We start from the raw sequence: 105,689 nt of genomic DNA on the forward strand, positions 1-105,689 counted from the left end.
GAACAAGAGCCTGCAGTCTATTTCAGACAGCAGATACAACACATTATTATTTTCATGTGCTTCAGATGGCATCCATATAAGAGGAAGTAGATGAATATCGGTGTAGGACCACTCAGAGCCAACGAGAAAAATAAAAAATAAAAATATTTGATTCATTTGAGCAACAAAGATGGACTGAAACTTCTCCCAGTGTTGAAGCAGGCCTAACTGCAGGATTACTTTCAGATATGTCTAGTTTCCGTTTAGTCGTAACTAAAACATGATTATAGACTAAAATCCTGATTTTTCATACAGTGTGTTTGCTTAGTTTGAACTTTGAATACCCCACTTTACTCTCTGAGAGACCATTGACAACTGTGGCTATGGTTTAATCCATCTCCGTGACTGGAAGTGCAGACCTCCCTGCTGTAAGCTGCTGAGGGGTAATCCACTGTGGCTGGAATGCTGAACTCTTGTGCTGTTCACAGCTTTTTTAAGAGGCCACTTGAAACATACGTGTACAACATTAGAAATAATTAACGTAATAAAAATACAAGATAGTTTTGTTTCTAGTGTGTTTGAACATTATAGGTTTGGGAGAGTATTAACAACCCTTTCAAAATTGGAATTTCTAACATAAGAGTGTATAAATGTTAACTTCAATGTAAAAAAGTACACTGTTCTCACATTATATAGTTAGCAGTGACTGGAGTAAAAGCTTTATCTATACTGTGCAAACCTTACAGTGTCATTTTCACTTGGAGTTTAAGTTTCTGAGGTGTCAACGCGGCTCGGTTGAGATGCATACCATGTTCTTGTGACGTCAGGAGGTTAATCCAAGCCATGACCTTTTGTTATTGAGTTCCCTCTTTTCCAGCTCATCGTTCTGCTCTCTGTCAACAAAACTAAAATCAGAAAGGCTTGCAATCCTTTAAGAGTGTTCTTGGGTCAAAGCACATATTTCATCTTAACAGTGGTTGAAAGTAACACAAAACAAAGCAGGAAGTAGAATAATCACTACTTTATTACATTGATTAATATACAAAAGTTAATCTGACATACAGAGGATACAGGGTAGCATGACTTAGCATACAGTATAAGGATGGCTGCAGATCATTTCAAAGTTGACTGTTAATGTGCACAGCTAGTCTGTACTGAATTAATGAAGTAATTCATGCATTCTAGCAGTATGCACTTTTTAGTCATGTCATATATCTGTGTAAAAAAACATTAAAAAAAGGCACTTATGTGGGGATGAATAAAAAGTACTTGTTGGAAATCTCATCACAAAACCTCTAATGAAACTCAATTTGCTCAATGTCATTATATCTTATATGGAGGTCATGTCATGCCAAACTGCATTAAAAAATCAGCGTTTCACAGAATGTCTATGAATCTGCTGGAAAGCTTTTGTCCTACTACGCATTTGGCCAAACGAGCAGCTCCTAATTCAGTTTCAGCTTTCAATTTCAGCCAGTCACGGTGTTACATTTTAGTGGACGATGGCAGTCATGTGTCTGTCATTTAATTAATGTAAATTATCCTTAGTGATTACATGTGACACACATTTATCCATTTGGACTGTGAAAAGTTTTGTTACATCACTGTCTGGCAGGTGTACTGTCTGTTTTTCAGTAAACAAGGCCACATAATTAGCTGAACATCTTAAGGGAATTTGGTGTCCTTTCGAATAAAAAGAACAGTACTTACTGGTACAATCAGACTATAATTGCATAAAAAAATGACAAATTACAAACCAAACTCCATAATTCTGTGAAAAAGGTTAGTAAAAACTGATTGAATTTAAAAATGGCTCCTTAAATTTGTACTGGATCACTTCAGTACAGACGTAAACATGTTTTCAAGCAATGGAATATACACCAGAAATACTGTTACATAGAGGACCATGAAGTACTATGTAAGTCAGCTCTCATTTATAGTCCAACATCAAAATTAAAATGCCAATTAGGAGTAATGTAACACAAACAAATGACTCCAAATTAATACTGTTTTAACGTATGCAAAAGTGCTGTTATAGGTTTCTCAAGTGGTCAAATCCAAGGACACTTCTTCCAAAGGAACAGCAGCTAAAATAAACATCATAATAGGTTATATCATTTGGCCAAGGAGTTTTAAACACATTTTGCGAGCTAAAATTGATGGGTTTAGGGCGTTAGGGCACCTTTTTCTTGAAAGCCTCCCATTAAAAAAAGGACAAATTGCTGAGTTGTTCTTTTAATGTTTGTTAAGCAACCACAGAATCCACTTTCCTTAGCCTAACCGTGATTTTGCTGGGAAGTAAACTCAGAGATCACGCCTCTCAATTCCTGAACAATGGGGTAAAAAAACAAAAATGACACTGGGCTCTTCTGCGTTCCGAGTTTACATTTTTTCAACTCCAGGTGTTACGAGCAGTCCTGCAAAAACACGAGGCAGCAAGGGCCCGTGAGTATCGTGCAAAATTGCTTACAACTGCAAAAAACACATACCGCCTTTGACATAGTATAACATGCAGGTCTTTTCTCTTCTTAACAGTACAAATGTTAGTTACCCTTTTTCAACATAGAAAACTAACGTTTGGCAGTCGTATACAGTCATTCCCTGTAGTGACATCTCAGACAACACATTTCAGCATGTAGAAAAACATCTTTAACAAAACACTATGTAAACATCTCTAGTATTGGTCACAGTGTTTCAAGAGGGGATGTCATACTGTAATTGCAATTATGGCCTCTGAGCACTTCAATCTCCAGCATTACAGTCTAACCGTTATACAGCAAATGTGCATGACAACACATGACACAGTGGAATGCAAAGGTGCTGCATCGGAGCTACAAAACTGAATGCTCGTCTCAGGTTGGATCTCAACAACCCTCTTATCAAATATTCTAATTCAATTCTATACAAGAGTGATACATACATGTACATAGAAGCTTCATGAGAAGATAAGTGTAGCCTGGATAAAAATTAATATTAAAAACCGTTATCTGATGTGTGCCATTTAAAAGCCACAGTGCAATGAGCGTCTACTGAGCAGTTGACTTTTAAAATGAAAATGTAGTTGCATCAAAACCTGGTTTTAAAAAGCTCATCAGCTCACTTGTTATTTAGTTGCGCTGAAATTTAAAGTTACTTTGTTAAAAGGTATAAAACCATGCTTTTTTAATGAGCTATGTATCATAGCACACAGACAGAAATCCTAATGTCATTCAGCCAAACAACCACCTGATGGGGACAAACTGAAGGCTTTCTGCTTCCTGACACCATCAGAGTTGCTACTATTACATGAAATGAATGTGCAATGACATATAATACTGTTGGTAGTTTTTCTGTTTTAACCACACGTACAAGCTGACCTCTGTCTGTCCACTGTCTGGTCTTTCCCTGGAGTGAGACGCTGTCTGCTTTGTGGATGCTGTGCTGTGACTGGTGGGGTCCCTGGTGCTGATGGATGTCATCTCATCAGTCACTGTTGGTACTAGCAGCATCTCCTGGTAGACGGAGCGGGCTGCCGGGTGAGTTTAAAGGACTCGTTGCTTTCCACCTCGGGGTTTTCCAGAGGGGGAATCTGTTTACCTGAACACACAGAACACAAAGTTATCTTACAACTGCAATAAATCTGGCAGTTTATTCTAGTGAGCCATAAAATAAGACATAATATATTTGCTTGCCAAACACAGAATCGGCTACTGCCTAATTATATCAAAATGGTCCGTCCTATATGGGAGCACATGGAACTAAATACAAACTAAATAAATAAATAAATACATTTCTGGAGGAATACTGCCCTTTTATCTAAGGATAACTTTCACCAATAACTTATCCAACAATATAGCATGAATAGACACAACATATAGTTTAGATGCAAAACTTACTGATTTTCTGAAAGAGCTCCTCTACATTGACAGCATTTCTGGCACTAGTCTCAATGAAAATAGCGGCAATTGATTCAGCAAATTCCTTTGCTTCCTTCATAGGAACTTCCCTGTAAAAAAAAAGAAGAAAAAAAAACCAGCCCTTAAGCAAGTGCGGAAGAAAGCTCACATTGAACAAGGGTCCCATGGCAAATCAAACATTTCCATCAATGCATTTCACCCATTCCATCTCTAACTAGTTTGCTCAGGAAGACAGATAAAGGAGGAGCTGTGGTTTTCATTAGGAGTATGATACACAAAAACTGTGTCATTCTGCATAACGGTTTGCCCTGTTCTTTATTAGTGTGCAGGCACCTTTCACAGAGCACTCAAACAGACAAACAATGTCTGGAACCTGTTTACAAAGCCCCTGCTGTGTTTTTGATTTGACAAACAGGGAATTTACGGTGGCCAGCAAGGACAAAATTAAGGGAAAACATTAAGGAACAAAATACTCTTTTATAAATGTTTTGGAGGAGAATCTGTAGCTTTATTACTACTAATAGTAATACAAAGAACAATACATGGTATGTTTTATGATTTTGGTTAATTAATAAAGCTCTTGAGGGTGTAAAAAAACTGATTGTGTTTATTATCAGGCAAGCAGAAGGTTGCTTTCCACACCCAGCCCTGTAACTGTCTTCTTAGCGTCACAAGACAATTACAGATTTCTATGACAATTCAGACATAACTTTCTTGTCACAGCTGACTTGACATGAAATAAATAACAGGTATGACAAGACGAAACTTAATTGTTTAAAGGGATATAAAGGAAGTGATGCAGTAAACTGAACAGGACAGAAGCTTGTGTTTTATAGAGATACTGCGGCTAGTGTTATATTTACCAATATATTTATCTAAACATTATCACCATAATATCCCTGACAGTCTTTTCTTACCTGATGTCTCCTAAGTCATTCTTGTTCCCTGCTATCGCTACAACAATGTCCTCTGGACCGTGTTCCTTCAGCTCCTTCACCCACTTCTTCAGTGTCTGGAAAGAGTCCTAGAAACAACAGAAACACACGGACCATCGTTAACCCAGGGATAGGTCCCTAATGAGAAACTGGCCAACATTTTATACAACCCTTGTCACATATTACTCATCGCATTAGATGGTGTTTTTCAGACAGGTTTCCATTAAGCGACCAGGAAAGAATGACATTTGTGGGTCATGGAAGAAAGGCATCCCAGAGTGATGGAAAAGTAATTCAATTTTACATCAGGCAACCAGCTTCTTCAGTTACACACAGTACACACACCAGGGAGTCAGTGAACACAACAGCAGCAGTGGTACTGTTCGGGATGAAGGGCATTTTGAGCCCCTTAATAGTGGAGGTTTTTGATTTTGTAAAGGCCGATTTGCTCATCTTTAAAGACAAAAAGTGTTATTCTTACCAGTTTAGTAATGTCATAGACAATGACAGCAGCTGCCGATCCTCGGTAGTACATAGGAGCTAACGAGTGAAACTGTAAAAGACAACACATTATATTTTAAAGTCAAGTCTTAATTGCACAGCAGCAACTGTGTATTGTAAAAAGTGCTTTAAAAAGATGACTTCAAAAACTGTCTATGGCTATCTATTATAAAGACGACCTTTAATCTGGATCACATTACATTACAAACCCACAAAACAGAAAGACAGACAGTTTACTATACTTTCAGTGGACCATACATTCTTCAGTGATGAGTGGCCAATGGAAAAAGTTACCTCCTTACAAGTTTAAACTCCTCTGAACGCACTAAAAAGGGGTTGCACCCGTGTTTAGCTGTTCTTATAGACGACTGCTTACAGCCTCTATATAAAACGTACCTTACCTCTTTTTAACATTAAAATCTATATTGGTATCCTTTAGGCCTTTACAAACACGCGGCATGCATTTCCTTCCCCAAGAATCACCCCCAATCTTTACTGCAATGTTTCACAACTTGCATTCACAACCGCCATGCAGTCTTCTTCCTCTGTCTTTTCCTTGTACCCTGTCACCTTTGCAGCACAACCAACTGTTGGCACGCATTATCAACAACTGCAGTCAGCAGAAATGTGTACCGGATCATCCCTGTGCTTATGGCAACACAAACAATAGGCAAAACATTGCTCTACAGCAACACTAGTCGTCAAAAAACGTCAGCGTCTTTATATTGAATGCAGCTTGTGGTCATAAGAACAACATCTAGGTTATGTTATTATTATTAGTAATGAGTTTTACAAAATAACCCCTAAAAAACTTTCTTGGCAGTGTAACATTTTGATTGAGTGTTATGTTGTTAATGAGTGTTTACAGAGAATGAAAGAAACACAGGTGTCCACAAGCAGAAGATATTTGCAGTACTTTCTCCAAGCTGTAAGCATGTCCGCCAAGCTCACTATATGTGTGAATCATCCTATTTCACACCTATTAATAACTCCATGTCATGAGCACCACCGACAGAGAAATGATTGTGTCACTGCCAGCTTCCTGATGCAAAATGTAATGGAAAATCAACTTCTCCCCCTCAGCAAATGATGAATTTCTGTTGTGTTGCGTACTCACCCTTTCCTGTCCGGCTGTATCCCAGATCAGAAACTTGTGTAGTTCATTTCCACACGGCACTGTTTTAGTGAGGAATGATGCTCTGTGGATGATAGAGAGCATTTTACAAGCAGGCTTTTGGTTGTGATATTTAAGAAGCACAGGAAATACATGAGTTAAAGTCAGCAGGACGGAAATAACCTGATACTAAAGCCGCATTGCATTGAAGCACTAATACAGTGTTGGGTCAGAGGCAAAAAAATAACCATCACACATGACAGTTACAAACAATTAGGGTCAAAACAGTAAGAAATATGCACAGTATGAAAATATCCCAAAATACAGTATTATACATAATACTACAAACGCTTTATTGTAATTTCAGAAAAAATATGTCATAATACAGTAAGTTCAATAAGGTGGATAAGCAAATGTACTTGGTACGTCTGTCAATTTCATACCATGTTATAACATTATACTGTTTTACTGCTGCAACCCTACTTTAACCACCTGCTAACAGTCACCTCATTACTTTATTAAACATGCATTAAGCATAAGTTTTAGGCTAAATGAGCCAAAGACTGAGGTATATTGTACTGTGTTTTTCTCTTGAAAGATGGGGTCATCCGTTTTTATAATATCACACTATCACAGCCCGATGGATATTGGGTTTTTGAGACAATGTTTTTTGAAATGGGTAAAGTTCACTTATTACCAATTTGGCTGCTTACATAGCAAAATATTGCGCTGAACTGATAATTAACTTTGGGTATATGGATTGTGCACAAATTTTGCATCGATATTAATGTGCAAAGGTATTCAGAAGGGTGCTTTCATAAAGACACAATCTCGAAGATTTTCATTTAAATAAATCAGCGATATACTCGTCGGGCTCTAGAAGACATGTCTTATAATTTCATCTGAGTGCAGACAAATCATGATCAAAGTGAACTATGTTGTTGCTGATTCAGTCTTTGTACTTAATTTGGTACTTCAAAAGTGTAGCAAACAGTAAAACACCAAGCATGATGTTTCTGTTGTTTGATTTGTCTACAGCTGTTGTACTGTCTTTTGTGCTTTGCACTGCATTGCTCCAACTTACCCTATTGTGGGACTTATGTTGTGGTCAAAATGATCCTGAACAAATCTGCAAACAATGCTGGATTTCCCAACTCCAGTGTCCTAAAAAAAGACAGATATGAATCATCAGTCAGGGCACTCTGAACACGCGCAGAAACAAGAGTCACTATTGATCACTATTGATTAGGCAACTGCCCGGTGACATGCCAGTCACAAGATAGGTTCCTGTTATAGTCCATGACTTTGACCCTCAAATTTACAGTAAACATTACATATTTGTGCAAGACAACATCCTGCATTTCCCACTGATCCTAAAAGTAAATAAACAACAACAAAGGGCTGTAATGGCCTCCATGACATTTGGTGATCCAGGCATAATAGAAGCTCATAACATAGCTTTACACAATTACAAGTATGGTAGGATCTGCTATACATCCAACCAGAGGGGTAACAAAAGATTGGGAAGTAAAGACAGCCTCTCGTTAACTTAACTTAGCAACCAAAGTGCTTGGTGAGCATGTCAGTCGGCGAAAACGGAATACACAGGCCTGGCAAACATTTATATTGCTCATAAAAGTTCCAAGTTCCCCTTTACTTTATTGATCAACTATAAGTTTGCAGTTCAAACGTCTCTGACTATGCCTGGTACCGATTGCGTTTTGCTAACGCAGCAGGAAATAACGGCTTGTATGTAGCGGTTAGTCTGATGGTGACGTAATGGATGATAAACTGTCAGAGCCGTTAAAAAATAAAGCCACACAGAATGCGCTGTAAAGTACAGTTAACCTTTTTAAAACATTAAATACAAGAGGTACACGACGATTAAACTGATTTATAAAGACTGCTGCGCCCGCCGGCCCAACAGCTATCGGCTTTTCACTCACTAGCTATCAACAATTGTTAGATTCTCAAGTTTTTTTGTACAAAGAGCAACAAGATAAAGTAAAGAAATAACCGAAATGTACAGAGTATTCGTGTCAGTTTGAGCAGTTAACGGCTGTTAATGTGTTGTTAACGTCAAAATGATGTCGGTTAGTTATACTCGCAGCAGACTGAAGGAATTTTCCCCAAAACTGGAACAACAAAAACATCTGTCACTTACCCCTAAAAGACAAACTTTGAGCTCCCTTATGGCCATGGTAAGTTGTGAAAGTTTTAAATCATAATTTGTCAGTGTTCACTCAGTGTCTTTGTCTCGTCATGCTTGAAACTATTTTTTTTCTCTTGTTGGATAAAAGAGAAACCCAGCCCCTGAGACAGACAGGCTGACCATCTCCTTTACTCTAGTGTCAAGTGCTGTATGTGACAACTAGAATTTCCGGTAGCGACCTTCAAAGTAAGACTCGTATAGCTCCAATATATTCCATATCGTACATTTCTTTCAGACATATTTTATCAATTTAAAATGTCATTTGTATACAGTTAAGATGATGTTTTAGTTTTAATCAATAGCCTTATGTATACAATTAAGATGATGTTTTAGTTTTAATCAATAGCCTTATGTATACAATTAAGATTATGATTTAGTTTTAATCAATAGCCTTGTGCCTTGTTAAAAACTTTAAAACCTTTAAAAAAGAATTACATATACTCATTTCCCTCTTTCGAGAGAGTAGACCCCTTGTTGCATATCTGACCACCATCGGTCCCATAACAGTTCCTATTAGTACTATCTTGCTTGTGCCTAAGATGTATGCCTTAAACACATCTTATAAATTGATCACAGGAAGCTTCCCCTCGCAGCAGATGAATGTGAAGACATGTTACAAGAATAACAATAATCTTTGTGGACAGCGACATTGTTTGATAAGATAAGACAGAACTTTATCAATCCCGAAGGACACTGTAGTGCCAGATAGATCAAAAAATACAGTACAAATTAGAGATTTACAAAAAACAAACAACCTCAATGAGTGTATGTGTATGGGTTAATGCAAAAGAGACAGTGCATATTAGAATAACAATTTTTTCGTGGCTGTAGTTAATTTGGCATGAACGACGAAACATAGGCTAACTTGCCGGTGAACATATTTCTGTCAAGTCACAGCCGGTGACTTTTATTTTGAAACGAATTCCGTTTATATCCGGTCTTTGTCTTTCAGTTTTTGTTCTACTTGATGCGACTACTTTCCAAATCGGAAACCAGTAAAAGCAGTAACAAAAAAAAAAGTAGGGTGGCTCCACTATCTCTTTAAGGTACTCAAGCTTTGATTCGGAGTCAAAACCCAACAATGACACGCTTCACTTCCTCAAAATGGATACAAATGTTTTATTCAGAACCTCATTAGGCCGGGAGAGGGAGAAGTATTCAGAGAATGTGTAATGGAAAATAGGAAGAACTAAATATAGACATCACTTCCAGCCAACATAGTTGAGTAAAAAGGTAAAACATTTAAGGCTGTGTGTCGGACAATAAGACAGAGATTCAAATATACTTTTTGGATCGACACTTTATTCTTCACAGCATTATTCTGTCGGCAACAATAAGCTACAAAAGTCAGAACAATATGAAAATAACCTCATGAGAAGCTTCTGAGCCCAATCTAGCATTTATCTGTTTCAGTCACAGGATTAATGATAACATGTAGAATCATGAGTCCAGATGAGATTGCTTTGATTTGCCCGTGACCAAAGCAGGGGCAGTCACACTAGCATGCCCCATACAGGTCATTAATAATAAAAAAAAAAGAACCGTGACAAAACATAAGAGCTGAAAATACAGTATGTTTGCAATTTTACAATAATATACACAAATGTAAGTGAGTCAGGCCTCATGTGCCTTCGCTTTAAATATCACTGAACGATGACAGCACTTCGCAAGAGTCAGGGATCAGTTGTGAAATGAAATGATTGACTTTTTACTCACTTCCAACTGACGCATGAGCAACAACTCTACACATCGAGTTAAAAAAAACAAACACAAAACAAGCCTCCTGCACATCCCTGCACACATTTTTGGCGACAATAATCATCACTACAGATTAGATACCCCATTGTAAAACTGGAGAATTGTCATTTCTTGTTGGAAGAGGCAGAGATAACAGAGAAGACGATTGCACTACAGAGCAAAGTGTTGTTTCAAAGAGTGGCTGTAACGATGCTGAGTGTTTTTCTACATCTTGCAGTGATAAATTTTACCTTTTGTTGCCTCTTTATTTGCCGTTAAGGTTTTTATCCACCAGTCAGTCGGCGAGGTACAACAGCACTGTGTTTATGTGCATCTGCCGTTCAAAGTAAAGAAAGCATCTACAATATATTTATATTCATATATTACTAAAAAGCTGTAATTTAAAATCAATGGATTTCTTGAATAGTCATCCGTATTCTTCAGAATACCACTTAAATATATAATATATAGACCAATTATAAATTCTTCATTATTCAAAGAGCTTTTTGTGTTAGTGGTTCTCTCGGGGAAACATGTCCAGTCTGGCATCTTCAGTTATGGCACAGTGGTCTCTATCCTAACACGGTTTGCATCTAGGTAAGGGACATAGTGAGAAACAGGGACTCTGGCCTCTTTGCTTGAGCCTCACCAGTGTAAAAGAAAATTAAATTCACGTACTGACATGGTGGCTTACGCTTTATCTTTCTTCCACCCCCCTCACTTGCTTTATGAATCCCTTCATTTCTCTTTCCCTCCCCTCCTTCTTCCTTCATACAGGCTTGGCACTGTTGATTTGATAATATGGTCCCCCTGGTCTCTCAGCAGTAGCCAGTTGTCCGCTACAGCAGCTATTCTACTTGTAATTTTTGTGTTTTGCATAAGCAAATGAAAAACAAGGTATTTAATGCAAAATAAAAGTATACGAGATTTTTCCATGGCGCCACAATCTCCAGTGGATAACGAGTGACACTACAGGACAACTGACCGGCGGTAGAGACGTACAGCAGCACAGAGGCACCGAATACATCACTGAGAGAAGACTTCTCACATGTTGGTGTCTCTCCTGTCTTTGCTCGGCGAGGGCTTCGAAGGATCTTTAGCTGCCTTGCCATTGGCTGAGGCAGAGGCAGCTGAGGGGTCTGCAGCGGCAGCCACCGCCGGGACAGGGCGTTTGGTTTGCTCCTCGCTGCGGGGCTCCGGGCTCGGCTGCGTGGGCGGGGCCTGCTCGGCCGGCGGCTGGACGGTCAGCTCCTGCTGCAGTTTGTGGCTCTGCAGGAGGCGAAGCTGGACGCGGAGCTCCAAGATGGCTTCCTGCTCCTCGTGGATGGCCTGGTTCAGGTGGGTGTTTTTGTTCTATAGGGGAATAAAATACAGATAGAGCTTAAGAAACAACTAGGTCATCTCAGGAAATACATACAGAGAACATTTTTACACTTGACTTAAAGTTTTTCTTGAAGTTTTCTCACCTCCAATTCCTCGTTTTGCTTCTGCAGGTCTTCCAGAATCATCTGAAGCTCTTCCTCATCTTCACTCTCACTTTCACTGTCCGATGAATATTCCTCAGTCTCACTGCGACCCTGCTGCCGACTGAGGAACACATAGCCGGGTTACAGTTGAGACCTCAGGGGCGTGTGTGATATATCATATTACACCATATTTACTACCTTAAATAGTTTCATTCTTCTCTTACCTCTGTATGTCTGCGATCTCTCCTCGCAGCCTCTCGATTTCTTCCTTCTCAGTGGCAATCTGTCTACGAAGCACCTGCTCAAGAGAGATCAGCTCCTCCTGCTCTGTTAGGATCTCGTTTTCCTGGTTGATGGTAAAAAATACATTATTTCAACTCATAGGAGCATACATGGAGTAGAGAAACCTATTACTGGGAAGTTTCACTCACCTGTGCTAAGAGGAGGTTGATGACTTCCTCTTCGTTCTCTGTCATTTCCTCTTTTGAAACATCTTCCTTTGAGAGGCTCGCAATCTCCTGGGCGATCTTACTCTCACACTCCTAAAAGGCAGAAGGAGGAGTTTGTCGTCTTACCATATGTATCAGTACAGAAATTACAGTAATAGTGCAGGTGTACTACAGAAGAAAAGCAAGTAGTACATATACAACCTACCTGACGTTTGGCCTCCCTCAGCTTGCGTTTTAAAGCAGTCAGGATCCTCTGAACCTCCCAGAGTCGCTCCTCTTTAGATAAGTCCTTCACCCCAGCCTGCAGGTCCCTGTGCAGGCAGTTCAGCAGGAACTCCTTAATGACAAACATGTTAAGATTTAGTTGAAATCCGAACAAAATGAGTGATTAATGGTCATTAAAATGAAAAATAAAGCTGCAGAAATCAGTTCGAGAGACAAGACAGACTTCCTTTAAGAATATGCATGAGCATTTAATATGCAGGCATCTAATTTCACATGTATTACTTCTTAAGAAAGGTAGAGGAGACAGCACTGATTTTAAAAAGTTGCTACTGAAAAGTTGAAGATGTCTGCATCAGGTTAAAAGTCTCTATTAATAAATTCTGTCAGAAAATTTAAACAAACAAATTGTGTGCAGGGGGGCTGAACTCACCTGTCGTCTGATCTCCTCCTTGATGCTCTCTGCCGTCTCGGGCAGCGCCGGCATTGTCGCCATGTTGGACCAGCGGAGCGGCCGCACCACCGGCTTCAGGACTACGTCTCCAAACAGCTCCCTCACGTGTGTGAAGAACATGTAAAGGACACGGTTCCCAATCTGAACACAAGGGAAAACAACACAGTGAAGCACACAAGCCCAAAGAGCTTTGCACAAACTGCATATGAGACAGTTTGTGTCTGCATTGTGTGTGAGACTGTAGTAATTAACAGAATAGTCTCTGTGCCACCTTCTGCACAATTCAAATTCCAGCATGTTTACTTAGGCTGATTAAGCTGACCCCGGGCTCCGCTCATTAATTGAAAGAAGTGTTTATTTAACAGTGTTGTGGCTACTGCTGCTGTAGACTCAGAAAAAGTGGAGCAGCCACAGAGACGTCCCCTATGGGAACAAATTAGTTTCACTAAACTGGGCCAGGGTTTCAGAGATGAACTGACTGTTTGATCTAATAAAAACTTGGCTGCTTTGTTGCTAAGGGGAGGCTTCTTATCTTCGAGGTACACTCGAGCCTGAGCACATTCTTCTGCTTGCGGTTTAGTTTCCTGTTGCTGCTCAGTTGCTGCTCTCTGCATCTTCACACGATCTTTTCGCCAGTGTTGCCCCTCAAATTCAAATGTCTTAATGTGATGTCTTCTCTCTCACCTGTATGGTTGGGTTGAGGACGATGGAGATGTTCTGAATGTTCATCTTGGTGTCCGCCTCCCTGACGATGACGTGGTCCATGTGTGTGACGAGCCAGGAGAGAATAAGCCGGCTCTCCGAAGGCACCTCGGCCAGCAGCCTTTGGAACTCCGTCACCTTCTCTGCCTCCACCTGCCGTCCGCAGGCGTCCTCGAAGCGCTGGGCCAGATCCCGGCCCAGCACGTTCTCCGGCAGCTCGCGGAGGTACTGCTTCAGGAGGCTGGCAACCGTGTGGGGGTCGTACTCCTCCAGGCAGGGGCACTCCTCGCGGTCGTATGCTGCTTTCAACTCATCCACCTTGGACTTCATACCTGACAGGGAGAGAGGTTAAATTGGACATGAAAATACTGAGAGATGTTTTTACAATTTGTCTTCCAACAGCCTCCAAAAGTTTCCATACCTGAGACCCTGTAGATGCCTTCACACTTCATGCCATAATTTTCAATGTAGTCCACACATTCTCTGAAGATGGCTGGCAGCTGGATACCATCATACAGAGCTGTCCTCTTCACAGCTTCAGCCAGAGGGGCTCCAAAGATGGGCCTAAAGGTCGGGATCTCTACTGGGACCGGCTCTGCCTCTGTTGTCGGTTTCTTCTTCTTCTTTTTCTCCTTCCACTGTTTGACCACGTCTGCAGCCGTCAGGTCCTTCGACTTCTTATCTTTGGCCTTGTCCTCCTTAGGGCCCTTCTCCTTCACCTTGAAGTCCTTCTCCTTCTTCTTGGAGAAGCTGGGCTTCTTGAAAACATGGATTCCCTTGGAGCGCTTCATCTTGGACGGGCTCTCTGCTTCATCGGCGGAACTGTCCTCCTGGAAGGCAGCGTATCCTTCCGCTGTGAAAGCAAAAGGGTAGAAATAGGGTTAGATATGAGGGGAGAAACACCTCTGTTTTCTTATCTTCCTCCTCCTACCACAGAATCATAATAGCAGTGAAATAGAAACAGGAAGAGAGATGTGTGAGAGAGTGAAGATAGCAAAGGAGGGGGAGAGCGGGGACTTAGAAAAGAGGTCAGCAACCGATTTAGCATAGCTCCCACTGCACCTTACGCATCTCCTCTCAAGAACAGCCTCAATTAAAACATTTTCTCTCAGCGCAAACAGCTACAACATGGTGTCAAAGTGGCCTCTTCACAGTGTATGTCTCCTCCTATTATCTTTACTCTGGGTTTCCCCCCCTGAACAGAGCCTGTTTATCACACCGCTGCCCAAGACACACCTTCATCGGGCTCTCTGGGTGTGCTCTGAAACTGTCCATCTCTTCCTCTCTCGCACCATACCCCGGAGTAAGAGCTAAATACGGACACGGAAAAATCCTGATACAGAGTGGACAATGAGCCTGACAACCGCTCAGTGACAAATGCTCTCAGTACAGGAACACATCTCACTGCTGCAGGCGGCGATGGCCAACAGGATGGAAAAGTGTGGAGCTCTTTCTCTGTCTTTACTCCGCTTCGCTACTGAGGAGACCTTCAGCAACATTACAGAGGTATTCAGTCTTAAACTGCTGTAAAGCTGAGGCCTGCTAGATGAAGAAGATGCCAGCTGACAGATGCCAAAGGACAAGGACGGTGTTATTCTACATTTGTGTTAGTGTCAACAAATCCCATGAGTAGTATCTGCTGCATTGTAGCCCCACAGGATCTCTAATAACACTATGAAAAAACCCAGAAATAAAGACATATCACTGACAGAATTATTAGTCTTTTTTTTTTAAGCTTCACATCAGATGCTTCCTTTTACTCAATTTATGCTCTTTGGCATGCCAACTTAATACTGACTAATTGTACTATTTACCTGCAAGGTCGCCTAAATTATATTTCATAATAATGAGACATTGCTTAGTTATTAAGGTGCTACTAAGTTTTATTACAGTGTAAAAGAGGAAGCAAAAACAAGCAGTAAAGGAGCAGTTCACCCCTGGAAAAAGCCACCGTCAGTCAAAGCTGGTGTTCTCTGTAATCGATAGAAGCAATAATATTTGAAATTGCCACCATAGCTGTGGAGAAAGTTGTACAAGCAGCTCGTGGTTACACCCATTCTACATTCCTACAATACCCAGCATGCTTATTTGAAACCAGCTTGTTTTACTAGAAGTCTCCCTTATGTTTTCTCAAACCCATGAACATTAATTTGTTTTACTGTATTGTTTTGACCAAGAAATTGGTGCCCAAAGTCACTTAAATTTTCTAAGCATTAAAAATATTTGTGTAGCTTTAAGAGCTCAAAAATGGCAGGAAAATTCAGAAAATGTCAGTTGTGCAAAAAGCTTTTTGTTTAACTGTTTCCTAAATTTCCCTCGGGATCAATAAAGTGTCTATCTAACTATCTGCTATTACAAAACTGTCAAAGTCAAATAGCACAATAATATCATTTCTTACTCCTCTTCTCCTTCTTCTTGAATTTGTTCTTCTTCTTGCTGTGCTCCTTGTCGTCGTCTGACACGTAGGCGTCCGGGGCCTCATGGTGATGTCCATCATGAGGCGGCGACGGTTCGCCTGTTCGGTACAAGCCAGGGAACTTGGTGGGACTGATCTCCTCAGAGCTGGGGGTGCGGGCCACGCCCCCAGGGTGCTCAGCCCTGCGCTGCTCTGAAGGGCTGCTGCTGGGGGGCAGGAAGCACTCAGTCATGGCTGCTGTGGCCTTCTCACTCCTCTGACTGGCACATTACCTCTCCATCACACCTGCAGAGGGCACAAATACAAGATGTTAACTTAAGACGATCCTGCATTCGACTTTCAAGTGTAGATAAACGTTCTTTTATTAATCCTTCTGCTCTTCACTCGTGTGTTATCTCCCACTTATCTATATCAAAGGGAGTGGGCAGTTCTGTTTTTCTCTCTGAGTTTTTCAAGTTTACATTTTTGGTATGTTTATTTGTAGTAGTAGAGATCAGACCTGCTTCAGTACTCTTCACCATCGATTACTAAACCTTTTAACACTCTATTGTTTCATTCCATTGGCTGATTTTCAACTTTCAACCTGTACCTATTTATAGACGTTTGAATTGATTTTAATGTGGCTTGAGTTTAACATATTTGTTGCACTGTATTTCTTCTCATTCAACATATTTCCCCTGCTGTATTTAGGAGGACTTTATCTACTTTTGTACATATTATTTACTCAGGCTATATTGAGACCTGCAGAAGTAGCTCTTAATGTTAAATATGTGCATTAACAACAATAACAAGAACAATCAAAACAAATTCCTCTGACTGTCTCAGCAGTATGAGTACCACCAAATGGAAATCTAAATCATAGTTTTAGTTTTAGAACAAAACACTTTAAGCAAAGGTGCAACTTTCACATTATATTCGGCCAAACTGTGACAATGTTTGGCAAGATACCTTACCTTACATTTAGAATAATATTCTAACATGTAGCAGCTCTATTGATTGGTGAACCAAACTTTTGTAAACAGAAAGTTAAAGCACAATACAATAAGTTGTTGCCCTTTCCTACTTCATCTTCCTTCTTCCCTGATTATTTGAATGATGACTGTACAAACTGAACTGCAACAGTAATGTCCACCCACCAGATGGGGCTCTGCTATATGAACAATCACATTTGCGATGTCCTACCTCTTACATGCTAAATCTGCAATCATCAGTCACAAAACTGCAGTCCACTTCATCAACGGAAGAATCTGATTTATAAAAAGTAGATAAATATTATAGAGTTACAGATTTTGACAGTCTTTTATAAGAACAGTGTCATTTCTGTATTGTTTATGTTGAATTAAGCACAAAAAGGAACAGCTCAGCCACCAGGTTAGGTGAAGATTTTAGGAAGTAGATTAATTTACATAATCTCAGCTAGGGCGTTGAGCATTTAAAATATATGAACTAAATTTAACAAACTATCATCATAAGATGTTTATCAAACTGACAGCTGGTTAAAGCTCTCCTTTTACATATTAATATTACAAACAACTTAAGTTGATGTTAAGTGGTTAGTTTGTGTGGTTCTTTTTCAATATGCTGCAGAACCAGGAAGACAGGTGTGATGAATGATGTCACACAACAGCTATGGGATCACTAAAACTGTCTAAATTAAACACTGAGCACAAAGTCTATTAATAAAGTCTGTTTGTTTGTCTGTCTGACATCTTAATCTTTCGTCGCATTGAGCAGATTATCCTCAGTTTTCTTGCCTTTTCCTGATTTCAAAGGAAAACTAATCAAACACAACCAGGCACATTGCAACAACTCACTGTTATAACACTCATGTTAGCGTCTGTACTAATGAATTTAAGCATATTGACATAAATAACAGTCAAAATGTAGAGGCTTTCCTCTGAATGGAGGGGCCCATATGCTAACGTTAGTTCAGCTAGCTGCCAATCTGCTAAGCTAGCTGATTAGCCAGCCTGTCCGTTACGGGTTAAGCCGCTGTTTGGTCCTGGCAAAATCAGCATGAGATGTATAGTTACCTACATGTACTAAACTCTATTTCCCACCAGCTGCACTGTCGTTGAACAAGCAAAGCTCAAAAGACAATAAACTTTACCAAGTACTATCCCGTTCGGTCAATTTCAGAGTAGAGCTTCCGGATATCTGTATACTAAATAAACCCATCTACGCTTGCGCGCAAGCCCAAATGCATTTTGGGAAATGTAGTTCAAAAGCGAACCCTTCAGCCGTGAGGCTTTCACCACAAATGTATAGTCTATGTAGGTTTTCCTGGCCGTAAATGGTCTGGAACTGATAAAAAATGTTTTGGCTGTGGTGTCATTTTGTTCTTAACCACAGGTTTGAAGTTATACAAGACTGTGTACAAGAGTAACTGTCAAACAATGTTTGGTAAAGTGACTATGATCTAAATTTGTTGAAACCACTTGGTATTCTGAATCATATGTACTTTCCCAAACGCTGTGGTTGTACTCCGAAGACTGGTGGTCATCCTGACATATGAAACACATTAGTCTTCTGATCTTTGTTGGCACCGTCTGCTCCAAACCCACAGCTGCAATGGCGAAATGAGGTCATGATTCAATATTATAAAAAAGACAAACAAGGTCTCATTGTGAGTCTGGTACATTCGTCTGTTGCAAACTGCTGTTGCATGCCAATTGGGAACAGAATCAGTGATAGGGCACCCTGCTGCCTTTTGAAAAAGAACTTGCATCACAAAGAGCATTTGTGTGTGGCGGTGAGGGATTGGCATCGGTAAACGCTCCCTCCCTCCGCTTGCATGAGACGGTCAGTGAGCACTGGAACACCTGTGGACCAGAATGGTATAATAACAACTTTGTTTCCCCAGGAAATGATGCGTTTCCTGACTCGGGCAACACTAGGCTAAGATTAGAGCAGGAGACGGGCAGTTTGGAGGACAAACATTTACTATTCCACTTGAGCTTTGCAATTTTTACACATTTTTAAAGAAAATATAGCAAATACAAAGACAAGAATTTAAAAACACTTTCGTGGACACAAAACAGTCCATGTCACCAAACTTTTCTTTATTTGGCAAGGAATGGGATTTAGCTGACCATAGTTGTAAAAATACATTATTCATATACACCTCTAGTAAAAAACACTATTGAAAACATATCTAAAAATATACAGTGAAACAAACAGCAGAATAAAAACACTTTGCAGGAGTAAGAGGAGGGGTGTGGGAGGTATTTTACAAGGTAAGTGAGGAATGCTAACACATAACAGTCATAGTTTCCTCTGCCCTCAGTCCTCTGGTACGGCCCAGACATTTGGTACCAATATGTGCCCGCACTTCAGAAGAGACAGTTCATGCACTTTACAGCCTTGCTGCCGTAGTCCACACACTCGGGCCCGATGCACTGGCAGCAGGCGTTGTGAAACCAGCGGTACTTGGATCCTCCCATTGACTCGCAGTAAAGTTTACACTGACGGATAGACACGCAGTCGTCGAAGTAGACCACTGTGCACATGCCCTCTGAAATAAAAAAAGGACAGAAGAAGGAAAAAGGCGTGAGTCACCATCCCAGTAAACGTGGTTTATAAAAACAAGCAGCATTTTAAAGTAATTACTTTTAACCCTCAATGTTCCTACTTTTACTTCAGGGGTGAAATTTATTTGCTGCATTTAAGTGCGACCATATGTGTGTGTGAGCTTAATGAGTTAACTGCTCGGCTCTGTGGGAGCACTCCTATTACGAGTGTGTCTTTATAGCAACTAGCACTGACTGTCGGTCAAAACAGCCGCAAATTACTTTTAAAAACAGCAGTGCAGCAACACTTTCATCCCAGTATAAGTCCCTGAACTATAAGTCATTTGGCAGTGACGTCCACACGAGAAACCATGCAAATGTGACCCAACCCAATCTGGTCTTAGCTCGGGCCTTTGTAGTCCACTTCAGCTCTGGTTCGGGCCTGATTTTATTACCATGGGTCTTAGTGAGTGTGCATGCATGCAATGAAAAATTTGACAGGACCTGACAGGACCAGAAAACTATGCAACAATTAAGCATGTGAGCAAAGAATGCATATTTCTCAAGCAGTGTAACTTATTCAGAAAGTTTAATAGTGATGTGGAAGTGACTCAAGCGCTTTACAATGTGAGGCTGCACGTTTTCAAGCGGCAAGTTACCAACAACATTATATAGATTCAGGTCCGACAGAAACACAGGCTTTTCTAAAACAGAGCTGCAACCAGCATGCTGATCATCGCTGTTTTATTGTGAAAGTATCTATTTTATATCAGCCAATAACAGTTCCCCAGAGTTGAGAGATAGACATTAACTTTACTGTGATATAAACTTGATAATGCTTGGCCTTTGCTGATTAATCACTTCAAAGACAGTTTTAATTTAAAGCTTCATTTATCAAATTTTCTCAGGAGCCATCAGGATGTTCAGCTGCGTTTTGATAAAGAGCTGCCCGTTACTACTTTACAGGAACCTGTTAAAACATCCAGAGGAAGGTGTTTAAGCACCTCAAGATTTCATTCTGATACAGTATGTCTCATTTAAAGTGTTTAATCAATATATATTATAGGATAATTATCACTGATTAATAAACGGGCTTATAAATGTTCGTAGCTTAAAGCAGTAGTTCCCAACTTGGGGTCAAAAGATCACTGGGGGTGCGCGAGATTGTCAAGATTAGATTTGCACATGTTAAATAACATCATTTAAAAAGCACTTACTTGATAATGAATTCTGTTCAACTATGAAAAAAATGTATTCCAATATATTTATATATCCAATATATATATACTCCAAGGAAAAAAGGTTGGGAACCACTAGCTTAAAGGACAGCTCCATTGGGTAGTTTAGTTCATAACAATACAGTGCTACAGGGATGAGGTATTACCTCGGCTCCCTCGACAAAAAGCCAATATGATTTTTCCTTTGGATTTTGGATTACTGCAGAAATTAAGCTCCTTCCAGAACAAAGGGGAATTTTGTTCCACACAATAATCTTCGCAAACGAGCACCACTTTTTTGAGTTTTATAGAGTAAATTAAATTGCCAGAAGTAAAAAGCTAGGATAACGGCATGAACAGACTCCGCCGCAATCGAATAAATTCAGCATCACCACCACTAAGCTTCCACGTTGTCTATGTTTCTGTGTGATGGAAAATATCCTTATTTACACTGAAAAACTGAATCTCAGACTGAATCTCAAACTTCCTCTGAAGAAGGAAATCCATTGTATGGCTTCAAATGGAGGATTTGGTATTAAATTCAGTGATGGGAGAACTAAAATAATCCTTCAAAGCTCAAACATTACCTTGATTGTCGTAGCTGGCATGGATGCTGTTTCCAGGCACGGACACGTTCTGGTGCGTGCTGTCGAGCGACTCCAGGAAGGACACCAGGTTCTCGTGATGGGAGAGCTCCTCGGCGACGGGGAAGGACACCACCATCATGTTGATGGGCGCGTCGCCTTCTGTGAGGGCGCGGAACAGCGAGGGGATCGGACGGTGCAGCTCCTCCACCGTGCTCTTTGACGTGGCCGGAGAGTCGCTGTAGTTCTTGGGGTTACACATCCCTGTTATGAAAGATGGATGAAGAAATTAACGGGTCAGTTTACTCAAAATTTCTGACATATTTTCTATAAAAATTGTGGATTATCAAGACTTTTGGTGACATTACTGAATTATTATCAGCAGTGGTGGAATGCATCCAAAGACATTTAGTCAAGTATAAGTATGCATATTTGAGGTATTTTACTAATAGTACTAGTATCTCATTTTATGTAAATGTATACCTCTACCTTTCAACATGTCAGATGCAAATGTCACACTTTTAACTCTGAAGTTATTACCCAGATTCAAATTTTTCATATCCTTCATTTATCTCCAATTTTGATTCATTTTTTTCCAGAACAACTGAAAGTTTACCCATTTTTTCCCCGTGAAATCCTTTTTTTTTATTATTGTATATTAACTATTCTAACCCTGTTTGGATAATTTTGAAAATGAGTGGTCAAAATTCTGAAAACAGAGCTGTTTTTCTGAGTTGTACTTATAGGACACTTATAGGACAGCTACAATACAAACATGTCTATAAATATCAGAATCAGCCTTTAATGTTTAATGTGTACGATTTGTGCCATAAGGGCCTGTGTCCACTAATGCCGTTTTTTGCACTGGCAGCCGAAATTACCTCAATTTCAGAGCGCTTCTTACCGCCGCTACTGTTGCTAGGATACTAAAGTTGTCTGGCGGCACTTCTGCTTCCATTGGTAGTGACTGTTTAGTCTGTTTTAAATCGCTCTGTATGCTTTAAATTTGCTTTTATTCACGGACATTTTTCAAAGAAAACGATGGAAAGGAATCTTGTCCTGGCGTTAGCAGCAGCTCTACAACTGGAAATTGTATCCACCAAAAACACAAAATGATTAGATTCTCCTCCGCCACTGTTGTTGACAATGCTGATATCAGAACTCCCACCCCTTCTTGATTTTGATTGGTTGGTGACAAAGAAATTACATTGACGAGTGCAGCGGTGTTCCAAAAGTTTAACTATTTTCAACAGAAGCTCCTTTCCCACTGGTCAAATAACCCGGCTTTTTTGCTTAGTGGGAAAGGTTACAAACGGCATTCAGACCCGGGTCAAATGACTTTGCAGTAGACCCGGGTAATTATCTCCTCTGCTCCAGTCGGCAATGATGGGAACACAAAACCCGGGTCAACACTAATCTCCGCCCCCCTTTCCGGCGCAATGCACGTAAATACAGAAGTTCAACATACAACGGCAAATTTGTTCTATGTTTTGTGCAAGATGCAGTGAGGTGAGAGAGCTCATCCCTGATCCGAGGGGAAGAAGAAATAAGGCGACAGGTTTCCGGCGCTTTTGTGATGTCAGACAGTGACGCAGCAGAAAACAGATCAAAAAGGAGTATACTCTGCTGGCAATGGGAAAAGAGACAATTGGTATTTATGACTGGGTCTTCCCGGGCCTGAAAAACCTGCGTGAACCTGCCAATTTTGGTTGGGTATTCGTTTGTTTTGAGTTTGAGTGGTTTTGTATCGAAAATAGGCACTGCCAAACCAAAAAACGCCATCAGTGGACACAGGCCCTTATCAGACCTAAACTCCTCTTAATGTCATTGCCAAATTCACAGATATATTAGCAAGGACAAGACCGCAGAGTCTCTGCTCCAGCCTTAACTGGAGGCTGAAATCTCAGAGGTGAATTATCTAAGTACCTGTGTGTCTATTTACCACTAAAGGTTATCTTTGTCTTCAGTCATTTAGCTGGACTGACCCTTTAAGCACTTTGACAAAGCAGGGAGATCAGTTGTAAGTCATTCTTTCACACACAATACACACGATAACAGTTAAACTGTCGAATCCTGAATGATTTCAACTCACAAGAGCAATTTAGTGAAACCACACTGCTGTCAACAGTACCTCGTCTCAATTAAGATCCTCTGAACACTTCATTTAATCCCCAAATACAGTAGTAATCACTGGACAAAGTCCCCACATCCTCAGATAGGATCTTCCTAACGCTTCAAATGAGTCAAAGTGAATTACAGCTAATGGGTAAATCGTTTAATGGGGAGTGGAGTTTGACTGAGGAATAGGATTACAGACCGACTCTCAGAGCAGAGCCAGAGCAGCTGTTTTAGATAAAGTGTACACATGGGTCCTCCCTCCGTGTCCTCCCTCCTCCTCCTCCTCCTCTCCTCTAAAATACAAACTGTCCTCTGCTGGGCTGCTCTAACCACTCGCAGATACACACTTCAAAGCAGCCAGCGTTTGGCACAGATAACATGTTTAGAGTGGAAACTTACTCAAAGTGGTGCTGGAAGAAAAAATAAAAGCACATAAATGAGAAATATATACTTGCTTAAAGCTACAGGCTGTCATCGGTGTGTTGTAAAAGGCCGGCCCAGGAGGAAAACTCCTCCACCACAACATCTGTGCAGCAGCAGCAGCAGTGAGTTCAGCGCTCAGTGTCACATACTTGTATTTGTGCTCCACATAAAAGGACTTTAATAAAGCCTCCTTGTCAGCATGAACAGCAATATCTGTCTGTCATAGCTGATCTGAGAGCCTAGTGGCTCACAGGGGCGGAGCCACAGGGGGAAGTCAAGGGTGGCGGGCCTTCGGGTGGGGGGCCTGTTACACCCTGACACGTTTTTCTAAATGTTTAACTTTCATCTTTAGTTGTTTTAATCTGCGAGTTTAACTGCGACATATTTATGGCCGCTAGCAACATGCTGCTACATCTGACTACTAATTTCCACCATGCATCCGTGTCTTCCACACCTTTTCCCAGCGAGCGATGGCGCTCAGTGTGGTTTCCATTGATGTGTTTGGGAGACCATTTGTTTGCCTGTGGGCATTTTCCAGAGTTACATTCATCACGTTTGTTTGAGCTACAAATCTCAGTGGGTGCAGCATCATAACGCCCTCCATCATGTTCAGGATGTTTGAACTGAGCAGTTTAGGTTGAACGCGGGATGCATCTGCTCAGCAGGCTATCCAACCATAACTTGCCACCCTGACAAGTATCCATGCATCCTGGATGGATTACTGAACAGGCCTGTGGGGTACAGGACACAGGTGCACCTGGACCAGAGCCTTTATGTGCTCTGTTGTGGAGCCATTTGATTTAGAATGTGTAGAATTTCCAGTAAAAATCATTAAACTGTATTTTATGAATTATGACCTCTACTGAGACAACTTATTTAAATTTAATATTATTTACTTATTATTATTTACTCTTCTTTTCTAGTTTAGGCAGAGTCTTTAATTATCATCCATTAGTAAGTCCTGTTCATGTTCTGTTTCATTGCTTAAAATACATTTTTAATTGGGATAATATTTATTGTGAATGTAGGTTCTAATAAAAGATAATGACGGCACTTGCATTTAGCTATGCAATCAATTTAATGTGTTTTTGAATCACGTTGGTTAAGTTTGTTTCATTTTAAAAATCGTATACATATTTTAATTTAATTATTTTTCAGAGTCTCTCCTTCCTCCTGTAACGAACAAGCCGTTTTGTTACTGAAAGGTCAGACCTGGCTGACAGTATTTGGTGTGACCGCATAGCCCCTCCCCCATGTGTGCGATCCCACGTGGTGCGCGGCCGCACTGCACTGTCACTCCAAAGTTGTAGAAAACATGGCTGATCTAGGATCAGTTATCCAGCCTTATATGTATGAGCCAGAATCACCAGGAGATATCGGAATGGTAAGTTGAAACGACTTGACTATAAGCTAGTGCGAGAAGGCAGCCTGAGGTGAATGACGGTGAATGACGATTGGTCGATTTCAGCTAAAGCAAGGTTCTACACAGAAACCTGCAGCTGTTCTGAACGGCCCATTTCAGAGGCGACCCTTTTAAAAACGTTATTCTGAAAAAACACAGAATTACGCAGTTTTCACTTTTTCACTTTGAGCAATAAACACAGATACGGCCCCTTTAAACCCCTCATTTATAATGTCTGAGCATTCCCTTTCATTGCACACACACGGGGCCTTATTTGGGAAAAATATTTGTGGTATGCAATGACTGGAGTTAATAATGTTTGATCCCATTTTAAGTTTGCCATGAAAAACACAGATGAAGTTTGTTACTTTAGAAGACACAGTTGCAAATCGAGAAATTGGAAATTTATCAGCAATTTGTCAGTAATAGATTTAAGGTGTAATACACATTAAAGAGACTTTATACCCAGAAGTCGCAAGTTACACAAGTTTAACACTCAACAAAACACTTACAAAGTGTCTATACTGCCACAACTGTGATTGTAACCTGTGTATCATAACTTCGACACTAATCTCCTTCCATACATGTGATGCCTCAGTTCTGTCTCAGTCTTGTTGATCTCTGCTAAACTGAGACTGTGGCTGCAGGTTTAAAAAGGAACCAGTTTGTTTTGAGCGCTGCTGCCCTGATACAAGATGAGTGTTCAGTGACTGAAGCCAGATACCGAAGGTGCCTCTGAGAAGTGACAGTGTGGAGGTTAACGCAAAGCAGAGCCAACAGGGCCGCTGTGTATCGGAGCAGAGGAAATTAAAGGAGCATTGACAAAACTAAGTGGCTGCTCCACATGTGGACAGGAAATCTAAAGGTTTTCCAGAAGATCAAAGGGTGAAGAAGCCGGAAGAGAGAGGGGACGAAGAGGTCGACCTGCTCAGACGAACTTTGACTTTCAGCCTCCGACGGAGGTGCGGCGGGGGTGTAAATCCAAAACAAGCGGATTTGTGGAGTACTCCAAGTATTTGGCTGATTAACTGTTGTTTCTGTTTTGGCTGATGTGTGTCCTGCTTCAAACCAGCAGGACCGGGGTTTTAAGGACTGAGGGACAGATTCAAAAACTGGGAGCGCATTGATAAAAAGAGTTAATATGTGTTTGGTCTCAAATGTAATGACCTGGCTCTCGGACTATGAGACATTTTCCCATGCTTCCTTCTGAGTACAAAAATAATACATTAATAATAATACATTTATTTGTATAGCACTTTTAAAAACAGGTAACAAAGTGCTTCACAGGTATGTCTTAAGTAGTGAGATGAAACAAGGGACTGACTCTGCTAGTCTGATCTCCTCTGGCAGCTTGTTCCAAAGTCTGGGGGCTGTGACAGCAAAAGCCCAAACGTCCAGACTATTTAGTTCACCAGAGAAAGATTAAGTATATCACAACCCATGTAGGTACAAAACAGTAAGCAAAAAATACCAGGAGGTCCCACTACAAGTGATAGATTTTGCAGTTAGCAAGCTGCTAAGTCCAAGCTGCTAGCATGCTGTTTTGGCGACCCACAATCCTCTGCACAGAAGCCACACCAACCAAGCCACCATGGACGTCGCCATGGGCGAACTCTGGCGGGTTTTGTATCAACAAGGCAACTATATTTTTCAATAACATTAAAATGTTTGAACAAGAGGGTCAAAGTTCAAGCTGCAATCTTACGATGGCATATGTTGTCCCAGTTGTCTGCACGTATTACAGTTACAGCAGTTACAGCTATTTTGTATATACAGGACTGTCGCCAGCTAACACGTATAACAGATTAAAATGAGTACATCTGACCACAGTGGCAGGTGAAAAACGAGACAGCAGCACCTGATGAGGAAGTCTTAAGTAAAGGATTAACGGAGGAAAGTGGAAGTAAGACTTTTTTAACCTCAAATTTAATGTAACACCTGTGATTCAGCTTGAAAATTGTGTTTTACATATCGGCACTAATCTTTTCATCCACCATCATCACCTGCCTGTATGAACCTGCTCCATTACCTCATCACAGAAAGCAGCGTGGGCTACAACAGTTACAGTTTTAAAGTAATTTGCTGACTAACCTGCTGTCAGCTGTGAAATGTGTTGCGAATAGAGGAGACACTGTACTCACCCACGCAGTCGCAGCACTCTTCCCAAAGGTTCCCCAGACACAGCATGCACTCTTTACAGCACGAACAGTTCCCGTCGGACGGACGACACTGGCACAGCTCCTGCAGGACACACAAAACAATACTGAAACATTAAAACAGAACAAACTAATCATCACTGATCCTTAACTCATCTGTCCCCCAAAGCAGGGCAGAACTCTGTATGTGGAAGTCAGATAATTATCTTTATTTGATTTGCTGATGAAAACAAATATTTAAGCAACAATTCAGACGTCAAACATTAGCTGATAATGTGTTGGTATGGAGCAGATACTGAACATGGTGGAAACATGATTCTTTATATTGTCAGTATAAAACCTCCAGGTTTGACATGTGCAGCAGCAGCATCATAAGAGTTAACAATCACACAACAGACAGAACTGAACATGCAGACCTGCTGTGCAAACAGAGACTTGCCATTAACACATCAACAGAACAGCAGGTTTGCTTCACGCACACTCACTATTATCACACACAGGCCGTTACAAGACAGAGTTACTGTACGCTGCACGAGGCATCTGTGGCATCTTTATAAATATGTTAGAGACGTCAGTGTAGATGGAGCGGAGAAAAATATAAAGCTCTGCTGAATTTCCATTCATGAACACAGCAGGCTCTGACACGTCGACGCTTGCGGCAATCAAATCTTTTTCTCTTAATGTTTAACACAATAGTCTGCCTGCTCTTTTTGTAGCTTTGCATCCATGTTTTTATATGTCAGCATTTATTTATTGCTGTCATAGCTGGAGGCAGTGAAGGCCGAAACTACAAATATAAGACCCAAATTATTATCCTGAATTAATTCCAGAGTTGCATGTCCAGCGGGAGATTTTCCTTGTCGAGGGGGAGGTGGGTTCTCATGAGGCAGGACATGACGTAAAAAATTCTGCTGTGGAAGTCACAAGCTGTGTCTCAATTCGGGGGCTGCATCCTTCGAAAGATGAGTTATTCGTAGCCTGTGCAGACCGATAACGCCAACCTCAAATGAGACAGTCTGGTCTACGGAGGATTTCCAGTCACGAGCCGTTTCTGCCTTTACCCTTGTGTCCACCAAACAGGTAGCTCGCGTAACTTAACCTATTATTTTTAAGCAAGGAAAATTGCTTTTAAAAGTGTATTCCTCGGCTGATCTCATTTGAATTGCCGCGCAATGAATCTTGGGATACGTTGGACCAGGAAGGATGCACCCGATGGATCTTTGGTGGCCCAGGAAAAGGAGGATGCATTTGTCGGGCGCATCTGAAGGAGCCTTCGAAATGGGACAGCCTCCGTCAAATACACCCTTTGAAGGAAACAGCCCTGAATTGGGACACAGCTACAGTGTAATGTTAACAACATATCCAAGATGGCTGACGATTGGAGTTGGCCCTCACAGCCTGAAGCTCCTGAATCTCTTCATCTCTCCAATTTACATTTTTGCTATTGTCATCTTGTAAATGATCCTTCTTCTTCAACCTTAGATGTTTTTATTCGTTATGTGCCACTCTTCTAGTTTTGCACCGGTCACATGATATTAACGTCATGACCTCGCCCAGTTGCTCACAGCAAACTGACTGTTACTTGGTGTTTAACTTTGGTCATCCTGGCATTTCACAAGGAGGCCGGCAGAAAATGGACCTTTAATAGTCCTTTATACAGAGATAATTTAAGCACTGTGGGTTATTTCTTACACTTTAAATAAAGATCGGGTTCGTTGGGTTCATCGCTTCATAAACAGGCTTGTCGACATGGAAAAAAAGCTCTTTCTCATGTTTCTTTTTATAGAAGGACGCTAACATTAATACATTAGCTCCTGCAAACATCCCAAAACATGAAGCCTCTGCTGCTCCCAGAACTCCTCTACAGACACTTAAACCATAGCAGACAGCTTCATTCCTCATCTCCAGCACAATCCACGCGTAGGTGGGATTGAAAAGTAGGTGAGAGCAGAGCCAGAGGAGTTCCTCTTTCTCCCCCTCTGTTCTCTCCTGACACAGAACAGGGAGCACATTCCTCCAAGTCAAGGTCACCGCGATGAGGGAGGCGGAGGGGGGAGAAACAGGGGGAGGGAGAAGAAAACACCTGGAGAACAGAACATGGCCGCCCCCCCTCCAGCAGCACACTTTCCCCCTCCCTTTCTCTCCTGTTTTTTCTCCGTTCAGTCACCCCTCCTTCTTTTATACTCTTCCCTTTCTTTACTCTCTCTCTGCTCCTCCTTTATATCTTTGCAGAAGCCATCTCCTACACGTAAACAGTCCTGGCAATGATAAAAGACTCTCCAGTGACTCACCAGTGACGGATTGCAAAACCACACACAGTTCACTTAATCACCAGCCTCTCAATCCCCAAACCTCTGATCAGGATCTGATCCCGAGAGTAATTATGAGCCTCTGAGGTGAGATTATAAAAAACTAAACAGCTGCCCCGAGGGGACAAAACTTACATCTCATATTTCACTAAACAGAGAACAGAACATTTCTTTTCTAAAACATTAATAGGAGAGAAAAGAAGCTTTAGCAAGCTGGAGCCAGGAGGTTGTTAGCTTAGCTTGGCCCAACGACAGGGAGCAGGGAAGAATAGCTAGCTAACAGCTAGCTTAAACCTCTCTAAAGCTACATACACCTCTATCCCTCTAAATAAATATTTTAGGCAATACATTTTATCAATTTCTTGCCAAGATAAAAACAATAGAATAGAATGGCTCTCATGTCTGTGTGTTAATAATGACGCAAAGCTAGAAGGTAGTTTAGCTTCATGAATTTAAACAAGGGATAACAGCTAGCTTGGTTCTGTTCAAGACCGCAAAGCTAGCTAATCCTCACTCCAGCATAAACGTAAAAACTACTGTATGTGGGTTTAAAAGAGGAGCTGAAAGGTGTTTAGCATAAAGGCACAGAGGTAAAAAGCTAGCTGGGTTAACAAACTAATGAAAAAAGGTCAATTATATGGTTTACAAAGGAGAGCTAGGAGGCGTTTAGCCAATTTTAGCATTAATACTTGATGCAGCTTCGAACAGTTAGCCCAACTGTAGAAAGTTTATATCTGTCTACAAACACCTCCAAAGCTGACTAAACATTCATGTTTTTTTTTGTTTAAAACATGCACAAACATACATGTTTAAAAAAAAGTGTTTTGAGTAGCTGTGTGCTTTAGCTATTTTTTTTTAGCAGAAAAACAACCAGGTGCAGCTTTCTGTTTGTGTGCAGGTTAAAAGAGTGAGATATAATGCATTAGCTTTGAGGTGCTTGTAGGTGTATCTTTTAAAGGGCTGTTTCCCAAGTCAGTTAATGCAAAGCTAAGCTTAATGTCTCCTTACTCCTGCTTCATATTTAGCCTAAAGTTTGAGAGTGGTATTGATCTTCGCCTCTTAACTCTCATCAAGAAAGTAATGGATTCCTGGGGCACCGGTTTTGCTCAGCGGTTCAATCGTGCGTCTACAAAGGCTACAGTTTGACTCTCACCCTCATCCCCACTCTCTCGTACCCTGTTTTTGACACCATCCACTGTCCTCTATCTCCAAATAAAGTAAAGGCATAAAAGGCCAAAATACAATGCAAGAAACAATGAAAAGAGAAAATGTGTGAGTGTTTTCTGCTCTTATTAGTGAATTTGTTCCTTGCTGGTAGCACCTAAAATACTTCACATGGGGCTAATGATTAGGAAACTATACAATACTAATCAATAATAATCAAGAAATCATTGATATTACCATCATTACCATTACAAGGTAGTAGCCTAGTATGCAGAGGGACAAAGAGTCATCCAGGCTTTGAGCATTAAAACACCTTGTGTTTCTGCCCCAGAGGACCAACAGTTAAGACACACCACATAACAATGTCAACAATTTGTTTCCAGGCTTGGAACATTGTTGCATCTCACAGCCCTCCCTTTATACATGCCAAACATTCATCAAGAAAAAAATGGTGATCATGTTCCGTTTCCAGTGTCTCAGAGTCTGATATGACAGCAGATTGAATCCCCCGAGTTTTAAACGGTTGTTTGGACAAAAAGAAGCAATTACAAGGCCTCACCGTTCTGACCTTTTACAGAGTAAACAATCATAAAACCAACAGCAGGTTAATCGTAACAATCTGCAGCTGAAGCACTACAAACAACAATTTCCTTACTGAAATGTTTGAGGTTATCTCAATGACTTTAAGGGGCCTTATTAGGCTTCCTCTGCCTCAGAGGAAACCGCCGTAATCAGTCAAAACTCTGCAGCAGCGAGACAAAAGGAGAGAAAGTGAGCGCGCTGCCTCGTCCGGCTGCTGTGTGTTAACTTTGAAATCTGCTGCCCCACCCTGCTCAACAGCCCGTCTGCACAGAGCTGTGGCCTGTGAATCTATCCCAACTGTATATTTCCCTCAACCAACCTCCCCCCACAGACATGCACACCTCCTCCTGACCTCAGCCTCCCCTCTCATGTTCTCCCACCCTCAGGGGTTTTGGGGAATTCAGACAAATGACTTGAGATGGCAGCAGAGCGTAAAAGCGAGCGTCAGGCAGCAGATCCCACTAATCACCAACAACATGGAGCTCGTACAGAGCGGCGAGAGGCGGAAAAGTTTCTCCTTGACGGCACACGCACCATCGCTCTCGCCTCTGACAGCTAGCGAGTTGGTGTCGGCGAGGTCGCGGAAGCTGCAGAGCTTTTGTTGTCCCGAGCAATGACTCATCAGGAGGAATAAGCCACCTGGAAGTAAAGAAGAGCGAGCAGAGCCACAACCCAGGAGGAAGAGGAGCTTGTGGTTTGGAAGCAACAAGTTTGTGCCAAAAAATGCTGCAAAATGGACTGTAATTTGTGAAAAGGGGCACTGGAGATTCACTTTACTGAGAAGTAGTTTAAGGACGGATTCTTAAATCTTCTGGTTCAGACCTTTAAATGTGCAGGCAAAATTGGAAACATGTTAGTAAGACAGGCAGCAAACAATGCTGTTTTAAGTAAAGAAAGAAGCCATTAATTGTTAAGTGGATTGACTGATAATTACTCTTTAAAAATTTTGATAATCAACTAATTAAGTCATTTGTGAAACTTTTTAAGTTTTAAATATTTGCTGGTTTAAGCTTTTTAACTGTGAGCATGTTCTAGTTTCCGCTGTTTTTATCCCACTCTAAATTGAATCTCTTTGGGAGAACTTTAGCCGTAAGGTGAAGATGCCTTACTTTAAAAAACAAAAGGGACTTTTATCTGAGCCGTTGTGTTTCTACAGTTATCAATTAAATATTTGTCTTTACGGTTTAATCTCTTAACTGCAAGTCCTTTTCTTGTTGGTGGATGTTTAAAGTTATAAATAAATATCTCTAATATAGTCAGCAAGCTTTCTGTTGCAGTTTTTGTTTTTAATGCTGCTTCAGGGGAAATTACCTTGAAGGGTTTTAATTATGGTTTGCACATGTCAAGTCATCTGAAAGACTGAACTCCACCAGACCCGGCTCATGTTGTACTTATTCTTGAATAGTCTGTTTAACCAACTCACCACAACAGGTAAGCAATTGTTGGAGCCCCTTACAGAATAACCAGGCCATGAGCAGAATTTACTTATATCCACAGAAAAAAAAACTACATTTTGTTAAAATAAGGGCCGCTACTTAATTTGTTATTTTGTCACTTTATTGATTCGTCTTTAAAATATATAATTGAAAACAGTGAGAGCTGTTCGCCTTCGAGTTTCAGAGCTCAAAGTGACGTCACAAGCAACAGAAAATCTGTTTACGACAACAAATCTATCCTAAAATGTGTTGTAGATATATTCTCTGTTGAGTGGAGGTTAAATGATTGAAATAAAAAAAACTAATATCCTGTCGATTGATGCATTTAATCGACCACACAGCCTCTGCTCTAGTTGAAATATGTACCATCTATTCCACACCTATTCTGACCTAATCACATGTTCAACTTCCTGTGACAAATACCGATTTTCATTACTACCTGCAGCTCACTCACACAGTGTCTGGGGTCACACAGGTGAAATGGTCGCTGAGGTTAAATACAGTGCTGTAAAGATGTTAATGGGAGAGGCCGTTTCACTAAACACACAGCAGGTCAAACACACACACACACACACGCAGGACGGAGGACAAGCAGCAGCTCAAATGTGACTTGACAGGTGCTGGAAAGACGGGCCAAAGCTTCTCTTCATGTTTTCCCTCAAAATAGCCAAAACGCATGACTGAATGTGTGTTAATTATGGGGTGCCCCCCACCCATCCTCACCCAGAGGACCTCAGACGTGACGGAAGAAGTGACACAAAGGAAGTGATGCTACAAAGTCAACAAGTCAGAGTCAAGGTTGATGCAAAAATACTAAAAACCTGTCCAAAAAGGGAAACTTGACATAAATAAAAGAGCAAGTGAGCGATTTCCCCCATGATGCTTTGCTCTAAAACTGCATGCTCTGACACTGCAGGTAGAGAACAGGTGTGCACAAAGCTGCACGGTTAGATTCACATCTCTATTCCTCTTTTTCTCGCTCTGGGAAACTTTCCCTTCGGACTTCTCTCGGCTTATCGGAGGAATGCATCTGCATTCTTCCCAACAGATTCCATCTTTGTTCTCCGGTCCAGATCTCCACCTCGGCCGGGACGCAAGGCTGATTTCTACTTGATTTTGGCTTCGGCTGGGTATCTGCGTTCATCTGGAGTATTTGCATGACTGTTACTGGGTTGTTTAAAGACATAACAACAGCTCAGACTATTTTTTGATGCTGCGTAGTACTGTACTACTGCGAGTTCGTCCTGTCAAACATAAATTGCCTTGGACTTGACTCCAGCTGCACACAGCGTTGAATTTGTGTTGTTGTCAGGAGAAAAGCAGCGTGTGTTTAGCTAAAACAGCTGCAACATTGCAGGAAGAAAAGAACTTGGCTGCACTCACACAGAAGTTTCCCACTTTAAAGCTACAGAAAAGCAAATCAAATTCTTGAGTTTAGTTCAGCAGTGATGAAGGGAATAAAAAAGTTGCATTGAATACAAGTCTTTGCACATTTTTCAAGCAATAATTTTTGATTTTGGAAGATGCAAAACATGTTTGGGGTCGTTTCACATCAACAAACAGAACTACATTGCTTATGCTCTGAATGCCTGCTATAAATCAGAGGTTGGTTAGCTCGGTTTGTGTGGATCTCTTGGCTTGCGAGTCAGAAAATCTGTGCAAGAGGAGTTTGTTCTATCTTCAAGCAACTGTTCAGCATCCAGCGCCCTCAGAAAACGTGTGGAAACAGCCCCTAACCTGGATGAGACACTTGCTGACGTCGCTGGCGCAGAGGGCCTTGTTGCAGCCGGAGGTCACGGTAAGGCCTGAGAGGAGGAAGAGGAGAGCGGCGGCGGCAGGGAGGATCAGCTGACCGGGCCTCATCCTGACGGCTCACCAGCACGGCAACTGGAAACACCTAGATCAACACGAGACACAGGACAGGACCTCAGGGACAAATAAACAAACCTTCAGCCTGGACATTCCACAAGAAACGTGAAGAGATGCAGTTTGTGCATCACAGATAATGGGAGACAAACATAACCTGACCTACCTTTACTGAGACTGATCAACTTTTTTACAAATTCAAATCTTACTTAGGAAATTTTTGTTGGATTTTAATAGATTTTTTGACCAAACAACAACAAGAAAAACCCAAACAGAACAATAAAGCTGCCAGACATGTTGACACCCACAGCATCCGGATAACTGACAATATATGGCTCATAGACAAGAGTCCTTTTTCTCTTCTTAGTCATCAACTTTGATGAACTTTAATAGACTTTTAACTTAAAACAACAGTGATACATATTATGTTTTTACCTGTATAGCCTTTACTTGTGTGCCACATATTTTATCAGACGCCTAATACATGCACTGAGATGTCTGAGATCTACTTTTAAGAGCTTAAACTTTCGCAACAGGGCTAAAAAATGCAACAGAAGATGATAAACGTGTTTAGTAAAACGGAATCAGAACTTTATAATGCAGAGGAAGCACAAACTTTGACATGTTAGCATCACATTTCTAAAAGGCCTGCGTCACATTTCATTCAAAGCCAGCAACACACTCACGCTACTGCGGAATAACAACACACACATCTGGCAACATCAGCTTCCTTCATCTAGTTTTTTCCTTTCAGTACAGCCCCGTTAACAAACCTTCTAATGCTCTGCTTTTTACACTATACAACTTTCTCTGCTGCACATTGTTCCGTTTCACATGACGGAGAGGAAACATGTGAGGAACATTAGCTCCCGCAGTTTCTTCACCTCTTTTATGCTCATCGCAAACACCAAAATCACTTTGTTTCACTCGCGCGCAGCTACAAAAGGCTCGCGCGAAGAAAAGAGCGACATAATTAACATAAAGCGGGTTTAAAACTTACCTCAACGCTGTTTAAAAGTTCCTAGCTTTTCTTTTTAGGAGGGAGTGTGCCTGTTTTCTCTTTGAACTTCTCCAGGATGGTGTTCTGCCGCCGCTCAAGTGTCCACTGTGTCCAGAGGGCGTCAGTCTCTCCGCAGCAGAAAGCGACAGGCAGTCGGGCGCCTTAAAGGCACACACTCCATTTTCTACCCAACGTCTGTGGAGGAAAACACCGGGCCTCAGGTCAGACACACACCGGCTGCGTGTCTGCAGGGTATCGGACATGAATGACCCGCCTCATCGCACCATAAAGACAACCAGGAGAACGTTTACAACCACGTCCTGCTGTGCGTAAAAGTCTGGTGCGTAAAATGCTTATCTCCTTTAAACCCAAACTCTTTGACCATTGGTTCCCTGTTCAGGTGCTTTTTCACACGTAAATCTTTACTTTCAAATCCATCCCCCTCTCCATTAAACAGTCCTTTGTCTCCACTCTGATCAGAGGCCGTGTGATTGCGCTCATTAAGTGAGAAAAGGGCGATTCGGAAGCTGCGAAGTAGAGCAGACCTCCCGCAGAGAAGAGTCCCTGCGCTCATTTGTAGCCTCTCTGATGGGCCATTCGACCCCACTGCTGTTTACACGTGTTTTCCTGAGTCTTCAACAACCAACAACAGGCCGCACTTCCAGCCTGCAGGGGAGGAAGGCCAGAGAGGAACAGACACACCTTCAGCCAGGGCAGGGCCATTTAAATTTCAATCAGAGTAAAGAGGAGGGGCGTTTTTACAAAATGTATGTAAGCAAAGGAAAAACTTCAATCCACACTATCCAGACACTACAATACAATAAACTACTATAATAAATCCTGGGGGCAAGTTTAGGTTTTGGAGAGATTTGGTTAAGTGTATGATCATTTTACAGACTTTCTCTTGTACTGAGACATTAAGTCAGACATTGTTGATGTAAATGGGAGTTAAAACTAATAATACACCATGTTAGAGTACTGTCAGGCCGGGAAATGACAAATAGAACCAGTCACTCGGTACTAGCCACAAACTATGCCAGTGAAAAACCTCAAAAAGTCACAGTGGTGCCTCTCCCTGCATTATGTTGAGCTCAAGGATGGATAACTAAATAAAAAAGTCCTTTTTAAAGCTATTTTACCCTGCAAATGTTGAATCTTAATAACACGAATGCCCTAAACTGTACAGCACAGTTACCATTTGTAATCTGTCTAATTTGTCTCATTTTACCAGTTGAAGTATTTAAACCTTCACTCAAGGAAAACCAGAAATACAGAGAAAGAATGGAGCTGCTGTTATTCCTCCGCCCTTTGAGTTGGGTTGACTGAAAAGTCATCAGCAGGAAAACATATTGCGTGTCTTCGAATGAAAAACTGTAATGATTTAAAAGAGTCATTGCCATAAGAGAGGCCCCATCATATCATTCTTTTAAGTGTAATGTCAAGAAATGGATTGTTGATAACCAAAAATGTCAACACCGACTGCTTGAACTGTTTGCACATCACCTATGAATCGGATTCTGTCCACTCATGTTGTCTAACATTGTCTGTATTGTGTGCTTTTATCTCAGACCAGTATATTTTTAACTGATGTGCCTATTGAATTGTTTTTGTTGTTTTAGGATTCCATGAAAACCAAGTTTCTGGCTAACTCTGGTGCAATTATATTTTTTTTGAATGTTCATTTAAGTACATTGTCCCTTTTATTCAAGTAAACTATTAACAATAATAATATTAATAATAATTAAAAATGGTTACACAATCCTTAATATTTTTGGGAACTAATGAGGAAAGACTGAAATGGGTCACTGATATTTAAACATTTTGGTTTTCAAACTTTGTCTTAAAAGGTTTTAAAAGATTATTGAATTAGCATTTTGTCCAGATTTTTTTACTGCTAATTTTGTACTAAAACGTACCTCCCTCATGTCCTCAGAGAAGACAGCAAAACAAAACAAAAAGAACCTTATTCTTGATCTCACCTGAGCCACACAACAAAGTCTGTTCTCCTGTGGAGTGGCATTTAACCTGCTTGTGTCCGGGGCTTCTGATAATGTTCCTGAAAGTAACTGTGTAGAAATTACACTTCACAGGAAGCTCTTAACTCGATAAATTATTCTTTAAGAGACATTAAGTTTAAATCCAACCATTTTTGTTCATACTATTTCAATAGATCATGTTTCTCTGTACATGATGAACATATGTTATTGAATACAGAAGCAGATATATGAGACGGCTGAGCTACACTTATATTTGATATAAAGGGAGATCTACAGCCATCTTATCAAAGTTACATCACTGCTAGTTGAACGGACCTGCAGGGATGTTTACGGTGACATCTGCTGGCTGAGGATGATACTGCAGGCTGGAATATCAGAACAGTTAAAATCACATATAATTTCCTGTAGACGTCAAATGTATGATTAATACTGATCTGGTCTGAAAAATGTCTTTGCAGTTTCTCAGCGCCCAAACCAAATATGACAAAGTTCTGACTTTACAATAAAAACAGAAAATCTTCACATTCGAAAACTGAAACCTGGAAACATTTTGGATTATTGCTCCATAAATAACTAAAAACATTTTGAGAAAAGTGGTGCCAATGTGCTCATAGATGGAAAAATTGATTTATTTTCTTGTTTGTTTTTTATTTATTTGGGCCTTTGTTTATAGGAAAGTGAAGATATGACAGGGGAGAGGGGAGAGAGAGGGGATGACATGCACCAAAGGGCCGAGGTCAGAGTTGAACCTGCAGCCGATGCAGAGGCGCCGCCTCTACCATCTGAGCTAAACCAGACCAACCCATATTGTTTAATTGTTTTAGCAGCATTAAGATTAATGACAACAAAACAAAACTTGTAATTTCACAACAAATAAAATTTATTCAATTATATATTACAAATATGTACAAGTCATGTAACAAGTAAATATTAAAATAGACATTTTTTAGAACTATCGTTCAAAAGGCATTATGTTGAAAAAATAGGTTTTGTTGTGATCTCACATTGAAACTGTAAAAGTATGTTTTTTTTTCTCCTTGGAAGCCACAGCAGACTTTAATGTGCGCGAGACACAATGGACGACACATGAGGAGTGAGGCCGCAAATAGGACAGAACACAATGGCGCAAAAAAAAGCTGGAACACTTCAGTAAACCTCACAATTAAGTCCACAGTACAGCTTTTTAGGAAAAAAGTACAAACAACGCAACGCATGCACAGCATTTAATTGCCAAAGTCAAAAACACCAGCTGTGGCGTGGAACTCCAGATGAGGGAGGAAGAAACAGTAAAAACAAAAGAACACAACAGAAGCCAACACATGCTTAAGAGTTTAAGCAACAACAACAACGAGAACATCACGGACGAAGAGGACTCGATATAAAAACCAACTTTGGTCCATTAAAACATGAGACAGAACGAGTTTACAATCAAAATATCTATTATTTTTTGTTTTTACAAGTTTAAAACAATAATTACATGACTATTTACAAATGCACAATTGTTTATGTATAAAATAAGTTAAAAAATTAAGAGCACAGTCTGTACACAATGTATGAACACTCACTTTGAAAACAATTGAAACCTTTCAGTTGTGTGACCCTGCGTGATGAGGAGCAGAAGCAGCTGGTCGTCGTCCACACCTCTCGCTGCAGCTCCCGGCGCCGCCCAGTCCGGCTTTTGGTCTCTGCTTCCCGGGCTCCTTCTGTGGCCTGGACCCCCTTTTCTCTCTACGAGGAGCAGTCCGCCCTCGTAGTCGAGCCGGTTTGGACTCAGAGAGCTCTGGAGTAAAATCTTTTCTAAGTGCTCTTTTGTGTTACCGCCACATCCTAAGTGCTTCACATTTTTCTCTCCTTTTTCCTCGAATGTGCCGGCCCGCCTCTCGTGTCGCCAACATGGCCGCCGCTGTGGCAATGCGCTTCTGTCCTTTAAGCTCATATCGGGGTGAGGTCAAAGTCATCGTTGACCTCCACGAGCGGGATGTAGAACTCGGGGATCTCGAAGATGCTGGTGGACTTGTAGGTGGCCGGGTCGAGCTCCTGCAGCTTGAGCTGCCACTCCAGGCGCTGCACGGCGTTCAGGGCCGCCGCCTCGTGCTGCTGCCTCATCAGGAGACACGTCTGAGGAGGGAAGAGACAAGAATTTTTAAACCAGATGTTCTTATTTAGATCAGGAGTGTCGAATTCTAAGTAAAAAAAGTACGGATGCACGATATTGGATTTTTTGCCGATATGTTCCAACCCCTTTTGCCAATTTCGATACCGATATATTAGGCACATGTTTTTCTCCACCTAATTACAGAGAACAAAAAGTCTCCCCTGAATTGAAATCATGCCTAAACCTATTGTAGTGGCCCACAGGCAGATTCTTGAGATGGGCGATTAAATTCGTAGTGTTGAATAAATGAGATTTGGCCCCTCCTCACATGACCGATGCTGACCACAACCTTGCTGTCTGTTTTGGAAACTTTGAAAAACTTCCATACCGCAGACATCTTGCACCCTTCTTCACGCTTGATGGAAGAGGCATGGTGCACGCAGCCCCACACTCGCACCACGTTAATGTCGTAGCATTGCATCAAGCTTTTTTTAGGAAATCCTCGAGCATTTCGGCAAAATTAAAGTGTTTTATCTGCCGATGCGAATATGCCATTTTCAGGCCATAATCTGCAGATACCGATAACGTGCCGATAATAATGTGCATCCCTAAAAAAAGAGAAGACAACCATGAAACTAATTCTCCAGTTGGCTGTTGGACCAAAAGATGCTCTAATATAAAAATCCCACTTTGTTTAGCTACAGTACAGCAAAAAGAAAAGAGTGGATTTTAAACTAATTAGACAAGAGCTCAGGTATCTACTTGATTTTTGTAGCCCAGACTGCTGAGGTCATATAAAACCTCTAACATAGTACCGGACATATTTTTGCACAGAGAGCAGATTTTACGCCTGATCATTTACACCGAGAGTGCATCGGGAAAGGATCTCTTAATGGCCGGTATGAACAGGGATAAATTATTACAGCAAGCACATTCTGTTTATAAGAGGAGCACCGGTCTACTGTTACAACCCATCCTTCGAGAAGGCATCTTTGTAAAATGTGTCTGCACAGAAGCAATAACAAGACAAAAACAAATATAGAAAGGGAACAAGACATATAAAAGGGCTTAAATTCAATATATGAGGAAGAATAAATAGAAGGGAAACTCACTGATGAAACTGGTCACAATTAAAGCTCGACCACACAACACAAAAACGGAACATTTCTGATAAATGCTGCTGAAAACAAATTCAAAATGTGGTCAAATTAAATCAAAACATGACAGGGTAACTCAATCTGTGGCATTTGTTAAACCAGAAGCTCGGTTAACATTCACAGAGAACATTCCCAGTCTGATCCTTCAACTGATCTCACTTTTAATTTACAAAGTCGTCAAAATAAACCATTGAAAACTTTACTTAGACTGTAACAGACCCAGTTAAGATGTCCGTCCGTTCCCTTCATTTAATGAGTTCTTGTGGAATATTAACACACACTTCTGGTTGTTACGGTCTGCAGTTCAAACCCTCCTCTTCCACCAGCCCTCACTTCAAACTTTCTTTACTGCCTCCGTTCATCCAGTTAGCAGACAATCAAAGGTTCAAGTAAACAGCTCAAATAAGAACTTGAGTGCAGACCAAAGGCAGAACGGATGCATGCAGGTAAACGCAGGTTCAGTGACTATTTTTATCACTATGATGTGTGCCAACAAGAGATGCAGCCTTAGGACAAATGAACAGGTTGTTTTGAAGGTGAAAAATAAAACTGCAGCAACATTTTAATTTTTAGTCTTTGATGGAAGAAATACACAAGTGTGCTGCGGGCAAAAATAACAAAAATATTTCTAGCATGTTTGGGTAAAAGTAAGGCAAGGTTGTTCCCCAAGTTTTAATACTCTTCTTCTACTACTACTAATATTGTTCAACTAGAAATATACCCTCTGTTAAATGTAGGTGTACAGTGTCAACAACCGTCTTACCTTCAGCTTATCAAACTTGTCATCAACATCTTGTAACCAGGACATGAACTGCCTGGCGTTGAATCGGTCTCTCACTGACGTTTTGCCGTCATCGTTCTGTGAACCAAACACACACGACTTAATTTTTCTTGGCTTCAACATAAAGAACTGACTGAAAACAAAGCACAGGAACATCAACGGGTTTGTTTGATTGCCACACCTCGCTTACCTGAACGTCCTGAGGCATGTTGTACACTTCAGCATCCAGTAAAACCGTGCAGGCACTGAAAGGCAGAGACTGATTGGCCAGTGTCCTCGCTGCCCTGTAGTGGACTCGTAGGACTTCCTGTTCATTTGAAACAATCAGCTTCTCCTGCAGAGAAAGAAGAAAATATGCGAAATGTTATATGTAGTATAAAAACATCTGTAGCATTGATATCCAGTCTTGAGGAAGCTATAAGAAGAAACCACAGTTTTAAAATGTGTTTCCAAGAGGGAGGCTGTGTCCCATTTCAGCTGTTTCAAGTGGCACTAAAAATGTCTAGAGGTACTAAACCCAACCAAAACAAAGCAGCCAAGAGTGAAGTGACGTACCCTTTCAATGCTGTGTTGTAGACGTAGTTTCATGCGGACAACCTCCTGTTGTTTGAACATCTCTTTCAGTTGCTCGGGTAACGATGGAGGCGGAGTTATCTGTTCAAACAAAGGAGAAGGTGACGGTTTAAAACACTTAAATGCTGCTGCGTCATGTTTGCTGAGTCACCATGCACACATCATTAAGAAGAGAACATTTAGTACGTCAGCTTAGTTGACCTTTATTCACTTTTGACTGGAGACATACCGCAACATTTGGTGTATAAGATTTTTCATATAAAAAGCGGGCTGCATCCTCTAAACCAGTGTGACCAATATACCAGTATAAAAATGATTTTTTTTGTGTTATGGTATTTTACCCAGATGATGGCGCTATAATCTAGCCTTTTTTTGTTCAAACTTTGTTGAATCCTACTTCAATATACGAACTTTTGTATGTTTGCAACTTTGTATACGTCACTAGGATTTAGCCAATAAACTTTACCATAGGCTGAGCTCAACTACAGCACCGTTAGCCAGCAGGATTACAAACTTGACATGGTAGAAGTTATAATTTATGTATGTTTGAATGTGTTTCAAATTAGAATAAATTGAAATAGTGTTGAAATAATTTGTACACACATTTTTATTAATAAATAGCTCTGCGATACCCCCAAAACAGGTCTTATATTCCGGATTTTACGGTAAATGACAAGCCAAAAAAAAATCTATTTATGTGTCACTAAGAGATAGCAAAGAAATATGACACTATAAGTAGGTAGGAACCAACAAGCCAGATCTATCTGGAGTCTTCACTGCAGGCTGAGAATCATAGTTGGACATATGATCCTAAAGTAATGTCACAGTAACTGTAAAACTTCTAATAGTTGGTCTGTATAAACAACATCAGGGCTAGAACACCACAAAACATGCAAACAATTCTCTGACAGAGTGGTTTTGTGAAATTAGCATGGCTTAGTTTATGTTGGTATACTGTGCAACAAAGAATTTGTCGCCCGTAAGTATGATCAAGATCGGAGAAGATGAAGAACTCACTGTTGGTATGCAGAGTTTGCTGAGTGGGTTCCCATCTAAGAGGTAGGATCCATTGAAGGTCACATATTCATCATAATACTGTGGTGGCTGGGGGGTGACGCTGCACAACACTTTGCGCTTCTCCTCGATCTTCTTCCGGATGTGCAGGAACTCGTAGTAAGGGTTGGCCCTCTCCGTCTGGTACGGCTCGATCTCCTCGAGCTTTACTGAGTCCACGATGGCAGCCAGAGACTGCTGCCCTCTCTCTTTCCCCTGCTGGGGCATGGAGCTCGACTGAGAGTTCGACACTTTCAGCATCTTTCTCTTGCGTGGATGGGGCACGTGGACGTCAATGTCCTCGTCTGAAGAGCGAACCTTCACCTTAGCCCCTGAAGAATCAGAATCCCGGTCTCCAGATTGAGGAGAGGAGCTCCCTGAGGCGCTGTTGCTGGAGTCGGTCTGAGCTGCTGATTGGACGGTGCTTTGACTCTGCTCTTCTCCAGATGAAGATGACTCTGGTTTCTCATCAGCAGGGGTCACCTCCATCGGCTCTGAGCCGGTCTCTGTTCTGGATTCAGAGGATCCCTCTGCGGCCAGGCTGCACTCGGCTGATGGGCTCTCTGTTGTAACAGAAACAGCAGCACTGCTGTCGCTCTCTGAGCTCTGTGGGATGTCGGGCATGTCATCAGCCTTGTGTTCAGGAGTCTGAGACAAAGAAGGCGGCATACTGTCCTTCTCCACCTGAGCGTCGAGACATGACCCTGCAGCATCATCGACAGGCTTTGATTTATTTGATTTATTACAGTCTGTGTTATCGACATCCATCTCCTCTTGAGAACATTCAGACTCGGGGCTTGTTTTGCTGAAGCCGCACTCCCCTGCAGCGGAGCTGGGAATGTGTGAACTGGTGGACGGTACAGGACTTCCTGCAGCCTCTACTCTGAAGCTTTCTAAATCAGTTTCCATGCTCTCTTGTTCTGCTGCGTCAGCACTCTCAGGAGGTTTGTCTTTATGCTCAGACACATGTGAGCTGTCTGACTCTGTCTGCTGCAGACTCTCTAGTTCAAAAACAGTGAGTGGGTCCTTTTGCTGCAGGGTTTGTGTGTTTGTAAGTGCAGGCGGCTCAGCAGATAGAGACGCTGCAGGTATCGACGGTTGATCTGAATCCTTGTTACTACAATCTGCCTGGGAGTTCTCTGTTGGACTCTGGATCTCTTTCGTAGCAGGAGGGTCAGAGGAGACGAGACTTTTCTGCTCTATTGACCCTGATTGAGAGCTACTACTCTCTGGAAGTGTTGTGTTTTTACAGTCAGGATCTTTGTTAGACATCTGTGGCGTGCTCCCTTCTCTCTCCGTGACTGCATCAGCAATTGAATTCACATACATTTGACTACTGAGGCTGTCCTCTGTTTCTGCGGAGGTCTCTCTTGGTTTCAGCTCCTCGATGGGCTCGCTGGATTTTGGCAGATTTTCTACCGCTTTGCCTTCAGTCGACGAGTTTGCATCCTCGTCCAGAATAGCCCTGAGGTACGGAGATTCATGTCTGCCGGACAGCAGCGTCCGACTACTTGGCGGTACATCCGGAAGACTGTTGCAATCTTTATCGTGAACAGACGGCGATCTGGTGGCCTGAATGACGAGGGAAGACTGGAGGAATGCAGGTTGAGAGTCGGATGCTTCCATGTTCATGTCAGAGTCGTATTCAACGTGTCTGGGTGTTAATGTTGTAGCCTGACACGAATCTTCTGAGCTGGCGACAGAAACCAAGGACACAGACCTGGAAATGAGGCCAAAGCGTTCGCTCTCTGGTCTGGGGGATCTGGTCAGACAGTTCTCCACAGCGGACATGACCTTTGCACTGATGGCCGGCAAGGTCTTTCCATCAAGCGACATAGTTCTTGGGCTGGCGCCATCCTTCAGGGGTTTGTCTCTGCTGTGGAGGTCTGAGGCTTCGGAGCTCTTTGAGCGCATGAGCTCTTTACTTAAGCACGGCTCAGGCTTCGTTCTGTCTTTAGGTTTTGACTTCACCGGATCTGCCAGAGGCCTCTGTTTGAGCCTCTCCCGCTCTTTCTGTTTAATTTTCTCCAGGTGTTTGCGGTGCCACTGCTCGATCTCCTGGTCCTTCAGGCTGAGCATGCGCTCAAAGCTGGTCTGCATCAGGTCATCATTAACAAGCCGTTTCTCTTTGGGCTTGGGGTCTCTTGTTGCGGGCGAGGCTTTTGACTTGGCCTTGTCTGCATCCGTGTCGTTGGGTTTGGCCTTGCTGATTTTGGCCTGCTGGGAGCGGTCTTTGTGCCGGTCCTTATCCTTGTCCTTGTGTTTATCCGAGTCTCTGTCCCGATCTCTGCGGTCGCGATCTTTCTCTGGCGTTCTCACAACTTCCTCCTTTGATTTTGCAGATAAGGACTTGCTGCTCTCGGACAGATAGCTCTTTTTCTCTTCCAAAAGTAACTTAAGATTGGAGCTTGAAGAATTCCCATCTTTTACTTTATCTCTCCTTTTCCTGTCGCAGTCCTTTTCTTTAGAGCGATCAGATTTACTGTGATCTGTGGCCTTCTCCAGAGGTTTGCCTTTCTTATCATAGTTTGTGCGTTCTTTCTCTCTGTGATCGCCGACACTATATTCTCTGTCCTGCCTCTCCCTTTCAGACCGTTTGTCAAACTTATCTTTATTTTTTCTGCTGTCCTCGTGCTTTCGTGTTGTAGATAAAGATTTCAGCTTCTCATTCTCTTTGTAGTTCTTATCTCCAGGCGAATGGGAAGAAATAGCTCCTGTTCTTTCTTTTTCTTTCCAGCGATCCACTGAATTCTGCGTGTCAGCTTTGTCTGAGTGCTCGGTTTTAACCTTTTTGTCTTTGTCAGGATGCCTTTTCTCCATTTTTTCTGAATCCTTCTCCTTTCCTGGGAGCCTCTTGTCAGTTTTCTCACGTGAGCCTTTTTCAGAGGACTCCAGCTGTTCTTGATCAGCTGTGATCCCACTTATGGGTTTCTCCTCTGTCTCTTCTTTCAAGCTGTTGCTCTGCAGCGTCTCCTCAGGAATCCGCCCTGAGCCGTGGCAGTCGACTCGCTCGTCACGCTCACTCAGCTTTGAATCCTTTACCTTCTCCTCTTTACCAGCAGCCTCCTTCCGCTCTTTTTTCACGGCCTTGTCTTTCTCTCGCTCCTCTCTCAGCCTCTTCTCTTTGCTGCTGGAGTGTTTCTCCTTTGTGATTCTTTCATCTTTGACAGGGGAGGAATCAGAGGTCTTCTGCATGGAGCTATTGTCTTCACCTTCTTTTTTCACCGGCAGAGGTTCATCCGTCTCGTCACTTTTGAAAAAATTCTCTTTCCAGAACTCTCTGTCAAACTCCAAATTCCTGTGGCCGTCTTTCCTGGCCTCCTTCTGCCTGTGGCGGCTTCGCTCTGCCTCGTATTCCCTCCTGTGTTTGTCTTTCTCCTTGTGTTTAAGTTTATGCTTCTTTATCACTTTGCCGTCTAAGTCAGTCTTGCGTAAGGCACCGTCAGCGCTGTCTACACTGTTTCCTATGCTGCTGTCTTTGTAAGGACTCGAATGGCCGTCGTCCCCGTCCACACTGGAGTCTTTCTGTTGGTGTTTGCTCTTCTCCTTGTGCTTACACCCTTTGGTGCTGGAGCCTTCGGTGCAGTAGTCTGCGTCTGTGTAGTGGTTGTATTTGACACCGTCCACCGGACACGAGCTGTCACTGATGGAAATGCACATCTTAGTATTTTCCTGTTTGAGTGGCGTCTGTTTATCTGTCAGGCTGTGGTTCAGTTTTGGAGATTTAATGGACGACAAATGGAAGAGGTGGACGGATGAGTCATCTTTGGGACTGAAAGACATCTTGAAGGAGTCTTCCTCCCGACCCTTTTCTGTGCTCTCGGACACGGTTGCGAGAGACAGGACCAGAGTTTTGCTGTTCTCTTTCCCGTCCTCTTGGTTTTCCTTGTTTTTATTCTGGCTTTTGCTCTTCCTCTTCACTTTGCCCTTCTCTTTTTGCTCAGCATTCTCCTTTTTAGACCTTGTGTCCGCCTTGAGGCTCTCTGAGCTCTGAGAGCAGGTCGGGGAGTTCCTCCTCTCTGGAAGACTCTCCATTTCGTCGCTGGAGGAGTCGGAGCTGCAGTGGACACGAGAGCTCTTCTGCTTTTTAGTCTTTGACGAGGAATCACCTTTTCCGCTCTGTTTTCCTGCAACATTATTCCTTTCTTTTTCCTCCTTCTCCCGCTGCCGTAGCTCCCTCCGGAGGATGTGTCTGTCGTTTAGGGCCTTACTGAGATCCTCCTCCTCTTCCTCATCCTTGAACTCGTACTCATCCAGCCCGGGCGCGGACGACGAAGCCTTCGTGGCTGGTTTACCGTCAGAGTCTTTTTCAGTATCAGAGTCATCCATGTTGTCATCGACACTTGATGGATTGACAGAAGGTGGGTCTTCAGACTCTGCCGAAAAGAGAACATGCATTTTAAAATACTAAAATGACACAAGCAGTTATGCAAGATTCAGGTATATCCAATCCTTAACTTCCAACTATGAATAGACATATTTCCACAACTCAAAGGGTACAATTAAGCCTTAATCATCTATTAAGTGCAGTGGATAAGGATGGCCAGTAATAACAGTTAGCCTGTTAATATGTTTCCTTATAGCGGAGGCTAAACAAACACTAAAGCATTGTCTTCATACCCGATGAGCTGTCCTCCTGGTCCGACAGTGGCAACTCTCCCTTTAATAGCTGTTCCAGCTCCTGAGAGTCTGCCACGTCCACCGGGCGCTCTCCCCGCTTGTTGGCCTGGAAGGCGTTACCACCGTGGCGTAGAAGCAGCTTCACAATCTGCATGAAACAAAAGAAGTGGGATAAAGACTCCTGAGGCCAAGATACAAAAATTTAAAAAAAACCCTGATATTTAAATTTTTTATTCATAATTATAAAAACTACGATCCTTCAGAGCACCTGAATTCTTAAAAACAAATCTAGTTCAATGTGACTCTTAAAGGAGCAGTTCTCCCCTGGAAAAAGCTACTGTCGGTCAAAGCTGGTGTTCTCTGTAATCGCTAGAAGCAAAAATATTTGAAATTGGCGCCATAGCTGTGGAGAAAGTTGTACAAACAGCTATTGGTTTTGCCCATTCTACATTCCTACAACACCCAGCATGCATTGCGCCCCTCCCTCTGAAAGGAACGGCCCAGCGAGAGACGCTGGAGTGAAATACTACCGTTTCGCTGGTATGACAAGTATAAATGTCAACATATATCTACCTTTTTGACATACACAATAAAAACAAATATTTCTCATTTTAAAGGTGTAATAATTTCAGAGGCATCAGACTTGTTCCAAGACCTTAAAAGAAAAAAGCATTTAAAAAAAATTCTGTTTGAGTCCCATGTTACTCTGGCAGGACAAATTTCAAGTGTTGCTCTTACGTCTTTATGCCCGCTGCTTGAGGCGTCGTGTAGGGGCGTGTCATCATCCAGACCCTGCGTGTTCACCTCTGCACCTGCTGCTATTAAGACCTTGGCCACGTCGTAATAACCAAGATTACAGGCTTCATGAAGAGGAGTCCAACCTGTTGTGGAGAGAAAACAGCAAGACCGCAGAGTTTCATGAGCTGACTCTTTTCAGGAGGATATTTTGGCTTTACCAGTATTTTATCAGTTTTATTAGGGGACGATCAAGATCAGGCAGGTGGAGACATACAATGACAAAATAAAATAACCCAAAAACATGCACAGAGAGAGAGGATAAACATGCATTTGTTTTTGTTAATTTATCATAAGATTACTCGTTTGAAAGAGCCTGTTAGTCAGCCACGCAGACATGACAAGATCTGTGAAATGATCAGCTCCTGGGGCATCGTACCTGCAAAGTCTTTGACGTTGACATCAGCTCCCAGACTAATGAGCTCTTTAACTTGCTTGGCGTCTCCCCTGATGGCCGCCATGTGAAGGGGAGTCTCCCCTCGCTCGTTCCTCTTGTTGACCTTGTCCTTCTGTCGAGACGAGGCGCTGCTGGGGACTTTCTTCTGCACAGGGGTCGTTTGTGAGGGGTGACTGGGAGTCGAGTCTGGACACAGGCAGAGTGAAAAGGACTTAATTGATGCTTGGAGCAAAAGCCCGTCACAAGATGAGATAATTACCTGCAATAATGTGCAAGGGACCGGACTTAAAAAGCCAGAGAGAAGCTGTTTCTTTAGCAGGAACTTGAAAGGCTTATATATGTGCCTGAGTGTTTGAGCTCTGTCCAGAGGTTACAAAAAAAAGTCCCAAACAAAAGCAACATGAAACCAAGAGTCTCATTTCTACAGTTTAATATTAGCACAGATTAAACAAACGAGATATAACGTTCTTATTAGTGAGATTTAGGAGGCACATGTAGGCAGATGTTGTCCTCCTCTGACGAGCTAGCGGTTTCCCCTGTTTCCACTCTTTTTGCTAAGCTAGGCTAACTGGCTGCAGCTTCATATTGAACAAACAGAAATGAATGAGCATCAATCTTAAAGCATAAGAGAATTACCTTATTTCCTTAAAAGGTATGCAAACAATTTTCTGTTATTCTAATGTGTTTTTGAATCAAGCGGGTAAAGTTTGTTTCGTTTTAAAAATTGTACACATATTTTAATGTAATTATTTTTTGGAGCCTCTCCTTCCTCCTGAAACGATCAAACCGTTTTGCCATTCAAAGGTTAGACCTTAGCCACGATTGGCTGACAGTATTTGGAGTGACCGTGTAGCCCCTCCCCCACGTGTGCGATCCCGTGCGGCCGCATGCGGAAATCTTGACGACTTGACTACAAGCTAGTGCAAGAAGGCAGCCTGAGGTGAATGACAGTGAATGATGATTGGTCAATTTCAGTGAAAGCAAGGTTCTACTTAGAAACCTGCAGCTGTTCTGAACGGCCCATTTCAGAGGCGACCTTTTTAAAAATGTCATTCTGGAAAAAACACGGAATTACGCAGTTTTCACTTTATCATGAAAATATGGGAATATCCATTATAAAGATATGGCCCCTTTAAATGTCCGACTGTTCCTTTAATACACAAGTCATTTCATTGAGCAACCACAGTGACGCTGCTTTTAATGTAAACCTGAAAGCCTGTGCTCTTTTGTGTCCGTATGTCTATTCTCAGCAGGTATGCACCATTGTCCTTGTCCTACAACAACTCAGAACCCATTATTAACAAGAAAAATCTACTATTCCAGTAACATATTCAATTAAAGTGAGAAAGTATAGTAAACAGCTTTCTTCCAGTGGAGCAGCTACAATAATGTGAGACCATGCTGTACTCTCAAGGAACCCTGACGTACTAGACAGCACGTTTGCCAAAAAGGTCGGAAGCATGACTCATCCGACAGTAAATGTACTCCGAGCCATCTTGAGGATGTCCTTAAGGTGAGAGTGTAGGTACACAAACCTGGACTGTTGGCAGTCATCTGCATGAGGAGAGCCATCTGTTTGCGCTCCGACAGAGGATACCCAAACAAAAGGTTGGCCTGGGACTTCTTGCCACCGGCCTCCTTTTTCATCTTCTTCTTGTCTGGTCCATCTTTATCTGCAACAAAACCAAGAAAGATTTTAGGAAATAGCCCCAAAGAAGAAGTCCATTTTAATTTCAAGCAGCATTTCCATCGTCACAGTGACATCTTTTCCTCCTTCCCTTGTATCTGTTGAGCTCTCGGAGGAACAGATGACAAGCATGAGGTTTGAAAAAAGGGGACAAAAATAAGACAGCATTCTCTTAAGCCAGCCAAGTGCAGACGGCACTCCTCGAGGCCCGCCCAGTCTCCGTCGATCGGTTGCTACACAGACATGCGTGAGCTGTAACAGGGGCAGATGCAGGGCCAAAAACACACACACGTGCATGTGTGTATGTGTGTTTACAGCAGAATAGTGGCGCAGAAAGGTGACGTGAATTGTAGAGGAAATCGGGGCTGAGGATCGGGCTGCAGCGATTACCTGCGTATATCCTGCAGGGAGGCACTAATCTCTCTCCCCAGGTCTCACTCGACTGGCCTGGGTCTGAGTCATCTACAGTGCAAAGCAGAGAGGATGGGGAGAGGAAGAGGGAGGGGAGAGCAAGGGGGGAGGAAGGGTGGGAAAGCACTGCATTAATGCTCTCTCTCACCCTCCTCATCTCACATGTACTCAAATACAGACAGGCACAAAGGCAGACTTGCTCTCCACGCACAGATGATGAGTCATGGTAACACAAGAGAGAAGATGCTATCCGAGTTGGTCAGTGGAGTCTTTACTTCCTGTATGCCTACAGCTGCACAACACAGGAGCTGAGCGGTACAACGGAACAGCTTCTTGAAGGAGAAGCCACCCTGCATGCTAGTTTAGATTTATAACCTGTGCGACATAAATTATACTCGGTGAATACAAAATTGAGGGTTCTCGTCTGTTTGAATGACGCAGGACCACACAATGAAAATCATTACGCTCTACAGAGGAGATGAAGGCCAACCTACCGGACCTCAAGCAGTCTGTAAAACCCATTACTGTACTTCACTTACTGTAATTATGGCTGTACGATACACAAACTCTATTTTTAAGGTTTCAACGCTGATGTAAGCATACAGTTAAACTTCTGAGTAAATGACAGAAGCAGAAAAGTATATTTACACAAGAAAGAGGCAACACTAAGCACTTTATTCTTCAGTATGATGACAGTAACCTGAAACTCACACTGAGCACTTAGCGTCGCACATCTTTTAAAAATCAGTATTGACAGTACCAGGTCTTAGAGTAGAAGGATATCATTTAGAATTTTGTTGCTGGTCTTGTATCTATGGTAATATTAGTATTTTAAAACTGGGATCTACTTTTACATATTTTGGGGTCTAAATGAATGGATACAAACATTTTGGAATTGGTCCTGTAGATCGCTTCAGCCGTCAGCTGCAAAACATGCTGCAATGGCTGCAACATAATCTTTTCCAGCAACTACACTCAATCGTAATATGTACACAAGAAGAAATGCTTGTTTTTGACAGGCTCAGATTATATCATTCAAGTGTTTAAAAAGGCACACTACAGCCACCTTGTACACTGCCAGTTCAAGGCGGGATTATTACGCCTCTGTTACGTTCCGTCTTCCATGTTAAACGCACTGAGACAGAAAGGTGGGGCGAAGTCGTTCCTCCTCTGAGCCCGCATTGGAGGTAGTAACAGAGGCGAAATGGTGTCTGTGTAAACAGCGGACCCAGCAGGGTGGAAAAGCGCCCTGTGTGTGTTCCTTAACGCCGGAACGCTGTGTAAAAAACACACACTGGGGCGGCTTTACGCTGCCGTTGCTTGGTCCAATGTAAAGTGGCCAAGGCTGCATGATGGCGAAGCTCTGTTACGGTGCAAGGTGGAACCGCACCTCACCTCTTCAATTTCGAGGTGACTTCTGTTTTTGGCCAAACAAAAGGATCTTACTCTTCTCTTCAGTATCTCTGAACCTTTTTAGTGGACATACTCTGATCGGGAACAGTAGCCCCCAAGGAATATTGCAGTCAGTATTTCACCACTGCCAGCTGAGGTGGTCTACAGGTTTCATCGTACCTTTGAGTCATTTAGATCTACTTTTCTGTTCTAGGAAGTATAGGGGTTTTTATTTTCATAAAAAGAGTTAGCACTGAGACAAAGCTACAAAGATTGATTTTACGCCATATTCATACGTTCTGGATCATCAGTATGGTCTGATTTGGATCCTGTTGCTAAACAGGTTGAAACCCTTCGACCTACAGTCCCTGAAGGAAATGGTAAACAACAGGCCACCAGGGGGCAGTGTGAGGACATGGCAGCCAGCCAGCAGCATGGCTTTTGAAAGAGGAGCAGGGAGGAGAAAAAAAAAACAGCTCTTACCGGTGTCCGAGTCTCGCTCCTCTGTCCGGAGCGGACTTGAGGTGAAGGAGAGCTTGCGCTTCATAGAAGACTTGGCTTTCCCTTCCTTCCCCAGCAGTTCACTCCGGTCCAGCTTCGGAGTTTTGGTGAAAGGGGACAACTTGTCTTTGCTCTGTCAGAGGTGAGGGAGATATAAAATAAAAATCAGCCATGTCAATTACATGAAAGGTGTGGCCACCATTTATGATTAGTGAGTGAGTTTGTGTCAACAATACACACAAGACGGTAAATAAACTGAAGAGGTCTCATTACAAAAGCTCTTAACTAGCTTGATCACAAAAGGAATGAGCTTAGCGTGCAGGTTGTATTTCAGATGAGACTGAAGATTCCTAAAACGGGACAATATCCTAACAGAGTGCAGCTGATTATATTACTAACAGTGTTGTGTCTCTGCATCATATTGTTTGGGTCATGCTACAGCAGGTTTGCCGGCATGACTCACCAAAATCATATTCCCAAGGCAGGCTCTCTTCAAAGTGAAGAGTAAAAGATCAGGAGGGACTAGTTTTTTTTTTCTGTTTGCACACAGAAATACAGAAGAGAAAAGGGCTGTTCTAATGGTACAAGGTATGTTAAGAAGTCAAACTAAAATATTGTTAATATTGAGCTCCAACAATAAATGGGTGAGTTGTCCATTTAATTAATCAGTTTGAAAAAATTTTAAGGGAAAAAAATGCTTTTTATACATGAATATTTCCAGTTTCTTTACTCCTTTATCACAACAAACTGAGACTCTAAAGTTGTGGACAAATATGACTGTTGAAGATTTCACCTTGAGCTTTAGGAAACACTGCTCAACATTTTTTTTTGAACCAACAACTAATCGTTTGAATAGTGAGAGAAATGTTAGTTGCAGCCCTAGTTAAATACTACCAGACTTATTAGATAACTGGCTTCCCTTAAAGGAGCAATTCGTCCCTGGAAAAAGCCACTGTTTGTCAAAGCTGGTGTTCTCTGTAATCGATAGAAGCAATAATATTTTAAATTGGCGCCATAGCTGTGGAGAAAGTTGTACAAACAGCTCATAGTTTCGCCAATTCTACATTCCTACAACACCCAGCGTGCATTGCATCCCTCCCTCTGAAAGGAACGGCCCAGCGAGAGACCCCGGAGTGAAACACTACCGTTTTGCTGGAGGCAACGGCTCAGAGCGGGACAGAATCCGAAATACGACGACAATATATCACTGTGGTAAAAAATCGTTAGGTCTGCAGTCTACATTTCAAACCTGACGATTTTGAACGAGACATGACATCGGAGGCCGGCGTCCTAGATTGAGGAAGTGTAGTTTAGCGAGCTCCCCGTCCTCCGCCAGATGACGCGCTACGTAGTCTGGCAGAGGTTTTCCAGGGCCCATTGGAGAAGCAGATAGCGTCCTCCAAAGGCACAGAGCAAGATTGCAATAATCTGACATACTGCATTTATACTGTTAATCATTAATTTATACTGTATTTAATCTGGCAATTACATTTAATTCTGACATTCATATTTAAATCACCATAGAGCCCATTCCTCCGCATTTTTATATTTTATCTTTATTTCTTTTTATTGTATATATACACTGCTTCTATTTATATTCCTTCATGCTTTTCTTTGCGTCAGAGCAACTGTAATGCCTGAATCTCCCCCCGGGGATAAATAAAGTATTTCTGATTTTGAAACTAAAAAAAGCAACAACATCCACATCCGAACAGAAAAGAAATGTGTAATTTTAGCCCTCCCACATGCAGCTGCTTTTATGGATATAACTTTCACTGCATCAATTAAAAAAAGTAGCTATGTTTTAAAGGCTCCAGATAACCTCTCCATGCACATGCAAAATTAATAACGGTAACCGGGTTGTTGAGAAGAGAAAAAAATTCCAGTGCATCATTTGCCACCAGTGACAGCATTCATTGCATCAGGTACAACCAGAGCGTCTTACTATTACCCAGTTTTTGCACCCTGATCTGCAGACAAAGCTTTTTTTTTTTCAGTACCAGTACTTCAGTGAGCTGCGCTTTGGTGCAGTAAAATACATTTCTGGCATGGCGAAAAATGTCTGCAGTGTGGTTCTTCTTTGATCTCAGTGAAGCAATGTGCCAGCTGTGCAAAGCTGAAGTGTCTGGCGGTGTTAAAAGTAAAAGAGAGTCAGGATGAGAAGCACTTCACCCTTAAAAATAAAAGTAGACATAAATTGTGTCTCATTTATAGAGAGAATGATAAATAAGTAATGTCAGTGTAACAACAGGGGGCATAGGCTTTTCAAAAACTCACTGCTGCTTCTCACTCACACACACTACATATTTCACAAAGTACCTTGTACTTAAACACAAATGCATCCGTTGTTTTATGATAGACAAGCACAGTGAAGCATAAATAAATGTTCACTGAGGCCTCACACAGAAATTGCATCATAGCAGAAGAAAACCTCTGGTTCACTCCTATCTATAGCTCTAAAACTATATTGCTAGATTTATGGTGAACCACGTCTGATAAAGGCTCAATGTAAGCTTCAATGTAAACATGTTTGTCTTTTAATGGTCAGTGGGCTTTATATTTCAAATAGGTATAGAGAATAATGCAGCTAGGAAGTAAGATGATCCACCATGGGGGTAATGACTGTGTACACGTTGCAAAGAGATTTGTAAAAATGTCTGTGAATCAAAAAATATCACCCCAACCAAAACAAGATGTGACCAGGCACGAAGAATGTACCCCACAAACAAGCTCACATAAGCCCCTTTCCCACTGGTTAAAAAACCCCACCAAGACCCGGCTTTCTTGCTAAGCAGGAAAGTTAACAATCGGCATTCAGACCTGGGTCAAATGACTCTGCAGCAGACCTGGGTAATTATCACCTCGGCCGTGTCGACATGCCAATCTTCTACCCCTATCTGGCGCGATGCTCTGCTCTGCTCTGTCAGTAACTTGTCCTCGTAATCTCAGCGCCAAATTCCACCCGTCTCTGTCCGAGCAGCGCTCGAACACCAGCTAATTTGTTGGAGCCAAGTTTGATAAACAGACTGAATGAGTAATAGACACAATAAAGACCTAACCCGGGTCTGAAAAACCCACGTCAACACGCTTATTTCGGTGGGAAAGGGTAATGGATATTTCAATTCTGAGAGAAGTTCTGGATAAGCAGAGACATCTTGATTCGAAGTAAATCTGCTTGGCCTTTTTGCATCTAATAGCCTTTCATGCTAACAGGGACTAAGCTAAGTGCTAAAATGAAGACAAACCATGTCTTGGGTAAACAATGCAAAATTTACTGGCATTGCTTTGGATGAGATTTCTTTGTAAACTACTGTTTCTGAGGTCAAAGATTAAGATTAAAGTCCAACCTCAGTATTTATTCACCCCTGGACCGGAAATCCTTAAAATCCCTTGATAAACACCTACATCTGCTGATGAAGATAATGCAATGATCTATTACTCCACGAATTGTGAGGTAAGAGTATTTTATCAACAGCTGGTTCCAAGATCAAGAATGAATTCTGAGCCTCGACTTGAGATCTAATTGTGTGCTGCATGTGTGTGCAATTTAGACTTCAAAGATAATAAGCTAAAAGTTCTCTACAGTAAACAGGCATCATAGAGGCAGAGTGCATTCGCTTCATACTCTGAATGCCACCTCATCCAAAGAGGAAAAGAATTATGTTGAAACTTCAACAAAAGGCATGTAGCTAGCTAAAAACATTAGCTTTCAGCACATCAAGGGATTTTTATTACACTAGTCTATCATAAAGGAAAGGTATCTCTGTGTCTCCTCTCCTTGCTTTCCCTTTTCTGGAGAAATGCTCCCAATGAATTGCAGGAATGGAAATACTTTTTCCATTACTTAATCACTGTGTAAGATGACCATTTAACCTTGGAAAGATCAAACCAGGCCTCGCATAGCCCGTTGGCTTCAACCACTACAGCTTCTGGTCAAATTCCTTTCTGCCTGCTGATGCTTTTCCTGTCTCCAGTTTTGTCTTTCTTAAAAGGTTCAGTTTTTCCGATGGGTAGCTAAAAAAACACTACTTTCTGTTGGAAGTGCATTCTATCCCACAGAAGCTTCTTAGTATTTTTCTGTTGTTTGGAGGCACCTTTATGCAATACAAAGTCAATGAGACGCAAATAAATATTTTCCTCTTGGGTATGTGCAGGACTTAATTGTGCTCCTCCGTCTCTATACTTGTTTAACATGGTAGGAAGGCAAAGTGAATAAAAGGGAAAAAATCCTGTTCTGTATCTAGGTGCTCACGTACCTTCTTCCCCGCCTGCTTATCCACCATGGCTCCATCTCTGTCGCTCCCAGGTTTGGCCATGGTGCGGCACCTGACTAGCTGTGACAGCTACAGCGCAGTAGGTTCATCATGCACCTGGAGACAGAAAACAACAGCAATGAGAAGGATTGCAACACTGCCACGTCACCGTTTCTGCGGAAGACTGGCCTCACGTTTCTGTGGACTTGGTATAAACAGGCAGTGTTTGCAAGAACAGGAGGAGAGTCATTTAAATACAGGTACAATTAAATGACAATTCTTCAGAGACTGTTTACGGGCGGGCTTTCAGCAAACGCCTGCATCACAGAGGAAACGAGGCAAGTAAAGAAAGGTCACCTAACCCCAGAGGAGTGAGTGGCAGCTTATAAAACATCCCTGCTACAAAGTGTCACTCAGCTGTGTTTCAAGATGTACGTTTAGTCGATGCGTGACCAGGGAATTCTATTTAAATTTCCACTTCAATTCTTTACAACAACTTTGAGAAAAGCATGCAGGAAAAAACTACAAAGGGCACCATGAATCACAGCTTTAGGGACTCTTTAGGCTTCTGAGAGGAAAACATCCCCCTGCATATTGTCACTGTAGCCTACTCATCAGTCTAACCAAGCTCCTCTGTGATGTGGTCAGTGTCAGCGTAGTAACACATGCAGCAGCGTCAGTGGGGGCACCATGGGCGCCTACAGTGAGTGGAGAAAGTTCACTCAGCTGAACATATGCACAAAGCAGAAATGGCATGTGTCAGTCAGCTTGTCACATGAAGATCACCGCTTTCAGTCACAAGACCCTCTGCTTGTGTACTTTTACCCAACTTTCCCTGATTCTTTTTTTGCATGCCCTTTCACAAATAGAACGGCATCTGATTCTACAGAAATAGCCTCTCTTGGTCGTTTAAAAGAAAAGCACACAGTGAACTCTTTATTAGGAACTGATAAGTAGTGAAAGAGCCTCCAAATGAACGGGACAGCCCCTTTACTCAACATGCTTCCAAAAACAACTTCACTATAATTAACATACTAAACTTGCCATAGTTGCCTCTTTCACTGCACAAATTTCCATATTTCTCCCCACCATATTAACCTCTTCTATCAGGGCTTGGTGCAGTTTGATTTTTAAATTAAAGTGATCAATCAATCCTTTCCTCCCCCTGCTAACCTGCTTTTTTGAAAACAGAAACGCAAGTAAAAATTTACATCTGTCTTTCGGGCAAGTTTAAAAAGCATGATGCTAAGGAAGAAAGTTAAAAGAGCACACACTGGAGGGACAGAGGCACAGAAAGAGGCTGCCAGCTGCTGTGTAACCTGTGCTCCAAAGGTAGACGTTTTTAAATCCTGGTTAAAAACATTTTTGAATGAACCCGACAACCTGTACTGTAGTTTTGATATGCTTTTACCACTGTATGTAATTGACATATATCCTCTGTCGATTGTTCTTATATTTCTTTTAAAATTATCTTAGTATCTTTTAGTATAATTTTATATACTCTGTATTTAAACCATATTTAAATATCCCAATATTCTATTTGCTTAAACATGTTTTTATCTTCCCTTTGATGTCTGTTATATTTTGGTAAAGCACATCGAGTTGCCTTTGTATATGAAATTTGCTATATAAATAGACTTAATATAACATTATATAATGGCGATAATAAAGTTGAATATAAATGGTGAAATAACAACCTATAAGAAATACAGTATTGTAGTCTAATATTTTCAATAAACAAGTTTTCATCAAGGTCAAATATTAACTATATTAGTATAACAGTAATAGGTGAAATTTTCCATCAAATCCAGCTTTAGTATCAGTCTCAAGATTCCCCACCAAGCTCTACTTCACTGTATTTTTCTCTGACCAGGAGTGTAAAATGCAAAGATATCTAATTTTGTTTCATCGAAAACAAGCAAAAGCAGCAAAGTCCCATATTTAAGAAACTAGAACAATAAAATGCCAAGCATTTCTGCTCTATTTAAATAAAAAACACATAAATCAAACAACCTATTGAACCCGCCAGGTTTCTAGAAATATCTAGTGTCCCTTTACATGTTCTGTTTATATTTATGTAGGCTGCCATCCTGTCATTTGGGTCACAGCAGGGACGGCAAAGCAATAATCCTTTGAGGCTAAGCTACACACCACAGCACCTTATGTGCATTACATCTGAGGTTAGCAATGGGTTGCTACGCTAACCAACCCAGCATGTAATGCCTAAAAATATACAAACCCACTTTTGTAAGTGGTTGATTTTCAATTACAATTGAATTAGGGAGGCTCAAGTGGAGAGAAATGATGCAGTCAGTCACTTGACTAAAATATGGAGCCCAGTAAGCCATAATACAACACACACACACCATGAACCATAATCAATTCATACCTGTTTGTCAAACAAAATTAAAAAGAAGCTACCGCTGTAGCTGAAGGGATCATATCAAGACTGCAGGCCTTCAATTATCAATCATCATCAAGATAACAAGCACTTTCTGGCATTACATGCACATCTCCTTTTGGCATGGAACAATTATGTGGTGTATTAAGGATTTATGTGAAAGCCGCAAGTGTTACAAGTCTAAGCAGCCAAAGCACAAGACAGAGGTGTTAACAGGCGTACTGCTGTGCCACACATGAAGAGCAGGAGAGTGCTGTTGTTGCAACCTGTTGTGTGGTTAATATTTTTCAATTAAGGTGCTTTCAAGTCTTAACTTTTCAGATGTATGACATTATCGTGATCTTGGTAATATGCGGAGAGCTGAAATGATTAGTCCATCATTAGTCAATTGACATATATGTAAATAATGTAATCCCATTTCTAAATTGCCAGGATTAGCCAGGATTGTGATTTTCTTGGCTTTATATTAATCTAAATTAAAAGCTGTGGGTTTTGAACTATAAGTCAGACAAACAAATTGATTTAAAGATTTCATCTTAGGCTCTGGAATTTGTTTTTCAGATTATTCATCGACTAAATATTTCAAGAAAAAAAAATATCACAAGATTAATCTAAAGTGAAATCAACCAAGTTGAGCACTAAGATTTTATGTTGTTTTACACTCAATTTAAAACTATTAAGGTGAATTAATCTTTATCAGACGGTTTGAAAACATACCCATGCCACTTGCATTTGCAGACAGAATCCAGTCATACTTGTATTCAGCACCAAATTATTATGAATAAGAAGACTAACCATCTTAAGAGGAACATTTTGTTTCTTTGGATTCTTTTACAGCCTTTGCTGATCCAGAGTAATAGTACAGTGTTGACAGGTATCGCTTTTCTAACACACAGGCCTGCCGCTCAGCCGAGGCCAGTGAGAGGTCCATCATTAGTCAGCAGATAGCCAGTGTGCAGCAGCACCGTCATTCAGGCAGCTGAAAGGGAGAATTGAGCAGCCCACAGTGAGCACGTTGGTGTAAAGAGGCTAGTGTATCAGGGGTATTAAAGCGGTATGGACAGCCCGGGACCAGACCAGAAAACAAACGCTGACAGGACTCCAATCCAGCCCAGAAACGAGGCGAGGAGGGTGTGACTATAATTACAGAGGTATTTGGGCACTCGCCAGTTTGGCATAGACCGTGTTTCACGAGCAGCTCAGGGCTGCATAAGCCCCTGCAAGCTCTGCCATTAACCTTGGGCTGTTTCAAGTCTAAATCAAACCCTGCCTTGATGACTACTACAGTTCACAGAGACTAAATCTGAGATTAGTTTGACACCGGATCTCGTGCAGTGAAAACAGTGATAGCAACAATCACCTACCATGCTCAATTCCAAAGAAACAGACTATCAAACTAAAGACAGTAAAGGATGAGAAAAGGAACACAGGGAGAGATTTGTGAAAAACAGTACAAATAGTGAATGTGATTGATGATTCTGTGCCAATAATCACAATCTCAAATCTCACAATAAACACAATAAACCATGTTACAATTTCGTTTAGCAGACGCTTTTGTCCAAAGCGACGTACATCTGAAAGTTAATGCAACACAAGCAACGATCAAGACAGGAGCAAAGTCAGTAAGTGTCAACAATCGGCTTCAAATGCGATCGGTGTCCATGTCTATAAAAATGTAACAAAATAGGAATAAAAGCTTTCTTCAACGTTTCAATTGTTTTAGCTTGACGACAGTCCAAAAATATTGCTGTGTATACAGTATGTGGTTGTAAAATTTTATGAATGGACTAATTTATTTACAGCAGACCTGAAAAAATAGTCAATTCATTTCATAGATGGACAGAAAATTAATGATTAACAATTATGATAATTGATTATTCACATCAGTGTTGGTTATTTAATATCTAGGGGGGTTTTGGATGGATGTTTTTTATTTAACAATAGAAAAAATATAGAAAAAGAAGAAATCTTACTTATGGAAAATGCAATAATATTAATATCTAATTTTTACTATTTGATGACTTTTTAAAGACCAAACTAATAACAAAGTAGAGTTGCAACAGTATAAGATTGTAATTGTATAATTACACAGTTTCAGAGACTTACAAAATTATTATAATAATCTGTGACTAAGATAAATATATTTATATATTATATTCACATAAAATAATGTACTTTTTAGATGATGTGAATTATAAAACATAAAACAGTTTTTGAATTTATAATCATTGAGCCTGGACATGACAATCCACTTGTAGGAAAAGATGGTCTGAATTTTTAAAATTCTAAATATCCATCTGCACTGACTGAACTAAGTCAATAAAATCACAAGTTAAGTGTGCTGGCTGCACCGCTGGTCCTTCTGAGAAGCAGATGTCTCTGTATTTATTTATAACCTGGTGCTTCTGCACTTTAACTCCGCTGGTTCCTGACAAACAACAATAACAACCATTTCCCTGTAGTGCTGGAGCATGTTGGCCCTGACAGCAGAGCGGCTGCTTTAGTGCATGTCCTTGCGTGAGTGTAGCGGTTTGGGGGTTTGGGGAGATGTGGGAGAGGAGGGGGTTTGGTGTGGAGATGTGTGCTTGGGGGGGGGGGGGGGTTGCGAAGATTATGCTGGTGGTGGTGCAGGGAAAGATGAAGAGCGCGCAGCACGGTAACCTGATCCACAGACTGCAGGATGGGACAGGGAGGGAAGAGAGCTAAGAATAGCACTGAGCCTGACACACAGATCGCAGAGTGTGCTGTCGCCGCCGCCGCCACCACCACCTACGGCAACAACAGCAGCAACATTACTCCACTACATCTCCAAGAGTAATGCCTGCTGTGAGCTCTCTCACACAAACACACCATGTGGAAAATACATGTGATTTTCCCCTGGTCTCCCATGTGGCTGCACACACAAAGGAACCTAGTCAAAACAAGCTCCGACTGATCTCCGAGTTCAAAATGAATAATACCAGAAAAATTTAAACTAAGTGGATTATAAGCAAAAGTATTAAACCTACATTAAATCTACAGTCAGTTGTTTTCATACAAAAGGGGGCCAATCCTGTGACGCACTCAAGGATACGCACTACGCTTGCTGCGACAGTAAACAGCCGGTCACGTGGTTGTGGTCCTGTATGCTAGCAGGCTAAATGATGGGGGAGGTCTCTCTGAGCTGCACATCCACTCCCAGCCTCCGTCTCCTCCTCCTCCCTCTCCTCCTCTGACTCCCTAATGAGTAGCAGGACAAAGCCAGGCGCAAAGGCCCGATTACTGTGACGACAGAAGAGGTGCAGAAGAGGCAACAATACCCAGCAAAGAGCCAGCCATCTTCAACATGATCACACACACATACTAACAGCATACATGTTTATTACATTTAATTTATGTGCCTGCAATATATAAATACCTCACACTTTGTACGTTAAAATCTGTTATATGCCCTAGAAATTTTGAGTCCAATTATTTTACAAAAAAAAAGAAAATCCTATTCTTCAACATATTAGTATTGAAAATTATTTCTAAAACCATGGAAAACAGATCAATTTATTTTTATGATAACTTATTTATTCAATATATTATCTTAAAATATCAAACACACGGTGCTCGAGTTTACCCTAATGTCTTTATGAATATATTTTTGGCTTTGCAGCTAGTCAGGTTAAGTAAGCAATTTCATTTTTATTGATGAAACCAATGGAGAAAAGAATTGATTTAATAAAAAGGAATACTGAATTAATTTATGATGAGAACAATTCATAGTGCTGGTAATAATAACCTTGCAGATACAAGTAAACCAGGCCAGTTGCTGTGGTGGTGTTACACAACAGCAGAACACAAAATCACAAACCTGCAAATTATTTCTTAGGATACACAATAAAAGAGATGCACACATAAGCCCTATCCAGTTATTTCAGTCATGCAATCCTTCTGTTCCAAATTCAAAAGCATAACATTTCGTGCACAGCTCTCCTCCTGTCACTGGGTCATCTGGACTGAAGGCATATTTGGGCACAGACAAACAAACAGCAAGTGACACTGGATGCCCCAAGGCGTACGTTCACCTCTCACTACTCTAACCCCAGACAGACAAAACACGCCTCCTCCGACAAGCGTGTCTGGCCCCTCATTCCTGTAGTGTTTTGGTTGCATAAACGAGCAGACCATGTTCCTGGGAAGAGGTGGAGAGCAGCTCTGGTTTAACCTCTCCCACATGGTAAAAGCATGGGCGACCACTGCCAACAGTGGTGAGTAAATGTATGAACAGGTACTTCTGCCAAAATCTAATAGAAGCTGATACATTTTATCCAGGCTGCAGCCTTCATTTTGGATTAAGATTTTGTAATTTGGTGGTGAAAATCGAACCATCTGGTAAAACGGCACAAATGGTAATTGTGATGGTAGGCTGCTGTCACAGAAGTGAACCAAATGGTTCAATTTCTAGTAAGAAATACTACCAGGAGACCAAATTTTCTGGTTTAATTCATAATAATCCGAGCATTAAGCTGTTGTAAGACCCAGACATAATGTACTTTATGTGTCCTAAATTTGTATTCTTATGTAAGATTGAGTGCAGAACTCTTTCACAGCCTTATCCATCACTTAAAAGCTTTCATAAAAACAGAAATAGTACTAAATTTACAAAGCAGAGGCTCAGGGTCGGGTTTGCACACAAATCAAATGCCTCATAAAATAGCCTAATGTTTGTAGGCGAGAGGCGTAAATAGGGTTAACTTTACTGGCAGGAGAAAAAGGCTCAGCCCACTAAAACACACCCATTAAATTGGCCGAGAGAGTCTGAGAGCCTTAAGAAGCCTACCGCCACCGCTCTGAATGTAGGTTAATGATCAGATGCCCAAGAAACGGACAAGAACAATGAAGCCTTTACTGCTGATTATGGGTTAAAAGGGGAGGGTGGAGGGAGTGGGGGAGGGATCAGAGCAAAGGTTAGGACTGAGGCGTGGGTCTTGTTCTTATGTCCAACACAGCATCAAGCTCACATGATTTAACCAAACACTGGGGAACTGTTGCTGTCCAACTTTCAAGGAAACAATATCAACAGCAGAAATCCGAATTTGGATTATTAAAATGCTAAATTACTTTATAATATTTGTTGTGTAAAAGCATCAGCAGGAGGTTCACAAGAAGCTTAAGTTTCTTAAGATTTGTTACTTTTCAGATCAAGACCCAACAAGAACGAGCAGCCTTAAACATAGTGCTTTGATAAATAAAGTGCTTTGTCATCTTTGTCCCCCCCCCCCCCCAAAAGAAATAACCCATCCCCATTTGCTTTCGACTGAGGGCAGGTTGTGAGCAGAGTTTAAAGCCATGAGAGACAGAGAAGCCATCGACAAGACTATAAAACAATAATACAACACTAACAAGGTGTCACAACCTCAACGAATCCCCCTCTACCAGGTCCAATATGAGCATCTAGCAGAAAAAATAAACCATGAGGTTAACGCTGCGTCAGTTTTCGTTATGACATTCAAGACATGACTCCACTACACCTGCCACGTCTTATTAGACCTGATGGGATGTGGATTTGATCACAGGCTTGAAACACATGGCTCTCCGAGCTGTGCCAAAACCACAGCTTTGCAGCGCCAGAGTAAGCCTCGGTGAGGCCGGCGTGTAAAGATTGACACAGCATTGCCGTCTTCTGACTGAGGAATACAAAGACTGCTGAGCATGTCTATGATCCCCAGTCATGCAGTATCAAGATTAGCAGTAGTTTCGTTTCGGTGTATTCACTATTGGGCTTTTAAGATGCTGCAGATAAACAAGCCAAACTGTCTTGCAGAACACAATCAGCAGATTAACTACCTCTGTGCACATTAAAAATAGAAAAGTCAACAAGCAGGTTAAACTTCTCATCCTGATCTTTTGCAAAATAGTGCACTGACCAAAAGGAACATTTGCCAATAAAAGTATCTGCTCACCACTACAGAAAAACAAACAAAAAGAAAGCAACACCATTTAAAGCTCATAAAAACAATCTAAGAAAAGAAGCAAATATTGAAATTTGAGAAGGGTCTACTGATGTTTTGCTAATGCCGTGTTCACATTTGTTTTGCTTTTTTAAAGCATAACTATCAATTTATACATTACTTTCCAAAATAGTTGTCCATCTATTAATCAACAAATAGTTTCAGCTCTACTTGGTAAATATCAGTTGCACTTCTAAACTCGTCTCTTATGACACAGCAGTCTTAGAGCGGTGGTTTGCAATTCCAATCCAATTTATTAAGTCAAATTCAGCAAACAAGAGACCTACATGATAGAAGAGAATTCTCCAATGTGTGATAGCATTCTTCAAAATTACCATGATGATGACATTTGATAAATAAAAGATGTATCAAAGTGTACATTAATTATATCTCAAAGTTTTATCCATGTTTGCCTTGCTCTTCACTCACTCATTGTGCTAGCTTAACTGCAAGGAGCCACAAAACACCCATCTGGGTCACATGATTGTGTGAATTCATGGGCCATGTATTGAGGGCTCTCTTTGGTAGGTCGTGTTCCCATGCTACGAGTGAATGCATGGCACATAGAGTATACTTAAAATGGTTTTTATATTAATGGGTTTCAGGTATTCTTTTGCAATGCGTTTATTTCACATGCTAATATTGGAATGGCGATGAAAATGCGATCTATTGTGCAGACCTGTGTCCAGTCCGTCCCGTGCATGTCCTGAAAATAAACAAATGTTTGTACACAGCTCTGGCTTAGTAATTAGGAAACAAACAAAGTCGGTTGTGCTCGCAGCACAACACTATTCAAGCCAAAAAGCAACAGGCAGCATTTGTGCACGACACTCTGACCTCTGCGGGCTACTCTCCATCTCTCAGGACCTCAAACACAAGGAAATGAGCTGTATAAAACATCTTCCCTTCCTCTTTTGAGGCAGATGTTCAGCCATATGTATTGTTATTAGTTTGAGCTTTAAAAGGGAAATGTTAAAAATCAAACACAAATTTGGGGGTGGGGCTTTTGAAGGGGCACAGGGGGGGTGCATTTGTTGGCTGTTGGGTTAAAATAAACAAACTTTCTCCAGAAGCGCACCCTTTACCTTTAATGCACAGTAAAGAAGGAAGTACTACCAATGCACAGAGGTAATAGTCAACACTGCATCAGAACCAGCCTGTTCCCATCATTATCTGTATACTGATATGGATTCTCAAGTTTTCCATTCAAACCTTTTTACTTCCTTTTGCTATTTTAAGCCATAGAAGTTAATTTTTAAACATGAGACCTTTGGCATAATATATATAATTTGCTATGAATCTTTACATTTACAAGTATTACATAATATGGACAGTTGGTTATAACACTTAAGTGCACTTATTTTATGGAGACACATGCTGTGTCCCAATCCAGGGCCTGCAGCCTTCAAAGGAAGCGGTCTACGGAGGATGGGTCATTCATAGCATGCGTAGACAGCTAAAGCTGAACTGAAATGAGAGGGACTGGTCTTCGGAGGATTTCCTGCTTGCGTAAACAGCTGTTCTCGCCCTTACCCTTGAGTCAACAAATGTTCCTGTCGCCTAGCAGCAGGTAGCTAGTGGGCTAACTAGCTAGTATAACTAAGGTCACGTAACAAACTTTTATTTCAAAGATCATTTGTTTCAATGCTAGCTATTTGATTGAGTCTAAACCCTAAAACTCTTACATTTAAAAGTGTATTCCTCTGCCGCCCAAGAGTCCGCCATCTCCTTTGAATTGGCGTGCAATGACTCTTGGGATACTTTGGGCCGCGAAGGATACAACCGAGGGATCATTCTTGGCCTGGGAAAAAGAGAAGGCATTCGTTGGCCGCATCTGAAGGAGCCTTCAAATTGGGACAGCCTTTGACCCGCTGCTGTGACACAATCGGTCTTCAGATACACTCTTGCATTGTTGCTACACTGGTCTAAATATATGGCCAAAAGACCAGTTGGGAAACAATTAAGTAGGCCTAATTGTGTAAAACTACACAAGATGTTTTTTAATATTGATGTGAAAATGAACTAGTCATAGGTGTGGCTAAATTGTTCTTAGCTTAGATTAACCAATGTTAACAGAACCACTGTAGTGCCACTGTCAATGATTAACCACATTTGACCGCATTTCTAAAATGAAGGTCAGAATAACTATGTTTATGATTTTGTTAAATCCCACATAGAAAGGGGGATACAACAAATCCTCTCTGAAGACTCACAGAAATATCCCTATGAATGAAATAATCATTAACCTATTTTGCAGCAGGAGGGTCCTCGGCCCTCAGACAGCACAGTCACTGAGAGAGCCAGAGTAAACAGGATATGACTGCTTTCTTAGGCATCAGAAAAGTAACATCATCCCAGCAATGAAGAATTCAAACCACACATTTATTATCAAATTGCCTTTTTCCCTCCAAACTAACAGCACACACAGTTATCTCCCTCAGAACTCATTCATAAAAAGGAATCTTTAATGGCTCATTAATAACTAAAAACCTGGAACGCTGCGTTATTACAACCCTTCTTCCTCCCTTTTTCTGCAGTGTCATGCTGTATCCTTCTGCAGGAAGGTCACAGGCTCTGAAATTTTCAGTCTTCAAACGCACATGGTGGATTATCAAAGGCATCAGCCGTTACAAACCGAGATACTGCACCCAACGTACCAAACAAAAACATCGCACTGCACACACATTCAGCTGCTGGCAAAGACTAGCACATGTTGTGTAATCAGTAGGCTCCACCCTCTTCACATGAAGATACACACACATGCACTAACGCACGCTTGCTGGGCCTCACAGAGACGCAGCTACCCGGCTGATAGAACCAACTGCAGATAGGCTCGGGCCTGGCTAGAGGCACTTCATATCATAAACGGCACCAGTGCTTTCACAGTCTTGTTTGAACTTCTACACAAAAATGCAGTTTAAAGCTTGAAGCGAAAGTGATACAGACCAGAATTTTAATCTGTCTGGAAAAAAGGAAACAGATGATATCTGCTTTTTTAGCTCTATGTTTTTGGTATCTTTCACCATTTATTACAACCTACCTAAACGTTGTTTATTTTCAACATGCCCACAATAGAATGGTCGCTAAACAAAAACCTTAATTATCAGATAAGATATCAGACAAAGGCCACAATAAACACTGGCAGTAATTTGTTGAGACTAAAGACGCACCGGTCTTTGCTTTGCTGAGAAGCAACAAGTACTATAAAAACTGACAGTTTGGGGGGATTTCCCTAAAGAGCTGCTCTGTTGTGTTCATTCAAAACAAGAAAAAGAGGAACTATACTGAAGTATTATGTAAAAGGTCATTACTTAATTCCATTACACGCTGAATTTATAATATCTGTGTAGATGAAGGAATGTTTGACCTAGACAATATTAGTCGAAACATCTCAGTCAACTAGGCCGAATCGCTCCACCTTTACGAGTCATCCCCTTCTTGAAAGAGCCCACACATTCAGTGAGCTAAGGTTCACACTGGGGGGAATTCATTCATCAAGCATTACAGAGAATTTGTGTTATTTCTATCTTTCGAGGTAGAAACATACCTCTGAACACTTCCATTCAACTGATTTGCATGTATAACCCACCAACTCTACCTCATTTTGAAGGTATGTTTCCTTCCTGCCACCTGTTTTTCTTTTTATTAAATTACTTAAAATAGTATTAAAAAAAATGGAGAGCTGGTTTAGCTAGGTGGTTGCATCACGCGCTATATACAGAGGCTACAGTCCTCTATGCACCGGCACCGTGTTTGACTCCCATTCCTCGGCCCTTTGCCACATCATCCTCCCTCTCTCTCTTCCCCTGTTTCGGATACTATCCACTGTTCTCTCTCTCTAAATAAAAGCATAATAAGCCCATATAATAATACATTAAAATACCATCAAATAATGTGTCATGGACAAATCATATCAATAAGTCTATTAAGGCATGTAAACAATTACAGAGGTGTTAAAAATGATGTTACACTGGACAAAAACAACTTAAAAGGACCAATATGTAACATTAACAGTTAGTGTTTAAAAAGGGTACTGCAGTCCAAATTCAAAAAATGGGAGAGCGTTGTCTCCCCCCACCCCCTCCTCCCCAGAATCGAATGTTAGCCTTTTCTGCGTCAGGGTTCCGACCGTGGTCGGAAAGCACAGGGGAGAGTTATCGCTCTGCCCCAGGGCCAAAGCTGCCGCTAGCTTCGGGGTAAACTCCCGTCACTTACACACAGCAGCGAGCAGAAAGAGGGCGCGCGGCTTCAGTTTTACTGTACAGTCGTTCTGTTATTTTCAGTTACCAATAACCTTCTCTGCTGATCTACTCCCGTTCACTGTCATAACTCATGCGCACACACTCACTTCCTGTCTCTCTCACTCAATTGCTCCACCACCCACTCTCACGCACTCAGCTTATCCCAAATAGAGCTACGCTTCTAGTACAACACAAAGCTCACGCGGGTTGCCAGGTTGAGGACACTGAACCTCCTCGAGCGCAAGACGTGTGTTTTGACAATGACAAGCAACGAGTCCTGTGCGCCAATTTGTTTCATATCTGGCAACCCAGGGTGACGAAATGAGCAGTGGGCGGGATTGCGCAGGCCAAAACACACAACGAAGTTCCGCACCGGAATGGAAATTTCAGGACGAGAAGATACTGGCTGTTCAACTTAGCATGTTTCCTTAATCTCTGATGGCATATCATGGCCATTTTATGATGAATTCCAGTGAATACATTATTTATTGTTCCTTTGATAAAGATAACAAATACAACAGTGAAGCATGTTGGGACTTTTTAAAGAAAGCTTAAAAACAACCCCAATGTAATGAAAAAGACCCATCTCCTAAGCCAGCATACTTAGGAATACAGTATGTCCTTACATAAATGTTCCTGCTTAACAGCACCTTGGTCAATACCCTATTCTCTGACTAAGAGGCTTACAGTGTGTCTGCAAGGGTCATGGTAGCCATAGTATGGTTTCCCAGATAGGTATACAGTATGTTCTCTCTGTGCAAGTGTCAACCATAGGGGGACATTTTGAAAAGGTTCAAAAATGATTAAGCAGATTTGTCCTTGTGTTATTTTACAGGCATCTTCACTGCTTTTTCACACTCTTCTCTCTCTGCTTGTATGAACAGTCGCCTGAACTGAATAAGTTACATAAAACTGATGTGACTGCAAACCCTCCCTCATCATTCATGATCTCGTGGAAAGTAAAATACTATTTTTTGCATCCATACCAGTTACTCAAGGCACCGGATGAGATCAGTGGATTAATACTGTCATCGAATGTTGCCAAAATAGATGCAGAAAATATTAATATTTCAAACCAACCAAATCCACTCACAGCTTGAAAGTCATTAAGTTCCTTAGACTAACAACACATCAGCAACAACTAGATATCATCTTTTAATAGTATTTACATCATCATTTAATTTATCCAGTTTTGCCATTTATTGATGAGGCTAATAATCAACAATTTATAAATAGTATCAAAATTGTGATATTTCCACATCACAAAACTGCAGTTTTTGGATTAAAGCAAAATGTACGACAAAACAGGATTACAATGAATAACCAATAAAAAAACAAATCCTGATTTTCATCATGCATCTATGCAAACTCACTTGTACATGACAAAAAATATGGTGCATTCATGTTAGTGGGAAGGTCCTTCCATCAAGCCAAATACCCCTAATTTCTCTCAAAGTTGCACCAACAAATGACAAGACAAACTTACACAAAACAGTTTTCAGGCATTGTTGGTAAGATTAAAAAGAAAAACAAATCTTGAATCTGACAGAAAGAAGGACAGGTAATAGTGACAGAAAAAGCTTTAGAGGAGCAACAACAACAACAACAAACTGTCAAGGAGATCCTGCTAGAAATAATGAGATAGAGAAAGGTTCTGACAAATATATTGCATTCTTCTCACTGAACAAGTCAACAGGTATTCGGTTGTGAGAAACGGTTGGACTGCTAAGATGATACTAGCCAAGTTGAACGGAAATTGACAGTCATCAGTCAAGGTCAACCAATGTTTATCTACTGGATGTAAATTCACATGTGGGTTGGCGTTGGCAGTCATCTGCACATTCTATAAATGTAGTGTGAATCACAATCAGTTTAATTGGGTACATACAAGTAATCTGACTCGGGTTTAACTTTGCTCTCTGTGTGCACTTAAAAACTAATATGATTTTTAAAAATATGTAATTATGGGTTAGATAGGTTTATTTACATGGTACTGCTTGTTGTCAAATCTCTTTAACATGCAATGTAATAAAGTTATAAAGGTGGTAAAACCTTTCAGAGACATCCTTGCCAGAGGTGGAGTCGGTGGTGAAAAAAATGTGTCTGTAATGACTGACAGTGGTAGCCTCAGAATTTAAGACTTCAATATTTTCCGATACAGCTTCAGTCTGCTGCGCGTGCAATACAGCTTAGCACTTTTACATGGACTAAAAAGGTGAAACATTCCCCAGAATGCTAACTGACTATTGGTGTAACAGATCATAGTTGATCCATGTTGTGTGCAGATCACCCTCCCCAAGTCTTGTAGACTGCGGATTAAGTTCAAAAGTTACCCCCATGGTGTGCTTTTGCATTTTTAAGTAATAAATCTCCAAATCTCGATGTAGACTTGCAGTGAAACAATAGACAAGACAGTTGTGTATTTAACTCTGAATCTGCATCGATGCAGGGACAGTAGGCCTACAGTTATGGAATTTTCAAAAAAAGACAAAGAAAAAACATTTGCAGGAAATTTATGTATACTGTTTTGAGATCCGTCACACGCCTATAAAAAGGGGGAGTTAAACACTGGAGAAAACCAATTTGTCAGAGAGAAGTGTTACTTGCACGACAAGGGAAATTGACCATCTTTAAACAGTGAGGCTACTATCAACAGTGACTGCAAGAATATGATTCACTCAATCCCCATTTTAAAAAATTGGAAGCCAGCAAAACGATGCCCCTGTTCCTCTGTTTGTGTTGGGATTAAGATACTGTCGTAGCAGTTCCACCTGTCATCAGATACAAGTCTGGCAAACTTCGAGGTGGTAATATTTTCAATGGAAAACAAAATTGAGGGGGAAAAAACCGGTACCAACAGCAAGTCAACTGGAGCCAAGCCAAGCCCTAACATGAGGTGGAAATAATGGTTAAGTAGAGGTTAAGAGATGCAGCCCGCTCTATAAACAAAAATAACAAAAACACATGTGCTACGTGCCATTTCAAGCTGACATAAGATCAAAGACATCAAATACATTACAGATGACTGCAGAAAATAAAAAGGATATATTTAGGCCCAAATGATGCTATAAAAAAGGTACTGTGGTACAGATATCCATTAAACATAACAAGAATTTGCACGGTAATACAGTATAATGCAATATAAACTATTTGCCTCGACCTGATTCTCACACTACAACCTTACTGTGGAGATTTTATTCATTCCCAGCCGAAACAACATCTGAAGTACCCTCAGTGGCCATGTACACTTTCAGGATCTTTATCCACTCTCGTGTCCTGCAATTGTGTACTCTGATATTACCACAAACCAATCAAGGCAACTGAAAAGAATACCTACAAAAACATGTCTAGAATAGTAGGTTAATGTTACTGATACAATAATAAAAAGCATGCATATCCCACCACATGCAATTGTCTACAAAATGACTGTCCAGATTATCAACAATGGCAGCCGACAACAGGCTTACACCTGATACACCATTGGAGTAGTAGTACATAATTGGAGTAGAAGAAGTCTATAGTCTCTGCACTGCCAGGGGTACAACTACAACATTTTGGTTTATTTCAGTACCTATATAAAGACATACAACATCATCTGTTAGCAAGTCAGAAAATTATGGTTGAAGTAACAACTAGATTATATTTAAACTCTCAACCTCATATATTATGAATTAATGTCATAATATATTGATTACAACCAACTGACTATGGTTAGGGCAATACCGTATGGAGAGCAAATAGTCCATATATGTGTTCTCATCATCTATTGTAATTGCCACCAAGTTTAATAAATAAATATCTAATTAACAAGATTATTTTTAAAGCACATTGAAATTATAATTCTGTGCTTCTCCTGGCAATCATGGAAGACATTTGATAGCCACGTTCTTTTGATTAGCAATGTATTTGACAATATAATACAGGACCATTATCCCAGGCAATTTTATCAAGTAGTCCCCCTGTTGTTCAAGGTTTAATAAAGAGTAAAAAGACTTTTCCATGGTACATCCCAGCCGAAGAGCTCTTTTACGTGAGCAAATGTAAAACCATGTGGGAATATGTGGTGACTAAGAAGACAAAAAACACAGACTGATGCAATCGCCCAATCATCACACAATGAACAGGGTTATTTAACAACAGCAACTGACTAAAGATTGTTTAGTTTTTATGAATGCCAAGTTTCACAAACTGACAATTTTTGTTTGGCAGTATCTAAAAAGAATCTGTCAAACACAAACTGGCTGACAATGTCTTTGATGACTGGTGAAATGTTAATTCTAATTCTGGAGCATGAGGCAGTTTTATTATTGTTGCTTAATTGAGGAGATAAATATGTTTGGATATCAATATAAAAGATTTTTCACTTGAGATCACTGACATAATCAAATAATCATTCAGTGATCATGACGTTTTTTCTAGGTATTGTTGACATCAGCCTAATTGCTTTTTTTGGATACAAGTAGCGCCCTGAAACCAAAGGCAAATGTTCTCTTGTAATAAAAAAAAGAAAAGAAACAAAAATGATGTTAATTTAACATTTTTAAAGTTATTTTGTAAATAAGGAATGTATTTTTTATGAAGTTTCATTTGCCCTTCTCTTTCTGACTGTACAGGCATGGTCTTGCACGTTTAGCTTGTCCCTGTCTTTGTCTCAAATATATACAAATACATTTTACAAACAAATGCTGCTTTATTTAGAATATTTGGTGAACTAAGTGTTTATGCCGTTTATAATGTATATATGATTATAATGTTCATGAATTCATAATTGTGTCTTCTATTGTATGACTCAATGGCAAAATGTTTAAATCCTCTTAACATTAGAAGGGTACTGGCAATTTAACACGTTTTGGTACTGCTTGTTCCCAAATCAGTAAAAAGTGAAAGGTTTTGAGAAGCTTTATTTAAGCTGTATAAACGCCGTCTCTGCATAATATCTTTTTAAATGTAGGTATATTGAATTAAAGGTTTGCGATTTGTTGGTTTAGAGCGGTCGTTGCACGGACAGCCATCTGAAAACAGGCAGCTTTTGTATCAGGCAACACACCCCCAAGATGTCACAGCCATAGGCTGGGAGGCGCAAGCTCCTGGATATTCAAGCTATGCTAGTTGCTTGTATACATTTGCAAATCATAACAATATTTTACACTAGATTTGAACACTACTGTTCATGCAACTGTGCTGGTCTGTAAACAAACGGTGGCGTTTGCAATAATTGCAGAAAACACCACCCACCTCACGGTAATGTCGCTCGTGCCTGCTTTCAATGCACAGCCAGCAGTATGCTCTCGAGCGCTAAAATTTCAACTTCGCTACGGTTAGTAAACATAACGAGCTACAGTATTATTTACATTTGCCCTGAAATTAGTAACACAAGTAAATGTGCAATGTCACTCTGGGGCCACCATACAGGATATTCAAGTTCATGTTTTAATATCAATATTCAACACGAGAGCAGAGCACAGCCTGAGACAAAAGCCCACTGCAGCCCCTTTCGCTGCCCTCATAACGTTCCCCCTCCCCAGCGCTTAATCTAGCTAGCTAGCAAGCTCGTCTCCAGCCCTACACAGCCTCACTGGCTGGGGCTAACCCAGCTCACTCTGTGTCGCTCCGACATTTTCCTATCGCGCTTCTTTGCTCTCGGTTCAAAAGCAGCGAGTTATAAAATGCAGAAACGGGTGAAATTTCCGTTAACGAAAATAAAGTACTCAGCGCACGTGGCACACAACTATACCAAACCCACGCAGACACATAACAGTCCATTTTCGCACGCAGTTTACTTTACGTTAGCTTAATATTAGCCTGCTCGCTGTACAACTTAGCCAGATGGCTAACGTTAACAAGGATTTGTACCCCTTTCAGTTTAGGCAATGAAACAAACCTTGTTTCGGTCTTACCTTTACACTGGGTTACACGCTCCCACCGACTCATTCAAGTTCAGCTATATGTGAATATTGCGCAATATAAACAGTTATTTCCTAAATATTGGACGTTAACCGTAGCCTACGGCTGTGTGACGTTCATCGCTGGTTTTGAAAACATCCCAGCCGTTCGTCGCCCGTCCTCTCGGAGAAAAGCCCAGCAAAACATGCAAGCGTCGTTCTCATTCGTCGAGAGGAGTCACGTGACCGCTTGAGCCCCATCGAGCTTATTAGTGCAGGGAATTTTGGCTCTTTGAAGGGAGACGGATCTTATGGCTCCGTTCGGCTCTCTGAAAGGAACGGATCCTTAAGATCCGAGGTGAGAGAGTGGTCGGACTTGCGAACGTGCCTGCACTATATTCTCCCGTGTCAACACACACGCATATTTAAAATTCTGCGCTTTTAAAATTTAAAAGGCAACAGCAGAATAATGTACCGACGACTCAGTTCCCGTAGTTCGCATAAAAGAGCCGTTCAAAAGAATCAGATCGTTCACGAACGTTACAACACCACAGCTTATAAGGTCTCCGTCTGCTGGATAGACTGAGATGGGTACGTTTCAAACAATTTAACTCTTATTCTACCGACAATGTGAGTAAATCCGCTACTTTAATGTTAAGCTTATTATTCGTCCTTTCAAATGTTGTAAGCTACTGACGCGTACAATATTCCTTCATGGTATTTACCGTGTGAATATGGACGGAAAGGAATGAAGAGGGAGAACTGTAATGGGCACTTGACGTCATCTTTTTCGCTGCTGTGTTGCGGTCAGTAGGAAATTTCTCGAAGATCACGGCTGAGTTAAACAGGGGAATGGCGTCTCCTTTCTTTCTTGTTGACATGGCTTCATACTTTAGCGACACATTAAGGAATAAACTGATAACGTTAATTCCCCCATTTATCCCGCCAACACATTGTAAGGCCATCTTTGAATTGGTTGCGCAGTGACATTTGCATCGTGGTGTTTGCGCGCATGCGTCACGATGCATAATATCGTATGTTGCAGAGCAGGCTTGAAAGTCGCAAGAGGAAGGCGAGGTGGGGGAGGGGCACCGGCTAGACACGAAACGCCACCGGGGCGTGATGGAAATGACAGGAACAGTTGTAGGAAGGGGGGTGTGTGTGTGTGTTGAAGACTAGGGCTAGAGGGTTTATCACATAAAAGCTTGACCGGATTAGCTCATACGGGATCTGGAATTCATGTATAAATCAAAATATTAATTTAAGATAGATTTGGTTACATTTTGCCATGCCGAAAGTGGTTATTTAACATACTTATAATGATGAGTGCGACTAAAGCAGCCTTTGTCATTAGGTTGCAGCCTTGCATTTTGTTTTGTGTGAAAGGCAGATAATTTTTTAAATCAAGTCTAGCTGAAACACAAATTCAGTACATCTAAAATTCAGTACAAAGGTGATCTTGTCAATTATTTTCTTTTTGAAAACAAGTATTATTTATAAATAATAATAATAATGTGATACAATGAAATGGTGTCCTTGATGTAAGATTAGGTATTCTGACGGGAAATATGTATTCGCTCAAGATAAATGGACATCGTATGATCAATAGTCAAGTGAAACCCTTTATAAACTTGTCAGAGAAGGCTGCAGCTTAAGTAGTGCTGACAGTGGAAACTGTCACAGAAGCTTCTTTTAACGCACAGCATCAGGTTAAGATATGTGATACTTAACGAAATAAGTGTTTTCTCAAACAGAATTTTAAGTATGGTTAAGTTTGGTAAGCCACAACTGTCCAGTGCAGGAACATGGCCTTACTTAACTGTGATAAATCTTTTAAGACCCAGAAAAGACATAGTAAATGATAACTCTGGAAAACACCAGATTATTAAGGATAAGTGTCAAGTGCAATTGTCAAGCCTGCCTCATACTGTAGTTGCATTTACTGGCCAAACTATTAATGTATAATCTGTACAATTAGAATTATTTTTAGTTAAATTACCTTTTAAGTTAGGGTTCTGTAAGTGACACACTGACACAAAGGGCATAAGTACATTAACAGTTTATTTACACAATATGCTTGAGTTAAACATAATATCATCTTCAGGGACAATGGACAAGATGTCTACAGATCTGCTCTCACACCAAAGCCTGGTCCTTTAGGGGGCTCTGTCAGGGAAGTCAATCCACCTGCAGGCTCACATGAAAATCGCCCTCCCCTGTAAAAAGGACAAGAAAACATCTTAATATACCATCCGCGTTTATAATGTTTCATTAATATATTCCAACCAGAACAATATAATAATTCATGAAGGTATTTTGCATGTTCTGTACCTGGGCCCAGGTGGTGGAATTTTGCCTGCTTTGAGTTCATCAATAATGTCGTCAATGTCCTTAGGTGTGAGGTCCTCCTGGAAAAACAATGAAAGGAGGATAAATGAAATTAAAATCAAAATAGTGTGCTGCTTTTTATTGCTAGTGTTCGCATGCTGGTTTTTAAGGGCTTAACAGTTTTTCAACATTTCTCAACCACTAGTATGTTCATCTTTTTATTTCAAATTTAAGGCAAGTGTAGGTAAGCATAGGATGCATTTTTTGCAATACAACTTGTGCAGAATTGCAAGGAGCTGTATAACAAACATTTCTTTTTCAGAAAGCATGTGTTACGCGCTGCCAGTAAAATAGATCAGACTGCCTAATTATGACAATTTTCAATTTCAAAATAAGTACGTTGTCACAGATTAAAAGATATGGAGGATAATTTTGCCCTGTAGTGTTTTTTGCTTTCAAAATCTAATCTGATACTAATAAGTCATTATGCTGCCTCCTTTTTTTAGTGTTTTGCCTGGAAAAGGGTGTACAGCATTAGAGGGTTGAATGATAACAACATGCAACAAAAGACAAACGGTCAGTTCAAATCCACTTCTTGGTTTTACAATCCCCTCTGATTTTCAGGTTTAGGCCCTAAACAATTTAACACAAGCTCCAAACCGTTTAAACAGTACCACACAGTGCATTTCTAAATGCTAATTAATCACATTAAATCCCTAACTCAATAGTAGCTTATTCTTGGTGTGAACACATTGTTCCTTTTCTGCTTCTAATGATCACACCTCAGCAATATCAGGCGGTATAGAACATTCCTTCTTTCTTGGTCATAGTTATGTTAACTAGGTCATTCGCTCAGATTGCAGTAACTAAATTACCAAATGTGTAATGTTCACCACAAATCCAAAAAGTAAGATTTTCATATCACATCTGGCTTTTTTTCCAAACAAAGGTCATAAATAGGACAAAGTTGTTATTCCAACCATATTATTATTGATACAAGAATGATGCCGTTCATGTGCCGACTATACCACACCTGCACTGCCTTCAAATTTAAGAAAGAAAAGGTAGCACTCCTAAAATAGGACTGATAGTCTCCGCATAGTTTCTTTGCAAAACTAATTTCAAGTTTAACCTAGTTTTGTTAATTTAGATAAAAATGCAAAGCGTACTCGAGCACTCACATAATAGTTGTCATTGATCTGGACCATTGGAGCATTCACACAGGCACCCAGGCATTCCACTTCTATTAGCGTGAACATCTTGTCTGGAGTAGTCTCTCCAGCCTTGATACCTGTAGAGAAACAAATGAAGAGCTGCTTTATGTTCAGCTAATCTCCTCTGACTAGCTGCAGATTATGTTACTGAAACCACAGATATTTTTGACACAGGCAGTGCCGCGTGACATTACAGAGCTGTAACACTATATGCGAGTTTGAACAAAAAGTATAACCTCACTTAAAAAAAGAAAGAAATCTGAGCATGCTTTATAAAATGCCACAAAGACTGGGGTAGTTTAGTAGTCATCTGGCTTGATTTCAGGCTTGTGTGTCTTCCTGTTTGCTGCTACAGATCACTGTTGTTTGAATTGCAGAGAAAACTGTATATTTACATGTTTGTTTTCCAATCCCTGTCTATCCCAAATATACACAATAAAAAAAAAGATTGCTCTCATCTGCGTTTTCATCTCTTCATTGGTGCGCCACTGTTAAATTAAAATGGCTCTCTTACCCAGTTTGTTTTGGATGGCCTCCAGGATGCTGTCTGAGTTGCAGAGCATGCAGGGTGTTGTTGTGCAGATTTGAATGAAGTATTTTCCCACGGGCTGACGCAGGAACATTGTATAAAATGTTGCAACTTCATACACTCGCATTGGAGGGACTTCGAGCACCTCAGCGACCTGCATGAAAGAAATTGCAAACATTAAAAAAGCTTCCCATTACAAGATGGTGTTTTAAGAATGCGTAGTAAAACGTTTCTAAGGATTAAAAAAAATCTAATTTGCATCACATATCTGTTAAACAAATTCCAAGAGATTCACTGTGCCTTGTTCATGGCAGAGATAGGGAGCCATCCATGTTGCCTCTGGGCCACATCCAACACGGGGATGGTGGCTGCTTGCTTGTGTCCAATCGGGTACATTGAAACGATCGCCTCAATCCTCTACAAGGGAGAGGGAAAAGACAGTTATCATAAATGTGGAGTTGCTGAGAATCTTTACACTTTAGCTGTCAGACCAAATAGAACAACAACATTATTATCTGCAGAGACATTTAAAAGTAATATAACAAATAATCCTTAAATTGAACCATCCATTACAGGGGTACATACCTATACATCAGAATCAAGTTTATTGCCAGCTAAGTTTACACATACAAGGAATTTGACTTGGCGTTTTGGCGCACAACAATTAACACAGAACTAGAATAAAATAAATAAAATTCTATTTAACAGTAGTACTCCTACTGTCATGGACCTTAAATAAATTAGGATAAACATAGACAATTAGAATAACATATTAAAAAGCAATATAATTCAAAATATGTACAACAGGTGTAATTAAAGAGCTGTACAGATGTGCAGGTTCATGTAAGATGATGGTAGTGCAAATATTAAACAGTATAAAATTAAACAGAGTGTAATGTAAAAAGTAAACGGGGGAAATCCAGGGTGTACATCATGGCATGGATAGATAAATCTCTGTATCACCTGTCAGTCTTTCAGATAACAATACATTTTAATACATTTTAAAATATGACGAGAAAAAGAACTGTCTGGCTGAAACTAAAGGAACATAGGCTGGCTTGAAAGGGGGGTGAGACTTCCATACAATTTAACACAATTATTACTAACAAAATAAAACATCACAATAACACGAAAGAAATACATTTCTTTAAACCTTAGCTTGTTTGTCAGCATTTGTTTAAAAGACTTGAAAAAAATATAAAATGCATATTAAATACAGCTTGGAAAACAGATATTGGCATTTGCTTCATATAAAAATATTACTACATCCTCCACATGTACGACACAGCAAGTCCATTTACCTTTTTGTTCTCCTCAGTGAACTCAAAAGGAGTATCGGGGTTGTTGTCAGGAGTATCTCTGTGCTGAAACAGAAAGACCACAGTGTTAAAGAATATAATAAAGAATAGTTTACATTGTTCACACCAAACGTCTGATTATTCTTAAATCAGTCTGCCAATTAATATTAAATCCTGTTCATCAAAAAGTTGCTTTTAGGGATTAATTTTTAATCGACAGCTCCCTCTTTCATGTGAGTAACAGTCTCATGAGGAGTATTTAATAATCCCTGATAAAATATGGACAACCTTTCATGTAAAAAGGTTATCCAGGAGAGGAAACAGCTGCTGCTGCTGGTAGACCACAGAGAAAAAAACGCAACAACACAGATAACAATGCTTTCTACTTCTGTACATACTGCCCCCTTGTGAGCAGCAAACATCCTTTGTGCAATTGAGAAAAAGGACTTTATTGGTGTTTAAAGTTAAAGACGTCAGAAGCAACAGTCATGGATGTCAGAAACATCAGTCATGACTGAAGAGGAGTTGTTCAAAGACAACTCTATTTATAGACCGAAAACATCTTTACTATCAAGAGACAGTGAAACCATGGCATGTTTCCATTGCTAAGAAAATCACTTGAGGTGTTTTTTGTTGCAAAGCGTTGCTCTAATAGGCTCTAAAGGCAGCTCTCGGGATAAATTATATCCTTTTGGAAAATGGATACCTCCGGGATCATTTCAGCATATATGATATGCATATCGCAGAGACATGCATTGATAACATTTACCCGGTTGTTTAATAGCTGTTTCATTTTTAAACAAATAGACAGATATTTGATAATTTTGTAATTGTATGTGGAATAAAATTGGCATATTTTATCTGGAAAAATTAAGTTAGATAAAGAAATGAGACCCTAACCTCCAACGTATTTTCAAACTATAGGTAAAATGTTTCATTAAAGTATCTCAATAAATCCTGCACTGTAAAATCACAAAAATAAAGAAACAGTGGACTGACACACTGGTGTACTAAATAAAAAATTATCCGTGAAAAGGATAATTAGCAATGATACAGTTACTCTAAAGGTTTTAAGCACCACAGAGAAAAATCCGATTTTCCATTTCTGTGGTTTTTCGGTGTTGATTTCTGTTCTACGTGGTGGCTTCTTGCATTCGCTGCTATCTCTTGAAAAAGTAGTCCCGGATTGAAGAGCAACTGGCAAATCTCCCTGAGAGTATTGACAACCACTAATAATTTGATCATAGTCATCAAAATTAAGCAACCTTTTTCTCTTATATTCTGGCCGAAGTAGACTTGTATCATTTCGACCATTTCTTACAATAATTCCATGTTCTCCTGTAATCTGCTGATGCATTGTAAGTTAGTAAGTATTGAAGTTTATTTATATAGCGCTTTTCACAGACATAGGTCACAAAGTGCTTTACATTAGCATCACATACAGAGATATAAAACATGATATTCGATGGCCATATAAGCCACACAAATAAAAGCATACAAAGTTTAAAATATCAACCCCAAATACAAGAATTAATAAAATACACAGTACAATAACAATGTGTGGGTTGATTAGCCAAATGCCTGTCTAAACAGGTATGTTTTTAACTGACATTTGAAGACGTCAACAAATTCAGCAAACCGCAAAGATGAGGGCAAAGCATTCCAAAGTTCGACTGCTATGGCCTGAAAAGCTCTATCACAGCGGGTCTTAAAGTTGGAGCGTGGAACAGAAAGCCGATTTATTGTAACCCACTATGTCCAGTTCAGAACCACAAGAAGATTACTTTAACTAACAAACACATGTAACACTGTAGGCTACTCTGCACATCTATTAAGTTTAGCAAAGGCATTGTAACTCACCACGAAGATGCCGCCTGCTCCAGCACGTGCAGCAGATCTATGCAGAGACCTGACCTGCCTGGCCTGCATATACAGAGAAAGGAGACGGATTTAATACTTTTGTGACTTTCGTTGAGTATGCTTTGTTTCATACAAGAATATATCTGAATGGTCTGGCAAAGGGAAAATTTAAAGTCATGTTGTCATTGTCTACTACAGATGGTCTTCCAAGTCCTTCATTTTACTTTATAAGCATAATTAAAGCAAGAGACAAAATAATTTACAGTCCCTAACAAATCAGAACCCAATTACAAAGTTAAACGGTTGTTTATAGATAATTTTAAGAATCTTAGAACCATTACAACACAGTACTCTCATGTAAACTTAGCTTGAACAGTAGTTTGCATTGGCTTCATATGTAAACGTCTAGAGAAATTATCCACACAATCACCCAATTATGTCCGTCATATATTAACATATACACATTTCAGGGGTAGAAAGTCATACATTACTAAAGGTTAGTTGCATACTTGGTGTATTGTTTTGCATCGCATATATATGGAAATAATTAATAGAAATATAGGTTAATGGTTAAAATAATATAATGCTGTCACATTTCTTAATTTTACATTGGCAGTGCTTAAAGTACCTATTTTTAGCCATGTTGTTCTACTACATTAGCGCACACATAGCAACTACTACATCCGATTAGCTACATTTTTTACAACGTGATATTCAATATCATGGCGGGCATAGTATAGTTAATATCAATACGTTTTTGTTCATGCCCAGATTAAGATTCCCTTTGCATTTCTTATTTTGTCAACATATAACCTTGCAAACGTTTGACAGCAGAAAGCTAACTTAGTTAGCATGCTAGTGTTACCCAACGTTACACAGCTTAGCGGCCTGCTTGCCCTTGTGAAGAGTCATGGCATCATATCTCTAAATAATCGAAGAAGGCATCTTAACTTTGACTCAGAACCACAGAAAATACCACAGCCTTACCGTCTGCGATACTGCAGAGCGAACTACAGAGGATAAAAACATTTTGGGGCTCAAAGTTTGGTCCCGGTGCGTTAGCAAATGGACGGGACAGCAGCGGACATCGACACAAGCGCTCACGCTCGATTAAGAGGGTCTGACGTATGACGCTACGTCAGTCAGTCGGTGAGCAACTAAATCGATCCCAGATAGGAAATATGAGCTCAAAAACAAATGATGCCAACAGCCATTTGGACATTTCCTCTGAGCTATGTTACGTAACCTGCATGGTAGTTCACGTTGCATATTCATCAGTGTTTACTAGGAACAATATTTTAAACTATATCAAGAGAATATATTTAAATCATACATTTTTACATTTAATAACAACTAAACTGATCAACAAAATGATTACAAAAAAGTTTTCAAAAAGTAACACGTTGTGATAATGGCATATGTAGGCCGAGTCACAAAAAATAAAAGCTAGGCAAGGAATATAGCTTGATATGGTAAGATGTCTTTATTATGCAAGTTAAAAAATATATAAACCTATGAAACAATTTAGCTACCAAGCCTATAGGATCAGGGCTTTTGTTTACTTGCTCTCAGTGACCAAAATGTCCTTCTTTTCTCTCTTTCTATCTCTCCCTGCCTATTCACAGAGCACTCATCACCCTCCCTATGAAACTCTCTGTGCCTGCCTGAATCCCCAGCATTCATCCTGCTACACACCTCCGCCTCCTCCTATCCTAGTTGCTTGGAAATATAATGCCACCGACAGGCCAGGGAGGGCTTACCCAATGAAAAAGAGGGAGTGCCGCACCATGTGAGCTGATTGGCTGCCCTGGACCTAAGCAGACTGGGAGAGAGCCTGCAGGCTCAGGGATTAGAGGTGGTTCTTATGCATGCTGAATTGTGTTGCTTCGGTATAGAAGGCCTTGTAGTGATCTTACCTTCCCCAGGAGGATCCAGACAGATCAGCATTGACTCCAGATTAACCCATTTTCTCACTCACCATCAGTTGATATAGGCCTGTCTGCATCTGTCCTTTCACAATGGTTGTTCCTGAGACTCAGGACAAAATGTACTACCCTCCTGATGACCTGAAGAAGGATGCCCATGTGCCTGATTTTAACTCCTATCTGGCCCTGTACAGGAAATCCCTCGAGAATCCAGAAGGTAGGTCAAGCTTGTCTTTATTTTTAGTGCAGTGCTTGCAGTGTTTCCATGCATTCCACCTCCCTCTGAGCCTGTCTGCACGCACAGTATCTCTTTCTGTTTATCCACACTGTCTGCAGCATGTAACTCTGACATAATGTATCACTCTGTTTCAGCTTTCTGGAAGGAGATTGCTGATGAGTTCTTTTGGAAGAAGCCAGCAACAGGATCAATGATGCAGTACAACTTTGATGTGACAAAAGGCAATATTTACATCAAATGCATGGAAGGGGCCAAAACCAACATGTGCTATAATGTCCTGGACAGGCTGGTGAGGGAGAGGAACCTGGGTGAAAAGGTTGCCTATTACTGGTAAGCAACAATGTCCGCCTGGGATGAATCATGGCATTGATGGGAGATGCTGCCAGCAGTTATGTCAGGTATTCAAGTCAATAGCAACTGTTGTGTCCCCTGTGCTGACCTCACTGCACCAAAGCAAACCTCAGATAGCACAACACAGTGTCAGTGCTTCAGTGTTTCAATTCTCTGGATCAATTTAACAAGAAATACAAGAAATACACTTTACAATCTATCATTACTCCAGCGTGTAAGAGTCCCATAAGACTTATAAAATCATGTTTTGATGATTAGTTCCGGTTCAAAAGTGTAATTTTACAAGATCTTGCCGGATTCTTCCAATAAGAAAAATTCAACCAAAGCCTGATTTTTAGAAAACATCTGTTTTCATTTAGGTATTTGAAGAAGAAAGCTCATTAAAGTTCTTTCTGAATGGTTTCACATCTTCCTGTTACATCTTAAAATGACTATTTTATTCTACAATAGCTGATTTAAACTCTCACACCCTAACAAGTCACCATAAAAACTCACTTTTATGTTGTTTTGACTTTATATTATGACACATATTTGCTCTGTAAACAAGAGAGGCTTAGCAAACATAGAAATAGCGGTGCCAGCTCAGCAGTAATAGGGGTTCAATGGAACTGGGTGCAGTTAAGACCAGCCATCACCCACACAAGTGTCTTAACACTGTTTGCACTACATCAAAGGACTTATGTAACCTATCTGCTCAAGTGTTTGCCATGCCGGATTCAGCACGCCATATGAGGAGGATCCAGTCTATCAGCTGTGTTATTACCATGTTTGCATTGAAGGTATCATCAACCAGATGGTTTCTGTTGATCTGGTAAACACTATTTCCACTGAAGCTCACACCCTGGCCTAAAAACATTTGGAAAAATAAGACACTAAAAAGTATTTAAAAGTAAACATGTTGGCCCTTTTATTTGACTTTGATTGTTACTCCATCTTTTATGCACAATTAGAGTCCTATAGTTAACACAAGTATATAACATTGATCAATAGTCGTTGCATCTCAAAAAAGATGTTAAATAAGTGCCACAAATAGAGGTTTTATGTTCTACGACTAAAGCACAAAGTTTAAATAATTAGGCTCAAAGACACTATGAAAGTTCACCAACAATTAGAAGAACATGCACAGTGTTTTTCCAGAGACAACATGGACTTGAAAGTAACAATTCTGGTTTTGAACTGTCTGTCTCAATTCTCTGTGATGACAGCAGGAGTCCCTTGGCTGAAGTGTCCGCATTATTTAAGCAAAGAAGGATTTATACCCATTCTCTATTAGTTTCTTAACCCTTACAAGTGCTTTTAAGAAAAGGTTTCAACTTCAAAAAAGCTCAACAACATGTTTTCGTGTATTGAATAATTAGGACAAATTAGAGGATATATATGTGCTCCTTGAAAGCTGTGACAAGAGTTCATATGCACTATGCGTTTGCTGCTAAAACTATATGTTGGGGACTAAAGAAGATGTCTCAATTTAAAATTCATCCTAGTGTCATTTTCTTTTGTAAATTTACAGAAGGAAGGACAAGGCAACCCTATTTGTATAAACAAATGAAGGTATACAGAGCATGAGTGTATTACATAAGAAACTGAGACTCAAACAGTCGAGTATATTAACTCGAACCAAATACAGACTAAAAGAAAAACAGAAGAACATGAAAAGTCAGCTTTTATTTAGAAAAGAACGAAGTGTAAAGATTTCCTGAAATAGTTTAAGGCTTCAACACGTTTGGATTTTATGGCAGAGAACCTCAGAGGATTTGAGGGTGGAAACTGTTGAAGATTTTTTTTGCCCATAAATCATTTAGTGATTTATGAACGAGTAGTGTTAGTCAAATATTTCGGCAGACAGTGCAGGGATTTTAGAACTGGAGTAACGTGCTCAGGTTTCTCTGTCTTTAGATCTTAAGCAGCAGCAATCGGAAAAAGTGGCATCTGTCAAAGAGCTTTTTTAGAAAGACCTGAGAAAATCCTATTACAACAATCCAGCCTAACAGAGATAAAGGCGCAGATTAGGTTTCCTCAATGTTGTTTGTACATTAATTCTCTCATTCATGCTGTAGTTAAAGTGGCCAATTTTTCCTGAGAAGACTCAAATATAAGGGATTTAGAAAAAGGCTAAAACCATTTGATCTTTTGGTTGTTGTTTTCAACATGTTTCTACAACACGTTCAGCTTACAGGAGCATTAAGCAGTTAAAAATGACGAGGTCCGAACATTGAGCCCTGTGGAACTCCACATTTGAGTTATTTTGCTCTGATACATATTTGTGATATATTTATGAACAATAAGTGGTTTAAAATAGTAGATAAAGACCTTTAAATCAAGCCGTCAAATATGTCAACAGAGGCCTTCTGTTCTTTCTGCTGACCTATGAAACATTGTGCCAAGTAGCTCGCCAAACAGCCGTCCTGTCAAACATCCAAACCTAATATAGACACATTACCCACAGGAACAGGTTATCTGCCCAGTGAACTCACAGAACTCAAGTGATGATATCAGGCCTCTGTGTCTATCATTAAAAAACTAAAACCCCCATTTAGCTTATGTTTGCATTACAGTAACAGATTATCATGTGTTTTTCCTCTTGTATGTCATCCTCACAGGGAGGGGAACTCACCTGACCACCACATGGCCATCACCTACCGCCAGCTGCTTAGCCATGTCTGCCGCTGCGCGAATGTCCTCAAGAAAATGGGTGAGAAGCTAACATCATTACATAATCCTTTGGAGCAGGCAAACGTTTGAGTCAAACAAGAAATGAAGCCAAAACGCTGGCTTAATTCCAACATGTTTCAGTGTTTGGGATTAACAACATGACAACCTTTTTAATTGTCTAAGGCTTAAATTAGAATCATAAGAGTTCACTTCAATGTCAGCAGTAGTCATGCTTGAAGTAGTAGCATGCCGCAACTCACTAGATTTAGCTCGATACAGTATGTCCCTTACAGTTGTTGCATATAAGACATACAGTACAGTATCTGGCCCATTTCCAACATTTCCAACATAAGGTGAAACTCACCTTAAAGATACATTGCCAAAGCTGGTTGGAGGTGAAATCAGGCCAAGATGTGACTTGTTCTTTGCCTGTTTCTTTGTTCAAGGTGTGAAAAAGGGAGACAGGGTGTCCATCTACCTTCCCATGATCCCTGAGCTGGTCTACACCATGCTGGCCTGTGCGCGGATAGGCGCTGTTCACTCCATTGTGGTATGCAGAATTTAATTTGCACATTTTGGAAAAAGCACATGAGTGGGATTTTCAATATTAAGTTGTAGTGTCATTTAATGTTCGCATTGTTTCAGGCTTTATTATAGGACAGCCTAAGAGAGACAGGAAATGTGGGGAGTAGAGGGTGGGGGAAGACATGCACCAAATGATCAGCAGACCGGAAGTCGAGCCTGCGATCAGTAGCCTCTATACATGGGACGCCTGCTCCACCAACTAAGCTAAACCAGCGCCCCCTTAATGTTAGAATTTTATTTAAATGTAAAGATTATAATTTGAAAATTTTGGCCACTTTTTATATTGTCATCTCTGAGACTTAACCTTATCTAGTTCTCCAGGCAGAAGTCAAACAGTGTTTATTTATGGGGCTTTTTAACCCATGTCTAGCATGCAAAAACTCCTTATTTGACCTCAGTGCAAATTAAGTAACTTTTAAAGTCAGTCAATATGTAGGTCTGCAGTGTTTGCTGCTTTGACCCCATTCCCATCTGATAGCCCAGACTGCCCCGCTCCTGTAGTTATCAGCTGTTCTTGATATGAATACAGTTCTGGCAGCACCTGCGCTCAATATATGGGTCAGACACTTGCTAGCACTATTTTAGCTTTTTACCCTTCCCAATCCGTGCAAAGGTTAGCAGCCCGGTTAAAAATATATCCAGTCTGCTCCAAGGTTGGTTTGTTTTACGACGTGCTAAGGACTGTTTTTGGCAGTCTTCACTGCGAGCGACCTTGTCTGTGCTTGGTCATTGTTGTAAATTTTCCAAATCTGAGTTTTTATTATATAAACATCACTGTGTAACAGAAGGATCCTCGGGGCAGCACCAGCATCCTGGATTCTCATGTGACTGTTAATATTAATCATAAATTAACTTGGCATGAAATTAAATCATAGAAGGTGCCAGGCAGGACAGCCAATGTCAGACATGCAGTGACATTTTGCTGAGTCCAGAGTCGTCAGTGACCTGATTCATAATGCTGTCATCAACACTGAAACTTAACACTGTGTGAACTATTAACCTTGGCCAGAACACAAGCGTCTGCCGGGAGACAAGGAAAATGGCAATGATATGAAATATTAATTATAGATGTCTGGTTCATTATCTGAAGTTGAACGAGGTGACTCTTCTATAAACGGTAATGAGAGGGAAAGGCATCTGTTTGTAGTTCAAAGTGAGCCTTTGTAATTTGTCTGACCTGCAGCCACTGAAGCTACGAGTAACAATTCAAAAAGAATGGTGAAAGCTGAATAATTGTGTAACAGTAAAACAATTGACCATATTCACAAAGCAGCCATTTTGCTCTGACGTCATGCTCAGGTTATGCTCATATGCTGTAATAATGTTGAACTGCTGTGTCAAGGGTACTTCATCTGACTAATCACTATCATGTCAGCCCTTCTTGATTTATAAGCAACTGAAAAGACACTAAAGAAAAAGGGAAATCTGGGCAACACATTCGATAACCTTCAGTCAGACAGAAGCTAGCGTAAGCATTCAGCTACTTACTAGCTAAACTTACAATTAGCTAGTAACTAACTACTTACTAGCTAAACTTACAGTTAGCTAGTAAGGGACTAAAAGCTAATATCTGTTTGGTAGTGTTACATGATACTAGGCTAACGTAATGTTAGCTAGTAAGTGGTTGAAAGCTAGCATTAGCTGTTATGTAACAATAGCTAATAATGTATCTAATATGTTGTTTTACCAAATTGCTCATTATTAAAAAAGTTGTTAGATAGCCTACTTTTATACAACCGTACAACATAAACACAGAATTTGAACCTACAACCCTGTGCGTGACGTCAGGGGAATATGGCCGGCTCGTGAATAAGATGAATTAAAAAAGAGCCACAAAATTAGTAAACTGACTTTGGAATTTCAGTTACACTGCTACATGTGCCTAAAGTAGGCTAAATATTAGCTAACATTAGCCAAAATATGCTATTGCTCATACTCGACAAGGTAAGGCTGTAGCATCAAACCCCTTTGATTGTATTTAATTTAGCAAGGGTGTGTTTTAGTGGTTTTCTGAGACACTAGAGCTTATTTTTTTATTTCCTATTCATTCCTATTGGAAATAATATACTGTAAAAGTTTGATTTAATTTAATTCAAACCTTTATTTAAGCCTTAAGTTTCTCTAGTTTACAATGATGTCGAGATACAGAAAGCACAGTTAAAACAAACCAATTCTCAATGAAAACAACTTCCTACTGACGTGAAGTGGTTCGAGATTATCATCTTAATTGGTTCAAGAGAAATTAAATTATCGATCTTGAGTCTGTCGTTAATAATTCTACATGTTTGGAGCACAAGAGCTAAAGGCGGAAGCTCTGAGTGAACTTGAGGGACCTGAAGCATTGAGACAGGTAGAAGAGCAGGTTTGGGGTCCAGTGGTCCAGTTACATAACATAACATCCAGGAACATAACAACATTGCTAAAACAGCATCTGACTAGTAACCATAGAGGTATTTGATGATCAAACAAAAGCAAATGACATAATTACAATCCAAACTTTCCATTGAAGCCATCCAACACAGTTTGCTGGTTCAATTAAGTGTTGACGTATTAACAGTAATGTGCACCCCACATGTGCAATAAGGGATTATCACTGAGATTCTGGTTGCTCTTACTTATATTTTCATCTTCAAATAAAATTGTTTAGACAATTTGGAAACCGTCAGCTTGTACACAACATGTAAGGTTTCCTGCCCTGTTAGATTTTGTTGTGTTGCCCATGTTGAAGTGTTGTGTGAAGTGTACAATGTCATCATAACCCAAAGACACTTTTTTAGTGTGAAACAAGTCCAACTTAAAGCTTTGTCCCTCCTGTGTCTTTCTTTTTTATGTTCAGTTTGCAGGTTTCTCCTCTGAGTCTCTGTGTGAGAGGATCATAGACGCCCAGAGCAGCGTCCTGGTGACAGCAGGTACGTCCGGCATCGAACAGCCGCACCAGGATATATGATGTAATGTGGCTCTTATGGGCCGAGAAGATGGTTTTCAAGTTGTAAAACACTTGCAGAAATCCTCCTCCCTGCTTGTTGATTCACCTAACATCTGTCTCTCAATCTACCTGTCCCTCCCTCTTTCTCTCCCTCTATCCCTTTGTGACATACAGATGGTGTTTATAGAGGAGAGAAGCTGATCAACCTGAAGCAGATCGCAGACGAGGCTCTGGAGAAGTGCAGAGAAAAGTAGGTCCTGCTTCCAAGGCTGACAAGTCCTCTTTTCTCGGCATGCCGCCCTTATTTACACAGGCTGCTGGTAATGGGACTCTACCCCTGGCATATGAGTCACTGAACACACACACACACACACACACACAACCACAGCAAAGCCCTATCACCTGTTATCAGGGATGTTGAGGAAACACACTTCCTTGGTTTCCACATCACAGGTTGCCGGGAAACATGCGCAGCGCTCAGATTCATCAGGGAAGCCAGGGCTGCAACATGAAGCAGACAGGGGTGTGAAATGGGAAACAATGCATGCTGGGAAAACCTCATGTGACAAAACAAATTGATTAAAATGATTGTTTCAGGGTACTAAACAGTAAGTTTGCCTGAAACTATTTAACTCTAATCATTATTTAATGTACTATTAACTTATATTATTGTATCATAAACTTATCATTACCACTACTGAACTATTGTTAATGCTACTTGTGTTCATATAAGAGGGATCCCTCCTCTGTCGCTTGTTTTCTCACTTTCTTTGTCTTCCTCACAGAGCCTCATCCAGTGTCACTAAATGCCTCGTTGTAAAGCACCACGCACTGAGGACGAAAAGCGGAGCTGCATGCAACAAACTACAGGTAGTTAAACATGACTCAGCTTCTATTTGGTTTATATCTTTATTCCCTTAAACTAAATTGTGCCAAAAAGTGATAATAGAAATATTTAATCTACTTAGTGTCATATTACTTAAAGTCCCTGTGAGGAGTTTTGGGGTGCAGAAAATACAGTCAAAATGTGTATGTAAAAGAAAACAGTTACAACAGAGAGATGATGACCGGTCACAGGTTAAAAGCAGATTTGAAAAGGTGGGTTTAGAGTCCAGTTTTGAAGGAGGGGAGTGATGGGGGAGGGAGTTCCAGAGGGAGGGGGCCACAATAGAGAAGGCTCTGTCCCCCCAGGTCCGATGCTTTGATCAGGTGAGGAGGTTGCCGTTGGCGGACGGATCTGAGGTTGCAGGTGGGAGTGTGTTGGTGAAGGATGTCAGTGAGGTGTGTGGGGGGGGGCAGGCCTTGTAGGTGATAAGGAGGATTTTAAATTGGATTCTTTGTTGGCTGGGGAGCCAGTGGAGGTCCTGAAGGACAGGGGTGATATGATCTCTGGTGCGGGAGTAGGTGAGAAGACGGGCGGCAGAGTTGATATGACATGATTATTTGTTAAAAACCACCACTTAAGCATGTACAGGACAAAATCAGCAAAGACATAAGAGGTACGACTTTCCCCACAGGGGGCGCCAAAATCAACACAAACTGAAAGTTCCTCACAGGAGCTTTAATGTTAAATGTTCCCAAATTTAGTTATTTTTATTGTTGGAAAGTTTTTTCCTGGGCTTAGTTAATGAAAAAGTTACTTAGTTACTATATACAAAACTGAACAATGACTGATAATATCATTATAAAACCAATCTGTGCTAAAATACTGTGTACACTGACATTGACAGAACCCGGATGATCTTATTTTATCGTGCTTTTATTGAATCTATTTTATCATTTTGGTGTCATGGTTGGGAAACCTGTCGCTAAAAAACAGAAACTGTCTGACTCAAATTGTGAAATGGTCAAGTAGGCTGACTGGAGAACTCAGAATCCCTGCACACCAGACGGTTACAGAGGATGGCTGGCTCCATTTTAAAATGACCACTCCCACCCATTAAACAGGGAATTTCATCTTCTTCCTTCTGGACGAAGGTATAGGTTACCGGCCTGTAAAACCAAGCGGTACAAAAATAGCTTTGTCCCAGCAGCCATCAGTGAGATAAACAAGTTTTAGCAATATCCTGTACTATTGATGCACTTTGTATGGATATCTTCATATTTTATCTTCTTGTCATCATATCTTGTCTATACTGATGGCACTTTCCATTTTATCTTTTATTGACCTGGTTTTTACTAAGGTCATATATTTTACCTTGTTTTTACTGATGGCATAGTATATTATTCTTCTTATTTTGATCTTGTTTTTACTCAGGGTTACCCTTTTAGTCTTGAGCACTGTTGCCACTTTATGTATCATGTTTTACAAGTCTGTTATGTGCTGTCTATTGTGTGTGTAAAAGGAGGCCGACTCACTCACTGCAAACTGAATCTACCTACGGGTACAAATAAATTAACCTCACCTAACATTTGTAAGAAAAAAATGCCTTCATTTGTACCAGGGCCTGAGCATGGTGTTTAGAGCCCCCAAAAAATGATTAAATTAAAGAAATTAATAAATCTGCAATTTAGAAATTTGACTGTGCCATTACAATTAAAACATTACAGTTGGTGGAGAAATACTTGGACTATTTCTTGTACATAAAACAATTTAAGAACCTCCTAGTGCCCACCTTGTGCACACGATGAAGTCCACTCCTGCTGTGGGGGTGACTCCATATTTAATCTCCATAGAAAATACTTAAAATGTGGAGCTGCACTGACTCTTACGCTGATAACGTCAAAAGCAACCATGTCATTAAAAAACAGCCAAGTCAAGCTACTCAAAGAGACTAGAATAAGCTATCTAAGAAGAAGAAGCTGATGACAAAACAATCTAATTCATAAAAGAACAAAGCCCAGATTTTTCTGCTTTGGCTCTTTCCCTCGGTCCACAACCCACAGAGCATCATGTCATCGTTCACCCGAGATTAAAACACCACCAACAACATTTAAGATTCAAAATCTGCTTCAAAGATGTCACTTACAGTCGGTTTAAAACATCATGTGTGTTTCTGCCTGTGCTTCTGGCTCAGGCTGTGAGTGGATATAATGACTGGTTTTATACGTTGCTTTCGTTCCCTGCTGTTCTCCTGCATTCAGACCCCCTGGGACTCGGAGTGTGATGTGTGGTGGGACGAGGCGATGAGAGACTCTCCTGAAGAGTGTGAGCCCGAGTGGCTGGATGCTGAAGACCCTCTGTTTATCCTCTACACCAGCGGCTCCACCGGCAAACCAAAGGTAAGACACGGGTGGATGTAGAAACTGGTTTTATAGCAGAAGCACAGATTAGAGAGGAAATCTGCTGGGGGAAGCTCACGCTGCTCATTATCTGCTTGTAAATTCTCAATTAAACCACATCTCTTAAACAGATAATAGCGTCTATTTTCTACTCTGATAAGCCTGTGATGGTGTTTACCCTGCTGGCTTTACATAATGTGATATCTCTGCTTTGAGATATTAAGAATTAATGGTTTTTTAAGAGGTATTTTTTGCTAAGTGGCATAAATGCAAACCTAGAAAGCTGAAAGCACCATAACTGTGTGTTATTATATATCGTCTTTACATGAAACACAGGCTAAGGGTGTCATATGGTATGACATCATCTCTGTCTTTGTCTCACACACACACTCACGCCTGCACACACAATAGAGCCCCCTTATTTTTGCTGTCTACTGCCTTTGTGTCGACCAATTATCTCCTCATGCACGTTTCCCTCCTCGTGTATGGTACAGGGTGTTCTGCACACGGTTGCAGGGTATCTGCTCTACACGTCGCTGACCTTCAAGTACGTTTTTGATCATCACCACGATGACGTGTACTGGTGCACGGCTGACATCGGCTGGATCACCGGTCACTCCTACATCACCTACGGCCCCCTTGCGAACGGCGCTACAAGTGTGCTGGTGAGCCTGAAAGAGATATTTTAATGTTTTAAAAATCACCTTTCAGAATAAAAGCACCTAATAGGAGCATTGTAGTTTTAGTCGTTCTTCTTAGAGATGCCTGTGGTTGTGTTTTTTTCCAGTTTGAAGGTATTCCAGTCCATCCTCACGTCGGCAGGTTCTGGGAGATTATTGAGAAGTACAAAGTGACAAAGTTCTACACAGCTCCGACAGCCATCCGCCTGCTGATGAAGTACGGACGGGAGCCGCTGCAGAAGTAAGAGTCTGCATCCTTTGAATGTCAGAAATCCTGCAACAGCATGAGTTTGACGTTTAAAACAAAGCTTGACTCAATATGTTCCCCGAGTGTATTTTTAAAACAGGGTTCCCCAGCTTTCATATGGAAATTACCACCTTTTAATTTTGACAGGCCTCCTCCTCTGCTCTCAAATCTTGTGTAACAGAAGCCTCAGCAACAAGGTGAAAAACCAAATCTGTTTGAATTATGATGAGTCCAATCTGTGTAAAAAAACACTCAATTTCTTAGCATGCACTCTCCAAAGGTAAAAGGCAGAAACTATCTGAGCCTCAGATTGTAAGATTCACAGTAGAAATAGAGGACATTTCCCCTCAACTGACATCAGTTTTTCTTGGCAACAAAAAGTACTCATTCCTTGAAAACAGATAGCTGCTTTATCTTACCAACCTCGAGTCTTTCTGTGTTCTCTAAAAGGGTTTTATGGAAGAAAATGTAAAGAACCAGTGTGGCATTTTGAGAAATATTTTCACTCTTTTACATTTCTAGAGTTGGATGAGCAGATTGGTTCCACTCTCGTGTTTGTACGCTCATAATGAACCTTAAAGTGCCAATCTCAAATATTTCAGTTTCGTTCTCTTTGGCCGCACCTATAATGATAAACAGTAATTGCGGGAGCACACTTCCCAGATATCCAGACAGTGCTGCATGTGTGACGTCCACGGTTGGCTCCGGTTGTAACTCCTGATTTTCCTCGCTGACGGTCGCTTTCCTTTTCAGACTGTTTGCCTTCATCTGAGCGTCGAGTTTGTTTCTTTTTCTTTGGATTTTCACTTATTGTTGAAGTTGTATCTGTAGTCATCGATCTTTTCTTTGTTTGTTCAGCCATAGTAGATTACTGTTTACTCGCAACACTTGACCGGAAAAGCAGCCGCTTAGCTCCACCTACCCTCTCTGGCAGACCAACCACTGCTGGTTGATGGAAAACGCGTCACTAACTGGGCGCCGCTTGTGATTTTTTTTCCGCTAAAGTCGCCACAGACACCCAGTCTGTAATTCTGCAAATGCAAAGGCTTTCATCAGTGGGCCATAGGCTCAATCACCATTGCGTTACCTCATTCAGCGATAGATAGATAGAGGCTTAACAGACATTTATTTAAATTAGAATCTTTAAGATTATCACTTTAAGGGCAGTTAGCTTTAGCTTAGCAAAAAACTGAAAACAGAGGGAAACAATTAGTCTGGCTCTGTCCTGGAGTCTGCGTCAAGATAAGAAAATATGTAGGCCAGGGACATGATATTGTTATCCGAAGTGTTTGGGATCCCTTTGTAGTTAAAATTGTATTAACCATGTTAAACCATGTTATGTGAGCGCAGTCTTTTGTTGTATGTAGATATCTGTTGCTAGTCAGACTATAAACATTGACCTGCACATTGCAGAGGAAGTCATGGCACAGGTATCTGTTACTTGTTATCCAGACATCCATCCCGAAAAACCTAGATATTAATCATCACCCTCAGACTATTATCGATTGTATATTTTCATGAGATAACCTGAGAACAAGAAAGATTCAAACAAACACAACCAGCATACAGTACGCAGCCGGACAACTAACAATCCATGCAACAAATGAAATAAATAAAAACCAGAGCAGTAATCAGCACCACATAATGATAATATATAAGATTTCTGATCTAAATGTTCTTATATGTGCCAGGTATGACCTCTCCAGCCTGAGGATTCTGGGTACTGTGGGTGAGCCGATCAACCCGGAGGCGTGGCAGTGGTACCACGAGGCCGTCGGTCAGGGACGGTGTCCTATCGTCGACACTTTCTGGCAGACAGAGACCGTGAGTGCCAGAGACACCATCATCCTGCAATGATTAAATCCCCAGTAAACTCACACTAACAACCCCATACATGACAAAGCAAACTCCATATTCAATCTGTTTAGCCGTAAACGTGCCCTCAAGTAGCTGTTGAATAAAACAGGGGACGTGTGTATAGAAACATTTAGGAAGAACAAAATAGAAGCAATTACAGCTAATTGTGGCATTTCTCAGAATTAATTGCGAGTTAACACATACTATAAACACTGATTATAATATAAGAATGATTTTGAGTTTCCTGTCCCTTTAAATATCCTGTTATTTCTTCACAGGGAGGTCATGTTATGACTCCTCTGCCTGCAGCTACACCGCTGAAACCCGGCTCTGCTGTAAGTGACAACATCTCTTTCAAAGCAGGAGACGTAACCTTCTTTCATATTTGGCTTCTCTGTGTGTAGATTACGATCCGGGTTTTGATCTAACATTAACGTGCAGTCACGCAAAGAGGAGTTTAATAAAAGAATCCAGTTATCTGGCATTAAATCCACATCTCATATTTCAGACCTTTCCGTTCTTCGGGGTGGAGCCCACGATCCTCAACGAACACGGAGAGGAGCTGGAAGGCGAGGCGGAGGGCTATCTCGTAAGTTTGTATTCAGGTCTATTCAACTTTATTTACCCTTGCAAGGAGAATTATAGTAAGCTGATGGACACCCAGATTAACAGATACACACAGCGGATAGGAAAGACCATAACATTAGAGATATACATGTGCTATATGTTATAATGGTTTCTCAAGCTTGCCGGCATTATCTGCAGCTTGCTAAGTAGATTTTCAGTTTGAAGCGTTACGGTTTGTCATAATTTTAAGGGGCCCAAAAGGAGACACAAAGGCAAAATAGACTTCAAGGAGGTTTATTGCTGAGCTGAGGACTGACAAAGGGCTTGTAGGTTGAGGCAGAGTGGTGGAGACTGAGCACAACAAGATTTCAGCCACTGAAGGAGCTCCGTCAGCAGACTGAGAATCCTTTTGAGTGGGAATGTTTGTAGGTGGTGCACAGGCACGGGAAGCAGACACTGGCGGTATTCTGGACACAAGACTTAGAAATCACTTGATAAACACTTGGAATACACTAAAATAGTCCAGTGCAGCCAACTATAAGTACCACTGGAGGAGATGGAATAATCTGGCGATTAGTCGAGGTCAGGCCGGCGTTCTTGTACTGAGGCAAATGAGGAGATGAGAGCAGGTGTGTGATACCGCCAGGTGTCTGATTGTAGCAGCCTCCAGAGACATTGGCTGTGTTCAAAATACCGTACTATATACTACATACTACATACTATATACTATATACTATATACTACATGCTATATACTATATACTACATACTACATACTATATACTGCATACTATATACTGCATACTACATACTACATACTACATACTACATGCTATGTACTATATTCTACATACTACATACTATATTCTACATACTACATTCTACATACTATATACTATATACTATATACTACATTCTACATACTATATACTGCATACTGCGTTCGGTGGTAGTATGTATGGGGGAGCTTTTCAAATTCATTTTGCAGTAGGCTACGCCAGGTGGAAGTAAACAATAACCCCCGCTTCTTTAGCTATAGCGCCCCCTTCTGCTGGAATGCTGCTGGGGGTCTGTATCATGATTAGTTTTTAAAGTCAAAAGTCATCTTTCTCATAAAACAAAGTATTACAAATTACAAGTTGCCTCAAGGAGATTCATAATCGCTATTGCACATGACACCCTAGTTAGACCCTCGACCCAAATGTAAAAAGTTCATGAAGTTTATTGTAATTGATTGGCAGCAGTAGTTCATGTGTATTCTTCCTGTTTTGTTTCAGGTATTCAAGAGGCCCTGGCCTGGAATAATGCGCACCGTGTACAGAAACCACGAACGCTTCGAGAACACCTACTTCAAGAAATTCCCAGGTTTCTATGTAACTGGTGACGGTAAGTAATCCGCAATAAATAGAATATAATATAAAGGGAATCACAAAATGCTTCTGCCTCACACATTGTATGTCACTTAGTGTTGGGAGTACAGCTCTATGAACAGAGTCAGATCTTATGGCTCCGTTCCTTTCCGAGAGCCGTTCGAAATATGATCCGAGGTGAGAGAGGGGTCGGAGTTGTGAACGTGCCTGACCTTTATTCTCCCGTGTCAACACGCATATTTAAAATTACGCACTTTTAAAATTTAAAAGGAAACAGCAGAATAATGTAGGAACAATTAATCAACGTCATTGATTTGCCAATAATTTATGATACAGCTCTGTATGACTACAGAGATGTCAACAAAGAAACCACAGACTTGGTGGAGGGTTATAATGTTGCTCAACGTCTGCACTATGTTGTGGTGCTTCATGTGACCTTGTATAGTGGAGATGCAGTTGATAAAAGCTGCCTGTTGTACTTTGGCATGACGGGGAGTGGATCTAGGGCAGGTAGGGAAATTTGGGCACAACTATAAAAAGAATGGCTCGTACCTACGACTCGCTTCCCGTCGTTCCCATCAAAGAGCCGTTCAAAAGAATCGGATCGTTTGCGAACGTCACAACGCTCATGTCACTCAGGAATAAGCGAGAGTCTCCGTACTGAACATGTACATCTTGATTTCTCAGACAGATAATGGAACGTGTTTTCTCCTCTCTCAGGCTGCAAACGGGATAAAGACGGATATTACTGGATCACAGGAAGAATAGACGACATGCTGAATGTGTCAGGTATTGTGCTGCACCTGTTACTGTCTGATAACACAGCTGCTTCTCAAACCTCACAAAATGTTATTACGAAAGCAAACTCAAGTGACTCTGTTGTGTAATATAACAATAACTTCATGTGGTTTTTCCTCTTCAGAAATCTTGTGATTATTCATCTCTAACATGTTTTTTTTTGTCACTTTAGACTTACTTTATATTTTGCTGTCTCCTCTGGCGTCTCTCAGGCCATCTGATGAGCACAGCGGAGGTGGAGGCGGCTCTGGCGGAGCACCCAGCCGTGGTGGAAGCTGCGGTGGTGAGCCGTCCTCACAAGGTGAAGGGCGAGTGTCTGTACTGTTTCGTCACCATCAAAGAGAGTCGGGAGTTTAATCACATGATGGTGGACGAGCTCAAGAGACTGGGTGAGGCTCAGACACACGAGGATTAAAATACAAATCCAATCAAATTTTGTAAATTCTGTTTTTTGTGATGTTGTGTAATGTTTTCTGTCTGACTGGGTTATTCTTTGGTTATAGCTATTGATGATGTAACTTTAATTACGGGGTTGCTTTACAGTGTTTTCCGGTATTTGTTTATCCCTACATGAAGGTAATTGGGCCTCTACTGATGGAAAGTATGAGTTGATTAATCTTTTACCATCCTGGTGGGAAGGGAACACAAGATAAACCTTTTAAATTTAGAGATGATTTACAGGCCTAAAGCTTCGTCTTCTGCTTATTATGTTCATTATTATTTAATCTGCAAGTGCAGTTTAGATGTTTTTGTAGTTCTTGAGATGATTTGCTCTTGGATACGATACAAGACGATACGACATGATATGATAGAGGAAGTACAATGCGGTTAAAACACTTTATGGTTTCTACACGGTACAATACTTATACGATACGATATGAAACAGTATGATGCAGTTTATGTTAAGACACTTTATGGCACTACACGGTACGATACGATATGAGACTATTAGATACGAGACGGAACGGTATGCTATGGTACGGTACGGTACGATACTATATGATAACATTCGATATGAAACAGTATGATGCAGTTTATGTTAAGACACTTTATGGTAAAACATGGTACAGTACGGTACGCTTTGATACGATACAGCATGATACGATACGGTACCGTACAGTACGGTATGATACGGTACAGTATTAAGACACTTAATGGCACTACACGATTCAATTATGTTACGTCATGTCATGTCACGTTACGTCACATTACGTTACATTACGCTACGTCACATGACGTTACGTTATGATACGTTATGTTACGTCACGTTACATTACATCAAGTTACATCAAGTTACATTATGTCACATTACGTTACGTTACATTATGTCACATTACGTTACGCTACGTTACATCAAGTTACATCAAGTTACATTATGTCACATTACGTTACATTACGTCAAGTCACGTCACGTTATGTTACCATAGGATATGACACACATAGTATGATGCAGCTTATGTTAAGAAAGTTTATGGTAAAACATGGTATAGTAAGACACGATATGATTTGAAACAATACATAAGATAACATAAGATTAAATAACATACAATAAGACTTGATAATTTATTATATAATATGATAATCCGATCGATACAATATATTGCGATTACAACCAGACATTGATATTAGAGTATCTACAGCACCTTTATATTTGAATGCTTTGTATGTAATTGTCTAAATGTATAACTACACTACAATCACTACATTGATTCTTTTCTTTATTTTTGTTTCAGTGAGAGAGAAAATCGGACCAATCGCCACGCCAGACTTCATTCAAAATGCTCCAGCACTCCCAAAAACTCGCTCAGGTAACAACAGCTCGACACCTCTTTCCACCAACACCCTCCTCCTCCTCTCCTCTCTCCTCCTCAGCCTGTAACCTCTGTCTCCTCTTCCTCTTGACTCGGATCCATTTTTAGGTAAGATCATGAGGCGAATCCTCCGGCAGATCGCCCGTAACGAGAAGGACCTGGGCGACCTTTCGACCCTGGCTGACCCCAAGGTTGTCGAGGTGCTGTTTAGCCAGAGATGTGAAGCTGCAGCCTGAACAGACACCTCCCTCACTTTCTTTATGCTATGCAACGGTACAGAAGACGACAATCACAAACCACTGGTTCTGGATCAGCAGTTGGGCATTTTTAAGACTGAATAAAAGGGCTGGGATCAGAAAATTATACCACTAACATAGAGAGGCTTAACACTGATGTTTTATTGGGTTAAATCAGGTGTCATTGGGTTTGTATGTAAATATACTTCTACTGGGTTGTCTTTGTGTTTGGGCGAAAATGTCAATCAAACTGCGAACAGAGTTACTATCTTTTATACTTTCTTAAAAGTCTTTTTGCTCTCATTTCTTTGTAGGACGATGTAAATGTTTAAGTTCAACAGTCAGCTTTGCAAAGCTTGTTTTTGATTGAAAACTGATGTAAAGTTTCAAACTGTGATACATTTCTGTGACCTGAGAATAAAGTGATTTATCAATCAATCAGTTTTAATTAAAACGCACGATAAACATGGACCAGATTCAAGTTGTTGGACTGCGTAAAATGAGGGATCCATTATCGACAAGTATGCCGATCGATGCTCCAATCCGATACCAGGCAGGTAAATTATCATGTGATGTTAACAAACAAGAGTTTAATGTTTGTCAAAGCAAGCAAAATGTCAGAAACTTTCCAACAATAGTATCTATATATTTTCTAATCATCTTGGTATTAGACGGGAACAAGGTATCGTCCAGTACTCAAGTCCTGGTATGAGGAAGGAAGTCCCAATAAAATGTACAATTAAGGAGAATTTAAAGGAGAAAAAATACAGCAAGCAAATAAAATCAGAATATTCAAAGAAAGATCTGTTAAAGGGATGTTAAATTATAAAAAGAATAAAAACAACCACATTTAAAACATAGATGTTAAAGGGATAAAAATCTGTTTCCTTTTGTCCTTTTACTGTCAAACGCAGCAGCTGCTTGTCGCCCTCATGTGGCAGGAATCATCCCCTACAGCTGCCGTCTGATGCTTTACTATAAAAGCCTTTATACTCTCCTGCCAGGGCTTTCTTGCCTTTTGTCTTTAATGATGCACAGATCACACTCACAGAAACACACACGCACACACACACACACACGGCTTTGATGATGTGAAGTGCAGCAGCAGGGAGCAGCGATTACGGGGGACAGAGATCGAGAGATGTAGAGAAGAAGAAAGGAGTGCGCTGGACTCCTCTGGAATTACGAGCATCAGTGGTCTTTTAAAAAAAGAGGAAAAAGGAACAATGACGTGTTTTTTTTAAGAAATTAGATTACAGGTTATAACGAAAGTAGTCTCACTGGTGATGTGGGGTCATGTACACTCTGTGGACTTCCTTTGTTGTCTCCTTTACACCTCTCCGTGTCACTAGATGCAGCAATCCGGTGTGTGTGTGTGTGTGTGTGTGTGTGTGTGTGTGCCGAAATGGGTAATGTTACATCATTACCCCCAGCAGCAAAAGAGTGGTTACCATGACAACCTCTTCATTTTCCTTCCCCGCCTCCTACCCCCCTGATCCTCAAGTCTCCCCGACCCTCCATTCCCCTCTCTGGCTACACACAGCCGTCTGCAGATGTTCTCACAACCTAACACTAACCAACTACCATAAAAGTAGTTTCTAATATTTTGGCCCCCCCATTTGTGTCATTAAAGTCCGATAAGAAGCAAGTATTGGAAAGGATGGATCAATCTTTAAGATGCAGAAGCAGCCATAATGTCGTCGTCCTCCATCCTGATGTGCTGCTGCTCGTCGATATCCTGACTGTCACTTTGTAAATACTGCTCTGTCAGCACTGACCAGCTCCTCCCACAGACACTGATACTTTAAAGTCAGGCTTTGTGTAATTCAATCTCTTTGATTCGGTAACACCAAACTGCTGTGTGTGCTAGAAAGAAGGCGAAACACACACCTAAAACCTCCTTCTTTTTCTGAGCCACATACACCCCTAACAATCTTCATACAGTCCCTCACATTCATTACCATCAACCTCCTCAGAGGTAAATCAGAGGTATCATTGGAAATCAGACACCCTCCCAAACATGCATCTGTTTTTACGTTAATAACTGCTTTTACCAGCAGACCAAAAGTTTTTGAGCGCGGGATACTGCTCTCTGATTGGTTGGAATTTCCACGTGGGAAAACTCCCTGAAGTAAACAGCGTGTCTCTGCAAATGTCAGCACCCGTAAACATACTACAATGCAATGTCTTATGGTTTGTTTCCTGTATTTGGTCCAACTTTAAATCTGTTTACATTCTCACCTGAATCAAACCGGAGCGTGGTTCGTTTGGAGACAGACCGAGACCCGTCTTTTCTTGCCGGTCCAGTTATTTGGTCCGCACCAGAGTTTCATTCCCCTGTCGCACCACCTAAACGAACCGCAGCGAAGGGACAAGCGCTCCAGGGTTCGGTTCAATCGGACTCAACAAGGCTGGTGTGAACCCGCCCTCAGTGTACTCGTTTAACATACTTTGCGGGGACATGCCTTTCATCCCACCTTATGAGGACCGGTCCCCACAAGGTTGGGCTCCCATTCTGTACTCCGTACTAACTCTATAGATCATGTGCTTTATCAGGAAATGTTATAATGCTTGCTGCCAATCAAGCTTCAGGTTTAAGTCAGAAATCGATGTCAAATCTATTACATCCTGAGAACCTGCTTGGAGTGGATTTGGGACGTGGCTTTGTTTTTCTGTGTCGGCTAGGACTGGAGAAGATAAAACACTCCACAATAAATGTGAAAATGTGGGAATATTGCAAATACACCAACATTTAAAACTCACATGCTACTATGATAATCTGAAAGGGAAAAGCAGAGCATCATTGTGAGTGATTTATAGTAACTCCTCTTCAACTTTCCTCAACCTTAAGCCGCTGGAGGATTACGGCCCAAAATCCCCCGTCATTGTTTTTGATGCAGTATCACACTGGCTCAGGAAAAGAGAGAAACTCA

At 40.8% G+C, this 105,689-nt stretch overlaps 6 protein-coding genes across 11 annotated transcripts; 1 reads left to right on the plus strand and 5 right to left on the minus strand.

Annotated features, from left to right (window-relative positions):
- Window positions 1-999: 999 nt before the first annotated feature.
- On the minus strand, window positions 1,000-8,744 carry rab31 (RAB31, member RAS oncogene family). The gene is made up of 7 exons (XM_069684818.1): window positions 8,590-8,744; window positions 7,510-7,589; window positions 6,429-6,510; window positions 5,292-5,363; window positions 4,793-4,899; window positions 3,855-3,964; window positions 1,000-3,555 (listed from the first exon to the last, which is right to left on the minus strand). The coding sequence occupies exons 1-7, from the start codon at window positions 8,623-8,625 to the stop codon at window positions 3,458-3,460; spliced, it is 585 nt and encodes a 194-aa protein (XP_069540919.1). The 5' UTR covers window positions 8,626-8,744; the 3' UTR covers window positions 1,000-3,457.
- A 1,037-nt stretch (window positions 8,745-9,781) lies between these two features.
- ralbp1 (ralA binding protein 1) lies at window positions 9,782-18,256 on the minus strand. Of its 2 annotated transcripts, none has more exons than XM_069685533.1 (10): window positions 18,194-18,256; window positions 16,066-16,368; window positions 14,089-14,520; window positions 13,650-13,999; window positions 12,945-13,106; window positions 12,495-12,626; window positions 12,272-12,382; window positions 12,065-12,186; window positions 11,841-11,961; window positions 9,782-11,727 (listed from the first exon to the last, which is right to left on the minus strand). In XM_069685533.1, the coding sequence occupies exons 2-10, from the start codon at window positions 16,313-16,315 to the stop codon at window positions 11,419-11,421; spliced, it is 1,989 nt and encodes a 662-aa protein (XP_069541634.1). In that variant the 5' UTR covers window positions 16,316-16,368; window positions 18,194-18,256; the 3' UTR covers window positions 9,782-11,418. The 2 variants fall into 2 exon arrangements, with proteins under 2 accessions (XP_069541634.1, XP_069541636.1); XM_069685535.1 differs by having other exon boundaries at window positions 18,121-18,201.
- Window positions 18,257-19,007: 751 nt separating this feature from the next.
- On the minus strand, window positions 19,008-35,944 carry twsg1a (twisted gastrulation BMP signaling modulator 1a). Its single transcript, XM_069685273.1, has 5 exons — window positions 35,850-35,944; window positions 34,721-34,880; window positions 27,478-27,577; window positions 21,397-21,657; window positions 19,008-19,597 (listed from the first exon to the last, which is right to left on the minus strand). The coding sequence occupies exons 2-5, from the start codon at window positions 34,844-34,846 to the stop codon at window positions 19,416-19,418; spliced, it is 669 nt and encodes a 222-aa protein (XP_069541374.1). The 5' UTR covers window positions 34,847-34,880; window positions 35,850-35,944; the 3' UTR covers window positions 19,008-19,415.
- A 3,401-nt stretch (window positions 35,945-39,345) lies between these two features.
- On the minus strand, window positions 39,346-76,229 carry ankrd12 (ankyrin repeat domain 12). 4 transcript variants are annotated; one of them, XM_069684458.1, is made up of 13 exons: window positions 76,079-76,229; window positions 57,565-57,678; window positions 53,291-53,441; window positions 51,395-51,466; window positions 50,853-50,990; window positions 49,300-49,503; window positions 48,864-49,006; window positions 48,126-48,273; window positions 43,470-47,881; window positions 42,435-42,533; window positions 42,070-42,213; window positions 41,862-41,957; window positions 39,346-39,964 (listed from the first exon to the last, which is right to left on the minus strand). In XM_069684458.1, exons 2-13 carry the CDS (start codon window positions 57,622-57,624, stop codon window positions 39,779-39,781), a joined length of 5,853 nt encoding a protein of 1,950 aa, XP_069540559.1. In that variant the 5' UTR covers window positions 57,625-57,678; window positions 76,079-76,229; the 3' UTR covers window positions 39,346-39,778. The 4 variants fall into 4 exon arrangements, with proteins under 4 accessions (XP_069540559.1, XP_069540558.1, XP_069540561.1 ...); XM_069684457.1 differs by having other exon boundaries at window positions 42,061-42,213; XM_069684460.1 differs by lacking the exon at window positions 51,395-51,466.
- A 378-nt stretch (window positions 76,230-76,607) lies between these two features.
- On the plus strand, window positions 76,608-103,208 carry acss2l (acyl-CoA synthetase short chain family member 2 like). 2 transcript variants are annotated; one of them, XM_069684440.1, is made up of 19 exons: window positions 76,608-76,654; window positions 84,918-85,434; window positions 85,590-85,785; window positions 88,407-88,498; window positions 88,905-89,008; window positions 91,880-91,952; window positions 92,144-92,219; window positions 92,755-92,839; window positions 95,054-95,191; window positions 95,686-95,856; window positions 95,979-96,112; window positions 97,810-97,942; window positions 98,254-98,310; window positions 98,484-98,564; window positions 99,819-99,927; window positions 100,632-100,700; window positions 100,922-101,098; window positions 102,443-102,517; window positions 102,629-103,208. In XM_069684440.1, the coding sequence occupies exons 2-19, from the start codon at window positions 85,311-85,313 to the stop codon at window positions 102,754-102,756; spliced, it is 2,022 nt and encodes a 673-aa protein (XP_069540541.1). In that variant the 5' UTR covers window positions 76,608-76,654; window positions 84,918-85,310; the 3' UTR covers window positions 102,757-103,208. The 2 variants fall into 2 exon arrangements, with proteins under 2 accessions (XP_069540541.1, XP_069540542.1); XM_069684441.1 differs by lacking the exon at window positions 76,608-76,654 and adding an exon at window positions 77,795-78,967.
- Window positions 78,110-84,402, minus strand: ndufv2 (NADH:ubiquinone oxidoreductase core subunit V2). The gene is made up of 8 exons (XM_069684442.1): window positions 84,280-84,402; window positions 83,293-83,355; window positions 81,436-81,498; window positions 80,435-80,551; window positions 80,120-80,288; window positions 79,573-79,682; window positions 78,395-78,471; window positions 78,110-78,279 (listed from the first exon to the last, which is right to left on the minus strand). The coding sequence occupies exons 1-8, from the start codon at window positions 84,319-84,321 to the stop codon at window positions 78,186-78,188; spliced, it is 735 nt and encodes a 244-aa protein (XP_069540543.1). The 5' UTR covers window positions 84,322-84,402; the 3' UTR covers window positions 78,110-78,185.
- Window positions 103,209-105,689: the final 2,481 nt, after the last annotated feature.

Source organism: Semicossyphus pulcher, unplaced genomic scaffold (genome assembly GCF_022749685.1).
Source record: "Semicossyphus pulcher isolate SPU_LCO1_2020_fin unplaced genomic scaffold, fSemPul1.0.p SCAF_7, whole genome shotgun sequence".
Classification (NCBI taxonomy): domain Eukaryota; kingdom Metazoa; phylum Chordata; class Actinopteri; order Labriformes; family Labridae; genus Semicossyphus; species Semicossyphus pulcher.

Excerpts from the sequence above, each read along its gene's own strand:
- rab31 (XM_069684818.1), bottom strand. The coding sequence starts at position 8,625 with ATGGCCATAAGGGAGCTCAAAGTTTGTCTTTTAGGG. Across the intron at positions 6,511-7,509 it reads AACATAAGTCCCACAATAGG|AGCATCATTCCTCACTAAAA; the intron begins GTAAGTTGGAGC and ends TATCATCCACAG. Across the intron at positions 4,900-5,291 it reads TCTATGACATTACTAAACTG|GACTCTTTCCAGACACTGAA; the intron begins GTAAGAATAACA and ends TGTTGTTTCTAG.
- ralbp1 (XM_069685533.1), bottom strand. The coding sequence starts at position 16,315 with ATGACTGAGTGCTTCCTGCCCCCCAGCAGCAGCCCTTCAGAGCAGCGC. Across the intron at positions 12,187-12,271 it reads TCAACCTCCTCTTAGCACAG|GAAAACGAGATCCTAACAGA; the intron begins GTGAGTGAAACT and ends ACCATCAACCAG. Across the intron at positions 11,728-11,840 it reads AGCAAAACGAGGAATTGGAG|AACAAAAACACCCACCTGAA; the intron begins GTGAGAAAACTT and ends ATTCCCCTATAG.
- twsg1a (XM_069685273.1), bottom strand. The coding sequence starts at position 34,846 with ATGAGGCCCGGTCAGCTGATCCTCCCTGCCGCCGCCGCTCTCCTCTTC. Across the intron at positions 27,578-34,720 it reads TCAGCAAGTGTCTCATCCAG|GAGCTGTGCCAGTGTCGTCC; the intron begins GTTAGGGGCTGT and ends TGTGTCCTGCAG. Across the intron at positions 19,598-21,396 it reads TGCCAGCTACGACAATCAAG|AGGGCATGTGCACAGTGGTC; the intron begins GTAATGTTTGAG and ends TTTTTATTTCAG.
- ankrd12 (XM_069684457.1), bottom strand. The coding sequence starts at position 57,624 with ATGGCCAAACCTGGGAGCGACAGAGATGGAGCCATGGTGGATAAGCAG. Across the intron at positions 47,882-48,125 it reads CCAGGAGGACAGCTCATCGG|AGTCTGAAGACCCACCTTCT; the intron begins GTATGAAGACAA and ends TCTTTTCGGCAG. Across the intron at positions 42,214-42,434 it reads TACAACACAGCATTGAAAGG|GAGAAGCTGATTGTTTCAAA; the intron begins GTACGTCACTTC and ends CTTTCTCTGCAG.
- ndufv2 (XM_069684442.1), bottom strand. The coding sequence starts at position 84,321 with ATGTTTTTATCCTCTGTAGTTCGCTCTGCAGTATCGCAGACG. Across the intron at positions 83,356-84,279 it reads GCTCTGCAGTATCGCAGACG|GCCAGGCAGGTCAGGTCTCT; the intron begins GTAAGGCTGTGG and ends CTGTATATGCAG. Across the intron at positions 78,472-79,572 it reads AGATCAATGACAACTATTAT|GAGGACCTCACACCTAAGGA; the intron begins GTGAGTGCTCGA and ends TTGTTTTTCCAG.
- acss2l (XM_069684440.1), top strand. The coding sequence starts at position 85,311 with ATGGTTGTTCCTGAGACTCAGGACAAAATGTACTACCCTCCTGATGAC. Across the intron at positions 95,857-95,978 it reads ACGGCGCTACAAGTGTGCTG|TTTGAAGGTATTCCAGTCCA; the intron begins GTGAGCCTGAAA and ends GTTTTTTTCCAG. Across the intron at positions 99,928-100,631 it reads TTTCTATGTAACTGGTGACG|GCTGCAAACGGGATAAAGAC; the intron begins GTAAGTAATCCG and ends CTCCTCTCTCAG.